Source organism: Capricornis sumatraensis, chromosome 21, assembly GCF_032405125.1.
Source record: "Capricornis sumatraensis isolate serow.1 chromosome 21, serow.2, whole genome shotgun sequence".
Taxonomy (NCBI): domain Eukaryota; kingdom Metazoa; phylum Chordata; class Mammalia; order Artiodactyla; family Bovidae; genus Capricornis; species Capricornis sumatraensis.
In genome coordinates this window covers 33,343,801-33,487,979 of record NC_091089.1, presented here as the reverse complement: position 1 = coordinate 33,487,979, position 144,179 = coordinate 33,343,801, and the positions used below count along the sequence as shown (strand labels likewise).

Below are 144,179 nucleotides of genomic sequence, written 5' to 3'. Positions count from 1 at the left end.
CTAACCACTGGGCAACCAGGGAATTTCTAAAACTTAACTCACAAATTTTAAGAATTTAATACAATTATTTTTACTTGATTTTCAATACTTTTTCTAGAAGTAACAAAGGAATTTATTAATGGGTTAATAATGTTTTAAGTAAAACTATTCATTTGAACAAATAAGACTGATAGGCATAAAGCAACTATATATGTCTCCCACTGTCCTTCAGTTTAATCCTATCTGAAGCTAGTTTCTCCTACCTACTTAGATAAAAATTAGGGCAGTTTCAAGAGTTTTTCTGGATTTGCTTAGGTAAGAAACATTCCTCTCATGACTCTGGTCCCCCAGTCTCAGTACATTTATAAAATGTTCACTCTCTGATTGCTGTTGTTGTTTAGTCACTAAGTCATGTCCAACTCTTTTGCAACCCCATGGACTGTACCCCACCAGGTTCCTCTGTCCATGGGATTCCCCAGGCAAGAATGCTGGAGCGGGTTGCTGTTTCCTGCTCAAGAGGATCTTCCTGGCCCAGGGACTGAACCTGTGTCTCCTGCACTGGCAGATGTATTTTTTACCACTGAGACACCAGGGAAGTCCTCACTCTCTGCTGCTGCTACTGCTAAGTCACTTCAGTCATGGCCAACTCTGTGTGACCCCATAGACGGCAGCCCACCAGGCTCCCACTCTCTGGTACTTGTTAAATTTCCAACTATTCTTAAGCTGGGCCTGATTCAGGCTGGACACTGACAGTGACAAAGATGAGCGTGATACTTTCACTTTTTCTCTACCAGCACTACCCCTTTCCTCTCCACCATCCCCAACTCAGCTCTAGCTGGACCCTTGGGTCTCTCGGGGTTGGAGAGGAGGAGGAGGGTAAGAGCTACAATATGGTGTGACGCTGTCTTCTGAAGACCTGTATAGCTGACTCCCTCTCCTGGGCCCTTCAGTGGGTTCTTGGGCAGTAGAGGACTTCTTAACTTGTAATCCCAACATGCTGGAAAAGGTATCATCTTAGACTGACAGCTTACAGCTCCTCCCTCAACTGCCGTCTGTCTCTGCTTCTCCAGGATACTCTTGATGGACCCCTCTAGATGGACCTTGGGGCAGATCTCAGATGATCTATACCAGTTCTCTCTCTTTTGCTGCTCACAGAAACCACTGGCATTTGTTGGTGCACAAATTCTGAGTGTATAGCCTGTCCCCTACCCAGTAACCAACATTCCCCATTCTGCCAAAGCAGGCAACCAGGGACAGACCTGAAGCAGTATCATTCCCTAGGCACGAGAGGAGAGTCAACCCCTTCCTCCTCTCCCTTTGGAACTTAACTTTCCCCCAAATTTCTTATGTCCAATTCCCCTCTGAGACTCTTCAAAAATGCTCATAGGTTGGAGACAGGTGACCAGCTAAGAGTTACCAAACCATTTCTCAGACAACATCTTCACAACTGCTTCCTTAGTGGTCTGGAACTCTGTTCACACCCATTGTTTTGGGACCTGAGCCAGAACTGATCACATTTTTTAACATCTTGTTCTTAACACTTTTGCAACACCTACCAAGATGATTAAAACACCCTGGAATGTAACAAAGCCAGGACTGGAAAATGTGGTAGTAAGCATTCAATTTATACTGTTTTAAGTATCCGGTTGAGGAAAGATAAATTCAGAACTTCACGCTATTTTCAGACCAGGGAATCAAGTGTTCCCAGATAACAAACCCAACTGGGACCATAGAGACAATGGAGAAGAGATAGGTGACAGAGGCTGACCAATTATAAAAAAAAATTTGATCCTGAAAGGGAGTCTAGGCAACAGGAAAGAAACTGTTAAAGATAAAGGAAATCAATCAGAAGCCAGTGGAAGACCCACTGGCACTCCTGGAGCACCTCAGGGAATGCCTACCACTGACCCTGAGTCATTGGCAGGGAAGGCAATCCTGTCGTATTTCATTTCCCAAAGTGCCCCTAACACTAGGCATAAGCTTCCTACCTCTCACCTGGTCAAGGTTGCCTACTAGGTGTTTAATAACAAGACACAGAGGAGGATAAAAAGCCCAGAGGCAAGACCACCTACTGGCTGTTTCCCTCCAAGGTCAGTCGGTCAGCAGGAAAATCTGGACTAAACCACCCATAAAGACTCTTGATTCCAGTAAGCAAGCCCTGGCTCCCATCAAGGGACACCCAGCCAAGGAAACTAGGACCCAGTCAGTGCGCCCCAGGTGGACAAGAGGCACATTGGGAAAGAGAACACCCTCGCTGTCCCCACATAGGGATGTAAATGGCAGATCCCAACCACTACACTTGAGTGCAGATGGTCCAAATGGATTGAACAGGATGGGGCTGGAGGCAGGGCTACTGACTCCAAGGAGCCCCAGCTGACATTGGACGTGGAGAAAGCCTGTCGAATTCTTAGTCGACACCAGAGCCACCCACTCGGTTTTGAACACCAGACTGAGCAAACTCAGTCATGATGGTTGTAAACCTACAGGGTTTATCAGGGAAGGTCTAAGAAGAGGCATCCACAGAACATTTAGAATGCCATCCTTTCCTGTATGTACAGACTGGACATTGGCGTCCCCCTTAAACAAAGGGCATAATATGATAATATTAATGGCTGAGGGCAAACCTCCATGGACAGAGCAGATCCATCTGCCCAGAGTAAACTCCAAGGTTGGGGCTCACAGGTAGGTGAGATGAGCTGCAAATATTACTTCATGGAACTTTTTTTTCTATAATTTCAAGTAATTATTCAAATGACCCATTTCACATGGGTAATTTGTAACAGGTTCTACCTTTACCATTTCACATATGTTTTCAAGTGAGCCATCTACGTCTATACTCTGTAGACACTGAGTGTAACAGTCTCTTACTAGCCCCTTGATGTCTATAGGTTTAGTGTAAAATAAAAATTCAATCCAGTAAATATTAAAGATCACATACATTAGTTTTATATGGTTTCTCTCTACAGTGGAGTCTCTTTTATTGAAATATAATTGATTATAATATTGCTCATTTTGGCTATCCTACATAAAGAGGTATGTGTGTGCATGCCAAATCACTTCAGTCATGTCCAGCTATGGGACCTATGGACAGTAGCCCACCAGGCTCCTCTGTCCCTAGGGATTCTCCAGGTATGGATACTGCAGTTAGCTGCCAGGCCCTCCTCCAGGCACCTTCCTGACTCAGGGGTGGAAGCCACATCTCTTTTTTTTTTAATATAAATTTATTTATTTTAATTGGAGATTAATTACTTTACAGTGTTGTATTGGTTTTGCCATACATCAACATGAATCCACCACGAAGCCACATCTCTTAAGTCTCCTGCGTTGGCAGGAGGGTTGTTTACTACTAGCGGCACCTGGGGAGACCCACATAATGAGGTACCATTTACATTTGCTTTTAATAAGGAGCCAATCCCATGATAGTCCATCAAACACCTGAACATTCACACCCACCAGACATGAGCACCTCTTTGTAGAGAGGCCTTGTTGGGCACTGCCTCCTAATACAGGGCCTAATTGACCAGGGTCTTGTTACATCAGGCCAGTCAGCCTGTTATCTCTCCATTCTCCCCACAAAGAAATGCACTCGGGAATGAAGGGTGTGCAGGACCTCAACTGCAGTCAGTGAAGTGCCCCCCCCGGCCCCGACATACACCAGTGGTCCCCAATCCCTACACCCTGCTGGTTGCTCTACTGTCCACCAGGAGCTGGTTCTGCATTAGACTCACATGAAGCTCTTCTTCCAAAACTAAACAATATCTCAGGGATATTCAGGCCTCAACACCAACACCAGGGCACACTCAATTCCAGGCAAAAGATGTAGATATCTTCTTTTTTTTTTTTTTTTTAGGAAAAATTTGACATGTGACCATTATTCCCTTGCTAATATTTGAGCCATGCATCCTAAATTGTCTAGAATCCTGTCTTCAAAAGGTTGGGCAGATGGTGTTCGCTCAGGGAGACTGAGGCCTGCGGACCACTGAACACATCTGAAGGTGGCTAAAGAGAAGGTCTGCTCCTCCGTCCATGGGTATAATAACACCCACACTCAGAAGGCTGGGGAAAATTGAGAGCAAGAGGAGAAGGGGGCAACAGAGGATGAGGTGGTTGGATGGCATCACTGACTGGATGGACGTGAGTTTGAGCAAACTCAGGGAGATAGTGATGGACGGAGAAGCCTGGCGTGCTGCAGTCCATGGGGTCCCAAAGAGTTGGACACGACTGAACAATGAACAACAGAAAACGCAGCTGCGCCCCTCAGCACCCCCTGAGAATGAGGAGCAGGACAAAAGGCAGAGGAGAGGTTTGTCACCAGCAAAGCCCATTAACAATTTCCAGGGACTCGAGTGGGAGTGATAAAATAAAGTCTAACCTTTTCCTTGTGCTTAGTCCCTTTCACCGGTTCACCGGGTGCTGCGTGCTGGGGCCTCACACCTGGCACTTGACCTCAGAGTTCCTCTTGCAAAACGGCTGCCCCGACACCTCTCCTGGGCGGGCCGTGTGCAGAGACCGTGCCCACCACCCTGCAATCCAGGGTGGGGCGGCGGGCCGTGTGCAGAAGCGCTGTGCCCGGCACTGCCGTCTGGAGCCCGGGACTGCACACCTGGGGCTGCCTCACGAGAACCCCGTTCCCCCTCGAGATTCCTATAAAGCAGCCTGTCCGCGTACCACGACCCACACCTGTCCGCAAGAGCGTGTGCTCCTAGCAGGAGCCTCCATCTCTCCAATCAGCGATGAAAGAATAAGGCATTTTTACCCTTTGCTTCTGAACCCAACTCTGTCTCACTCCGCTGCCTCAAAGAACACGGGACAGGGGGACCCTCGTTGGCGAGCAACTCAAAAGTTTAGGTGACATTAATCATCAGTGCTCAGATTCAAACCAGTCTGGGGTCTTTGTGCCTGTGCTCAGCACGTAAGAGCATCCTCCAGCTGGGTAGGGGGGTCTTCGTTCCTGCAGAACAGCTCAAAGGTGTGTGTCAAGTTGTTCCTCCCTTCCGGAGGAACTAAGTATGTTTTATCACTGAACTAGGCTCTCGACTGCTTTTCCTTTGTTTCTGCATTCCCTCACTCTCCTAATTGCAACTGCTCCTGCCTGCCCTTTGGAACTCAGGAAAGGCCTAACGGACTAAGATCTTTTTCTTACAAACAAGAAGTGGGGAGCCTAAGTGGGCTTTTATATTCAGGAAGGTTCTCCCAGGGTCCTGCTCAATCACCCCCTCTTTGCTTTGGTACTTCTCAGTCCTGGGAAAAACAGAGATGGGACAAGAAAAGGAATAAGGTTTTGGGCGGAGAGGTTAATTATCAGCTCCACAGAGGAACTCAGTTTTAGGGGAACTAGGTTTTGGTGGCAAGACACATACACAGCTGGGGAATGTTAAAGCTGGTAGTGTCAAAGGTGACTATAAATATCATCAAGTTCAATTCTTTTTGAACTTTGGAAACACAAAATTCCAAAGGAATGCCTCAGGGTCCCCACCAGGAATAAAGGGACAACCGATCACGTGACTTAGGAACATTCCTCTGCAGCTTTAAATGGAACAGCTTAAATTTAATGTCTAATTATGAGACTTCCACAAAATGTTTCTTTTTCTTTTTTTTTAAAGGGTCCTCATGCAGGAGCCTGGACTATCCTGTAGCTCAAATGGTAAAGAATCTGCCTGCAATGCAGGAAACCTCGGGTTCAATCCCTGGGTCAGGAGGATCCCCTGGAGGAGGGACAGGCAACCCACTCCAGTATTCCTGCCTGGAAAATTCCATGGAGAGAGGAGCCTGGCGGGCTACAGTCCATGGGGTTGCAGAGAGTCAGATGACTGAGCACGATAGTGAACAACTGGGAAACAAACCCCTGCTAAAAAGCAGAGCGCTTATTTACAAGAGCCACCAAATGGCCTTCCCTTTCTTATTGCCGTCACCATCTTCCCTTTCTTATTGCCATCACTATCGTGTTCTGCAGTAACAACTCCATACATGGCGCTTGCCCAAGACAACACTGGAGAAGGAAATGGCAACGCACTCCAGGATTCTTGCCTGGAGAATCCCACAGACAAAGGAGCCTGGCATGGGGTTGCAAGAGTCAGACACGACTTAGTGACTAAACCAACCACCACCCCAAGACAACACTGCTGATCAGTGCTAAGCAGAGACTGGAACCGAGGTCCCCAGATTCGCAGCCCAGGGTTATCACTGCCATTGTCACACTACTTATAGTTATGGTCCTACATTCAATGACTGCTTGCTGAATAACTGCACTAAATCTGCTCCATGGAAAAATAGATGCACACTTCCAGGAAAATATATTCAGCCCCATTGTCTTGGTTAGTCATGGCTTTTCCCCAGACTTAGCTTTGGGTTGAGATGGGACAAAGGGTTCCCTTGGTGGTGCAACTTGAAGAGGAGTGGCTATGGCAACACCATAGAGAACCCAATTTCCAAGCCTTTGATAGAGATTTTTGTTTACCAGACTCCTGCTCTTTCTGTACAAAATTTTGCATCACCAGAAGTCCCTTTTCCTAATGCAAATGCTCCTGGGTAGACAAATTGTCATTATCAAAATGAATTAGAACAGTGATTCAAAAAATGGTGCACAGCTTTTATCTAGGGCTCTCCTTACAAAGTAACTTCTGATTCGGTCTTTCTGGAGTGAGGCCTGAATGTCCGCATTTCAAACAAGCTCTCAGGTTCCTTGATGCCGCCTCCCTAGGACCACGCTTTGACACTAAACAGTCTCCAGAAACAGACTTGGAGGGAACAGAAGACAGGCATAAATCTAGAGGCAGAGCTTCTTTGTGAGTTCTAGATTCACAAAGGCCAGGTCTTGGGGGTTTCTACCGGGGGAGATTCTAAACATTTTCCAAGAAGGACCTCAGTGTGGTCACGAAGCACAGAAAAGGCAGGGCATTGAAGACCATTTGGCCGGAAGCTGCCTGGTGTGAAAAAGAAAGTAAAGCTGGGTTCAGCCAAGGGAACGGGTGAGTGTTAAAATGAGCCATCTCTATGCTTGGCACCCACCTGGGCAACCACGAGAGCCTGGCATCCTGGATTGTTTAATAAGGCCCACTTCCCAGGCTGCCTTGACTTTCAAGCTAACACCTCGCTGAGGTGACTAAGCGGTAAGCACGCACTGGAGTCGCACCTAGCTCCTCCGCGGCAGCAATATTATCTGATTGGAGATGATCTTCATAAAGGCTGGGGGACAGGAGTGTTGGCTAAGTTGGTTTCAGTGAGACTTTCACGAAGCTCCTTAAGCAGTTTGCCACATAGCAGGCAATATCCAGCCTTCCTCCCTCTGTGGCTTGATGCAGGGGCTTGGAGTTTCATTAGCCCCAGCTTAATTTTTACCAGATCCCTACTGAGCATACACAGAAGCAATTTTTTTTATTGGCTATTTTTTTTATATATTTTGTACTTTTCTTTCTTCTTTTTTTTTAATTGAAGAAATACTGTTGCACAAGGGAGATGAGTCATTGGTGAAGTTTGAAGTTTTATTTGTGAGAATTTTTTAAGGCATTATGGTAAAGCATATCTTCTCTTTCTTAGATCTATACAATTTTAAAATATATATGTATCTTTTAAGGGTTGGGAATATCTTTGTATAACAAAATAAAGAAAAACTAGCTCTAAAATAATTTCCCAAACTGTGGCATCTATGAAATTACATCATTCACTCCTTTGCCAAATAAGGTATAATTTTAACATCTAGAAATGATAGCCATGTACTTTGTGCTTATCTTGAAAACATCTTTTCTCTAACTGGAAAAAAAAAACCCAAACAGATTATCTTAGTCATTTGTATCATTTGTCAGCTGCACATTTGAGGCAATTAATCTCATTTTTAACTTTCTGAGTTTGTTGACACCACTTTGTATTCAGTTATCAAATAGCCCTCCTCCTCCCAGAAAAGGAAAATTTTCCTGTTGGTATGCAGTCAGTACATTCTGCAGGGCCATTTTCCTAGTTCTCATCTGCACTTCCCATGTTGAAGAGTCTTCCTACTTCTTTTCTAACACTGAAAACTTAATGTTATTTTAAAATGTCCCCTGTCACAGCCTAGATTCTCCGGAGGAGCATATTCCTTTCCATAGAATGGGCATTTTCGCAACTTAATATCTTACATTTGATTACCATCGGTGCATATTTAAATATTGTCTTGCTCATCTTGTTTATTACATATATGTATTAAAAACTAATAAAAGCAAAATAAGGCAAAAAATGAACATTTCATTTTGGCATCCTCCCTACTACAAAACCCTGCAGATGTTTGGCTGCCTGTGATATATTTTGGAGGATGGAATTTGCAACTGTTATAATTAAGCAATACCATTAAGTCACTCGAGAGTAAATTAGAAACTAAACTGGTGCTGTGTGCTCAGGAACCCAAGATTATGGGCTGAGATCTCTATTCAGTATCTGAAGTCAGCTCCCTTCAAATTGATACTGAAATAAAAGGTGTTATTTCTATTCCCCACCTCCAAAATACATAAGTGTATAAAACATGTCCCTAATATTGATTTGGCATGCCGGTTGTAATCTTAAATTGTAGGGGGGAAATGTTTTCCTAAATAGAGCTATTTCTGTTTTGCTACTACTGTTTCAGTTGTAATGGGCAAGAGAAATGTGTAGGTCTGGATTATTTCCAGGGATTTGGCCGAGATCCATGAACTCAGTTGTGGTTTAAAAAAAAAAAAATGGAAAGAAAGAAATCAAGAGAAAGAAAGGGGGAGAAAGGAATCTTAGCACATCCTGTTGCAGTTAGAATTAGATAAAGGTAATGTCATGTCTCAGAGTTTTCCCTACATAATACCATCTAGAAAGACACAATGAAATCTCAGCAACCCAAGATACAAATTGTCCATAATCGGAATAGAACATTGATAAAATAGCTGTCATAAAAGGCAGCTTGAACAACCTATAAGCTAATACATTTAGAATCTTAACTAAAAACTTGTTAATAATTACCTAACAAAATTAAACTAGATAATCTTGAACATAGCACCAGCTAAACTCCTCTTTAACAGCAATTTAAGTTGGTTAAACTAAAACATAAAGGTCCAGTCCCTTGCTACTAGCTGCTCAAATGAATGGTCTTTGACACCAGCCAGCCCCTTGCTACTCTGGGTATGCTCTTTGAAAGCACTATTATGAGCACATGCTGGGAGTTTGTTGGAAATGCAGAATCTTGACCCCACCCAGGACCGAATCTATATTTTCACAAGATCCCCAGATGATTCATTCATATCTTTAAGGAGAGAAGCACTGATCTTGGCTTTCTACCTGTTTTCAGGACCCAGGTCAGCCCAAATTCACAAAGCCTTTAGTCACAGGACAGGGGCAGCTTTTTTCTACTTCCCCACTTGTCAGTCATTTCCTTGACTTTCATGATGTGGCTGATCTCCCTAAAGTCACACTGCATTTCAACAGTTTCCAAGAATTCTTTACAAATACCACTGGTGTAGAGGATTGGATCCCAGCTCTTCTTTTCAGTAGAGCCACTTTTACGGAGCTCCTCCCAGACACGTTGACAAGATATTGATGCTATACATTTTCAGAGTACTTCTCAGACTGATCTTTCCGCACCTGAACTGTTGTTAGGATGGCTTGCTTTTCTCCCCAGACTTGACATATGCCTCCCCTGATCTAACAATCTGCTGCAACTTGGCAGCCTGAATTTATCAAGTTTTCTATTCTTTCAGTTTTTCTTCTACAGATAGTACTCTGATTTTCTTCTTCATTTGTCTGGGATTAATCAGTTTTGAGGCTTCCCTCACGGCTCAGCAGTAAAGAATCTGCCCACAATACAGGAGACACAATGTAGGAGAGAGAGTTTGATCCCTGGGTCAGGAAGATCCCCTGGAGAATGGAATGGCAACCGACTCCAGTGTTCTTACCTGGAGAATCCCATGGACAGAGGAGCCTGGCAGGCTACAGTCCATAGTGTTGCAAAGAGTCTGACATGACTGAGCACACTGACAGTATAGTAACCAGTTTTGATCTGATAGACTTGCTGCAAAAGGAAGCTATTTGTAGCAGTAACATTTGTCCTTTATAGATATGGCCAGTCAGGAATGTGTCCTCCCTAGGGTGATTCCAAACGCTTTCTTCCATGGGCTTCTCAGGCTCCCACTTTTTCACTCTACCCTATCAACATGGAACGGTGATTCCAAACGCTTTCTTTCATGGCCTTCTCAGGCTCCCACTTTTTCACTCTACCCGATCAATAGAGGTGGAACAGTGTTCACATTCTGTGTGACTTTGTTGGAAGACTACAAAAGATATCAATACCTGAGGACATATGTCCTCTAATGAACTTTAAGGAAAAGAAAAAACAAAAATACAAACCTAGCTACATGAGGTCCATTGCACCATGTTAATATAGATACAAAATCATTTTATGGCAAAGTCCCATCAATCGCTATGGCAACTAGTGTATCAACCAAAAGGCCAAGATCTGCTTTGTCCTGCAGGCAGCCTGTAAAGATTCTTCTCCTCCTCCAGATAGACTTGCTTGTCAGTTGCCTCCACAATCATGTTCAATCCAAGAGTTTGCTACATAGGGTTTGCTTTTATTTCTACTTGGCAATTTCAGTTCTGCTATGACTTCCACAAACCCAACATCATGAATCACTTGAGCAAATAATGAGCCAGTAAGCACAAATCCAAGGGAAATTTCTACAAAGCCGTCTTTTGACTCTTTTCACACAGAGTGAAGTGTTTCTTGTCATGGGATAATAATCTGAGAAACAACATCTGGCCAGATCCACAACTTTGTTTCAAATTGCAAACTATTTTAATATGTTAGAATAAACATTCCTTTATGCAATCAATATCTATTCAGTGCATACTTAGATACAAGAACAAAAGAACAAAGGAACAACTCTTACAGCCTAATGATTTTTTTCCCCTTATTTCTTCAAGCCTGTGCTTCTCAAATCCATCAAAAGGGCCTCCTAACTACGTGAAAGGTCTCCGTGGCTCCCCCTACTCCTAAACGGCTCACATCAACCCTGGGAGCACTATCAATTCAGAAGAGGCCTTGAACACTTTTCAACTCCCCATGGAGGCACTCTCCCAAGCATCCAGAAGAGAGAGCTCTTGATGGCAAATCAAACATAATTTGAGTTAATATGTTTCTTAGTCATCTCAGTGTAATTTTTGTCCTCCCCCCTCACCCCACATGCACCATTTTTCATACTCCTTCCAATGGTAACAATTTCCAAGCCTCTTGAAACTCTATGTGCTCAGCACTGTGGGACCTAATCAGGTTTTCTAAGCAGCTCCATGCTGTGCTCTCAGCACTCTGGGACAATGCAAGACAGCGCTGAAATAAACTGGGGGAAGTATATTTTTCTTTCCCAATTCCCAAGTATGCAGTTGGTTCTCACCAAGTTTGCTTCTGATATAGTAGCCAGGCATAAAACCTTGTGATCATATTGAGAATCACTGCCCTCAAGACGCATCCAAAGGTGCAGAGAGACTGCTGATACCAGGCAGGGGATTTCAGAAGACCAAGGAAGGGGCACTCAAGAGAGGCAGTCTTCACATCGGATGCTGGGTTTGTACATCACTGGCTGAGTATGAGTGGAGAGATGTATATAAGCAAATAAAATCTCATTGTGTTGAAAACCCTACTGGTTTTGGCTACCTGCTCCAGTTTGGACTGTTTTCCCACTGAGATGTTCTTTAACTTGGAAGAACTCTTTGTTCTATTTTCCTAAATATTCCTTGGTAAATTCTTCTCTTTTGCATGTGGTAAGTTTTTTTTGTTTGTTTGTTTCCAAGGCTTTTCCTTCTAAGCCTTCCTGGAACTTCATACTACCTCTTTCAGGAAATACCATTAGAGAAAAGGCACAGAGAATTATAAAGTTTAGACCAATGCTACCTGCTTCTAAAACTAAAAACAAATAAGATTCAGCCATCACTGTCTAGGAAAATAAGCCCTATTCATAATAATAGGATGCTTCTGGTACATCCCCTACTTTATACTTTGTAAATTAGCCTGCCATTCTCATCAGTCGCCCCTCAGGGTTGGCGAGAAGAGCACTGGCGCCCCAGGTAATATTTTTTTGGCAACCCCTCCCCAAAACAACAAAGCCAGTCCCCCACTGCTCTCTCCTCTCCAGTCCTCAGGTCGCCCCATGTCTCTAATTGGTATTCATCCAATGTGGAACAGTAGCTATCAGTACTTGATGATTAACAGCCTTGTGAGACCTTGTGCTAGCAGCAAGAGTTGGCTCTTGTAGCCACCATTTAAAAGGGACGCTCGAATGTGAGATTCTTGTTTCAAAGAGTTACAGATGGATGGCATTGTGTTTCCACCCTCTGAATGGGCCCTGGGAGTAAGGGATGTGTGGTGGAGGACGTATACCAAAATCCCTCTGTGTTCCCTCCCGACGTTGCTATGTACTGGGAAACGTTTAAAGCGTGATCTGCTTCTGCATCGCTCAAACATTAATAAATCACTGGACTGCTTAGTGCTGAGACACCCATTTGTATTTCAAAGGACCTTCTGATCTGTATTCACTTTTCTCCTCCGTGTTGATTTCTGTGCAATGCAACCCTCTTCACCCCCGTCACCCCCCACCAATCCCAGATTCAGGATTCCCTTCTCTCTGCCTTTAGCCCCAACCTCACTGACTCATAGGAAATTGGATGATCATCTACATTTATACTAAAAGCAGCCCAGAGTTGCATACAGAATTCAACTTCTTTTCAGAATGATCCTAAAGGTCTCTAGTTACAAAGACCTTTGCATGTCAAGATGATGATCCCACCATATGGGGCTCTTGGCTTTGCACTGGATCTGGGCACAGGGTTTTGGAAACAAGGTTTGGGTCTCATGGAACCACCAAGAATGTTTAGATGGCACCAGACTTCATAAGCCACAGAGCAAGTTGTAAATACTTTGGGATACTGGTGCACATTTTATAAATAATTCTGGCAGAGCTTTAATTCTCTAGGACTTTAGGGGTTTGTTATATTCCATTTTTCATTATTTGTTCATTTCCATGTGGCCTTATTTCTGCAAACACAATTTCTTGAAAAATGGAATTAGGTCCAGATTTAGCAAATACAAAAGGATGATCTGTAACATTCCTCTCATAAACTGGTTCTAAGCAAAGGCAAAATGAACTCATTTATACTTAGAAGAACATAATTGTAAATTTACACATAAAAGTTGCAGGGGAAAATTGATATTTTGAATTTTACCAGTCTCTCCAGTTGCTTTCCTAACCTCTTCAGGGTGACGAGGCCTTTCTCTTTCCGTCAGTCTTATGCCCAGAACCCCACAGAGCCTGTGTACTGACTAGAGGAGGCAGTGCCTCGGTGGCTCTGGAGACAAGTTCCTCTCAGTAGAACCATTTCTTTTCTGAGCGCTCCGGAGTCACCACTGTGCACTGGTTCTAGAGAGTGACTCAAGGAGAAAAGAAATGGCTCACGTGAAAATAATGTGTGAGCTATTCCTATGATTATGTTCTATCTGCCTGAAATGCTCTTCGAGCAGATGGCACGGCATGGTGGCTCACTCCCTCACCTTTTGTCTGGCCACGTGGTTGCCACTTTCTCAAGAAGGACTTCCCTGACCACCTATTTTACATTGCAACCCATCCATGCCCAAACCTGGATCCTCTCTCTCTGCTTTTTCTCCAGAGCCACTGTACACGCACACAGACACACAGACACCACTAGGGCGCCGGTGCCACGAGAAAACGGATTCGGGGTTGTTTGGTCACTCCTGTATTCCCAGTTCCTAGAATCGGGCCTTGCACAGGAGAAACACTCTATAAATACTTGTGAATACATGAAGATATACAAGTCCATAAACAATGTGCATAAAAACACACTCTTGGCCATATTATCTGTGTAAAGTTCACACTAGGATATTCACTTTTCCCTTAGACTCATTAGGACCAAGCCTACACCTGCTATGCCTTTTAACCTGCTTTTATCTCTATGGAATCTCCTCCTCCCATAATTTCCTCTCTATTCCCCTTGAGCCTTGACTTCTTGTTTGTCTTCACCAGAGATCTATCGTGTATTCATCTGTAGAACCCAGTGTCTGGAGAAGCTAATAAAACTGAGCTATCAGAGTACTTTAAAAGTCATATGAACAACAACAACAAAAAGTCATATGAACAAATGAGATAGATGATGAGCTCTGTTTTACATGAGGAAACTTGAGGCTCTGCGAAGTTATGTGTAACTCCCATCCTCACAGGGCCTTGGGTGAGCCAGAGTGGGAACCAAGTCACCAAGGGTTGGTGCTAGAGCCAGATGCTGTTGTTTGGTCACTTAGTCGTGTCCGACTCTGAGACCCCATGAACTGTAGCCTGCTAGACTCCTATGTCTATGGGGTTCTCCAGGGAAGAATACTGGGGTAGGTTGCCATTTCCTTCTCCAGAGGATCTTCTCGGCTCAGGGATTAAACCTGTGTCTCTTTCATCAGCAGGCAGGTTCTTTATCACTGAGCTACCCAGGAATCCCACAACTAGATAATGTAGCAAAAAGGCAATGATGAATGAGTCTGAATCTGGGTTCTAAAGAATGCTCAGAGTTAAGAGGAGAAAAAGATAGAAAAAATTAGGATTCTTGGGAGCATATTAGCATAAACCAAGCAAGGAGGATTCTGGATAACTGCCACAGAACAACGGAGATGTTCACATAATCTCTGAAATTTACATTTACTGGCTGTTTGGTGGGACTGATCAGAAAATGTTGGGGCTAGGACTCAATTTGAGGTCCTCTTCCTCAAAGTCAAATACCATTAACTTTTTTTTTTTTAATGATATAAAGCTCTTGGATTCCTTAATCCATTTTATGAATTGTAGATGTCATCCTCATCTAACAACTTAATTAATAACTTCCTTGTATAGCTCACTCTTGAAAGATGATTAGGAATCAAGAATATTTACAGAAGTAATTCATCTCCACGGTTCATGCTAGCTGCAAAAGAGTACAGAAGGAAGAAGAGAATTAGAGGGTATATGGCTTCCTCAAATACCATGGCTAATTGGGGGAACACTGTACTCTCTGGAATTCAACAGGGCCATCACTTGCTGCTTACTCTAGTTCTGAAAGAGCTGCTGAAGAGCTAGCTGCTAACATCAGGTGTGTCATTCTTATCAAGCTGGCCAACAAGGCACTGATGCCAGAGGCAAGAAGACTGCCTTCAACCAAAGGTGAGTTATGGGGAGAAATGACCCCGTTTCCTGGATGACGGCAAAAATGATGGGAAGTATGAGTACACACAACACAATGACAATATTCGGGCCCACTAATAACGTGACTTGGAAGACTTTTTTATGATTCCTATTTTGGGGAAACTGTTTTAAAATCTTTCACTGGCCAAGGCAGATCTGGTACTGTTAGCTAGACTGATTAATTTTACATCTGTTCTAACACAAATAGCCAACAGGCATATTATTTCCAGATTCCTAAAGGTTGGTGAATAGCAGTGGAATTAATTCTTGAGTACACATGAGAACACGCTCTCCCCCTACTTAAATACAATTGTGTTTTTTCTTACAGATGACACACAGCAGAGCTTTGTTTACAGTACTTGAATTCTTTATAAGAAAATCTGACCCTTTTGAAAATCTGAATTCAAAAATTTTGGAGTTTCTATTATATGACTGCTATAAAAATTGTGAAATTCATCAAAACGGTGATCCTAGATTTGATTTAGATAAACTCCTAATAACAATTATTATAGCAAACTATGTGTTAAAGTTTGGTTTTCCTCATGGAATTTACTCTGAAACTAGATTTTATATATATATATATATATATATATATATATATATATATATATATATAGCATGCATGCTAAGTTGCTTCAGTTGTGACCAAGTCTTTGTGACCCTGTGGACCGTAGCCACCAGGCTCCTCTGTCCATGGGACTCTCCAGGCAAGAAATACATACATGTATATATACACACACATATACATATACGTGGGCTGCTCTGGTAGCTCAGAGATGAAGAATCCACATGCCAAGGCAGGAGACTCAGGTTCGATCCCTAGGTCGGGAAGATCCCCTGGAGAAGAGCATGGCAACCCACTCCAATATCTTGCCTGAAGAACCCCATGGACAGAGGAGCCTGGCGGGCTACAATCCATGGGGTCACAAAGAGTCAGACATGACTGAGTGACTAACACCTTCAGCTTGACCAACAGATGACACAGCAAAAACTCCCTTGAGAAATACTTGGGACTATTTGTGATGTTTTATCGCCTGATGTTCATCTATCCTTTCCCACTAATACATCTTTCCATCTCAAATGCACAGACTAAAAGCAAGAATAACTTACCTAAGATACAAGATTGTAACCCAGCAGAACTAACTGTAACCAAGGAGAGGGGCTTCATCTAGTACAAGAGACACAAGGGCTCTACACTTGGAATTCCAACATCCTCAAGGGACTGCCTTCTACATCTTTCTGCATTGCCCTGCCAGTAAAATGGGGCTAATTCAGCTCACCTAGATAACCCACAGACATGAAAGTGAAAGTGTTAGTTGCTCAGTCGTGTCTGACTCTTTGTGACCCCATGGACTGTAACCCACCAGGCTCCTCTGTCCACGAGCTTCTCCAGGCAAGAATACTGAAGTGGGCTGCCATTTCCTTCTCCGGGGGATCTTCCCGACCCAGGGATCAAACCCAGGTCTCCCGCACTGCAGACAGATTCTTTACCATCTGAGCCATCAGGGAAGCCCCACAAACATGAAGAGAAGATGAATTATTCAGGGTTCACCAAATGCTTTCAATATGAAAAGCACGATGTATGTCACAAACAGAGGGCTCTGACTTCAGGGGAGGCAATCAGCAGCAGGCACAGATGAACTTTTAAAAAAAACAAAGGCCCTATTCTCATGTAAATACTCCATAATAAAGGCTACGGAAAGGAAGCTGCAGGAAATATAAAATATAAACAGAATATTTTCCATGAGGAGTCAGCAGATTTTATCAAGTTAATAAATTATTACAATAGAGTATATAAAATCAAACTCATGCAGAATCAGACCAGAGACTATCGTGTGTGGCTGCTGGGATCATCTGGTGGGAAAGATCTCATTGATTTTTGTAGAGCACTGGATCTGGGAGATTTTTAAATTAGGGAAAGATGATGACCCGGTTTGGGTGGGAAAAGCTTAGAGATTCCCAAGGAAGAACACAGCCCAAGAAGAAGTCTCTGGAGGTGCAGTTATTTTTAACCTTTCAGACCTACATGACATGAAGAGAATTCTGAAAACTGAATGCAAAAAGGAGACATTTTAAGAACTTCTATATCCACTTCTCCTTGTCGTGACCTGGGCTAAGATTTAAAAAGGACGGGCCAAGTTTATTTATATTTAAATAGGGATTCAAGGAAGATAAAATTCAGCTTGATATTCTGTATTTACCAGTATATGGAAGAACGGAGCTGGGTGGATTTTCTCTTGGACTGTGATTGGACTAAGAGAGCCCCTTAGGAAATAAAGGCCATGTGTAGTCGCTTCAGTCCTGTCTGACTCTCTTCGACCCCATGGACCATGGCCTGCCAGGCTCCTCTATCCATGGGATTCTGCAGGCAAGAATACTGGAGTGGATTAGCAGGCCCTCCTCCAGGGGATCTTCTCAACTCAGGGATCTAACCCACATCTCTTACATCTCCTGCATTGGCAGTGGGTTCTTTACCACTAGCATCACCTGGAAGCTACACTGAGATGGCTGAAGAATGTTTATTTTGAGACAACAGCAAAGTGCTGTCATCACCCACCATGGTTCCCAACAGTAACTGAGGCCTGACACTGCCCAGGGCAGCCTCCCTTTCACTGCCTACATGTAGCAGCTGCTCCAAAGCTTCCCACACTGCTCAAGTTCTCCACACCCCATGAGGATCCTGCCTACCATCAGCAGCTAACTTGGATTGTTCTTAGAGAAAAATGCACTCACCAGGACCTGTCTCAAACTCTTCTCCTCTTCTACCTCTCCCGACTTGCACTTCTGCATATATCCATGCAACAGTGGGTGCTGTGGGTGCCCAGATCTTCTTTACTGAAAGGTAATTTTGTCCCTCAGGCTTTCCATGTGACTCAGTTTAGTTCAGTCACTCAGTCATGTTCAACTCTTTGTGACCCCATGGACTGCAGCATGCCAGGCCTCCCTGTCCATCACCAACTCTCAGTTTACTCAAACTCATGTCCTTCGAGTTGGTGATGCCATCCAACCATCTCATCCTCTGTCATCCCCTTTCCTCCCACCTTCAATCTTTCCCAGCATCAAAGTCTTTTCAAATGAGTCAGTTCTTTGCATCAGGTGGCCAAAGTATTGGAGTTTCAGCTTCAGCATCAGGGCTTCCAATGACTATTCAGGACTGATTTCCTTTAGGATGGACTGGTTGGATCTCACTGCAGTCCAAGGGACTCTCAAGAGTCTTCTGCAAAACCACAGCTCAAAGAATCAGCTTGTCAGTGCAGGAGATGTGAGTTCGATCCTGGGGTTGGGAAGAGAGAGGAGGAAATGGCAACCCATTCCAGTATTCTTTCCTGGAAAATCCCATGGACAGAGGAAACTGGCAGGCTATAGTCCATGGGATCTCTAGAGTCAGACACAGCTGAATGACTGAGCATGCATGCTTTTGTCCCTCAGCTGTTCTGAGAGCTGGTTGTTTAAAATTCACAGCTACTGCCTTCCCCAGAGAATTGCCCTCAGATCAACTGAATGTACCTAGTCTGGAAGGCTATGACCCATTCCCCTGGTGGGCAGACCTTAACCAATGAGTAACTGGCAAGGGGAAAGCCCAGTCCTCTGGCTCAAGGTGGGTAACCTTGTGGTGCAGCCCCTCCTTCCATTAGAGTGACATTAGTTTCCAGTCAAGATCACATTCTTGCTTAGCATTCTTCCCTACCCCATAGAGAAGATACAGAGTAGTATCAGAAGAGATTTTACAAGAAAAATGAATTGCTTTTGACATGTTCAGTCTTCAATGCCTGTGACATTAAACTTGAGATGTTGAGTAGGCAATTGATATTGAGGGTTTCAAGAAGTTTTGTGTTGGTAAATATATAACTGGCTCGTGGTGGAGGAGGGGAACGCATGCATACATAAGCATTTATACATTTTCCTGATGTGAAGGATGTGTGGTGCCTAATTTACACATACTAATAAAATATAATACTCTATTATAAACTCCGTATCACGAACCAATTCTTATAAAATGTTTTTGTTGACTTTTATCAAGTGCTTGGATCCACAGAAAACCTATAAATGCAACTGACGAATGAGTGCAGTTATGGTCAATATTTATGTTTAAGAGAAAGCGAAATAAGTACTTCCCTGGTAGTGCAGTGGATAAGAATCCTCCTGCCAGTGCAGGGGACACGGGTTTGGTCCCTGGTCCAGGATGATTTCCCAGGCCACGGAGCAACTAAGCCCACGTGCCACAATTACTGAGGCTTATGTGCCTAAAGCCTATGCTTTGCAATGAGAGAAGCCACCTCAATGAGAAGCCTTCGAACCACAGCAAAGTCCCAGCACAGCAATAAATAAATTAAAATTTTTAAAAAGAGAAAGTGAAACAATGAACCTGTAGGTGAGGATTTCCCTTGTTCATCAATGAAAGGACCAATTCCTTCGCTGAAGTGGATGATACCTTTTGAATATGAGAAGACTATTTCCTCAATTTTTTGGCATTACTACGTTACAGCTATAGACATGACACTTAAGCTTAACCTACATTATTAACATTTTCTCTATCACCTTCGTAAGTCTAGACAATCAACAAAACAATAAATTAAACTCTGATTTGAAGCATTTCCTAATTTCCATGCATAAATATTCCCACTGTGGCAGTTTTCAAGTTACGAAGATGACATTGTGGAATGCGAGCTATAAGAGATGTGCAGTAATACACCACCATCAAGTCCTTTCAATATATAAATACAACAGACACACAAAATCTCAAGTGCATTAATAGTTTGAAAATGTAGAAAAACTGTTAGGAAGTAATGAGTTTTAAGTATTTATTACCTTTGTTTTTTTTCTTTTTTACTATAATTTATTTTGTTGTAAATTTATAATAAAGGCTGGGTTTGGCAGCTGGCTCACAAAGTTCCTGAAAATGTAATAGCTGGCTGGCTGCAGCACACCATCAGTATAAAGTGAAGTTGAGTGGTTTGGGCTGAGACATTAAGTATATAAGTAATAGCCCAATCAGGGATATGGATGGAATTCCCCCAGGGCGAATATTTTTCATAAAAAGGTAAAACAAGGTAGTGAGGAGGAACCCAACATTTAAAGGCAGGTAGTAGAAAAGTGAGTGTGAGGAGGAGATGAAACAGAGCCAAAGAAAGAAAAAAAATGAGGCAGCAGAGAGTGGGGGAGAGGGCAAGGGTGAAAAGTGATTTAAGAAACTGGGTACAGTCAACAGTGTGAAACGAGGCCAGGAAGTGATCACAAGGAATGAAAGTGATCCATTCATTCATGGGATCATTTGTTTACTTATTCAATACTCATTAATAACTCATTAAAAAATTTTGTTACTGTGGTAAAAGTCACATAATATAAAACATACACTTTTAATCACATTTAACTGTACAATTTAGTGGCACTAAGTACACTCACATTGTTGTGCAATTCTCACCACCATGCATCTCCTTGATTTTTCACCTTCCTAAACTGAAACTGTTCTCATTAAACACCAACTTCCCATTCCCACTCCCCACTGCCGCCACCCCCTGGCCCTTGGCATCTACCAATGTACTTTCTGACCCTGGAGGAACTAGTTTTCTAGTTCCTCTGTGTGTGCGCTAAGTCGCTTCAGTTGTGTCTGACTCATTGCCACCCTGCAGGCTGTAACTCACCGGATTCCTCCGTTCGTGGGCTTCTCCAGGCAAGAATCCTGGAGTGGGTTGCCCTGCCCTCCTCCTGGGGAGCTTACCGACCCAGAGACGGAACCTGCATCTGTTATGTCTCCTGCACTGGCAAGTGGGTTCTTTACCACTAGCACCACCTGGGAAGCCCATCTCTGTATAAGTGGAATCAGATAGTATTTGTCTGCACCTGGGCTTCCCAGGTGGTAAAGAACATGCCTGACTGTGCAGGAGATGTAAGAGATGCGGGTTTGATCCCTCGGTTGGGAAGATCCCCTAGAGGAGGGCAGGGCAACCCACTCCGGTATTCTTACCTGGAGAATCCCCATGGACAGAGGAGCCTGGCGGGCTACAGTCCATGGGGTCACACAGAGTCGGACACGACTGAGCAACTAAGCACAGCACAGCAGCCTGATGGTGACTCACTCCAGGAGAAAGTGTCCACCTGAGAGGCAGGCTGAAGTAGTCTGTAGTCTGGGTGCTCGGACACTAAGTCGTGTCTAATTTTTTGTGACCCCATGGACTGTAGCTCCCCAGGCTTCTCTGTCCATGAGATTTTCCAGGCAAGAATACCAGAGTGGGTTGCCATTTCCTCCTCCAGGGGATCTTCCCGACCCCGAGATGGAACCCTCCTCTCTTACCGCTAGCATCACCTGGGAGGGCCTCTACAGCCAGAGCAGGAGGCTATGTTTGAGAATTACCACCTCAAAGGAGGACCTCAGCCCCTTTGAATGCATCCTAAGGGCATTCTGCCAGAGGGCCCAGCAGTCTCTGGAAAATGGTGGGAGGTGTACATTTGGCTGCAGAGATCACAGCTGCCTACATAATATCTCCCAGTTTTCCTCTTGATTTCTCACATTGTGTGACTAATCCTCCTTATCCACCCACTCCCACACCTGCCTATGTCCTAACCATTCAGTTCAGCTCAGTCGCTCAGTCATGTCCGACTCTTTGCGACCCCATCAATCGCAGCACACCAGGCCTCCCTGTCCATCACCATCTCCTGGAGTTCACCCAGACTCACGTCCATCGAGTCCGTGATGCCATCCAGCCATCTCATCCTTGGTCATCCCCTTCTCCTCCCGCCCCCAATCCCTCCCAGCATCAGAGTCTTTTCCAATGAGTCAACGATCCGCATGAGGTGGCCAAAGTACTGGAGTTTCATCTTTAGCACCAGCCCTTCCAAAGAAATTCCAGGGCTGATCTCCTTCAAAATGAATTGGTTGGATCTCCTTGCAGTCCAAGGGACTCTCAGGAGTCTTCTTAAACACCACAGTTCAAAAGCATCAATTCTTCGGCGCTCAGCCTTCTTCACAGCCCAACTCTCACATCCATACATGAACACAGGAAAAACCATAGGCTTGACTAGACGGACCTTAGTCGGCAAAGTAATGTCTCTGCTTTTGAATATGCTATCTAGGTTGGTCATAACTTTTCTTCTAAGGAGTAAGCGTCTTAATTTCATGGCTGCAATCACCATCTGCAGTGATTTTGGAGCCCAAAAATATAAAGCTATTCAGTCCTCCTTATATCACTGAGACTCCTCTGTAAAATTATCTTCAGAAATACTACTTCCTAGTTTGACCTGAATATACTATATTTCACCTAAGACTTGTGTTTTATGAGTTTCCAAACTGAAATGATAGAATATGGCTTATCTTTGTCAGCCTGAATTTTCATACCCTTTCCTTTCTCCGTCGTGGCAAACTTCTCAATGCCTCAGTCCAAATATGAATGTACAGATCCCACACGTGCTCACCAAGGTACTCCAAGGAGCTCTTGCTATCTGTTTCTTGTAGGAAAAGACAAATTATTAGTAACAGTAATGCCACGTCAGGAGCCCCTCATGTAAGGGAGCTGTCTACCAGAGGAACTTGGAAATGCTCAGAAGCCATAAAATGTTAACAAAGGAAACAGGTTTAACAGGCAACTTGACTGAACATGGTTGAGTGAATATTATGCAGTAAGGAAAGCCACTTGGAATGTAAAGGTATGTTTGTGGAGGGTGATGGAGAGGTGGGGGAGAAGCTCTAGGAAAGAGAAGGGGCATTGTTAAGGCAGGATGGGCGCGCAGCCAAGGGTACGAGAGAGATGCGGAGAGGACGAAGTTCCTGATGGCAAGATCATTCTGTGTATCACACAGCGGGCTACAGGGGTCAAGGAGGAAAACTGCACTTTTTTCTTAGTAAGTTGCAGAATCCTAATCATTTAGCTCTGGGCACAGAATAGAGAATAACAGAGACCAAAACAAAGACAGGAATGTTGTCATCAATGTCATCATTCTCCTCATCTAAACAGACATCCCTGAGATTTCCTTTTTTTTATTAACAAGGGGAAATAAGACAAAGTTAGCTTTGCTTATCATTTTATAACCATAAACTTATTGCAATTCTATAATTCATTAATAAGTCACCAATATAAACAGGCAACTACTCCTTGCCTACTTAAAAATGAAATGTGTTGTTCTATTATACAGCTTAGGTGGCTCAGTTGGTAAAGAAACCTGCAATGCAGGAGACGCAGGTTTGGTCCCCTGGGTTGGGAAGATCCCCTGGAGAAGAAAATGGCAACACACGCCAGCATCCTTGCCTGGGAAATCCCACAGACAAAGGAACCTGGAGGGCTGTCCATGGGGTCACAAAAGAGTTGGACAAGACTTAGCAACTATACCACCACAGATATTGACACAGGTTCACAATCCCTTATCTGAAACTCCTAAGACAAGATATTTCATATACAGTATCTTACATCCACACCTCAAGGGGAATCTGAGTCAGATAAAGACAGGCCAGGCTTTGCAGGCAGATGACCTCAGGATAGGTCAGGACTGGGGAGTTTTGAAAACGGAATTGTGGAACCGTGTTATTGATAATAATAAAAACCTTCTATTTTAACCCATTTGTTTCATTACTTCATTTATAATATGATTCCTAAATTTCTACATCCTAATTCATAACCAACATTCCTGATACACTTTCAACTAATACTTATGGAATTTCCTTTACATATCAGGCATTATTCCACACACTGAGAGACCAGCAATAGACAAAGTCCCTGCCTTCAGGGAGCTGACAATGACTCCCTTTAAGCAACAGGAAGATTCATAAATGAGTCATAAAGTGATGAAAGAATTCGGTTTCATTTCTAAATCTAGTCATGACTCCCAAAAAAGCCGAAGACCACATCCTACGTCTATTTCGAGATATTAATACCAAATGCATGCTGCTAAGTCGCTTCAGTCGTGTCCGACTCTGACGGCACCCCACCAGGCTCCTCCGTCCCTGGGGTACTTACTTGTACCTTAATATTTTTTTGTGGTCAAATTACAGCTCTGTTATTTTCAAAACACAGATGTGGTTCTTATTTGATGATCCTGTCTTATTTTATTAATTTACAATCTTTTTTATTCCCCTTAAAAATCTTCCTTAGATTGTTTTGTCTGTGTTTAGTTTTGGCTTCCTCATCCATATTCCTGAGTTGAATTTATTTTCCACCTTTTTGTTTTCACATAAAGACACTTAAGATTATCAATTTACTTCTAGGAACTGTTGAATCAACACCTCACGAGTTTTTATATTGACTTTTATTTTAGCTCAGTTCTAAATCTTTTAAATTTCCACTGCAATTTTCTCTTTAACCACAGATGTTTACTAATAAAATTTTCAAGTTCCTAGCACATGTACTGTTGTCAGATAGTGACTCATCCAACATGGATTCTGTAAAATTTGATCAGATTTTATAAATTAGCATAAGGTCAATTTTTGTAAATATTACATATACTTGAAAAAAAAGTATACTGTCAGGTATAGGACTTTATATTTACCTATTAGATTTTCTGCATCAAGGCCATCCAGCATGGTAGCCACGAAGATGGGGCTGCTGAGCACTTGAGATGTGACAAGTGATGCACTCTAAGTATGAAATACAAACTAGATTTCTAAGACTTACTTTGAACAGAATGTGAAAGAGCTCATGAATTTTCTCTCTCTTGAAATAGCATTTGGGGTACTCTGGGTTACACAAAATATATTAAGTTTCTCTGTTTCCATACTTTTAAATGTACTACTAGAAAACATTTTAGTTCCATATGGAGCTGATACTACATTTCTATTAGACAGAATCTTTCTCTATCCTTATTGTTGTCTGGATAGCAGAGCCAAGTTTCTGCTAGAAAGAGATTAAAATCCTTCCACTATGGTCATGCAGGTGTTCCTTGTGGCTCAGCTGGTAAAGAATCTGCCTGCAATGCAGGAGACCTGGGTTCAATCCCTGGGTTGGGAAGATCCCCTGGAGAAGGGAAAGGCTACCCACTCCAGTATTCTGGCCTGGAGAATTTCATGGGGTTGCAAAGAGTCAGACACGACTGAGTGACTTTCACTCACTATGGTCTTGCAGTTTTACATTTTTGCTTCTAATTCTCAGTTTTTTCTTTATATATTCCAAAGTTATTATACCTTAAGTGGTTTTTCTATTTAATTACTTCAGATCCTTTATTCTATTACTGCTTTTGCTTATAAATTCTACTTTGATATTAGTATGCCTGTTTTTTTCCTACCTTTTTGTTATAGTTTTGTAATAAGAATAGTTGGGTTTCCCAATTTAATATCCTATAATAAGTAAGCTTAATCTGTTTATACTTACTGTGACTGATGTATTTAGATCGAATTCTATGATATTCTTTCATGAGTTACCACCCCATCTCTTTTTCTTCCTTCCACTGGGTTACCACATTTTCTCTATTTCTTCTCCTTTTTTCCTCTTCCTCCCTCTTCCTGACTCTTAAATTTATTAACTATATTTGTTTTTTAACATGACTCATTCTTTATGATGACACTTTTAACAATACTCTTACAATTATACCCTAAAAATTTCCAACGAAGTCTAAAGTTTTTCAGTCTTTCTATTCCCCTGAATATGAAAGAAAACCTATATGCTTCCTACCTTGTATCTTGTTATTGTACCAGCTATCTATGGCTGCAATAATGCTTCATAACAAAGAAATACATACACATAGTCAGTGACATATAACAAAAAAAAAGAGCTGAAGAGCCTGCAGGGTATAGTTGATCTGGACTAGACTTCAATCTAACCTGTGGTCAGCTGCCTGGCTGCGTGGCTTTGCTGGTCTTGCCTGGTGTCCACTGTGTTGATTTGGCTTCGCCTCTCATGTCTCTCCCATTCCTGGGCTGGTTAGCCTGGGCAGATTTCCATGGCAAAGGCAGAGGTACAGAGTGGAAGCAGAACTGCACCAGCGTTCTACAAGCACTCTATACAAGTTACATCTGCTAACAACCCATGGATGAAAACCAGGTCACATAGCCAAAGTCAGAATCCAGAACCCAGAAAATGAACTCAGCCTCTTCAGTGAGAGGAAGTGCAAAGCCACATGGCAAAAGTGCATGAACTCAGAGAGGGGTGAGAACTGAGATCATGAATGCAACCAACCTACCACATTTCAATTTATGATTTTTTTTAACCTTTTCCTTTTTTCACCTTCACCTTTCCTTTCCATGGGCTTCCCTAGTGGCTCAGATGGTAAATAATCTGCCAGCAATACAGGAAAGCCAGGTTTGATCCCTGCGTTGGGAAGATCCCCTGGAGAAGGGAATGGCTACCCATTCCAATATTCTGGTCTGAGAAATTCCATGGACAGAGGAGCCTGGAGGGCTACAGTTCATGGGGTTGCAAATTGCAAACAGTCAGACACGACTGAGTGACTAACACTTTTTCTTTTCCATCCCCTAAAGAAGTAATCTGTTTCCTATGAATAATTACATTTGACAAATTCTATGTAATCTCTTTTCATCATACTATACCTTCTTCTGATCATTATTATTTCTTTGCTTAAGTACATCTTCCATGGATAATAAATTCTCTTGGTCTTTGCAAGTCTGAACATTTCTATTTTGCCTTCACTGAAGGCTAGTTTAGCTAGGAATAACATTTAGACTGACTTATTTTCCCTCAGTACCTGACTTCTCTGTCTTTTAGATTGTTGCAGATTAATTCTCTTGCCAAAATTTTATTTCTTCACAGGTAATGTGTCTTTTCTCTCAGGTAATTTTTAGATGTTTTGAATACCATCATAATGTTATCTAAATATGGATTCACTTTCCTTTGCCCTCACTGGACCTAGGGCAAATTGATAATTCAAGTATTAATAGACTGAATTGGGGAAAACTGTCAGCTTTTATCTATGCATAGCTTTCCTACTGACCCCTCTATCTTCTTCTGGAGCTACCTTATTGAAACTCTGCCTTCACTTCCATCTCTCTTCAATGTTCCTTCATTCATATACATATTTTAATGTTTGGTGTTCTTGTATGAGACAGTTTCTCACACTGTCATCTAAATCACAAATTTCCTCTTCAGTTGTGCCCAGCCTAGAGTTTATGCCAATTGAGCTTGTTTCAGTGATATTAATTTTTACTTGTAAGATTTCTCAGTGGTTTTTATGTATGTTTCATTTCTTCATGTTTTTGTTTTGTAATTTCATATCCATTCAAGGATGTGACTGAATAAATTTCCTTGAGCTGCTTAAGCATTCACATTTTAAAATGTCAGACCATTCCATATCTTTAATTTTATATAGTGGGAATACATGTTCTTCCAAGTGATTCTGACATATCTTGAAATTTTAGTTCATGGGTTTATTTAAAGAAGGCTTTACTTGTACTTTTTTTCTCTCTTCTCCACCCTTCTTCCTTCTTTCTGCATTCTTTCTGTACTCCTGGACCCTTGCAGAAAATTCAGAACCAAATCTCTAAAAACTTCTTTCCCTACAATAATTATTTTAGGAATATTTTAGATCTAATTACCAAGTTTCAGAATACCTTGGTTCTGCTCCATATTAAGATGCTAAATATGTATTATCTAGCATCATTATACTTAGCTGCCTGGTTAAAAAAAAAAAAACAACCTCCTTTTGGATGTGTGAACAGTTGGGAAGAGTCACATTCGAGCTTCTCTGATGTTAAATAGTAAACTTGGCTCCAGTGTCCAATCTTGTTATTACTTTTAGTTTTTATTACTTCACAGGAGTCAATTTCTTAAGTACCAGTACCTGCTTCTAGACTCAAAACCCAGGTGATCTGTGATTTCAGTCTCACTCACCAATTCACATTTTTTATTCTGTTTTTGTTCCAGAGATACTTGGTTCTTTGAGCATGACTATATCTGCTTTGGTTCACTTTTTTGTCCTATCTTACAGTAGCAGTATTAGTTATTAGTATGCATTCGGAGATAATACATCAAAACATGAACCATCCCTACTTGATTGGAAGTCTACATGGAATGTTCAAATACATACACACCCCAAAACAAACTCAAAAAAATCCATACACATTCTTTCTGACTTTGAGTGACTGATCTTAATCATTTTCCATTTCCAAATAAATTTTAAAATCAAATGATCTATTTAGTGATATTAATGACAACTGTTACCTCCCAGAAGACTATTGTAAATTATGGTCCAAAGTCCTTTAATCATGGGAACATTGAGGTATATTTTATTTCAAAGAACCAAAGAGTTAAGTGCCACTGATTTGCAACTTGGAATTCAATTTCTTCTTATGAAAATCCAGTTATAACTTATTAAAACTCAAAATGCTTTGGGGGTGGGAGGGCTGAAGGAGGATGAATGACTTTTAGAATTGCCTGAGAATCGTGAATAAAGAAAAACATTGCCGTGTTTATTTAGAGAGTATTACCCCTTGGAGCCAGCATTTGCACTAATGCATTTTACATTAGCGTGCCGCATCAGGAAATCCTGAATTCTGGTGCCAAGGGGGTAATTAATATCAGTTCATGTTTTCAAAATGGTTGTGTTTATGTGGGAATGAGGACTGAGCACTAACATGTTGAGTTTGAAGTATAAAAGCTTGCTGTGAAGCAAGATCTCGGGAAAGAATGGAATACTGAAATTAATGAATAGGAATAGGATTTCTATGGACAGACTAATATTACTACTGAAAAGAAAGCCAATGCCACACTTCCTTGTTATTAATTTACTCAGCTAAACATTAACAGAAATAATCCCCTGATATAGTCACATAGATAGAAGATAAAATCCTTGATAGCTATAGACAGTATTTTGGTCCATGATGTCAGGAGTCTTAAAAGTTCAAAAAACTTGATGTGTATGAAAAAGTATGAAAAATAATCAACATTCCAAAATATCCTTCCATAGCTAATATAGTTATACTTCCTATAGATATTAAATTCTTTATATTTGACCTGAAGCTGAATGATAAAAGATACTACAGGTATAAAATTAGAATGCTTTTAGTACATCTTACCACCCTCCCCCCTCCAAAGGAAAGTTGGCAGGTAAACTAGAATCAATGTATACACTTCAGATAATGAGAGTCAGAAAACTAAGGAAATAGCAAGAAAACATTAGGAAAAAAGGTCCAAAGATCAAGTTAGAGCAGAAGAAGTCATAATAAAATTAAAAACATAAGAGATTTTTTGAAGTCCTATCTAAACCATAATCCTCAAAGTAAGTATTTAGAAAACATGCTATTTATAAAATTTATAAAGATGCCAAATGATAATAAATAGTAAGTATATGTTTTACCAGTACTTTAAAGAAATCTATTGTTACTAAATACAGTATTTAGCTAACTCAAGTGGTGGAAAGCTGAATATGATCTTAAAGGAAATATAATGGGTTTTGTCCTGTTTCACTAGTTAAGAATATGAACTAACTATGAAGAACACTACACACACAATAAAAACGTGTCACTTCTAAAAACTATGACTCCACACAGAATATGTCACAGGGCAGTATGAACTGGCCCTCCCCTACGTGACCCTACATGACAGTATGGGGTTTGCTGATACAACAAAGAGCCTCAGGAGCAGCAGTGTCACTTCTCTCACGTCACCATCCAGGCAGACAGGCAGTGGGGGGATCCCGGAGGCCGTTCAGGAGACTCTTCATTTAATTTAGTTGCACGGTCATTCTCTAAGTAATTTTCTAATCTGTTAAGTTTGGATCTCCCCACTTATAAGTGATATGTAAGCCCTCGGGAAATGGGAGAGAGAAAATGGAGCATACTTTAAAAAATGTTATCTAGAAGTTACACACATCACTCCAGCCCCTCTTCCACAGGAAGCTGTAAAATGTAGTCACTAGGTAGGCGGCCATGTGTCACCCAAAACTTGGGGGTTATTTTTAAAAGAAGAGAGGAAACTACTGATTATCATCAGTATTTCCTAAGAAGAGACCAAAAATGATGAAAAATCTCATAATATTCAGGATTTTCCATTCACTTATTTTAACACTAAATAATTATTTATAATGTACCTCTCACAAAAAACCTCTCAGTATATTACCATAGTTACAAATTATAGCCTAAACATAAATGCACTGCTCATACATCTAAGTTCTTAAGCTATAGATCCCTGTCAGGAAAAAAAAATTTTTTACTATATACATACATATATCCATATATATACAAACATATAATACACACAAATATATGAATGTATATGTATAATGTATATTTCAATAATTCTCTTACTATTAAGATGTCACTCATTATTTATACCATCGCAGTTAACTCTTAGCCAATAGTAAAACCCTTGTGGGGGGAAAAATTAATAACTTTATGCCAACTAAATGAAGTCATATTTAAATAAATCTAACTAGTCTTTGAAATGGCATAAATCAAGCATGCCTTAGCTATAATTAATTTTTTAGATAAACAAAATAAGGTGACTTCTCAAATAAGTTGGTTTATTCAGTAAATGATATTGAAACAACTGGCTATCATATAGGAAAAAAACTAAGCTCTAAATCATATCATGTACAATAAGTTTTAGAAAAAGTAAAATAAGTATGGGGAATATTCTCATAAATTTGGAAGTTAGGGAGGTGCTAAGAAGCTATGAAATTAAATATGTGAAGTCTTAAAACTTTAATACAGTAAAAGATATTAATATTATATCTACAGTTTAAATAATAGAGACTAAAGAGATGGGCAATATAGAAAGAGAATTAACATTTGCATTTAGAGAACCATATATAATTTTGTAATTTGTGTATATGTCTTTATACAATTTCCTGTCTCTCTTATATGCCCAAAGGAAATGTATAAAGAACACTGAAAGCCATTTCACAGCAAAAAATAATAAACTCCCTTTCAGTATTTCAGATGCTCAAACTTACAAATAAATCAAATGTAATTCAAATTAAATTCTGAGATAGCGTTTTTTAAAAGTCTATTAGAATTGCAAAAATTAACAAGGCTAGTAATCTCATGTTAGCAAGGATATATCCTTTAGGAAGATAATGTACATGGCCTTAAACCTAACATACTAAAATTTACAGTTTAGAAATATTCCAACAATCATATAAAAACAAAAGCAAAAAAACCTTGCCAGATAAGTTTATGAAAGCTTTACTTTTGCAATTGTAAAAAACAAACAAAAAATCCAAGATATTTTTTACCTAAATAAAAAAAAAAAGGCTGCAAAAGTGTGGTTAGTTCAATTCAAATTTTGTTTAAAAAGAGAAAATATCTCAGCTTATGTATATAAAATCAAGTTGGAAGAAATGTATCAAACCTTCTTAACAAGTGTTACATTTGAGAGATGCAATTAGGAAGATTGTACACTTAATATACTTTTGCTAATACCTTAATGATTTAATATAAATGACTTTTTAAAATGAAAAGGCAGCAATTTAGCCATACATATTCTGAGATGATTTTTCATTCACAGTTACACTGAAAATACAAAATTTCCAGAGCAAGAAGAATCCTGGTACCAAGGTGTTACTTTAAAAAGTATTTATCTTTTAGAGATATTTATTGTAAGAATCAAAGGACATAGTGTTTGCTTCAATTTGTGGGTGGGTGTAAAGACAACACAAGCCACGCATTGCTAAGTGCCTCATTTAGACTTCTGGTACACGAAGATCCTCATACCCTTCTCCAGACACACACAGAAAACACCATTAAAAATTAAAAACAAAACCAAAAACAAGTTGCCATCAAAGCTGTACAGAATACTAATATGTTTTCAAATGCCTAAACTAGCACAGTTAAATATGTTTAAACGTGATCAGTAACTGCCCTGCTCTTCTTAGGAACGTTTTGCTCCTGGAATTTCATGGGATGGTATGATATTTCTTCATAATAATCCATTTTGCTAAAATGAAATTTCCAGTTTTAGGATATATGGTCTATATGGTGATGTCAAACTTGGTAGAAAGCTACTGGTAAAGTTATTCAGCTTACCAGGTATCAAAGGAGTAAGGTAATTTTTGTCACCACCAATTAAAAACTTCTACGAAACAGGACTGTTATAAAACAATTAAACCTTGCAAATGTGGTAGTCTCCAGGAAGAAAGTCCTGGAGGAAATTCTGCTTATTAAAATTGCAATTTTAGTTTCCATTAAAAGGAGAATAAGACAACAGAAGATGGGTTGGCAAGACAAATTATTTCTTAATGTCAGTTGAGCTTATTTCAAATGAGATAACATATCTACACCAGGTTGGGTTCAGCACAATTTCGTCTCCTCAACTCATTTATCTAATTCAGTCATCTTGATTATAGCCTCATGGACTTCATTTTCAGAGAAAGAATTCCATAACAAACAGCCCACACAACATGCTGATTACTGAACAGTTAATTCTAATTAACTTGGGCATGACAAGAGAATTTCGATAGTCCTAGAATACAAATATAGTCTGCTTATACTAGACTAACTTATATAAAAAACCCACAGCAAAGTCTCCAGACAGAACAAGAGAGTCAAAGAGATCTAATTTAAAAAAACAAACGAGAAAATTAAAATCACAAATAATTTATTCTTCTGTTAGAGTTGATACAGTTTTAAATAGCAACAAAGTACACAGTGGTGGAAAATTGGCACAGAACCTAAAAGCATTTCAGTCACAATAAGGCTGTCCATGCTTTATCTGTTCAAACATGATGTCCATTTTCTACTGACCATGTTGGAAAAGGCCTTATTCAGACCTTACACGCGCACACTCTCTTTCATACACACAGAGACACATTAAAATTTCTCCTTTTGGTTACAGTATGTTGAGAACAGTACATTCTGCTTTTTCAAATTTATGGCACCCCTTCTGTTTTGTTTCCAGTTGTAAGTGGGAAAAAACAATCCAATTATAAAGAATATACCTTATTCCCTGGGCACAGGCAACTGTGATGAAAATAGCAACTTACCTTTGGGCTAGATATTTTCAGATTACGCTTAAATAATTGTGGTTATAAACTTCTCAATGCATGATTTCCTGCCCAATGCAAAATCCCTGAACTCAGCTCAAACAATCAGGCACAGGACAGTCTCAAGTATGATTAAATAGACCATGCTAATAAAACAGAGTGATCTGAAATGCAACCTCTATGCTTTTAATATAGATCAGAATAAACCTCATCAGCAAGCATTTTCCTAAACATCTCTGTGTTCTATTGACCAACATAAAAAAGGGGAAAACGTAAAAGTATTCCTTTATAAATGGCATTATTTCCAGTCAAGAAAAGTTGAAAGGAAGGTTTATAAAGTCTCCTGAACTATTCTTATTATAGAAACCAATTATCCTTCTCATGTTAAAAAATAAAATGCATCATTGTTGACTCTTCTTTGATATCATTTATAAAATGTTCTGATATTACTTACTAGTGATTAGTCAAACAAGGTAAAATCAAAACTTTCAGGTTCAGTTATTGCTGTTTTAGGAGAGGACTTACATGAAACTGTTAACCAAGATTCTTCAGATCCCACATGAAGTAATTCTTATTGCCTCACATTTTAAAACAGAATTATAAATGATCTTTTATAAAAAAGGTTTTTGTCCACAAAACTGGAAAGCTTCTTTAAAAAACGCCTTTTTACTCAAAACTGTACCATAGTGCCCCTGATTAGCTAAGAGAAAAAAGGGGTCTGAATGTCCTCTGAAGAACCTAGTAGGGGACACATGGGAGCATTGTCTTCCCCAACACCTTCAGCTTCACAGAACACCATGTTCAGACCAGCACAATCAAGCATCCAACGTGCTCCCATCCCCACTGACAGAGGAGTTCTGATTCTGCCCAGCACGTAGTGTACCGCCTTGCATATTCACCACATGAAATAAACATAATATACAAAATATTGCTGCTGTAAAAAGTGTACATTTCCCTCTTCCCCTTACAAAAGAATCTATGGAAAAGTATTAAATTCCCTTAACCTTCATAAACATACAAAGCTGTTCACACCTTTCAGTCTGTAACAGTCTGTTTGAAACGCAGTTCCGAAATCATTGCAAATTGGGTATGTCATTGTATTTTCTGTCCAATGTTGCCATCTAGAGTAGACATGTGAAATCAAGAGTATTTTTGAGCTACTAAAGCCTTTTTATAACTAAGCCACACAGGCTGCTTATGGATGAAACAGCCGCTTATCCACAAGGTTTTTCCAAAAACTAGATGGAATGGAAGGGTCTCTTCACAGGAAGGTGTCCACAGTGCTGAGGCGACAATATGACTGCTAGTAGATTCTGGCTACTGGAATGGAAGTACTCTTCACTGCTGGTAGTTTCCATACTGCCCCTAAAAGATAAATTTTAAAATGTAATTAGATGATCATTTGACCATAATAGTTTGCACAGAAAATCACAAGTCAGTCTTTACACTGTCTTGCAGCAAAAGCAGCTACTTTCAAAACATACAGAAACTGTTCTCTATTTAGATATACAGTATCTCTGATTTTTTTCTGACATCACATTCAGCTGCAAATGGATTTCCAAGTCTTTGAGCCTAGAACAGCACATAATGAGAATTTAAGTTTCTGGTGAATTTTGATGAACTGCTCAGGAATGAGTGAGAAGTTCTAGCTCTAAACTCTGACATGGTGTATATCAGTGTATAAATTATGTGCTAATATACAAAGTCTGTAACTGTTTGGATTATTCTAATAACTTATGTTATTAACTTATTAACACCAAGTTAGGATAAGTAGCAAGGATGAAGAGATACCTGGGAGATAAGGGTAAAAGAACCTTATAGCCTGTCTATAGAATTTGGGCCTTTCCCTGAGACCAGTGAGGGATCAGCAGACATATTCAGGTAGGCAGCTGGTACATAAAATCAAAGAAAGACTGTTTTGCTTTTGTTGCTTTTAATAAGGTAGGTTTGAAGGGCCTGTAGGCTGACAGCAAGGGAAAGAAAATAAAGTACAGATATAAAAGAGGTAATGAATGAAACAGAAACATTCTACAAGGGAGGTCAATGTCCGGTATACAACTGTTAAAGCAGGTTTTCAGAAAAGAGAAGGAAAATCTTTTTCTCCAAAAAAGAAAGGTAGAAGAAAAGAGAGACCAGAAAAAAATTTACTTTAATGAAATTTCTTAAATGTGTTTTAAAAAGATGCTCATAAAAGCACTGATTTTCCAAAAACAGTATTCACTGGAAGCACATAATCAGCTGTTTCCTCTGGCTAAATATCCCCCTCTAAGTCATATTAATTATTTTATATCAAGAAAGTATTCTAGAATTGAAATCCTCCTATACCGTAAGAAGTAGTACCCTAAAAGTTTACACTTCCATAGAAGTAGATATACTTGAAAATCTGCTAAATACCACTAGATCTAAGCAGATATATAGGTAGAATAGATATATATATAGAATATAATTCTATAAATAGAATTAAGGTTTTAAAAATATTGATGTATTTTACATAATTATATTCAGAAAGATTTAAAGTCAGAGCTCATCTTAAAATATGTGTAGGGCTTCCCAGGTGGTCCAGTGGTTAAGAATCCAACTGCCAATGCAGGGGACACGGGTTTGATCCCTGCTCTGGGAAGATCCCACATGCCAGGGAGCTACTAAGCCCGTGTGCCACAACTACTGAGGCCATGCTCTGCAACAAGAGAAGCCCCTGCAATGAGAAGCCCACGCACCACAAAGAGCAGCCCCACTTGCCACAACTAGAGAAAACCCCGAACAGCAATGAAGACTTAGCACAGCCAAAAACTACACAGGCCATTTAAAAAAATAAAATTATAAAAAGAAACATTTATAGGTATGATTTGCTTTAAAATACTCAATAAAATAAGATGGGAAGTATATAAAACATTGGTAAAATGTTGGTAATTGTTGAAGTTGGTTTGTGGGTACACAGGGATTCACGAAGTTCTTTGCTGTCTTTGTTTAAAAATTCCTATGTGCTGTGCTTAGTCATTCAGTTGTGTTCAACTCTTTGCAACCCCATGTGTCCATGGGGATTCTCCAGGCAAGAATACTGGAGTGGGTTGGCATGCCCTCCTCCAGGGGATCTTCCCAACCCAGGGATCAAACCCAGGTCTTCTGCACTGCAGGTGGATTCTTTACTGTCTGAGCCACCAGGGAAGCACAAAAACTCCTACAGTACAAAGTTTAAAATAAGAAATGCTTAGCATACAGGAACTTGCTATTCAACTATAAAATTATCTAAATACTAAGTTTAAATCCCAACTCTATTGTTAATTTTTTGAGATGCAGATTCTTCACCTATAAGGTGGGGGCCGTAACATATTCATCTCTGTATCTCTATTTTTTGTTTAAGGTTACATGAGTTCTATACCTCATTTGTTTGCTAGGACACTCAAATAAGAGGACATGAGAAAGCGCTTTCAAAAATTACAAAAAAAATTAGAAATAAGCAAGTCTTAATGCTGGAAGAAAACTCTCTCCTAGTGAATGCATATCATGAGATAGTAATGATGAAAGCAAGTGGCACATATTAGGAATGATGTGAATGCAGAACAGAGGTAAAAACTGATGTGCTATATAAACAGAACTTATAATCTATCTACTATAGTATGAATTAATGATAGAGATTAGGTCTTATCCATTCTTAGTCCCCAAGTATTGGTGAGTGCCTGACACATAAGACTTCTTCAATAATGTATGCCAATTATGATATTCAAGCAATTACAAACATTTACTGAGCAAATATTCTATGCTCATCACTGTAAGAAATCTGAAAAATGGGGAAAATAAGATTTACAAATAGAGTGTATTTACAGAACAAGTTCTATAAGCGTTCAGAACCCTAAGGTTAAGGTTAGGTAACCCTAAGGAAAAGGTTAACACAACTAAAATAATTTTAAAAATATTTCACAGAGACAGTGTGCCTTAAGAAAATAGTAAAATCTGAATAGCAGAGAAAAGAAAAAAGGGGCAATTCAAATAAGAGACACAGCTAAAGCAAAGGTGGAGGAAAAATGGTTAAAAAACGCTTAGGGAACTGGAAAATAAAAAAGAATGTGTAATAATAAGGAGTAGAAGCTATTGATTATTTGGTAACACACAGCTTGAAGTCTGTAAGAAGTCTAATATCAATAACAGCTAACTGTTAATACATCTCAATAACATCCTATGTCTTACCATATGGCAAATGCCGTAAGTGCTTTGCGTTCATCTGTTACCTATGCAGTAAACATTATCTCCATTTTATAGGTGAAGAAACTGAAGCCCTGAAAATTTAAGTAACTTGATCTAGACTTAATCACTTCGCTAGGATAACAAGTGCCCCCAAATGCTGTATATCTGCAACCATCAGCAAATTCCAGAGTTAAGAGCAAGGGTTTTGGAGCCAGAAATCTATTTCTAGTTTTAACTCTCCTGCTTAACAGTTTCTTGTCCATGGGGCCAGTTACCTTCCTTCCCTTTCTTGATTTTCTCATCTGACAAGTGAGGATAATTATAATTCCTGCTTCAGAAAGTTATCCAAGAAGAAGAGCATGAAGATGCTCTGCACACAGCTGGTGTGGCTGGAGGCAGCCTGGTACAGGGGAGGGTCCCGTCACTGGGTCTCTAGTTACTCAGGACTTACCACCCAGCTCAACCACTTCTCACCTCTGTTATCCTGGGTCAATCACTTCTACTCTCTAAGCCTCAGCATAGCATCGCTCTCTTTGCTTCTTCAATTTTTCTTTTCCTTTTTTAAGTTACAAAATTCCTCTGACTAGAGTAAAGAATGAATGGGAAAGGATGCAAGAAGATAGCAAGGGAGAATCCTTCATCCTGTGATGAAGTTAGGACACATTAATGGTCTAAACAAAGATAAGGCACTTTTTGAAGTGGATGGATACAAGAATGTTGAAGGAGATCAGGCTAACAAGATTTTGTCATTTACTAGATGGAGAGAGGGAGATGGAGAAAGACGTAAGTACCAAATGTGGCACATGGCTTTCTAACTTGGCAACAGTACCTCTCTGACACAACACAGAAAGGAAGAATGTGTGGCACAGAGATTATGAATGCTTTGGTTATATGAAACTGATATGCTATTTCTAACTGCAGATGACTACTAGGCACCTGATGTTCAGAGAGAAAGTCAGACTAGAAATAGAGATTTGACAGTCAACAGCACGATAAATTGAAACCCTGTGAGTAAATGAGATTTTCTAGAGAGTGTATGGTGTGAGAGTCCCTAGACTGAACAATAGCTGAGTAATATCAACCACCTTTAAATTTGTTTTTTTCATTCACCTAATCCTATAAAGGTCTTAAATTTACTGTGAAAATACTTTTTAGGGGTTTCTTAATTCTTATGATCACCATTCAGATTTAGGAAGTGATGGCCTTATCTGTTCACTCACCATATCTATTGACTACTCAATGTGTTCCCTAGAAGAAAAGCTATGACAAACCTAGACAGCATATTAAAAAGCAGAGACACTACTTTGCCAACGAAGGTCCATACAGTCAAAACTATGGCTTTTCCAGTAGTCATGTATGAATGTGAGAGTTGGACCATAAAGAACGCTGAGCACCAAAGAACTAATGCTTCTGAATTCTGGTACTGGAGAAGACTCTTGAGAATCCCTTGGATTGCAAGGAGATCAAGCCAGTCAATCCTAAAGGAAATTAATCCTGAATATTCATCGGAGGGACTGATGCTGAAGCTGAAGCTGAAGCTCTAATACTCTGGCCACCTTATAAGAAAAGCCAACTCACTGGAAAAGACCCCAATGCTGGGCAAGATTGGGGCAGGAGGAGAAGGGGATGACAAGAGGACAAGATGGCTGGATGGCATCACAAACTCAATGGACATGAGTTTGAGCAAGCTCCAGGAGACAGTGAAGGACAGGGAAGCCTGGCGTGCTGCAGTCCATGCGGTCACAAAGAGCTGGACACATCTGAGCAACTGAACAATAACAGCAGCAATGTGTTCCACTAGATGGTGGAGACTCAACAGTGATAAAAACAGACATGGTGAAGTCGTTAAAGAACTGACAGTCTAGGGGAAGAGAGTATGATAATAAACAATAACTACATAATGTGTCACATGGAGATAAATGCTATGCTAGAAATAAAAGCATCTAACATAGTATTTAATGAAACTTTCCTGCTAAGATCAGGAACAAAGCAGAGATGTCCCCTCACACCACTCTTTCTCAACACTGTACTAAAATACCTAGCTTATGCAATTAGAGAAAGAAATAAAGATACTCTAATTGGAAAAGAAGAAATAAAACTGTCTTTGTTTGCAGATGACATGACTTACTCGGGAGAAAATCCCAAAGAATCAAACAATAAAAAAACCTCCTGAAACTAATAAGCAAGGTTGCAGGATACAAGGTTAACACAGAAAATTCCCCTATACACTAGCAACTGAGAGAGTCAATTGCTAGGCAGGTTGATAAGAAGTCCAGGGTCCCCGAGGAGAGAGGAGTCTGGAATTCTCAAGGAGAAAGAAAGGACAAACGTCTTTCTTCCCCTCTATATTCCTTAGTCTGAGTCATAAAACATTTTTTTCTTTAAGCCTGGAACTGATGATTACACAACAAACAGCTCGGTTTAAACTCTGTACTAAGGATTATATAACAACATATCCTGCTTGAGGACAGTTTCTCCTTCCTGAAAATCTTCTGACTAATCCTGGTATCTTAGAATGTATAATATGGGAGTGAGTCTGGTAAAATCTTTCTGTTGTTAAGTTCTAATCCTATTATCTTACTGTGGGAGTGGGTCTGGTAAAATTTTTAGAACTTGAGACATTCTTTTGATTTACTGTAATAACCAATTAGAAAAGTATATAACTCCCTTGCTAACATTCATGAGAGGGCCACTCTCCATCCCCCTTCTGATGTCTGTGTCAGAAGCTTTCTCTGTCCCTTTTTATACTTTAATAAAGCTCTGCTACACAAAAGCTCTTGCATCATGAAGTATGGTCTCTGGTCCTAAAGCTACATCTTCAGAAATCATAAATCTCACACCATTCACCCTAAGCTATCACAATGAGCAAGAGGAATTTGAAATTAAAAACAATACCATCTACATAAGAATTCTCCCCCACAAGTTAAACTCTTAGGTATAAATCTAATAAAATATACATAGAACCGTATAAGGAAAACTTAAAAAGTAATAAAAGAAATCAAAGAACTTAATAAATGTAGAGCTGTTCCATGTTCATGGATAGCAAACCCAGTATTGTTGAGATACAGGAGTTCTTCCTAACTTGACCTAAAGATTCAACCCAATTCCAACCAAAATCTTAGCAAGTTATTTTTGGATACTGACAATATAATTATAAAATTTATAGGGAGTGGCAGACGACCCAGAATAACCACAGAATAACCACAGAATAATAGAGGAGATGAACAAAGACTGACAATGTTCAACTTCAAGACTTACTATCAAGCTACAGCAATTAAGACAATGTGAAATTGGTAAAAGAATAGAAAAATAGATAGAGGGAAGTGAATAGAAAGCCCAGAAATAGATCCACTGAGATACAGTCAACTGACCTTTGGCAAAGGAGCAAAGGTAAGACAATAGTGCAAGGGTGGTCTCGTTCAACAAGTGGTGCTAGTTAACTGGACATCCGCATTTTGAATCTAGATACAAATCTTAGCAACTAAGATTTTCTCAATTCAGAGAATTAACTTGAGTAAGAACTTGACCTAAATGTAAAATAAAAAACTAACAAAGCTCCTAGAAGACAACATAAGAGAAAACATAGGTGACCTTGAGTTCTGCGGTGACTTTACCGATACAATATCAAAGGTGTGATCCGTGAAAGAAAGAACTCATAAACTGGACTTCATTAAAATTAAAACTTTCTACTCTGAGAAAGACAATGTCAAAAAAATAAGAAAACTCAAGAAGACAAAGCAGTACTTGAAAAAGACACATCTGATAAAGACTGTTATCTAAACCATACAAAGAACTCTTACAACAATAAGAAAATAAACAACTCCACTAAGAAATGGGCCAAAGACCTGAAGAGACACCTCACCAAAGAAGATATATGCATGGCAAATGAGTACATGAAAGGATGTCTATATAGTATGTCATTGGAGAAATGCAAAAAACAACGAGATATGCCACACACCTATTAGAATGGCCAAAATTCTGAACACTGGTAACATCAAATGCTGATGAGGATGCAGAGTGACAGGAACTCCCATTCACTGCTGGTGAGAATGCAATCTGGTTGACCCACACCATTACCAAGATAAAGACCAAGCTCCCCTGTACGGCTTCCAAGAGTCCTCCTAACCTGGCCCTAATTTATCTCTCCACTCTCTTGCCTCTTCCTCCCCGCACTTCTGCTTTACTGAGCCACATATCTTAACACTAGTCCTTCATGAGTGCACTTTCTGACGAAAATACCCATCTGTTCCCTACAACAAGCTGGCTAATATCTTCTCAGCCTTGGGCTCCTGCACTTATACTTCCCAAGGAATATATATCTGAGTTAAGAGCTTCCTTTCACAAAAATCTTGCCTTCCCTCATACAAGTACCTTCTCACACTACATCATATCATCTACTTACCTGTCTGTATCCCACCTAGACTTAAGTTCACAAATGCAGAGTCCATATCGATCTAATTTTCCTAACATATTCCCATCTTGGCATATAAATGTTGCTCAAGAACCATTTACTTAATGAATGATATAAGCTTAGGAGATTCAGAAACATGATGAGTCAGGAAGAAAATGAAGTTGAAGAAAATGTCAAGACACCCAGAGAGATGTTCTGAACACAGATGAGAAAATGGAGCTGGAGTTGGGTTGAGAAGGGTGGGCTAAGGATACTGAAAACGTAAGACAGGAGGAATAGAGACTGAGAAAAACACTAAGCCAAGGGCTGATAAAAGAAACTGATGGGGTAAAAGAAAGGTGAGAAACAAGCAGAAAGTAGAAAAGGAATCACTGGAAATTAAGAGGAACAAAACAGTAGTCATGTAGAAGCTAAAAAAGACCACTTAAGAATGGAAGTAGGAACCCGAGTCAAACGCTAAAGTAAGGTCAAGGAAGATCGAGAGAGTTGCTCCATGAACCATAAGGACTAGGTCTGTTTCACTCATCTTGGACACGATAGTGTCCAGCACACATGGGAAATTAATAAAAATTAGTTGAATTATGGAGTAAAGGACCACTTTTCAACAGCCGTGGATTAGAATGAGCCTAAATTATATCTGCTCAGGGATCTTGTCCTTAAATACTCACTAGTCAACACTTATTCTACAATTAAATAAAACTTCCTCTAATCCTTTGACTTAATCTTAGTACATTCTTTTTAATATTACTTATCTGTCCATAGCCTTTTATTTTTCCCTCCTAACTAAGAAGTGTCAGTACAAGAGGGTTGCCCACTTGAGAGAGCATTGACGAAAGGGCTGCTCATGCCTCAGCATCTAACCAGCATTGTATATGACTTGTTCCTCAAACCAGATCGTCCCCACTGGTCCTGTAACCCTAACATTAAAAAGTAATGTATTTTAGGCAGCTTAAGTGGTGAACAGATCAGATTCTCCTCACTGTAAAGACATTAAACAAACCTGAAATCAATAAAAGAAAAAAAAAAAACCTGCCAATGTAATAAATCATCTTAATAATTTAGAGCTTGTATGAGAAGATTCATAAAACAATGACTGTGGCACAGGATTATTAAGCCTGAGCAATTTACTGATGAAAAGAAGGTTTAAGAGAATACAGACATCATAGAATGAGATACACTTATACTTATCTGAAGGAAGCAGAAGGAAAGATAACAGGGGAGAAAGAAAGATTATTAATATCTGACATAATGGATATGGGTATAGGAGGCAGCAGAGGAAGGTTACGAGTATGAATTGAAAGAGACAGGACATCGTGGCTGCTAAGGAAGTGGAGTGAATATGCTGACATGAAGCTGAGAGCCAGGGAGAGCACTGACTCAGATGGACTCCACATTTCAACAGGTCAAGACGAGTAGTCTTGAACAATAAACAGGAGGGAAATGAGAGAAACCAAGGGGTTTAGAATACAGAATAATGTTTGGAAGGGCTAAGGGAAGCATGCCTGCAGGGTAAAGACTAGAGAGAGACTATAAATGAATGAAAATGAATGAATGCTGGTGCCTGGAGAATGCCATGTTTTATATGCTACAGTAACCATGATTAACTATGCTGCTGCTGCTGCTGCTAAGTCGCTTCAGTCGTGTCCAACTCTGTGCGACCCCATAGACGGCAGCCCACCAGGCTTCTCCGTCCCTGGGAATCTCCAGGCAAGAACACCGGAGTGGGTTGCCATTTCCTTCTCCAATGCAGGAAAGTGAAAAGTGAAAGTGAAGTCACTCAGTTGTGTCTGACTCTTAGCGACCTCATGGACTACAGCCTACCAGGATCCTCAGTCCGTGGGATTTTCCAGACAAGAGTACTGGAGTGGGGTGCCATTGACTGTGCTAGCATTCTATGAAAAAGACTCAAGAGAAAATACTTTTTTTTGGTTAACTCATGTTATAAACAAAAGGAGGGAAAAACGAAAAACATTTAAGCTAATCAAGAGTGAGCACACAATGGAGCAGCCATACAGCTGCCCAAGTAACTTACCTGGTCGTACCCATAAGGCCTCTGCTGTGGTGGCTGTGGGGGTCCAGGCTGTGCCGGTCTGTAACCCCCATATTGCTGACCTTGTCCCTGTGGGTAGTTAGGATACTGAGGACCTGGGCCACCCTGTGAAGGACCTGCAAAATAATTAACACAAATAAAACTCCAGAAGAAAATAAAGCAAGTTCCTAGAATTCTAGAAAGGGTTTAGAATTAGATGTTACTATGTTCTCATCTTTAAACTCAAAAGAATAGTTTGCTATCTTGATTCTTCTCAAATGCTTTTTGAAATAAATTCCAAAATTTATAAGTAAAAATACTGTTAGGTTCAAGAGGGAGGGGACATAGGTATACTTATGGCTGATTCATGCTGACATTTGGCAGAAACCAACACAATATTATAGAGCAATTATCCTTCAATTAAAAATAAATTACAAAAAAAAATACTGTAAAGATACTACCATGTACCAAGATGCTTTGATTCAGTATAACTATTAAGCTATGTGTTAGCCATTAAAATTTCATATGTCAAAATGAGTAAGAGACTCGGGAGTTGTAAAGCACATGATGTTAAGGAAACTCATCTGTATTTCTATTAGAAAGTTAACCAGTATAAGCAAGGGGTAAAAGAAAAAAGCAAGAAGTAGATTCAAATTAAAATACTGAAGAAATTTCTAATTAAAGTTTGGAAATCAGTGATGGTTGCAGCTGTATAACTCAACATTTACGCTTGCAATCACTAGAAGAATCACAAAGAATGATTTTACATATAAATTTCAGATTTACATTCACAATCACCAAAAGAAAGTTTTATGCTCTACACTGACAAACAGAATCTAAAAAAGACTTGAAAAGCCACAGATTGCATGTGAAAAAACACGATTCAAAAGTTACCCTCTGTGTACCCATCACCTTTAATACTCAGCACATATAAGTGAATGATTTCAACGTCCAGGAGAGACAAGGGACTAATTTGGCTTGCCAAACAAATATGTCTATTTTATAAATTCTACTACTGTCTATTGTCAAGAATGCTTTATAAAGCATAAGCTGAAGTGCTTTCCTGCTTAAATGTTTTCAATCATAGCCATTCAAAACCTGTCATAGAAAACACTGACGATAGAGGAATGTCAAACAGAATAAATTTTCAAGCTTAAATAAATTCCACCAGTTTACTCTTTTGACTATTTAATTATTATGCACCTGATTATTAAAACTAAATTTTCTATTGGAATGAAGTTTGACAACTAAAACCTACAGATAAGCAAAGTGGGAACATTTCCCCAGAGTCAGACAGAAAAGCATTTAACCTTTCCACTGAAAATATTTCTCTTAACTCAATAAACTTACCTGACTGATCTATGTAACATTTGTTTTCATATGAACACAATAAAACCAGAATACTCTATTTATTCAATGTACAAATGTTCAATGGTCATGAAATGGAAATGCCATTTGAGAGTAGTAAGAATATCCCTTCAAAAAGACAAGAAATACATGGAATATTTCTAAAGACATATTTGGAATTAGGGAACTAGAACTGATCAATACCTAACTTCCAATACTTGCCTGAAATTTCAGTGCTTATTTGCGAAGGTGCAAGAGAATTTTAGCCTGATTCTGGTTCTCAGATTTGCTATCACAGGTGGAAAGAGGTGCCCATAATAACAGCAGAGTTTAAATCAATGAATAAAAAGAGTAAGACGTTGTTGTTGTTGTTTAGTCACTAAGTCCGACTCTTTGAGACCCCATAAACTGCAGCATGCCAGGTTCCTCTGTCCTCTACTATCTCCCAGAGTTTGCTCAAATTCATGTCCATTGAGTCAGTGATGGTATCTAACAATCTAATCTTCTGTTGCCCCCTTCTCCTTTTGCCTTCAATCTTTCCCAGCATCAGTCTTGTCTAATGAGTCAGCTCTTAGCATCAGGTGGCCAAAGTATTAGAGCTTCAGCATCAGTCCTTCCAATGAATATTCAGGGTTGATTTTTTAGGATTGGCTGGTTTGATCTTGCAGTCCAAGGGACTCTCAAGAGTCATCTCCAGCACCACAGTTCGAAAGCATCGATTTCTCGGTGCTCAGCCTTCTTTATGGTCCAACTCTCACATCTGCACACAACTACTGGAAAAATGATATTTTCAACTATATGGACCTTTGCTGGCAAAGTGATATCTCTACTTTTTTAATACACTGTCCAGGTCTGTCATAGCTTTCCTTCTAAGAAGCAAGTATATTTTAATATCACGGTTGCAGTCACCGTTCACAGTGATTTTGGAGCCCAAGAAATAAAAAAAGAGACCCTGTTAGCAAAAGATGATATCCAATTAAGCAGCTATATCTCCTATCATAGGAACCATATTTTCCTATATCTCAAGTAGTCATAGATAATTAAGACTGATATTTAAGACTGAGATATCAGGTCTATATCATTCCCCACTCCCTATCTAATAGATAGCCAACTAGTAAATACTACAGTGAGAATACCATAAGAAAAGATGGCTATACTTCCTCCAAACTCTGTAAGATACATACCTGCAATAAACATACCCCTATGGAAGTCTATACAACTATTTTAATAGGGCATGACAAAAACATTTTCTCTAGGCATTCCAAATGGACCTCATTTGTACACTAAAACATCAATGTTACTTTTCATTGTAAGAGTCATTAGTTTTGGAAATGAATTTGCCAAGCAGATTATGTAGATACTGTTAGTAATCACCCAACTCATCAGTTTTCTAAGCACACGCAAAGCTACTGGCTGGTCATAAATGTCAAACAGGTTTAGGAATTCATTAATTAATGAATTCATTTCAAATGACTTTCTATACCTTACCTGTGATCAATGAGCCATCTCCAGTTTATGCTTTTTCTTAAACAGACTACTAGTTTTAAGAACTTTTTAAAGAGACACTCCACGAGTAGACTGAGCTAAAGCTGTGAATTTTCAAATGAAAATTAAATATCCACTTCCACATTTTGCATTAAGAACTAAGTTAAAACTGCCAGAAGCGATTACCGTAGCCCTGCTGCTGTCCTGGGTAGCCTTGCTGCCCTGGGTACTGCTGTTGGGGTGGGTAGCCCTGCTGGGGAGGTGGTCCTTGGTAGGCATCTTGCTGTTGGCCATACTGCGTATTTCCTACATGATAATTGGAGAAGAGGACAAAAAGAAAATACTGAGGAGTTTGCTTAATTAACTTTATTCCTCTAAGATGCATAGCCAACAACACAAGAACAAAATGAAATGCTATATTGATTTTTAAAAGTTAACAAAACAAAGAAAAAACTCAAACCAAACAGAAGGATTTCGGCCAAACAAACTGCAGTTAAAGCCAATTTTGCAAGGTTGAACTGCAGCATTTTCAGCGTCTCTGCCATACGAGCATTACATTTACTGGAACATCACAGTCATAAGATCATGACTATGCTAAATAAAATAAAAAAGACAAAAATTAAAGACAGCTACAAGAGCACACACTAGCTACACAAGATCAGCAAGCTGTTTCCTAGAGGCACTAAACTTATATGTAAAATTATACATATGTGAACACACAACAAGAAAAAAATTGGATTGATGGATTTATGTTCAAATAGAAAATTTCCACTGAGGAAAAAAATTATTTTAAAATGTTTTAGTCTTTTTATGGTTGTTAGAAATGGCAAGTCATGGTTATACATTTTAAATATTTGTAAGAAAATTATTCTGATTGTTCTAGGCTCCCTGGAACTTTCAAGACAGCCAGCAACTAGTATTCTACAAGAGCTTTGCGTGGGTAGAAGTTGTCTTATGCAAGAATTTTTGTTCCTGTAGAAGGGGATATATATGTGTATGTGTGTGAAGGTATATAGATACCTCCTTCGTAGTAATGTTGTGAGGAATCCTCATAAGGCCTATCGTAGCCTTGTTCAGGATACGACGGTTGCTGATAACCGTAATCATTATGACCTACATCAATTCGACAAGAGACAGGAAGAAACGTTAATGGCCACTGAGTGAAAACCCTAAATATATTTATACTTTCAGATAAAACTGAAAAAAAAAGAAAAAGAAATGGAAATACATAAAAAATTTCAATTGCATTAGCCAAATATTTACCAAATGTGATTGCTTTCATATTGAGATAACGTGCAATTTTCTTTTTAAAGCAAAAAACAGTTTTAGAAACATTACACTTAGTCTTAACTCTGATAATCCTCATCAAGGAGGGGAAAAAAAACTTTATCTTCCATTTTTTTAAAAAAAGAAAAGGAAAGCATTTAGGCCTTTCACATGTAAATAACCTGAATTAAATTAGAATGAGCAAAGGAAGCAATTATCATATTTTGTCAAACACCTGTTCTGCTGGTCGCCAATTCCACAGCATATGCTAAAACAACGCAAAATATAAAAGAGCTCCATAAGTTTTTTTCCCCCTAAAAGAAACTTAAATATTTCACATTCTGTATTAACTTCCTTGAAGTATTTGTATATCAAAGTATTTTCAGATGCAAAAATATATTGCTTAATGTTGCCATTCTGGGAGTCTTTAGGAAATATTTCTAGAGTATCATAAACATACACCTTCAAAAATTAATACTGTGTTAATTGCCAGAGCACATCTTTCATTTTAAGGCACAATAAGTTACACCGGCAAGATGACTAGGCTTAGTCCTTTTTTTTTTTTCCAAAGTAAGAATTTCATTTTTATTTGTTTGTGCACATAGTTTTTACAGAAACTCTTACTAGGCTTAGTCCTTTTAACTTAATTGCCCAAAGAAATTGCAGGAAAAAACCTTTCAGTTAGCCAAGATCTGAACTAAATTTTAGAAGAATACCTAATTAAGGAAGGAGGAATATAGTTATGAATAAATATAATACTCATAGCTCTAGTATTCCAATGTTTCCAAACTACCTCCTAAATATCTACATTATAGATTGGCAACCTATGGCCTGCAGTCTAAATACAGCCAGTGGCTTCTTTTTGCAAATTAAGTTTCACTGGAACAGTCATACCCATTCATATTTTCTATAGCTGTTTTCATGCTACTACAAGTTTAGTAGTTGAGACCAAGACCACACGATTTGCAAAGACTAAAATATTTACTCCCTGGCCCTTTACAGAAAAAAGTCTGTTGGTCCTTAATCTATATATTTACTGGCATAAGTATCTAAATGTAGTAAGAAAACATCCAATGCTGTTTAAGAAAATTAACTGTTGCTATAAATGAAATACTCTATGTAAATATTGGACAAATATATTAATACACATTTATGTAAAAATGATATATGGCTTAAATTTTTAAATTCCATTGTACAATAAAAGAATTATTTATAGCAACCATTAAGTTCTGCTATTTACAAAAAAAATATCTATTTTGAATAGAAAGTTTGTACTTATAACAATATAAATATATCTATAGTATATAAATGTAACTAAAGTTTTTCAAGAAAAAAAAGTTAAAACAATGTCTACATGTGAAAGGAAAACAAAAAACCTCCAACATTCTAAATAACTGAGGGCAAGTAAAATATTTTTTAAAAAATATTTTCTAACCAAAATTATCCTTATGTATCACTACCACTAAGAAACACATATTTTGTGTGCAAAATTCTATGGAGAGTGTTTGTTCTGCCTATAAAACAGAATCTCTGCAGGAATATACCACTTATGATTTATACACTGACAGAAAGTGGCAGATAATATGATTTTTTAAATACACCAAGTCATATCCTCCTGCTAGTTTACATTAGCTTCTGGTCAAATGGTCTCAACATTTCAGCTTCAAGTTCTTAGTTTCTCCAAGTTTCTCTGTTAAGTAGTTTTACCTAATTATATCAAGGGAGCTTAATATAAATGAAGATTTTGGCAAATCCTTCCAAACAAGACAGATCATTTTGTAATGTGAACAGCTACCTCTATCTGATCAATTTTATATGTCTGGATTATTTTTTCTTCAACATTTTATCATAAAATTTTCAAGCATACAGGTAAACAAAGAACTGTATGATAAAAGTCTACTTGTATGCTTGGCTAACTACTAAACACAGTACATCTTTTACTGACCATTTTTCCACAAGCCACCTTCTCGTTAAAAAATAAAACTACCATTAAACTAAACAACTAGAGTTAAAATCTGATTTTCAAATGCCTTTCTATTCTACTAACTCTATATAAACAAGTATATTATGGATATAATTTAGCCTCCAAAATTTTTCTCAAATGCAAATGATAACATATATAAACCATAGTTCTTTGAGACATATGTAATATTAACTAACAGGATAAAATTTGGTAGAATACTCAAGAACTATATTCTCTTTGTATTTATACAAGGAATGAAAGTAAATCAACAGTTGAACTTTATGGTGTATGAATTACCTCAATAAAGCTGTTTTCTAAAAAGGCAAATCAGTAACACTTGCTTTGGTTCAAATGAACAATTCCAAATATAAAAGGATCTTCTTTTACATAAGATAGGATTCCAATGATAGAACATGTTGCCTGATGATACGAATATGGAATAACCAAGCAAAATATACTTTAAAATAGATTATAAATTAACGGCACGATTGATGCTTTAGATTACTGATGTGTTTCTAAATTTGGAAGAAACACAGGGTTAGTTTTTCATTCTCATTACAACGTTTTGAATAGCTAGCTACATTAATACTGGGCAGGGATAGAAAACGGGAAAGTTAACATTAGGAGAGATTACCATCAGGGTAATATTGCTGGTTCATGCCTTCTGGAGGACCTTGTCCACCATGACTGTACTGTTCCCCATAATAGTCTTCCTGGCCTGAGTACTGCTGTGGTGGGCCTGAAAAACCACAACCAGTCAAGATGTAAACAGTCTGTTCTCTGTGTCATCAAAGGCATTCCGTCTAACCTGATGTTATGACAGATTATTTCGCAGCCGTAGATTCCCCTCCCATGCTTTGGCATCTCAGACACTTCTGACTTTTCTTATACACACACATACATAAACAGCAACAACACATACCACATTTCACAGAAATCAATGTTAAGACCACACGTGCAATATCAAACAACAGCAACTCAAAAAGCACAAACACAACCTTCCTAAAAACAGATTCAAACTGGCAGAAAATTAATTTCCTTTCCGATATTACAGCAGTTTGAAACAAATTAGGGTTTGTTTCTGATCATACATTTAGTAATTTCTCAAAAATAAAATATTTTCTGCTGTAAATTAGTGAGCTTATGATAATTTGATGACATAACCTTTTCCCAGAAAAGAATAAAGAAAACCATAAACCAGGGAGTTCATAACCACTTTTCATGACCCTCTGTACCTACTATACCCATTACCTTTTAAGAAAAATAATAATTTTCAAAATCAAGAAAGAAAAGGCTCTAACTTTGCCTATATGAAAAGTTTGTTAAAATGGAAAGCCTTTCGAGCACTGTGAGAATTTTTCCCCGTGGAGCCGTACCCTGTTGAGGTGGTCTATAGGGAGGGATCTGCCTCTGACCCAGCATATGATTGCCTTGGTTAACTTGACTCATCATTCCCATTGGTGGCTGCTGGCCTTGGTAATGCTGCCCACCTCCCTGGGCCATGTTGTACTGTTGAGAAGGAGGCTGCTGGTGCATCACTGGACCTGAAAACAGACAAAACGTTACCCACATAATTGCTGGCATATAACTTAAACATCTTAAGAGAAATACAAACTTCTTTTATTGTCATATAATCCCTAAACTAGATAATTTATTGGAAGATAAACTGACTTCAAGTAATATAAGCAAATCTTTGAACTACAGTTCACGTGCCTAAAATAATCTGCAAACTAGGGAAAACAAGTGATCCACCGTAGCTGATTTAAATTCCACTGGAGGAATACTGTAGCAATTTCTTAAAAAACAGAGTGGTTACAATATATGAACTTCCCAAATGCATATATGTTTCATTATGTACTATATAATATTTATCCAGACAATCTTTCCAGAAAAGACAGAATCTTATGCTACATAAGAAAATATCTCTTAACGAAGAAAACCACAAAAATCACACAGCAAAAGAGTATTTAAACAGAGGGAAAGAAATCTAATTTCTGGGTATGTCTTTTTCCTTTTTCAATGCCCAATCATTATGTAACAGTAGATAGAGAATCTACAAACACATTTATAAATGTACTACTTGTATCAGTGGAATTTCATATACAATTTTAAAATGGAAACCTAAAGGTCTTCTATTTTTCAACTTTGTGAGTATGTGTGTTCAGTCATGTCTGACTCTTTGTGACCCCATGGACTGCAGTTTGCCAGGCTCCTCTGTCTATGGGATTTTCCAGGCAAAAACACTGGAGCGGGTTGCCATTTCCTTCTCCAGGGGATCTACCCGACCCAGGGATTGCACTGGCAGGTTGGTTCTTTACTAGTTGAGCCACCAGGAAGTTTTTTCAACTCTAAGATTTATAAACTAAAATGGTCTTCCTAAAATCACAGGCTACAAAATGCTTAATAACCTCTAACACAGTCAAAAAATACCTAGGCAGAGAATTACAATAAGCCATAGACTTGGAAATCAGAACTGCGTAGTTTCCTGAGTGAGCAATATCCAGATAGTGGAACAGCCACTGCGACAGTATCACGTTGGCCACAGTAAAAATGCATCACATGATATAATCAAAAATGGCCATGAAGTTCTGCGCTGCCCATCCAACAAAGCAGGTAGCTCAGAGGTTCACTGGGCTAAGTTACGGTATGTGGAGCTCATCATTCAAACATTATAACCATTACTGCCTGAGAAGCATGTATGAGTTGTCTCCCAATCTCCTGCTTAAATAGCTACATGCCCCACCCCGCCTTCACTGACTTAGGGAAAGAATTAGAAAAGTTGTACAGGTAAAATTGTCCAGATGAGCCAAAAGATCACAATTTCCATAAAAATCTAAAATGCAACACACCCACCTCTTTAAATATATTTCTGACTTAAAACACCAGGAACAATGTGAGCAAAGAGAATTCACTCTTTTCCAATATGAAGAACTGGCTATCTGAAGAAGTACTCTATCAGAGCTAAAAATTCTTTTTTCTGCTATTTACCTTCTTTTATTCTGCTTCTTTTCAAATTTCTTTTTCCTTCTAATTTTGTCATAAATTTAAGTCTTTCAAAGGTTACTCTGGGACTTTGTTTTCAACAAGGAAGTAAACTCAGTCGTAGGGATGAGATAGTTCAGTAGAGACTGAAAGGGGAAAGACAACCTGATGCAGAATGCCCTTACTACCAGACGTGCTCGCACGCTTACTTCATGTGAATCCCTAGCAGAATGCCCTTACTATCAGATGTGCTCTCACGCTTACTTCATGTGAATCTCTAACACCTGCCAGAGGTAAGGATCCTAATTTTCAAGTGTTCAGCCAAGAAATCCTAAGATCAAGATTATATAAGCTGATAGACATCAACTGGGAATCAGGCACAACTCCAGTTAGATTTCAAAGCACATTTATTCCACTATTCGTCACTGCCTCTACTCCAGCTATAGCCAAGTTAGTAGTTCAGAAGCAAATTATGCAATGGAAAAGTTTCAAAATACTACTGTAATTCAGGTTACAATTATCAAAACATTTTGTATATTGAACACTAGCATTCATAATAGAATAGGCAGCATGACTGACCATTTACAGAACTCATTTCCAGTAAATGAAGGTTTTGCCTTGTCTTTTTATTCAACAGTGATTAAAGATCTCTTGTTTTAACAGAAGATCACTATAAAATTAAAGCATATAATATGCAGTGGAACCAAAATTAAAGGAGAAAGAAAGCAAAAAACATAACAGTTGGGGAAAAATCCAAAAAGACACAGTAATAACAAAGTTCTAAGGTTTGCTATAAAGGAGAAAAGTAATGCTAGCTTAAGCCCTAGATAGAGAAGACCATGCCACTTGTGCTTCATCTTTTGGGACTGTCAGCAGTTCCAATCCCAAAGAGCTCAATTACCACCCTTCTTTTATTTTCTGTCACTGCTCTCTCTCTAAGGACCCATGACATCACTCAAGATCAAGCCTAAAACTGCAGAAGACAGAGCAGGAGGGCACAGCTAAACCATGGCACTTCCCGTCTTTTTCCTTGAAGGCTTATCTATTAAAAAAAGTTATGATTTAAACTCTGATTGTTTAGGAAGCGAAGCATATTATTTTTCTTATGATAATGAAATATGTTACACTATGGCAAATAAATGTGTATTACCTATTAAGATACTAATGGAAATAAGAGTGCTAAACCTCAAAAGGCTACCCCAAAATAAGTTCTAAAAATTTGTGCTACAGAGTAAAGATTACAAAATGAGTCTATTATAACCATTTTCTACAAAGTGTGACATTTCACATTACTATATGCTTAAAGGCTATTTTTTATCTTTCACATAAACCTTTCTGACACTAAGAAGTACTATAAATGATGATATGTACAAAGATCCTACTATCAAATACTCTACAGAAACAATGTCCTATATTTTAATCATATCTTGAGATGCAAAATAATAAAACTCTAAAGTCATATCATTAATCTATGAATAATTTTAAATGAAGATTAAAAATGACAGCTAACAGTTAATGAACACTTATTATGGCCCAGGCATTAAGCTAAGATCTTTAAGTCTATTATTTATTTATCCTCCTCAAACCCTATGAAACAGGTAGTACTGTTGTCAACTTCACTTTACAAGTAAGAAAACTCAAGGCATACAAGCATTAAGACTCTTACCTAAAGTTGCATGGCTAGGAAACAGTGAGAAATCTAAAGCCACGCTCTTAGCCATTATGTATACCTCTCCTCCAAAGTCAAATCAAACTTCTCCAATGTAATATCTCCGAGAAAAACAGTCCTACATAACATTAACACTATAATAATAAAATCCTAGAATACAGTAAGTTCCTTCTCTTCATCTATTATCTGTGTTACAGTAAGAATGCATTCAAAACCGTGTAGATAATACCCACTACAAGACCATTTTCTTGTTCATCTTTCTTCACCTATTGCTCACATTTTGCTACTTGTTCCTTAACCATTCAATCTCAAACTAAACCATTTATAGCTCTCATTTGAAAGCATTACTAATGCTTTATTTGCAGGAAGAAAAATCCCTGTATTTCAGTAAATTCAATTAGCTAACTCACTACCTATTAAAATACCTTTAAAGTGAATAGGATTCTTTACTTACCTAAAATCTACACCTGCCTTCATCAAGAGTTTTAAGTGGTTCATAAGACATTTAGAAAAAACCATCAAGGTTAAAAGAACAAGAGCTAAGCAAGAAAATCTCAGAAGTTTAGTAAAGTCACTGTTAACTAGTGCAAACTGAACTGAATTTCCTAGCAATCAATGAAGAAATAGAACCATGACAGATTTTATCTAGTAAAAAGAACAATTTTTAGAGAAATCCCATGAAAGTATTTAAAAAGTACTGAAACATAACAGTAGCAAAAACTTTTGTTATTGTTGTTAAGTTTCTTCAGTAACACAGACCACCCTTACACGCAGTTCCTTCCAGTAACCATTTCTTAAGGCTGTGATTTTTCAGCCGAGAGTGATTTTGTCCCCAGAGGATATTCAGTAAAGTTCAGAGACATTTTTGGTTGTCTCCACAGGTGCTGGGGGGTTGCTACTGCCACCTAGTGGGTACAAGACAGAAATACGGCTAAATATCTCGGTGCACAGGGTATGCCCCCACAGTAGAGATGTTGGTGACTCAACATGCCATTAGTGCTGAGTTAAGAAGTCCTGGATTCTCAAGGGCATAATTGTACATCATAGGCACCTCTACAAACTAGTCTGAGGATTAGATTATATATTTAGCTTTCTGATGACTGAAAATTAGAAAAGGGATGTGTTGTGGCTTCATAAATCTGGCAAAGCAAAACACTATGCAATTTCTCAGTCAATTCCCCTGAATAATTTCAACTATACTATATAATAATATTAATTCAAAAACAAAGCCCCTGTAGACTGCACCTACTGTAGACTGAAAGGAATTCCAAAAGCTCTAGATTTATGGGATGCAAGTGACAATCTGCTGTGAAAGTAAAGTCCCCATTTTGTCCAAACAGGAAGCCATGGACACAGGATATCTGAGAACATACAGCTTTGTGTCAACTTAGCATGAAAGCTGAAGCTTATAAAGCATCAGGGATGCGAGAGATTATCCTGCCCAGAAAAACTTCAGATGGAATGGACTGTATAAACAGGTATGACTTGGAAGATTTGTAAAAAGTAATTTCTAAAATTTACCCCTAGAGATTCTCATTTAGTGGGCATGGAAGAGCAGACAAATCTTGTTTTAACAGGTACCCCTGATGATTCTGATGCCGGTGGTCTTAGGATCACACTTTAAGATAAAGACTTCTAACAGAAAAAGTAAATCAATCATGCCCTTTTACCATAAAAGAAGCTAGATTATGGTTAACACAAAATATTTAAACTGGAGTAAAACGGCATCCCATAAAGGCACCTAGGATGTTAGTTACAAAAGGAAGGCCAAGGAGTACATGTGTTACAAATACATCAAAACCCAGTGAATGAGACACTTAAGATTTTTGTATTTCATTGTATGTAAATGTTACCTTATTTTAAAAGAAAACTGTTAAAAGAAAAAATTTTAAACGTTGTGCTCCAATGCTATGCAGACTAAAGTATTAATGGGCAAAAGTATAATAATATCCACAAAACACTTGGAAATGCATTTAAAAAGAAGATGCCATTAATGGATGAGTAGAATACAGGAGGCAACTGTACAGGTACAATTCCTTCAAGTTTTCTATATGTTTAAAATTTTACACTAAAAAAGAAAAAACTGGGAAAAAAGTTTTAAATTAATCCTAAAAGAATATATGAAGATTTCTCAAAACTCAACAGTTAGAAAATAATTCAACCAGAAAATGGGCAAAAGACATTAAGAGACATTTCACTGAAGAGGATATACAGATGGCAAATAAGCACGTGAAAAGATGTTCAGCATCACTAGCCATTGGGGAGATGCAAATTAAGGCCACAATGAGATGTGATCTACTACTCATTTTTAGAACAGCTAAAATTAAAAAAAAAAAACTGACAATACCAAATGCTGGCAAATATCTGAAGAAAGCGGGTCCCACATGCACTGTGCTGCTGGGATATAAAATGGGAGAGCTACTTTGGTAATCACTTTGTCAGTTTCTAAAAAAACTGAATATATAACTGATAATAAACCACCGTAAAATAAGAGTAAATATAACAAATCTGGCTATGACAATATTTTTTTGCCCTTCATATTTATATGATAAAAGTACTTAAATAAAAATTTCCCACTACTCTAATGTCAAGCTTCTAGATCACATCATTATCACTTGCAACTTATTAGCTAAATGAATCAAGACTTTCTTAATACTGTTCAAACAAAACTAAAGCCAGAAATAAATTAGGTCTTACGGCTAAAGAAGACAATCCCTAATAAACAGATCTCAAGTTTTCATTATTACAAACCCCTTGTTCTCATTTTATGTAAATTATATAAAAAATTATGGAATTAGGATTTTTAAATGTATCATCTCACTTAATCTTACTTAAAGAAATTAAGAAAATTAGATAGAGGCCCATACACAGTAATCTATGGGGCCAAGACTTGGATCCAAGTCTGAAGAATTATATACCATACCTGGAACTTGTGAAATATATGCTTTAACACAAACATAACAATCTGTGAAAATCCTTATGTTTGAATATGTAATAAGTAAGTAAAATGGTGTTAAAATCTGGAAAGCTATAATCACTAATGCCTGGGAATGAAAAATATGCTGGTGCTATCAAATGTTAACTTTTGTTCCAGAAAGCCTACTACTCTACTCAAATTAATTAGACTTTTAAAGAAATATCTTTAAGGCACTAACTCTGTATCTTTCTGGGTTATCATGTAACATTTGGTTTCAGTTCCCATTCACTGAAAAGACAGATCTGGTTTTGTTCTAGATATCAGAACAAAAGAGGCAAACCTCTGCCTCTTTGGAGCTGTCCGAACTGCAGTGGAGCCGACGCTCTCTACGTAAGTGAGTACATCCAACACGTAAGAAGGTGATCAACTGTGAACATGAGCCTTACTCCTTAAATTCAAAGTGAACATCACTGAACTTAATCTGGATTATAGTTAAAATAACACAGGAAGTAGGTCGGATTAACTATTTACAACACTGTGTAGCAATTTAAGAAAGAAATTAACATTAAAAACTTGCTAAACCACTCATCTAAAAACAGTAGTCCTCATAAGAGAATATACACTAAATGCTAAATTTAAAAACATTTGCTTTCTCAGTTCACAGATATGCATAAAACTACAACTAAAAGTAGGCACCAATTGCCACTGTCATATAAGTTCATTTAATTTATAATTTTTTAATGACTATGAATATGGTAATCAGTAAATTTAATGGGGCCAATTTTTTATTCAGTTTTTTGAAATGACATGTTTGGTGTGGTAGGTCTACATGTTTTCACTATATTAGACTTGGCATTAATTTGGTTTACTCATTTTTCAACTTTTCAGTAAAAATTTAAAAGCTGAAAAACAGCTTTTAGAGAATTATGACGTCCAAAGACATTCCATAATTTCATTGCCAGAAGTGACACTTTGACTGTAACACTAGCACACAATGTCCCCTTTCATACTGGAACTATGAGTATAGATTATTATGCTGCTTCTCCCTCCTTTTTTAAACATTCACAGTGATAAACTGAAAATGTGTAAGATACCTATCCTTTGAATTAATTTCAGTCAGACTCCAAAATACATGACAAAATTTTTAGAGGAGTACTTTTTTCCTTCTGAATTTCATTTTCAAAGAGGGGAGGAAAAAAAAGAAGGAAAGGAAAGGAGAGAGGGTAAAACACAAAGCCACTTCAAAACTACCAGACTAAAACACATCTAGGTCTTGACCTGCAATGTTCTATTTAGAAAACTACTATGACACCATCAGATAAAGTACCCAAATATGTCACCTAAATAATTACTGATTATTAACGTGACAAAAGGATAAATAATTGTTACTTGTTTTTAAAACACAATTATGGGGACTGGCTTTTCTCCCCTTCATTTGTCATTGGACAGAGATTTAATCTAAGAAATCTCACTATTTCATGATTAAATATTTAATAAATTTCATTATTAAAAAATAAGTGGTTTTAACATTTTTTTCTAATAGCTCTTCATGTAGAGATATGTATACAGAAATAAGCAGATAGTTAAAAGGCCTCAACATTTTGAAATCTGAATTAACTCAAAGAACAGCAAATAATATCTCAACAAATATTAACAAAAAATTTTTAAAGTAGAAAACATTTCCTTTTATAGAATATTGGTATTCCTCTAAGCTTTTCTTTAAAATATTTTGAAATGTAGTCTCCTCTAATTTCTTTCACCTATTTATCAAAACAGAAAATATTTAATGTAAAACATATAGCTTATTTTTATAAAACTAAGGAAAGGTTTTATAATAAAATAAATATTAAAACTTCAAATAAAACTTATATCATGCTGCATAAGTTTTTAAAAATCCAACAGGTACCATGTAATTAAAATATTTCTATAAGGAATTCCAAAATATTTTTATAAGAAATTTAACTGAAAAGTTTTTTATTTGTGATTAAGAAAGCAAGTATTGCTAAAAACTCATATAACTTTCCCTCCTTTTTTCCATGGAAATTGCAATTTTCTTTGGTGGTTCTTGATTCTGAAATGTCAAAATTTAACTGAAAAGCTTTATATTTGTCCTGAAGAGATTTTTTTAAAACAGTGGCAATTTCCTCCCTAACATCCTCTTTTCTCTTTTGAAATGCAGCTTTTATTTCTAAATCAGATCCTCAAAGTCATGTTTTATACAGTCTATTTTCTATTCTTAAATTCACAAATTATGAGAACAAAGAAAAAGTAAAATAACTTCTAAAAAAAGAAAAAACTATACATTGATACAAATATGACATTTTTCAGAAGAACACTGTGGGGTGTTGGGGGTGATGCACAAAATGGGTGAAACAGACTAAGAGGTGCAAACTTCCAGGTTTAAGTAAGTCATGGTGGTATTATGTACACACAGGGAATATAGTCCATAATATTTAACAATTTAGTTCAATGACATGGTAACTGGACTTATGGTGATCATTTCATAATGCAGGAAACTGTCAAATCATTATGCTATACACCTGAAACTAATATTGTATGTTAACTGTAACTCAATAAAAGAAAAATAATTTTAATTTAAAAAACAGTAATAGCTGGTGGCTGTATTTTGAACAGAAACTCCTATAAAACTTTAACTCCTTTTTCCAAAAACAGTAAAACTATTTTCTCCATACACATTGCTGCATATGTTATTTTTCTTCTTCAAATCTTAAGTGCATGCTCAGTTGCTCAGTTGTGTCTGACTCTGGCGAACCTAAGGGCTGTAACCTGCCAGGCTCCTCTGTCCATGGGATTTCCCAGGCAAGAATACTGGAGTGGGTTGCCATTTCCTTCTCCAGGGCATCTTCCTGACCCAGGGATCAAACCTAGGTCTCCTGCACTGCAGGCAGATTCTTTACCACTGAGACACCTGGGACGGCCCTGCAAATCTTAAGACGCTGTGTCAATCCCTGCTGCAGCAACATCCACTGTCGCACACGTATTTTCTAAGAAATGTGCCACCATTACGGTGGTAGCTGTAAAGAATCACTATCGCTATTTGTTTGCTCTCTTTCCTGGTAACCAAACTGTATAGGAAACATCTGAACCCCTCCTTATCTAGCACTGACTGGATCTTGCTGTGGTTTTGAACCTTTATTTGATATAACTTAAAAAAGGAAATATTCCATAATGGGCACTGAACAACTTTCAGGGGAAAAGAATGGAATAAGTGCCAGTTCTGTGAAGCTATGTTCATTGACAGTTTGTTCCATTTATCTGCCTTTGTGTCTGGTGTATTTTGCCAAAATTATAGAAAATATCTGTAGATTTTTAAATCACAATATATTATTTCATCAAAAATAATAATCAACAGATTAACATTAACTTCCTTTATCTGGTTGTATTTTGGTGATTTGTTTTTCATAAGCAAAATCTAGACAATTTTATTGCAAATACATTTAATTCTATCTGAGACTCTTAACCTCATCACATTTCATAATTGAAATAGCTTTAAGCTGGCAACAGGCCAGATGTTTTAACAGGCAATTAGCAGAACAGAGCGCCACTTACTGGTTTTTAGTTATTATTCACAAGAATACTTAAAAGAGAAACATGATAACAATTTCATTCTCTGAGATTGGTAATAAACTTTAATAGACTTCACACCACTCTAATAATACAATACAGCAGCACCTCCACTGAACATTCTAACAACAAATTATCTTAAAATTACCTTTAATGCTGAAATACAGCATCAGAAAACATTAAATCAAGCACGATTCAAAGAAAATTAATATATTCTTCACAAGTAAAATGAACCACAGAGCAGATGCTTTTTAAGGAGTATACTTAATAAAATTCTATTTTCTCAATTCTCTAGGTCTAACCAAATGTTCTGTTATTCACCAATTAGCTTCAAAATCCAAAAATACTGTCTCAAATAAACTGTCCCAAAAATATAAAAATAAATAAGCTTAAAAAGCTAAACTGAGCAATTTAATTCCTAAAGGTAAAAGAAAAAAATTATTTTCAGCTGGTTTCAAACTTGATGTTCCTTTTCTGAGTATGACTTACTTGAAACTTGTGATTTTGAAAATCAGCTAACATTTTGAAAAAACTGATTTTCAAAAGCTAATGGAGCATTCTAGTCAAGAAGGGTATAAAGAAAGCTAACTTACCTTGGTTTGGTTGCATACTCATATTTGGTCTGGGGCCGTAGTTTCCCATGGGCTGCCCTTGACTCATGGTCATCTGGTTCTGTACCGGCATGCTCTGGGATGACGGCACGGAATGGTTGTAACCTCCCATGGACCCGTGGCTACTTGAAGGCATGTTCATGGAACTGTTTGTCATATTAAGTTGATTGGGTCCAGGTCCCTGCATAGGGATATGGTTGGGCCCTTGAAGAAAAGTGATCGGAACCAAAATATGAAAGTTAAACAGATGATCTATACAAAAGTACCTTAAAAAGCTACCAAATGATAACTTGAGTATTTAATCAATAGCAAAAAAAAGTAAATGTTTTACTTGAATGACAGCAAATACTGTGAGGTGGACTACTATTCTCATTTTACAGATTAAGAAACTGATGCTTTTGAAAAACCAGAAACATTATAGAAAAATTAAAAAAAAAAAAAGTACGAAGGAGGACTTGCTTTATAAGAGAGACCAAAATATATGAAGCTGAATTAAAAGTGTGTAGTCCTAACACATAAATGAACAAATTAACAGATCAATGAACCTAGAGCACAGTCTAAAAACTGACCCAAAAGGGCAATCTGGCAAATGACAATGGTTCTGATATTAAGTATCTGTGAGCAAAAGAAAGATGATTCAATAAGTGATGTTGTGACAACTGAGCAGACATCTGGAAAAACACAGGCTGGATCCCTACCATGTTTTTTCTAGCAAAACTAAGTCCAGATGTAAAAGAAGAAAGAAAAAGTAAGGAAACCATAAAAGAGTATTTCAAACTGGAGAATTTCTAAAATAAACTTAGAGTGGAAGCGCTTTCTTAAGTACGCAAAAAAAACTCAGTACTATAGAAGATTTATAAACTAGAGTACATAAAAATAAAACATTTGCACATGACAAAAAAAGCAAAATTAAATAATAAAAAGATTAACTGGGAAAAATTATTTACAAGAAATATCACAGACCAAACCAATTACTTAACATATAAACTAAGTAAGTAAAAGTCTACCAGCAGTAAACAGGCAAAGTACACAAAACATCAGTTCACACAAAAGCTACAAAAGGGCCATAAATATGAGAAAATTCCTTGTTTCATTTAATATAGTAAAAAGGCAAATTAAAACCATGAGATCCATTTTTCAACTTTTAGATTTGCAAAGATCAAAAGTTTTGTTCCAACCATATTACGAAGAAAAAAGCACTTTCATAATTCACCGGAAGACTATAAATGTACAAGTAAGTACTATTTTTATGTAGACCAATATGGCAATAACTACCATATTATAAAATGCATATACCTTTAACCTAGCAATTTCAGTTCTAGGACTTTATCCTATAAATATACAAGTTTTTGAGTGTATATGGATACAAAACTGTAAGTTTGTTTACTTTATTTATATTTCACAGGCATTTTCACCAGAGTGTAGTTTTTAATACCAAAAGACTAGAAATAACCTGTATTTCTATCAGAAGGAAACGGTCCAAATAAATGCGAGGCATCCATAAAAAGAATGCAATACAGTCATCAAAAACAATGAGGCAGCTCTTTATATACTGAGTGGTCTCCAAAATATATCTTTATATACTCATGGTATCTAAGGGAAATCTTTAAGAGGTAAAAATATGAAATATAATACTATCTAACATATGCTACCATTTGTGTTTTAAAAAAAAAGAAGAAAGAATGTACACCAGCACATGTTTTAAGGGGTAACTAGACACCAATGACTATCTGGAACAACGAGTCTGGGTAGAGAGGGGCTGTGTGTCTTTTTGCACCTTTTGATTTTGGTACCATTCACAACATCCCTATGAAGTCAGTATTAATATTATCCCCATTTTACAGAGGATAAAAATGAGGCTTAAAGAGGTTTACAATTTTGTCGAAAATGGTAAAGTAGTGGTTTTTAAGAGTCAAGCCTAAGTAGTCTGATTTGAGTTCTTCCCCTCACTCCTGATATGTGACCCAATGAAAACGGATGGAGTGAATAATTAAAAAACATTTCAAATTGGCAACAGAATGTACTTTGTGATTTCCCAGTAGGTAAGAAGTGGGACGGAGAAGGCAATGGCACCCCACTCCAACACTCTTGCCTGGAAAATCCCATGGACGAAGGAGCCTGGTGGGCCACAGTCCATGGGGTCGCTAAGAGTCAGACACGACTGAGCGACTTCACTTTCACCTTTCACTTTCATGCACTGGAGAAGGAAATGGCAACCCACTCCAGTGTTCTTGCCTAGAGAATCCCAGGGACGGGGGAGCCTCATGGGCTGCCGTCTATGGGGTCGCACAGAGTCAGACACAACTGAAGCGACTTAGCAGCAGCAGCAGCAGCAGCAGCAGGCATATATTATCTATTTTTTTTTAATCAGCTAAATTTATTTTAAAGGAAGATATGTGATCAAGATCAAACAGCAAATAAAGAACACTACCACTTACAAGACAAAATATTAAAAACACAACTAAAATCAGAAATCAAAAGCCTAGATACAAATTTGTGTGCATAAAAAGGTTGGCTAAATATCATAAGAAACCTATTAAATAAAAACAATATGACTAACTGGACTTCCAATTTCTCCTACACCTAACTGTAAACTTTCTAACTATGAGTTGTTTTAGAAGTTCTCCAGTATTCTAGACAACCTAGGTCATAAGTGGTTGAAAATCCCTGGCTCATAAAGAGATATCTTATTCCAGACGGCCTTACACAAAAACCAAATGTCATGTTAACAATAATTACACTGCTGCTCACTTGCTTCCTCAGCCTTTGGCGTGAATGTTACCTGGAGAAGTTGAATTAAATTCCTAATTAAAGGCACCACTATAAAAAAAAAAAAAAATCACAAAACTCCCCTGACTTACTAACCTGCATTGGCACTACTCTGACAGTTTTAAAAACAACGTGTCCTGATGATCTAAGTGTGGTCAGAGCAAGAAGCTTCCTTCGACTACAACCAGTTCCTTCTGACTACAACCAGAAGGAAGCAAGAAGCTTCCTTCTAACTACAACCAACAAGCTGTTATGTCTTTAATCCTGCCTCCACGTGGGGTGAGGGCCATGTGGGCCGTGACTGTGGAAGCCCTGGCAAGAAAGAGAAAGTTGCCACCAAAACATCCCAGCCTCCTCCATGACCCATCAATCACACATCGCTCTCCGGGAAGCCAGGTGACCTGGCCTCTTTTGCTCTGTGCTTTCTGCATCTAAAGACTCTGAACACCAGTGCTACCAACACAATCAGTTGATACTATCCTAAAGATGCTAATACTACTAATTTAAAAAATAAACTTCTCTGTGATTTTAATTTACTCTCGCTATTGCTATTTGTATAATACTTTCTTTATGTTGATGAAAATAATCTTTTTTAGAAAGTAATAATATTCTTATATTAAATGTAGAAAACACCCCACCAAAAATTATGGGTGTGGGTGTGACTACTATTACAAAAACAAGATAATTTAAAGATATTTTTCAGGTTAAAAATTCAACCCAGCAAAAGGTGTGTAAATCAGCACCTGATGGTCTGAAAGATATTTTAAGTAGCTCTAAACTTAAAATGGATAAACAACAAATGAGGTATTATATAAGAAAGCTGACACTTTTCAGCTTTTAATTTTGCTCAATTTCCACATTTCCATTATGCTATAAACATATATATTCATAAAAATCCAAGCTCAGTTTCAATAGACCAATGAGGAAATACTAAATACATTAGCACTTTAGAGTGTTTCGTTTTATCTCCCTATGTGTTATTTTTCTAACAGTACCGTTTCTGACATCAATAAAATTTCGAGTAAACACAAAACTCAGAGAAATGCTACAATACATTTTTATAAACATTTTAATTCTTAAGCCATGATGCCATGCCTTTTCCCCCCACCAAAAGCTTCTAAAGCCAGCTGTATTGCATAGTTTCAGACAGACTAAATTTAGCCAGTTCTGTTCATCAGAGGAATGCTGTGTGTCAGCTACATCAAAGCCCAAGGGCAGCCTGATAAACACTGAATACAGGTCACGTAGCTCTGTAGCTAACAAACTCTAAGAGAGCTTGGACTCGGGGGCATTCAAAGCAGTTTTGTCATCAACAATCTAAGTATCCCTTGAGCCCCCATGTCGTTTCAGTTGCTAAGCAACTCTGGTGTTAATGTCTTAGAGGAGAGAAACTTACCAGGCATCTGGCCGTTCATCTGGTTCTGCATGTGTGGTGCCGGAGGACCCCCACCTACCATTCCATCTGAAGGCATGTTGTGAGCGCGCGGAGGTGGGGGAGGGCCGCTCGGACTCATCCCTCCGGGACCCATAGGCATACTCTGTGTGGGTGGCTGAAAGAAGACAGTTTAGTAAAACAAGACAAACAGTCAGGCTAATATATTAAAGATGCATACGGTGTAACAGTTGCCTATATTATTCAAGTGAACAGGAACAAAAACACACGTGTTTCAACTTATTCTACTGCATTTTAATTATGGGCTTATTCACATTGTGTTTAATACGCTCCAAAAACTTCATAGGATCATCAGCATGGATGTATCCTCTGACCACCTTAGACCAAAAGAAGAACCACAATTCAGGTATATTTCACTTTACAGTGAAAATTTAAAAATCATAACATTTGATACAAAAAGAATTGTTTATCTATAAAGATTTCTAAGGTGCCCACTACTGCTATTTCAATTATACTTTAAAAATCAAGTCTCCTTTCATTATTGATATATTTGGATATATTTACTCTTAGTGGTTATTTTACCTGAAAAGATACAGTAACAAAAGACTAAGGTACAGAAACTTCAAAATGTGATACATTTTATATTGTTGGGAGGGGGGGTGGCTTTGGAGGGGGAATGTTTCAAACCACAAAGATGCAGCTCAGCCCAACATTTTTGTGCCGACTACTCCTATAGATTGGAAACATTACTGACGGCCTCCAAGGGTACACAGACAGCTGCCTCAAAAGGATGCCTTTGGCAAATTTCCTAATGAAAGTGTGAAGAAAATCACTGACTAACCTTGAGAGTTCACAAAAGGGCAAAAGGAAAAACACAGATATAAGATAAGGTGGTCTGTAAACCTGGCTCCCTTCTTGGGGATTTTTGGGTAGAGAAAGCATAATAGTTTCTTTCCAAACCCCAGTTTTTTAAGCCTGTAAGAGGATACGGAAATCTTACCTTTACAGATCTATTTTGCTTTCTTTCTCTACTTGTCTGTGTTCTAAACAGAATGTCCATTTCTACAACTGCAGTCTTCCTCTGACATGTTTACTGCGTCTATACTACCCAGATTTTGCAAACACAGTCCTCCCTAGCACACTGACCAGATATACATGGTTCTTTAGATATCACGTGTAAACACTCAAATCTCCTACCACCTCATAATCACTAACATTTACAAAATTAAACAGATTCAAAATCTTAAATTCATAATCTTAGTTTCTTCCACTACTGAACCCAATAACTGCTTATTAAATATCTCCTCTTTAAGTCTTATCTTAAATTCTTTATCCAATTTGTATTCTTGAAATACTTTGCTTCATTTTCAAGAAAATTACCAAACATCAACTCGGTGTCACATATCTCACTTTTAAATCACCCTTTATCTTCCTTCAATATGGCTGACTTGACCCTCTAGTTCGAAAATCCAATTCCTTCCTCCTATTATCTTGTCCAAATTTTCTGTTCAAGAATTTATGCTCTCATTCTCAGTAGGTATCAGTTTCTCATCTTCTTGTAATTCAAGTGATTCAACTCATAAAACATCAGTGTTCTCAGTTCCCATCATAATAAAGTAGCTTGTATCAAACTAACCCTCTTGCTAATAAAAGCTATAAAATCCGGACAGGCCACTCTCTCCTTCCGAGATGGCCCAAACTCTGTCTGTGGAGTGTCTTTTTCTCTAAATCCATTTCTTACCTATCACTTGATTCTCACAGAATTCTTTCTGCCATGAGACATCAAGAACCTGAGCTTCATCAAGTTCTGAAACCAGGAGGTGGATCAAGAAAGATCTTGCTGTGATTTACGCCAAGGAGTATTCTGTCTATGTTTTCCAAGACTCATTACTTTGTATTTGTGCTTCTTTACCTGATTAGTTGTACTTTTTGAAAATGGCAAAAAAAAAAAAAAAAATTAAAACTGTTTTTCTAAAAAAATAAAATCTAGATAAAAGGAAAAATCATTTGAAGGCACCGAAGAGTAATGTACACAGAGAGGAACAAGAGGGGAAACAACTCTTAAAAGAAGGGAAAAATGAAAACAATACAACCCCACAGCCACGCTGGCTTTTCCTGACTTCACTGTGGAACAGAAAACGCAAGAGGTGGCAGTCCCACTAGCCTGAGAGAAGACGGAGATTTTCGGCCACCAGAGAGTCGGAAACTAAAGAACAAAGTCCCAGAGAGAAAGAACCAGAAAGAAGGGAGAGATTCAAGAAAACTAGCAGAAAACAGCCATTATGACAAAAAAGATCTGAGATTTCAACTCTGCCCTGTTCAAGGGAGACAAAGACTGGAGTAGAGGCCCCAGCACATCAGAAGGGCCTTCAAACAAGCCAATCCCTCTGTTAAGATTTCAAAAGAGCTTTTACTTGGATTAAGATCACAATTTAAATAGATCAGCCCTACCAAGCCCAAAAACCCTCAATTAAAATTAAAAGGCATTCTACAAAAAATAAGAAATGGCCAACACTCATCAGGATGGCTACAATAATTTTTTTTTTTAACTACAGAAAATAACAAGTGTTGGTAAGAAAGTGGAGAAAATAACTCTCATACGTGCTGAAGGGACTGTAAAAGGGTGCAGCTGTTGTGCCGAACACTTGAGCAGATTCTCAAAGAGGTAAACACAGAGCTATCAAAGGACCCAGCAATTCCTCTCCAGGTATAGATCCAAGAGAACCGAAGACATACATTCACACCATATTTATACGTGAATGTTCACAGCAGCACTATTCATAAAATGGCCAAACAGTAGGGAAAAAAACTAAAAGTTCTTTAACCGATGAATGAATAAACAACATGTGATAAATTATCTACACAATGGAATGTTTTTCAGCCACAAAATGGAGTGAAGTACTGATACACACTACAGACACATCTTATGCTAAGTGAAGAAGTCAGACTCAAAAGTCCATGCATGGTATGATTCCATTTACATGTGCTGTCCAGAACAGGCAAAGCCAGAGAGACAGAAAGTAGACTGATCAGTCTTTGCCAGGGGGGTGGGCAGAGGTGACAACTGGAGCTGATGGTCAATGGTCATGAGTGTTCTTCTTGGGGTGATGGAAGTGTCCTGAAATTAGATAATGGTAATGGCTGTATACCCTGTGAACACACTGAAAACCACTGAGTTGTATACAAGCATTCCTCACTTTATTGTGCTTCAACGATACTGTGTGTGTGTTTTATAAATTAGACGTGTGTGGCAACCCTGTGTGAAGGAAGTATATTGGTGCCATTTTTCCAACAGCATTTGCTCATTTCAAGTTTCTGTGTCACGTTTTTGTAATTTTCACAGTATTTCATGACTATTATATTTGTCACGGTGGTCTGTGAGCAGTGCTCTTTAATGTTACTATTGCAAAAAGATTACAACTCACGGTTCTGATGCTGGTGAGCATTTTTTTAGCAATCGAGTATTTTTTAATTAAGCTGTGTATACGGATGTTCAGACACAGTGCCAATCCACCCTTCACAGACTACAGTACAGTGTAACACAACTTTTATATGCTCTGGGAAACAGAAAACTTTCTGTGACTAGCTTTATTGCAGTATTCACTTTATGGTGGTGGTCTAGAATGCTGTGTCCGACTCTTTGCAACCCCACGGACCGTAGCCTACTGAGATCCTCCATCCATGGGATTTTCCAGGCAAGAGTACTTGCCATTTCCTTCTCCAAGAATGGAACCCACAATATCTGAGGGTGACTGTACTTTAAAAGGTTAAAATGGTGAACTTCACACTATGTGAATTTTATCTCCATAAAAAAGAAGAGACTAGATGGACAACCAACAGAAATAATAGAAAACAGAAAAAAGACACATAGGTCATTCACATTTTAGAGTTATATGAGAGACCTTAATAATGACTAATATGTTCCAGGCAAAAAGCAAACAGGATAAATGGAGAATTTCAGCAAAAAAGCCTAGAATTCTTAAAAGAGTAAAGTGGAACAACAAAAATGTAAAATAAAATCACACATCAAGATAGAAAAAATGGAGAGAAAATACAACTCAAAAGTGTTACAGACATGTATGTCATGCTAAAAAGGCCTAACACACATCTAACTGGAGTTACAAAAGTAGAGAAAATGACACATAAGCAGTAAGAATGCTGGTCAAGAATTTTCCAAACCTAACAAAAGACATGAGTCTCTAGCAAACGTATGAAGCTCTACACACCTCAGCAGGATATGAAGCAAACATAGCTAGACGTGTCAGAGTCCAAGTCCTAACAGCCGAAGTCAAAGTGAAAGCCTTAAAAGCAGCCAGGGAAAGAGAGTCACATTACCTTCAAGGGGCTGGCGATCAGACTAAAACCTATTCTGTATAATGCAGCCAGGGAAAGAGAGTCACATTACCTTCAGGGGGCTGGCGATCAGACTAAAAACCTATTCTGTATCAGAAATAATGGAAATAGAATGCAAAAAACCAAGACCTTTACGGTGCTAAGACAGAAAAAGAAAATGATAAATCAACCAACCTAGAATTCTATACTAAGAGAAAATATACTCCAAATACGAAGATGAAATAATAATGGTTTCAGATGAATGAAAACTGAGATAACTTGTTCAACTGAAAAGGATTCATCCAGCTAAAAGAAAATGGTCCCAGACGGAAGCACAGAACTAAAGGAATTAACAGAAAGGAATGAAAAGGTAAATATGTAAACAAATAAAAACATTAACATTTAAAATAACAGTAACAATGACTAGTATAGTTTAAAGATATGTAGAAGTATAAAATATGACAAGACTAACATAAAGGACAACAGAATAAAGAGTTAAATTGCTATAAATTTCTTGTATTTTTCAGCAAGTGTTAGAAGTACAAATTTAGACTGAAATCTAATACACCAAGCTTGCACAATGTAATCTATTGGGTAACTACTCAAAAATGCCTATACACATATAAAGAACAAATAATGCTTGATTAATTCAAAGAAGGACCAAAAAAAGACAAATAGAAAACCAGTACCAGGCTGACAAACTCAGAACCTATTGTATCATGTTCTACATTAAATATTTATGGACCTCTCAGATTTCATATCCATATTCAATTTCATATTTATATTCAATATTTCAATAAAATAACAAATATTACTGAATTTTTAAAACACTCAACTATATTCTGTTTACAAGAGATTTACTTTAAACTTAAGGACATACAGATGTTAAAAGAAAAAGAATAATATATAAACATTAATTAAATGTATGGTGATGTCACTATATATCAGTTGACAAATCAAGAACTATTACCACTAGAAAAACAAAAGGGACAGTTTATTATAATGAAAGGACCAATTAACCAGGAATGTAACGATCATAAATTTGCATACACCTTATAACACAGCTTCAAAATCTATATCCTAAGAGTTGACAGAATCAAAAGGAAAAAGTGAATAATCCATAATAATGGTTGGAGATTTTAATATACTTCTAGTAACTGACAGGACAAAAAAACATCTAATAGCAATAAAGAGCCTTAGACTATAAGATTTGACAACACCATTAACAACTCAATTTAATTAACATGCTTAGCTTACTATATACAACAACTGCATAATACACAATCTTCTCAAACACTCAAGGAATGTAGACCAAACTAGGCCATATACGGGGCCACAGAGGAAGTCAACAAATAACAAATGATCGAAATCACATGTTATATGTTTTGAGCACAGTGAATTAAACTCGAAATCAGTAACAGAAAACTAATAACCTGTTAGTGAAGAAATCACAATGGAAATTAGAAAATATACTGAATTGAATGAATGGTAATGAAAATGCAACATCAAATTTGTGAGACAGGGACTTCCCTGGTGGCCCAGTGGCTAAGACTCCAAGCTCCTAAAGCAGGGGGCCTAGGTTCAATCCCTGGTCAGAGAACTAGATCCCCCATGCTGCAACTAAAGCCCAGCACAGTCAAATAAATAAATTTTTTTTTTTAAAAAAAAGCAGCAGCAGCCAGGAAAAAAAAAAAAAAAAAAATATATATATATATATATATATATGAGATACAGCTAAACCATGAAAATTTATAGCTTGAAAATGCATATTTAAAATGAATTTTTAAGAAAGGTTGAAAAATTAATGATATAAGCTTCCATCTGCAGTAGCCAGGAAAAGATAGCAATCAAACCCCAAATAGTATAATGACGGAAATAAAATAAGACAAGTACAGAACTCAAGGAACCATATGCAGTCTTTTAGAGAACACAAAAATGGGGAACAATTTCCAAGTCTTAATGGGGTCACCAAAACTCTGATACCAAAACCTGACAATGACATCACAAGAAAGAAATTTACAGGCCAATATTTCTCATGAACAGACGCAAAAATCCTAAACAAAATTTTGCAAATCAAATTCAGACTGCATAAAAAAGATGATGCATTATATAAACAATGGAATTTATTTCAGGAATGCAGGCTAATTTAGCTTCTGGAAATTAATCATTGTAACACTCACCAAATTACCAAACTAAAATTCATATAATCATCTCAATAAAGGAAAATTATCTGTTAAAATTCAACATCCACTGAAGAGTTTAAAACATTAAGAATGGGAACATCCTTAACCTAGTAAATCTAGTTTACAAAATAAAATGTATACTCAATATCATCTTTTATTGATGAAAATACTGGACTTTCAGGAAGAAAATAAAAATTCAGGAACAAGACAAGTATATTCATTAACACCGTATATAAAACAAAATAAATAGACCAACAAATCAACAGTATTAAAAAAGAATAAAGTAGGGGGAAAAATAAAAGATTGGTAATGACATATAATTATTATTCAAAGATAACATGATTGAGTGCATAGAAAATGCAAGAGAATCTTTAACAAACTGCTAAGATCACTTAAGTAACTAGAGACAAGGTATATATATACACACACCTATATATGTGTGTATATATATAATTTCTATAATTTCCAATAAACAACTAGAAAACTAAAATTTTGAAAATGATACCATGTATAACAGCATCCAAAAAAAGGTAACTAGCTAGGAGATAAATCTAGCAAGAGATGTGCAATACTTCTACACTGCGACATTGTTGAGAGAAATTAAGGGTTACTAAACAGAGGGATATGTCATCCTCATTGACTGGAAGACTAAATATTGTGGAGATGTATCAGTTTCTCCAGTGTTGGCTTAGAAATTTTATGTAATCTCAATCAAAATTCAAGCAGGCTTTCTGCAGAAATTAACAAACTAACTCTAAAATTTACATGGAAATACAGAAGACTTAGAACAGCCAGGATTCTAGAACAACAACATTACCTGATATATAGTATTCAGGTATGTGGCTGATGCAAGGACTGATAAACAGGCCAACAGAATAAAAGAACTGAGGAACAGCCCCACACTCACAGCCACTTTACAACAAAATGATTTATATTCAATGGGTGAAAACTGATCTTTCCAATAAACGGTACTGGATAAACTGAACATCATGTGAACAAAAATGAACCCTGACTCCTAGCTCAGATCATAAACAAATTTAATCTGCAATGAATCATGGATAAACGAACTTTCAGAAGCAAGGATATCTTCCTGACCCTTATACAAGAAAGTATTTTATAAACAAGACACTGAAAAGAAAAGAAAAAGACTGATAAACTGGGATTTCATTTAAATTAGAAACTGTTCATCCAAAGACTCCATAAAGAGAATAAAAAGGTAATTTTCAAACTGGAATAAAGTATTTGCAATATATATAGTCAGTAAAAGATTTGTATCTAGGATATAGGAAGAAGCCCTACAAATCAATTTAGAAGACAACCCAGTTGAAAGTGGGCAAAAAAACAGGCATCAGAGAACGTTTTTGGAATGATAGCATTATTCTATATCCTGACTGCAGCAGTGGTCACAAGGATTAGTCGAAATTCATCCACCTAAACAATTTAAATGAATGAATTTTAGTCTATGTAAATTATAGCTCAACCGTCATTTTCTCAAGAAAGCCTTCCCTCACCCTCAGGGTCATCGGGCCCCATTATCTGCCCGCTTAGTCCTAGATGCCCTTCCTTCATAGCATTTGCAACTGTTACTTAAAATGTTTGCATCATTGCTTAATTAACATCTGTCTACCACACTATATGTTAATTTCTGTAAGGACTGAGCCCATAATTATATTTACTTATCACTGTAGCCCCCAATCATCTAGTATCAAATAGAAGTGAAGTGTTAATTGCTCAGTCGTGTCCGACTCTTTGCAACCCTATGGACTGTAGCCCGACAGGCTCCTCTTTCCATGGGATTCTCCAGGCAAGAATACTGGAGCGGGTTGCCATTTCCTTCTCCAGGGGATCTTCCCGACCCAGGGATCCAACCTCAGCCTCTGGCAATGTGGGCATATTCTTTACCATCTGAACTATCAAATAGAGGTACTCAACAAATAACTGTTGCGAAAAACTGGGGCTTCCCTGGTGGCTCAGATGGTAAAGAATCCACCTGCAACGCAGGAGACTTGGGTTTGATCCCTGGGTTGGGAAGATCCCCCCTAGGGGAGAGGGAAGGGCAATCCACTCCAATGTTCTTACCTGGAGAATGCCCATAGAAAGAGGAGCCTGGTGGGATCATGATTTTGATTGTCAAAATTGCTTACTCAACTCCACACCTCCATTTGGAAGTCTATTAGACACTCAAACTTAAAATCTACAACACTGAGTCCCTAACATCTCGGCCTCAGCCTCAGATCCCTTTATCCAACACTATCTATCAGCTGATGACAATTTCATCTTCCAGTTGCTCTGCTGAAAACCAACAGGGGCATCCTTAACCTCTATTCTTACATACTGCCTCCTACACCCAATTTTCAACATATCCTTTGGGCTCTACCTTCAAAACAAACCCACAATTTGACTTCTACTACCAACTCCTCTGCTACCACCCTAGTACAAGCCACCATCACCACTCATGCTCATGATTACTGCAAGAGCCTCCTTGAGGACTCCCTGCTTCGACCCACTCTCCTCCATAGTAAATTCTCCACAAAGTAATCAGAAACATCAATCCACTCTCTGGCTCAAAACCCCCCATGAGCTTCTGGTTTCAGAGAGAAAAACAAAGTCCTTACAACAGCTTGCAAGATAGGCTCTGTTCACACATCTTCCTCACCTTATTCTGTTCCAGCCACAACAACCTTCCCATTGTCCCTTGGCCAGGCAGGGTCTCACTTCAGGAGCTTTTCACTGCTTGTTTCCTCTGCCTAAAACACTTTCTCAGGTCTTAGCTCAGACGTCACCTTTTCAAAGAGGTCTACCCTGACCACTCTATTTCATATTATAAACTCCATCCCAGCTTCCAGTATTTCCAATACACCTCTTCCTCTCCTATTTGTTTTCCTTTCCTTAGCTCTCTCTATCTCCTAACAGGCAACATGATTTAATTATTTATCATGCCTGCCTTGCTTGGTACAACATAAAATCCAAAAGAGCAGGACTATATGTGTTTTGGTAAAGTAATTAACTATTGCCTAACACACAGTAAGTATCTAATACTTAGGGAAAAAATGAAGAAGCAATCAAATTTAAACAATTTACTATAAAACTAAAAATAATTCTGAGTATAAAATATCTTCACTATTTCTTTAAATATTTTAAAAAACTGAAAAATACAAATTTTAGTTGAATAATCTTTGACCTGTATAAATACCATTAGTGTAACTGTCACTAAAATAGTTCCCCAAAGGAGGCAATCAAGTGACATACAGAAACAGATTAAAAAGAAATTATTCAAAACAGGCTACATGTATTTTACACATACAGATAGATACATATACACATATAAATACTTCCAAAATCTGATAAAGAGATGATCCTTAGACACACACAAGAGTCTTGATGAATCAACCAAGACTGGATCCAAAAGCCCCATCCATATCACTATTTGTCATACTTTCTAGTCCTAAAACCAGTCTCCCAAAATGAGTTTTACACATATCTGAAATAGTTTAGGAAGGTCTCCTCGATTCCTCATTCATGCTATCCAGCAAATGGCTATCATGATTCTTCCTAGAAGTCTGAAAAGGCAAGATAGGCAACAATGTTGGCAAAATGCTCCCTGTACTAACGTAGAGAAATGTGCTCCCATAAATTAATTCTCTATGAAATGCACAGTTACCTCCTTTATGAAAACTTCTCTAATCCTCAACAGAAGAACTAATCACTTCTATTATGTTTCAAATGTACTTGAAATATACATACTTCTAAAATAGCATATAATTATACTGCAGAATTACTGTTGTCTTTAATTTCATTTATAGAATGCTCTGGCATATAAAATACAGACAGACATTTCAAAAGACCATTTCACCTGCAGTCTTGCTGTTTTTAATACCAAAATGTCTTAATTAGACACCTTTTATTTTGCAGCACTTATTAAGGTAGAAGAGAAAGAAGACAGCTGTGGCTGGTGAAAGAAAAGGGAGTAGTCTGAGATGATCACTATGTTTCTCAGTAAAAGAACTCAGTGTTTATACTACTCACTTGAGACAGGAAATACGAAAATGCAGGCTGTGCACTCCCCCCCCCCCCCCCCTTTTAACAGCAGGAACAGAGGAAACTTGAGAGAGATGAGTTTTGCCCACATCATGTGGTGAGGAATATTCAAACTGGGTATGCCAAATGGAAGCTAGATTCACGGTGCACACCTGGGCAAGAAGATACCTATTTGGGAGCCAAGAATATGGAGAAAGTGAAAGTCGCTCAGTTGTGTCTGACTCTTTTTGACACCATGAACTATATAGTCCAAGGAATTCTACAGGCCAGAATACTGGAGTGGGTAGCCTTTCCCTTCTCCAGGGATCTTCCCAACCCAGGGATTGAACCCAGGTCTCCCATACTGCAGGTGGATACTTTACCAGCTGAGCCACAAGGGAAGCCCAAGAATACAGAGGGAGAACTTCAAGTCAAGAATATAAAAAACCAGGAATGTGAGTGAAATCTCCCAGAATGGGTGTGTATAGTAAAAAAAAAAAGTTCAAAGATAGATCATCAGCATTTGATGGGCAGGTAAAAGATAGGGAGCTGAGTAGCTAGAAAAGTAAACAAAGAAAACTCACAGAAGTTCAAGAACACAAGCTTCAACATTATCACACTGACCAAATAAACATGATCATGTTCATCAAACACTTAAAACATTCTGAAACACTCTGAAAAGATGCCAATATTGAAGAAAAGTCCGTACCATAAATCTAAATAAAATTTTAAATGCTTTCATTAAAAAAAAACTAATATAAAATAGGACAGTGTGTACAGCAAGGTTCTACTTGCATAGAAAAGAAGGGCAAAGTATGTATTTACATTGGCTTTTATTTGCATAAAACACAGCAAGAAGACAAGTTGGAGATGGGTTTTGTATAGCTTTTTGCAGTCCTTAATGTTCTAACAACATCAAAGTATTATTACCTGTGCTAAAAATTAAGCTAAAATTTATAAATGAAACAGACCTTGCTAATCTTTAAAATGTTCCATAGCTCTAACCATGTGTTCCTTCATTTCACTTGGATCATACCTACAAACAGCTAATTCTGTAAACAGCAAATCCTATAATATCAAACTTTAGTCACTGAAACATCTTAACTAATGAGTGCTCTGCCAACATGGTCACTGACCTGAAGACAAATATATGATTGTTTTTACTGACACTTGTCTAAGGAAAGGCTAATCGAGTGCCCAGCGCTAACTCAGGCTATCAAATGTGGCATCCTCCAAAAATGCAATTTAGGAAATAAAAAAACAACATATAAAGTGTAAGGCTACTTTCTCTAAGCTGATTTTTAGTAATAATTTAAGACTTTTCTTTTTTTGTACAGAAAATAGATTAAACAAAAATTATCTTTAATACCTAACATTACCTGGTTAGAGATCCTTTTTAAAACTTAATGCTCATAATGAATTAAGTGAAAAGCCAAGACAAGCAATTCCAATCAACTTTCAGCCTTCTTTTACAATTAAATGCGCACACACTCAAACTCAGTGAATGGCATGAATATCAGTTAAGTCTCCAAACTCCTTCCCTTATCCTGCGTATATATTCAGTAACTGAATCCTGCCAATCTGCTTTTAAACACTCCCAAATCTGAATTCTCTTCCCATGTGTACGTTCCAATCGCATACTACCTTCATTTTCATCACCATCAATATTTACTGAGTACCTCCTACACACTGGACACCCTAAACTGTTTCATTTAGTCCTCCATGTAATAGCATCATAGAGTAATTGTAAATTCTCATATTGTAAAGTGGTCACGGTACACATCAAATGAAGGTAGATACTACAGAAAAAGGAATCATATTTTCCCAAAGTTTTACATATCCTCAAATGTCACTGGATATCCCATTCAAAATACATAGCAATATAAAATCCTCAGTTCCTAGTTATACAATAGAATCAACTACAAAGCTCTTAAAATGTGCAGCCAAGGTAAAGAAACACTAGACTATATGATTCGCCAAGTTCCTTCTAGCTCTAAAACTTTAATTCTGTAGAAATATTTCCAGACTGTATGTCTTCAAAATGAACTGCCACAATAAAAAAGACTATTTTCTCCCCCAAGTTCTTCCCAAAGAAAAATTAAATAGATAAAAGCTTTCTAAAATTTAAACTGTTCTCTCATAATTCTTTCCTAAATCAATGGTACTTGAAAGTGAAAGCTGCTCAGCCATGTCCGACTCTTTGCGACCTCATGGACGATATAGCCCACCAGGCTCCTCTGTCCATGGGATTCCCCAGGCAAGAATACTGGAGTGTGTTGCCATGCCCTCCTCCAGGGTATCTTCCTGACCTAGGTACTGAACCCAGGTCTCCTGCACTGCAGTCAGTCTTTACCATCTGAGACACCAGGGAAGCCCACTGTTGTTGTAGAAAGTAAATACCAACTCTGAAAACCAATATTCCAGTGATGCCTCCAACATCCTAAGGGAGACAGGACCCTATATACACATACTAAATGGAGGCAGAATAGTGTGCACTTTGAACAATGCCAACTTTGTATAAATACTTGGCCTCTTTCAATGTCACCTCAGATGTCAGGCACACTGCTTTTAAATAAGCCTGTCCACAGACTACATTCTCTGAGTTCTGATTTGTGATTTGCTGCTTTTTGGTTATGGGCTTAAAACTGAAAAATCAAACTGTTAAAGCATATATAAAATTAAGAGTAGTTTCTGTTAGAAACTTACAACGCATTTGAAACAAGAAAAGAATACCCAGGACCCAGACTAAGAAGTAAAATGCCTAATGGTTAGTACACTGGCTTTATAAGTCGTCTTTCTCCTTCTAGGTCTTTTTCCATTTATTCCTGGTCTTTTAATTCTTGACTTTCATTCAGACAGAAAAGGATTGCTAGATCTGGCCTAGTTTCAGATACATGAAATATTACTATAAACACATAATTCTTCTTTTGGGGGGTGATATTAAAAACTGAGAGTTGAGCTTACATATAAGTATGGGTACATTTCCAATTCCTACAACCAGTTAAAAAAAAGTGAAAAACTTCATTCTGGAAAACTTCAGTAAAATCACCCTAAAACATACAGTCTTTTTTCAGGGTCAAAATTTCTCACACTACAGTTAGTAACTAGTATATTCTATCTCTTTTTGCCAATTGGTGATATGTATTCTGCTATTTCAGTTTTCCCAAATTCACCTTTCTTCCTATTTCATTTCTAATCCAACTGCTTCCCTTGCAGCTGATTTTTCCCCTCTCTAGCCCCGCTGTTCTATATTGCTCCACCTCTCTGTTGCTCTCCTTACTATGAGGATCGATCTACTTCTAGTTTCTCTAAAACCCTTCCTCCTTTGCTAATGTTGCTTTTCAAATAACTTAAGCTTCAAAATACTCATTTTTTTAAATGAAAATTTGGTCACAAACTTCAACTAAAACTTTGACCAGTACTAAGAGGGAAAATTTTTATTTCAAACTTCACAAATGGCAATATCTATATTCATTAGCAAAATATGTAAAATGGCGCCCCTGTGTTACATGAATCTCAAATAATGGTAGCCTTGTAATGAAATCTGTGTCTTTCCCATGTGATAGTTCTTAACTAGGTGATGGTAAAATAATATTTGCCTTGAATACAAACAATAATAATTTTTACTGTCCTATTTTATCTATAGGGGAAAATATAAATGCTATTTTAAAAAATTTCAAAAAATTACAGTAAAGTGTATAACTGAGCAACAGATGAGAATGGACTAGTAAATTCTGAATCAGAAAATTCTGCAGTAGCTTAATGAATTTCTATGGTAAGCTACATTTTACCACATTGGTTTCTCAATAATTACTACTTTCCTGAGGATGGCAAGAGAAATGAGTAACTAAATCTCAAGATGCGTGCTATGAACCAACACTGTTGGGTTCTCCATAAAAGCTAGAGAGAATAAGGGACTTCAAATCCCTTATGATTATACAGTGGAAGTGAGAAATAGATTTAAGGGACTAGATCGGATCGACAGAGTGCCTGAGGAACTATGGATGGAGGTTCGTGACATTGTAGAGGAGACGGGGATCAAGACCATCCCCATGGAAAAGAAATGCAAAAAAGCAAAATGGCTGTCTGGGGAGGCCTTATAAATAGCTGTGAAAAGAAGAGAAGCAAAAAGCAAAGAAGAAAAGGAAAGATATGAGCATCTGAATGCAGAGTTCCAAAGAACAGCAAAGAAAGATAAGAAAGCCTTCCTCAGCAATCAATGCAAAGAAATAGAAGAAAACAACAGAATAGGAAAGACTAGAGATCTCTTCAAGAAAATTAGAGATACCAAGGGAACATTTCATGCAAAGATGGGCTCGATAAAGGACAGAAATGGTATGGACCTAACAGAAGCAGAAGATATTAAGAAGAGGTGGCAAGAATACACAGAAGAACTGTACAAAAAAGAGCTTCACAACCAAGATAATCACGACGGTGTGATCACTCACCTAGAGTCAGACATCCTGGAATGTGAAGTCAAGTGGGCCTTAGAAAGCATCACTATGAACAAAGCTAGTGGAGGTGATGGAATTCCAGTGGAGCTACTTCAAATCCTGAAAGATGATGCTGTGAAAATGCTGCACTCATATGCCAGCAAATTTGGAAAACTCAGCAGTGCCCACAGGACTGTAAAAGGTCAATTTTCATTCTAATCCCAAAGAAAGGCAATGCCAAAGAGTGCTCAAACTACCACACAATTGCACTCATCTCACCTGCTAGTAAAGTAATGCTCAAAATTCTCCACGCCAGGCTTCAGCAATACGTGAACCGTGAACTACCAGATGTTCAAGCTGGTTTTAGAAAAGGCAGAGGAACCAGAGATAAAATTGCCAACATCTGCTGGATCATGGAAAAAGCAAGAGAGTTCCAGAAAAACATCTATTTCTGCTTTATTGACTATGCCAAAGTCTTTGACTGTGTGAATCACAATAAACTGTGGAAAATTCTGACAGAGATGGGAATACCAGACCACTGACCTGCCTCTTGAGAAATCTGTATGCAGGTCAGGAAGCAACAGTTAGAACTGGACATGGAACAACAGACTGGTTCCAAATAGGAAAAGGAGTACATCAAGGCTGTATATTGTCACCCTGCTTATTTAACATCTATGCAGAGTACATCATGAGAAATACTGGGCTGGAAGAAGCACAAGCTGGAATCAAGATTGCCGGGAGAAATATCAAAACCTCAGATTTGCAGATAACACCACCGTTATGGCAAGAAGTGAATGGAACTAAAAATCCTCTTGAAAGTGAAAGGGAGTGAAAAAGTTGGCTTAAAGCTCAACATTCAGAAAACGAAGATCATGGCATCTGTTCCCATCACTTCATGGCAAATAGATGGGGAAACAGTGGAAATAGTGTCAGACTTTATTTTTTTGGGCTCCAAAATCACTGCAGATGGTGGTTGCAGCCATGAAATTAAAAGACGCTTACTCCTTGGAAGAAAAGTTATGACCAACCTAGATAGCATATTCAAAAGCAGAGATATTACTTTGCAACAAAGGTCCGTCTAGTCAAGGCTATCATTTTTCCAGTGGTCATGTACAGATGTGAGAGTTGGACTGTGAAGAAAGCTGAGCGCCGAAGAATTGATGCTTTTGAACTGTGGTATTGGAGAAGACTCTTGAGAGTCCCTTGGACTGCAAGGAGATCCAACCAGTCCATCCTAAAGGAAATCAATCCTGAATATTCATTGGAAGGATTGATGCTGAAGCTGAAACTCCAATACTTTGGCCACCTCATGCGAAGAGTTGACTCATTGGAAAAGATCCTGATGCTGGGAGGGATTGGGGGCAGGAGGAGAAGGGGATGACAAAGGATGAGATGGCTGGATGGCATCACCAACTCGATGGACGTGAGTTTGAGTGAACTGCGGGAGCTGGTGATGGACAGGGAGGCCTGGCGTGCTGCGATTCATGGGGTCACAAAGAGTCGGACATGACTGAGCGACTGAACTGAACTGAAGACTTTAAGATATTTCCATAGTCTATGAAGACAATATTTCAAATCAAGACAAACTGACAAAATTCAGAATTGCACAGTATCATAAGTTACAGAGACTCTCCACTGGTTGGGCCGAAGGATATGGAAGGGGTAACAGGATCTCCTGAGAACACTGTCCACACTGCTCACTGCCCAGCCACCCACGGGATTCTGGTAACTATCTGGGGGAGACTGTCCCCTCTCCACATTCAATGCCCTGACTTGAGAATCCTGTAATGTGTTACTGTTTTGACGAGAACATGATCAGAAAAGTGTTATATCTTTCAGGTGTACTAGAACAGGAGGAAAGAAAAAAATCACCATAGGCTACCATGGTGACAATAAGCGAAATTCTTAGCCTGCATCTTAAATCCACAATATAGTCCAGACTATACGCAGACTCATTCATTTAACATGTTCTTTACAAACTTAACACCTAAGGACAAGAACAATGCTAGACAAAATAGAAACAAAAGTGATTAAGGCATTCATTTACCTAACAACACAACAGAACAATCAAGTCACTGCAGGTTGTAAAATTTAGATTCAAGCTCTAGAAAAATCTAGCCAACTCCTACCCTGATACACAAACTTAAGAGCAAAGGGGTCAAACTTTTATTTCCATTCCATCCTAGTAGTAACATGACTGATTGATATACTGCATGAACTGCTTGCAGTAAGGCGTGGGTTCAAGGGTCATGCTACCACTTACCAAGACACCTGAATCATCCTGAGACACCAATATTTTAAAGAATTCTGATGAAATACAGTACTCAAAGGACTCAGTACTTAGTAGTCCTTCTGCAAGTGTGTTCTCTCTCCAGTGAAACAGGCATATCTGAGAAGCCATAAAAATAAATATACTATGGATAGCAATTCAGAATTCTACTCCAATACTTCAAGGAATCACATAGGGTGATGGCAGAGAAGGTCATTCAAATCCTCCCTGGTAGACAACAAAAAAGCTGGAGAAAATATTTTAAAAATATTTTTCATGACATAAAAGAACAGACAAAGCAATTAAAAATGCACAGGTCAAGCTCCAGAAGAAAAAAAATGCAGAGACATGGGCCCAAATCTGGGGCTATATTTGCTGTGGGCACAATAGGCAGGACAGAAAGCTGGTTGAGGATTTCCCAAAACTGATCAAAGATTTCAATCCATAGATTTCAGAAATCTCAACAAAACACCAAGCAGGATAAATAAAAAGAAAATAGACAAATAAGACCCCTAGAGAGATCATAGTAAAACTGCAAAAAACTCTAGACAAAGCAAAACTCTTCAACACAAAAAGTCAAACTGCCTTCAAAATAATAACGTTTACATCGACACAGCTGTCAATAGATAAAGGTCAGAAAACAACAGAATTATTAATTTAATGTACTCATATGCCAACCTAAAATCTGTCCCTGGCAAAAGCATCTTATAAGAATGATAGTTAAAAAAAAAAATTTCAGATCACATATACAAATAAGAAAGACCTGAAGGTATTTGCCACCACCAAACCAGTGCTAAAAGGAAATGTTGAAATATGTTCTTTTGGAAGGAAAAAAAGAAATGATCTGAGAGAGAAAAGGCTGAAAATGAAGGGAGGAATGAAAAGCATCAAAAATGGTAACAATGATAATTCTACTGAATACTAACTTTAAAAAAAGTAATAATCACTTGTGAGTAAACAGTCACAGATTTAAAATGTGTAACAACAGATAAGTCATTGAGAAAATGAATAGAAATACAGTATCTGAGGGTTCTTGAATTAACTGTATAGTAACCTATATAGTAAAAGAATAGTACGCATATAAGTATATAAAAACAAGCATAAAGAAAAAGGAATAATTTAAAAAATTACCCAGACAGAAAGAACAGAAAAAAGGAATATAAACAGATGAGACAAACACAAAGTGTTTGTATGGTAGGTTTATATGACGGTAGGTTTAAACTCAGATATATGAGCAATTACGTTCACTATAAATGGATTTAATGTTTCAAGTAAATAACAAAGATTGTTAGATTGGATTTTTAAAAAAAGTTTACGTATTATTCATAAAACAGGTATCTCTAGCACAAAGAAATGGAAAGGTAGATACAACACGAAAATGCTAAAGAAAGCGGACTGAGCTACACAAAAACCAGACAAGTCGGTATTAAAACCAAAAGCATAATTAGCGACAAGGAGGAATACTTCATAACAACACATGTTACAGAGAATCAGAAAGATATAACATTTCTAAACATACAAGCACCCACTAACAGTGCCTCAGTGTGATAAAATCTTAAAACTTTACAAGGGAAAACAGTCAATCTATAACTATACTTGGACATTTTAAACATACACCTCTCAGTAGCTGATAGAACAAACACAAAAATGAAACATCACGAAGTTTAAAAAAAAATCAGTAATTAAGAGAAGATTCAAACAAGATTAACACACTTGAAATAGTCAACATATATAGGACTCTGCTCTCAGGAGCTGACGAATACATGGAACTTTTGTAAAAACTGACGATATGTTGGACTATAAAACAAATCTCAAAGAATTCCCAAGAACTGAAATCATATGAAGTGTTTACTACCCACAATGCAATGAAGTCAGAAATCATTAAGAAAAAGAAACAATAAAATCTCCCTGCTTGCAAACTAAGAAATATATTTACCAACCCACGTATAAAGAAGAAATAACAATGGAAATTATAAAATATGTGGAACTAAATAAATATGAATATACTACACCAAAGAACTAATTGGACAGAAATTTATGCCTTCAAATGCATAAATGAGTATGGAAGGATTAAAACTGAGGAAGCCAGCATCCATCTTAAAACTCAGAAAAAGAACAGCAAGATGCAGGGAAAGAAAATAAAATGAAACAATAAGTAAGATCAGAAACGAGCCATAGCCAAAAAGAGACGAAAGAGTAATGTCACGAAGTCTGGTCCTCAAGAATTCTTTTAGGGAATCCAAAAGGTCAAGACTATTTCCATAATAGTACTCAGATGATGTTTGCCTTTCAGGCTATGTTGGTATTTATAAAATCATGGTGCAACAGCAGAAGTGGAGATAGCAGCTGCAGCCTTGTATCAAGGCATCAAACTCTGCTGTAAATCACTGCACTATTGACTATCACAGGCTGGCAGTAAAAGAACATCACTTTCACTTAAGAATGTCCTTGATAAAGCAGCAAAAATTATTCGTTTATTAAATTCCCCATGTCAGTTAAATACTCCATGTGATGACAAAATGAGAAAATAATAAACATATCTGCCACAAATCAAAGTAAAATGAAAACACTATGTGACTGAGCTGCTTGCTGATCTAAGCACTGTTTTCATGGAATCCTGGGGTTCGTTTTTTCATGGAATGTCTCTGGCTCACATGGTAAAGAATCTGCCTGAAACACAGGAGATCCAGGTTCAATTTCTGGGTTGGGAAGATCCCCTGGGAAAGGGAATGGCAACCCACTCCAGTATTTTTGACTGGAGAATTCATGGACAGAGGAGTCTGGCCAGTTACAGTCCATGGGGTCACAAAGAGTCAGACACGACTGAGCGACTAACACTTTCACTTCCCTTCATGGAACACCAACTTTACTTCAAAGAACAATTTCTAGACAAATTACACTTATCCAAGCAGACATTTCCTCAAAACTGAACACAGTGAGCCTGGAAAACAACTGACAGTACCTGTTGCCAAAGATCACATTGCCAATGACCCTTGACTTTTCAAGGAAGAAATGGGAATCTGGCAAACATATTTTTTATCTTGAAATTGACAGCATCCCAATATAACAGAGACTTTTCTGATAAGACTGGCGGTAATTTCAACAAATGTGGTTTTTGGTATCACATAATGAAACATACTCTTGCCTGGAAAATCCCATGGACGGAGGAGCCTGGTGGGCTACAGTCCATGGGGTCGCGAAGAGTTGGACACGAATGAGCGACCACTTTCACTTTCACTTTCATGCATTGGAGAAGGAAATGGCAACCCACTCCAGTGTTCTTGCCTGGGGAATCCCAGGGGCGGGGGAGCCTAGTGGGCTGCCGTCTATGGGGTTCCACAAAGTCGGACATGACTGATGTGACTTAGCAGCAGCAGCAGCAGCAGCAGCAATGAAACATATCAGTATTTAGAAAATGTGCAGAACTAAGTGAATTTATTATTTTCCAAATGAGCAAATCATGATGTTCCGAAATCATGCATGAGTAAAAGATCCATCCAAAAGTGCAAGAGAGACCAATGAACTTTAAGGTACCGGAAAAAGATAAATGTACTGATAAAATTTCAGATTCCATACTGCAACTAACCTTAAAAAAAAAACAAAACACCTGCTGACATGTGCTATACTACCAGATTATTCACAACAATCTTAAAAAGCTAAAAATATTTTTCCCTTTACAAACTTCCTATTTGTGTGGGACTGGGTTTTCTTCTACTTCAAACAAAACATACTATGCTAGATCGAATTCAGAAGTAAATATGAAAATACAGATGGTTTCTATTAAGCCAGACATTCAAAAGAAATTTGCAAAATTATTAAACAGTATCATTTACCTCCTAAATTAGTTCTCAAAGATATAGTTGTTTTTTCTTTAGAATCTTAATTATATTAACATGCAATGAGTTTAGTATTGTTCATTTGAAATGAATAGTAGTATAATAAGTAAAATAAAATAAATACATCATATATATAACATATGAAACTCCTCAGAGTGTTCTGTAATGTTTACATATAATGCAGTTCTGAGAACAGTTTGAGAAATGATGCAACAGGGAAAGATCAAAGACAAATGCTGATTCTTTAAAAAGATTAAGAGAAAAAATACAATAAATACTTGGCAACTGTGATTAAAAAAGATTTTTAACAAGAAGGCACAAATAAACTACAATGAGGATTAAAAAAAAGAAACTATCACTACAGATCCTAAAGATGTTAGGAAAATTCTACAAAACCCTAACAGATGTTAGGATTATTCTACACACTTTATTATCAATAAATTTGAAATTTTAGATAAAATGCTAAAAAGCACAATTTACTGAAATAGGTATATCATAAAATATAGAAATGCATAAACTGTCCTATAACCATAAAGAAATTGAGCAGGTAAATAAAAGTCTTCTCACACAGAAAACTCCAGATCCAGATGGCTTTTCTAAAGAATTATACCAATCATCTAGGAAATAGCTATATTATGCAAATTCTTCCAGATAAGAAAAAGTGGGAAAATTCTGCAGCTCATTTTATAAAGCCAGCATAACCTCAAAACAAAAGAGAGACAAAGGCATTATAAGAAAGGAAACCTAAAAGGCAATTACACTCATGAACGCACATAAAAATCTCGATCAAAAATTCAACAAACTGAAATTTTTTTAAAGGACGATGACCAAGTAGGTCATGAAAAAGTAGGCTAATTACTAAAAAATTCAAGACTGAACAATAAGAAGTCAATCAATGCAATTCACCACAATAACAGATTAAAGAGAATACTATGATCATCTCATTAGACGCAATAAAAGTACTTAATAAAACTTAACATCCATTCAATATATAAACTCTTGGCACAGAAGAAACAGAAGGGAACTTCCTTAATCTGATTAAAGGTATCTACCAAAAACTACAGGGAACATCATAGGGAATGGTTAAACAGTGAGAGCTTTCCCTTTGTGATCAGGAATAAGATTAAGACGTCCTCTGTCATCACTTCTACTCAGGACCGTACTGGAGGTCCTAGCCAGAGAAATAAGGCAAGAGAAATAAATAAAAGGTTTAAGGACTGGCAAGAAAAGAACAAAACTCATTATTCACAAATGATACATTGGTGAATACAGAAAACAAAAGTATCCACAGAAAGATTGTTACAGACAAGACTTGAACAAGACTATGGGATTCAAAACCAATTGCGTTTCTATGTAAACAGCAATCACAGTTACAAAATAAAACAAAAAAACACAAAGATTCCATTTAAAAATTGCCTTAAAAAGACAACCTACTTAGCAATAGATCCAAAGAGAGGTGTGTAAATCCTCTCCAGGAAAATCACAAAACTTCATTGACAGGAGTAAAGGACTAAATAAATCAAAACATATGCAATAATCATGATTTGAAAGACTCAGTATTGCAGAGACATCAATTCTCCCCAAACTGACTGACAGTCAAAGTCATCTCAGTGAAAATCACAGTGGGATTATAGTGAACACGCTGATAAGTTCAAGTGTATAAGGAAATGCGAAGGACCAGTACCCAAGATGGTCTTGGGGAAAAAAAAAAAGGAACACAGGAAGAAGTCAAGAACTTCTCTAATATACATCAAGACTTATTACAAGTCTTGACTATGACAAGTGTGACAGGACAGAGGAAATCATTAAAACCGGCCAATGGAACAGAACAGACCCCCAGGTATACGGGCATTTGATATATGATATACGTGTCATGACAGAAGTAGAGAAAAGATATTTTGCTTTGTTTTCCCAACAGATAATGCTGCGAGAGAATTATCTACCTGGAAACAAACGAAATCAAACCTGTTCCTCATACTAGCTGGTAATCAAGATTATGGTAAAAAAAAATCTCATTATTTCAGATTCAAAACAAAAGATATTCATTATATACCCTTAGCGAGATATAGCTTAAGGACAAGCCTATTATTGTTAGTGGCAACCCTGATATTGCTATATTGAAATTATGTTACATATATAGTCGTACAAAGTAAACAAGTGACTATAAAGTTGCTAAGATATCAAGATTTTTAGAAAAAGAAGAGACACTAATATACAAAATTAAAGCTATGTTTAAAAAAAAAACCTTTCCTGAGGTGAAAAATATCACTAATATTTCCTTTATTAAAAAAAAAAAATGTTTACTATCTCTGTCCACTGAAAATGCTCCATTCATTGGAAGGACTGATGCTGAAGCTCCAATACTGTGGCCACCTGATGCAAAGAGCCAACTCATTGGAAAAGACCCTGATGCTGGGAAAGACTGAGGGTAGGAGAAGGGGGCGACAGAGGATGAGATGATTGGATGGCACCACCAACTCAATGGACATGAGTCTGAGAAAACTCCAACATAGTGAAGGACAAGAAAGCCTGATGGGCTGCAGGGGGGTCACGAAGAGTCAAGCACAACTCAGCGACTGAAGAACAACCAAACTCAGTAATAACAAATGCCCCAAACATCCACATTGTGGTCTCTAAATATCAACTCCCACAGGAAAAAAGGCTAGCTGAAAAAACAGCTGGGACAGAATAGTTCTGGGGCAGAAATACAGTCAGTCTGATCTCTCTCACAAATTCTAAAACAAATAAGCTCTACAAGAATACTGGAACCGTGTCAGCAGGACACAGAAGCCAAAGGAAGGGATTCCCACCGACCAAAGGTGAGAAAACTTGAGCGTCACAGTGTCTCAATGGATTTAAACACATTAAAAATATAGAAATGTGAAGTTCAGATAATAATAAAAACAAAGACAAAATCCTTGGTCATCCTTTCAAGTTGCCACAGACCAACTTGTTATTCTGAAAACTGATTAAATTGATTAAAAAAACTGATAAAGAATAGAATCAAGACTTTATCACGACTTTCCTATAGGAACTCTATTTCAAGATAACCAAATGTTTGCTGAAATTTTCCTTTTTAGAAGAAGAACAATGCAGAAGGAACTGTAAAATGAGAAATTTATCATTCTTAGATCCTAGGAAACAACGGACCCAACCAACGAGCACCAATGACTGATAAACCCATTAACTGAAAGGTAGATGAGGAACTTTATAATGGACTGATGAAACTGGTATCAACTGTGAGCACTGATCAATCTTAACATCACTAAAAATGGGACAATAAAATATGTTCCTCCTAACAAGATACAGCAGCAACACTCACATGGTGCAATCCATGAAATAGTCAACATAAAACTAAATCTAATTATAGCCGAGTCTCTCCATCTATAAATTACCAATTTAGAGGAAATAGAAATGAGATGGAGGAACACGTTAAAGGATCATGAGGCTACAAACAGCCAAATCCAGAATGTGAGAAATTCTACAAAATAAGTGACCCTCTTTCTTCAATAAGTAAATGTAGAATGAAAAAACTGATACAGGTTAAAAAAGATCTAAGACACAGATTAACCAAAGCAAAGAGTGGGCCTTGTTTGGATTCTGTGGCAAACAACCGGCAAAACATTCGAATTATTTTTATATAACTGGGGAAAACTGAAAACATCCTGATTATTATAAGACATTAAGAGATTCTGGCTAAGTTTGTTACGTGGGATATCAGTCCTTATCTGCTAGAGATGCATATTAAATTACATACATAATGGATAGGGATCTGCTTTAAAATATTATAGATCTGTTTCTAAATAATTTGTGTGATTATACATCAAAATAAATGAATAAATAGGTAGGTGGATGAGTGAATGAATAGATGGATAGCTGTAACTTCCTTGGGCAGCGAATCAATTCTAGCTGAATTAATTCAAATTAAATATGAAGGCAAAAGATTAAAGCTAATAGATCATGTAAACGAATATCTTCATGTTCTCAGAGAAGGGCAGGATTTCCTACACAAATTTCAGAATCACTCAACAAAAATCGGTCCTTCTGTATAGAACTCTACACAAATTATCTACACTTCCCACTATTTTAAAGGTACTTACTGCTGGTAAGAGAGACTGCATGTTCTGATTAGAATCTGCTATTGTAGCAAGGTAGACCAAGTTGGTATGCAGCATCTGTTGATACCTATTAAAACAAAACAAATGTCAATATTAAAACATCATTTTCTTCCTATCTGCTTACACACAAACAGCATTCTATTTCTCAAGTTTTTAGTAAGAGATTTCTGTTACATGAACATCAGCAGCACTTCAATTTTTTCCTAGTTCTGCAAAATAACTGCAAATAAGTACATTCAAAGACAAAAATAAACACAGGGCTCTCACCATGTGCTAGATACTTAAACATGCTTTAAGTATCAAACCAACACTAGGAGGTAAAGGTTCTTATTTTCTCCATTTTACAGATGAGGAAATTGAGGTTTAGAAAGGTTAATACCTTGTATAAGATTGTACAGCAGAGAGAATGGAATACTAAGACAGGTAAGGGCTCCATACAAACTACTGGGTTGGCCAAAAAGTTCGTTCGGTTTTTCATATTATATATGACACCTTAGGGGAAAATCCAAACGAACTTTTCGGCTAACCCAATCCATTTACAAAGAGATCTAGGATGAAGGGGTCAACAAAACTGATGTGCTTATTTCCTTTCCTCTGCCATTTTTGTGTTGCCAAAAACCTCAAAGTCAAGTACAGTCAACACACTCCGTTAAAATGTCAGAAAGGAGGTGGAAACCACGCATTTTTTAATCCTCATTCCCGTAGCAGTGACCAATAATTTATGCCTGCTGTAGCGGTGCTGCCCAACTATCAGGACCTAGCATATAGAGGACAATAAATGCTACTGCTGCTAAGTTACTTCAGTCGTGTCCGACTCTGTGCGACCCCACAGACGGCAGCCCACCAGGCTCCGCCGTCCCTGGGATTCTCCAGGCAAGAACACTGGAGTGGGTTGCCATTTCCTTCTCCAATGCAGGAAAGTGAAAAGTGGAAGTGAAGTTGCTCAGTCGTGTCTGACTCTTGGCGACTCCATGGACTGCAGCCCACCAGGCTCCTCTGTCCATGGGATTCGTCAGGCAAGAGTACTGGAGTGGGGTGCCATTGCCTTCTCCGAGAGGACAATAAATAGGTGTCTCCAATTAAAAAGCAGAGACATTACTTTGCTAACAAAGGTCCGTCTCATCAATGCTATGGTTTTTCCAGTAGTAGAGAGCTGGACTACAAAGCAAGCTGAGCGCCGAAGAATTGATGCTTTTGAAATGCGGTGTTGGAGAAGACTCCTGAGAGTCCCTTGGACTGCAAGGAGATCCAACCAGTCCATTCTGAAGGAGTTCCGTCCTGAATATTCATTTGGAAGGACTGATGTTGAAGCTGAAACTCCAATACTTTGGCCACCTGATGTGAAGAGCTGACTCATCTGAAAAGACCTTGATGCTGGGAAAGACTGAAGGCGGGAGAAGAAGGGGACGACAAACGATGAGATGGCTGGATGGCATCACCGACTCAACGGACATGAGTTTGGGTAAACTCCAGGAGCTGGTGATGGACAGGGAGGCCTGGCATGCTGTGGTTCATGGGGTCACAAAGAGTCGGACATGACTGAGCAACTGAACTGAATTACCAAAAAAAGTTACAAGCTAAAGCACTGAGATGGAGTCAAGAACAGGACACCAACACCATTACGAATTAACTTAAAAAAATAAAGCAAACTCTCATTATTGGCATGAAGTGGTTAAACACATTTATTGCTGTTTTATTTACTTATGAATAATTTTTGCTAAGCCTCTCTTCATAATTTTAAAAATTAATTCCAATGAAACCAGACTGAAATTAGCAGTGATTCAATTACTAGTGTTGGTAAACACACAAAATACAAAATTAAAATCTGCATAAGACCGTTATTCTTTTAGAATTTCATTTACTAATAAACAGTAAATAAATTAAAATTATGAAATAAGTAAAAAACACCTTTATTCTGCTAAATAAAGCCTTCTAATGCAGTTCCCAAATGCAGTAATTTTCTAAAACAGACACCATAAAAGGAATCCTAGCAAATTCTTTGCTGTTAGAAAAACTAATGAACTCTTCTTCCTGTTAGAAAAACTGGTTTCATTACTTTTTTATTTAGTGGGGAACAAACTTATTTCTCACTGAACTTGAAGTTTTTTAACTAACAAGATTATGCTTTTGTAGTTTGTTTGGTTTTTTTAGATTTATTGAGTTATAACTGATATTTATAAAGAACTTCACATATTTAATATGTACCATTTGATGTCCGGACATACATGAACACCTGTGAAAATATCACTACTACGGAGGTAAGACCTACCTAACACTTCCCAAGGTTCCCTTGTTTCCCTTTGTTACTATTTTTTTATTGTTTAAAAACAAGTCTACAAGTTCTTTACGTTCCTCCTCACATATATTATACGCTACGGTGCTCAATCACACGTGATATTGTTACAATGACCCTTATGCAAAGAAGGACCAAGAAATAATATTCTGCAGTTATTCATAATTCATAATTATACCACTGAAATTCTTCAAACAGCACTGACAGGCACCACCAGCTGGAACTACTTCATTATTCCATAGGGATCTTAAATGGAATTTAAGGTGCAGGGTTCCACAATCTTGCCATTTTTAAAAAAACAACCAGCCATTTTTAATTAGAACATATAATGCACTCCAAAGGCTACTCCTTCAAGTCTTCCTCTTTTTCTGAGTACTGGTAAGGCTCTAATACACGTACTCAGATATGAGATTTGCTGACTGCGCTATCAAAAATAAAAATGCCAACGTTACTAAGAACTACAGCTTACTTATGACCCTTTAAGAAAAACTGTAGTCATGGTTACTGGTACTCAGCAAATCAGTATTAAAATATTTAATCTGCCATGCTCTTGAGGACCCATTTATAAACTACTGGCAGTGAGAGTGGATTTATAAGGTGCTTGTAGTTCTAAATACCTTCAAATACAGCATCTTTTAGCAAATATTTTAAAACATTTCCCTAACTTTCAAATCTTAATTTTTAATCTTGAAATAATCCCAAATTCAAGAATACGAAGAACTCCCAAATATCTTTCTCCCACACTCCCCAACTGTCAGCATTTTGCATTTGTCTCATACTACCTCTAAACACACAAATCAACATACACATGCATGCAACTACACACTTTTTTCCAAAGCCATCTGAGAGTCAGTTACTGACATAATACTCATCACTCCTAATACTACATTGTCAGTTTCCCAAAAACAAGGATATTCCCTTACATAACTACAGTACAACCATCATAAGGAGGAAATGAACACTGATACAACATTAATCAAATCCACAGAACACAATCAAATTGCTACAACCATCCCAACAGCCAAATCTTCTTATCTAATATAAGGGGATAGGTAAAAATGAAAAATTTTAATGGGTCTTTTGTAAGTAACTTCATCAGGTTTTCTTTCTGGTAAAACTGCATTCTTCTTACAGCACTCACCAAATAAGCTTATTCTCAATTCTTCTACAAATATTCTTCTGAGAAACTTTTTTTATTCTATAAATACTACTAATTTATCACTGAAGCAGTTTTTAATGTATATGCTTACAATTTCTAAAGCAGTATATTTTATATAAGAAAACAGTACATAAACAAAGGGCAGATATAAAACATATTCAACATCTTATATTTGATGATGTGAAGTGAGTGAAGTCGCTCAGTCGTGTCCGACTCTTTGCGACCCCGTGGACCGTAGCCCACCAGGCTCCTCCATCCATGGGATTCTCCAGGCAAGAATACTGGAGGGGGTTGCCATTTCCTTCTCCAGGGGATCTTCCCAACCCAGGGATCGAACCCCGGTCTCCCGCATTGCAGGCAGATGCTTTAACCTCTGAACTACCAGGGAAGCCCCATTTGATGATGGTAACTGCCTAATAAATACTGGCAGGTATTTCCAAATACGCTTAATTATTAACCTATTAAATGTGAGGCAGTTCACTTCCCAAAGATTCCACTAAAAGCCACTACATCAATTACCTTGAAAAAAGTTAAATAACCACTATTGAATTTACTGATATAATTATAAAATGAATAAAAAATCATGAGATTTCATTTTGAAAAAGAAATCTTTACCTAGAAGCTATGAAGATATATTTATAGGTTAATAGGAATACAATGTACAGAATAAAAGTTATCTTCATAACTAAAGATTTTAAACAAAATTCATTTATATTATGATGAACACAAATTTTCCATTTGAGAATTGTTTATAACACATTCTGAAATAGATGCAATCTCCCTGAAAAAAAAAAGGGGGGCTGATTTAAGCAAATATATGGAATCATTTAGAAAATGCTCAAACCAAACACCACAAGAGGGCAATAATATATTCTTACATATACGCTGTCAGAATTTAAAGCGAAGAGGAGCTGGGTGTACAAGCTCAACAGTGATGCACTGACTTATATGACTGTGTGTATGGATGTATGTATGTAGATAAGGAAAGAGTAACATACACACACAGAGCTTCCCAGGTGGCTCTAGTGGTAAAGGATCCTCTCGCCAAAGAGGAGACACAGTCGATACAGGTTTGATCCCTGGATCACGAAGATCCCTTGAAGAAGGAAATGGAAACTCACTCCAGTATTCCAGCCTGGAAAATTCCATGGGCAGAAGAGCCTAGCGGGCTACCATCCATGGAGTTGATGTAATCAGCAAAAAATCTTTAGGTGATGAGAATATGGTGCTCATTCTCTAAATTTCATATATCCGTGTTTCCTAATTTTCTACAATGTATATACTGTGTTCATAAAAATAAAGTTATTTTTTATTTACAAATAACTGCTTGAGGCAGTTATCACATCTTCAGGAACTGTTTAATTAAAATTGAATTGTCAATTCCCAAATGGTTGTCATTGACGTATCTCTTTATTTTCCTTTCGCTTCTCCTCCTGTGAGAAACAAGAACATTTATTAACATTGAGAGGAGAGATTTTTTTTCTCTTCACCCCCAAACCAATTTTGACAACTTGAGAAATAAAGAGTACCTGGAAAACTCTAAGAATGAAATTAAATACAAGAGAAAGGGCAGAATTTAAGATTCTACCTAAATCAATTTAGGCCTCATTTATAGCAGATACATCTATGTGAGCAAATGAGGTCTATGCCAATAGGCAGAGAAAGAGGAAAATGACAACAGACACGAAAATGCTGAGAATATAAAGAATAAGACAGGATGAACTTTTGCCAACAGGTTGGAAAAGAGGGTTCTAGATCTGAACACGTCTCATCCCCGTCACTCACTGCCAAGGCCTATAGGACACTGAACCAACCCTATGCCGTCGGCTCTGCCTGGCATTTTAAAGTCACAGATGTGGTGATCAGTTTGTAACGTACAGAAGGATCAAATCACTATGCTGTGCATCAGGAACTAACATAGTGTTATGGGTCAGTTATACTTCAAAAACAAACTCACGGAAAAGAGATTAGGTTCGTGGTTACCAGGGGCTTGGGGGAGGGTGGGGAATGTGGACCGGCAGAGGTGCTGGATGAAGGTAGTGAAAAGGAAAAGCCACAGGTGAAAACGATTATTCTCATCAGGGCCTCACAGCCGTTACTATTCCACAGCCGACTTCAGGTAGTGACCTCCTGACAACTGATGATCAGCCACAGTTAAGCTAAGGAAGTAGCTTCGCTGGTATTTCTTAGAAGCATTTTTCACATATAAACAGGCAAGATTCATCAAAGAAAATATACGTGAAAGAAATGGCAGTGGTGACATAAAATGCAAAATGCACAAATGATTAGGAAATAAGATACCCTAGAATTCAGATCTTAATTTCTGAATATTATTTTCCAAAAAAAGAACGAGGGCTTGGAGAAATGGATGATTCCAGACTGGGGCAGAAAAAAAAGTACAAGATAAGCCTGGAACATTCTGTCATGCAATGAAATTCTGTAAATGCTCAAAAAATAATAAGAGCTGTATCAAGAAGCCTGCTTGAAGGGCTGCCAGTGGCCAGCATTTGGGACAATTTGAAAAAGAAAATATATAGACTAACAAATTATAATCCAGAGGATACAATAAAAATCCGTAAGTCCATTCAGATATAAATCAATCAATGAACGAATGGGAGCGGGGCTTCGGAAATTTCTTCCTTACAACATAGAAGGAAAGATAGACTCTGTCACCTTTTGGCAACCAACACAGCAGTAACTGTTTGAGTTAAGAACTGTTGTTGTTACGGGTGTTTAGTCACTAAGTCTATTGCTGTTTAGTCACTAAGTCGTGTTCGACTCTTCTGCGACCCCATGGACTGAGGAGCTGGCAGGGATTTCCCAGACAATACTGAAGTGGGTTGCCATTTCCTTCTCCAGGATATCTTCCCAGCCCAGAGACTGAACCCGCATCTCCTGCATTGGCAGGTGGGTTCTTTCCCAGAGTCACCAGGGAAGCCCCAAGAATCACTGGTGGATGTTACAATGAACGTGTAGAAATAGGCTAAGAAACAGTGTTACATGTGTCTCAAGGTATCTCCCCAAAACACAGGTAGGAATTATAAAGGAAAAATAGTAACTTTATAGTGAAAATCTTGGCAGACATGACAGCACCTTAACAAAGTGGCCAAAGTTATCATGAATCCTGGGACAAACCACGGTCACACAGCTACCGCAGATGCACTGAGAAAGCAGAAGTATGTAAACACGGATCTCCTCAAGGAGCAACAGCAGTCAAACTCCACAGTGAGGGACATACCACACAACTGGCCTGTACTCTTCAACAACGTAAACATCATGAGAGAACAGATAAACTGAAGGACAGGTCCAGATGGCAGTACTCTGAGACCAACCTAAACATATCATCTGATCCTGTACCCATCTGTGGACCTGAGCAAATACACTAACGGGAAACTGGTAAAATTTCTAAAAAGTTGGAAACTAGACAACAGTATTGAATCTTGATTTGAACAATTAGACTCTTAAGAAGTTGTGCCTGTTTTCATGAAATATGTTATGAAATACACACGGATACTATAAAAGTGAGAGAGAATCATGCCTGTAACTTTTTCTCAAATGTTTCAGAAAAACTATGTAGGGAAGAAATGAATGACATAGCAAGGTGACTAATACATTATCACTTGAGGAATTTCAGGGAAGGACACACAGGAATTTCTTCTACTATCTTTGAAACGTTTTTTGTAAAAGTGAAATTATTTTTTAAAATTTTAGGAAGAGATACCGTTCTTCAACAATCTATGAAAAAAATTTTTTAAGATGGCCACTATCCACTGCTGGCAGACATGGTTGAAAACTAGGTCTCTGAAACCTAGTTGGAGGAAGGCAAACCAATACAATACAACCAAGTAATTTGGAGACTCAGCACAGTTTTTGACCCAGCCATTCCTTTTATAAAACTCTAACCTATTAAAAACAAAATGTCTGAATGTGTCTATATAAGTATGAGCACATATTTGTAAATGCACAGAAAAATGTTTGGAAAGACAGAACTAAAACACTGTAAGTAGTTACCTCTATGGAGAATAGAGATAAAAGAGTGAGAACTAAGAAGTGTATGCCTATGGCTGATTCACATTGATGTATGGCAAAAAACATCACAATACTGTAACTACCTTCCAATTAAAATAAATAAAATTTTTTACAAAGTTTCATCTCTACAAACTTTTATGCTTTATGATTTTAATTCAAAAATAATTTTAAGCAAAGGGGAAAGAGTCATGGAGAAGTCATGAAGAAGGGATCAAAATTAGGAAAAGGGTTAATCAGCACAGCATGAAAGCCACACAGAGCCAGGATTGCTGAAAAACACCTTCCTGAGAGCAGACCAGTGAGATCTCCAGGAAATAGATGAATACCAAAACAACAGTGGGAGAAAAGTACTTAGAACTGAGTTGTCCAATACGGTAGCCACTAGACACACTGAACTTGAGGCTAGTACAAAATGATGTTAGTAGAATCAGATGCACAGTAGATTTCAAAGACTTGGCATGAAACAAAAGAACATAAATTAACTGATTAGTATTTTTATACTGGTTATATATTGAAGTGATATTTTAGAAAAAATGAGTTAAGTAAGATATTATTAAAATTAATTTCACCAGTTTCTTTTTACTTGTATAATGTTCCTACTGGTGGCTGAGATGGTAAAGAATCTGCCTGCAATGCAAGAGACCCAGGTTAATTCCTGGGTCAGGAAGATCCCCTGGAGAAGGGAATAGCTATCTACTCCCGTATTTTTGCCTGAAGAATCCTTTGGACAGAGGAACCTGTGGGGTACATTCCATGAGGTCGCAAAGAGTCAGACACAACTGGGTGACTAACACACACACAAAAGCAAATGTAGAATGATTTGTGCGGCTTGCAATATATTTCTGCTGACAGTACTGTTTTTAGAACAGCTTTTTGATAAAATATTCAATTTGTTCCACTCTATCAGATCCTACTAGATATAGGGTACTGTTTATTTCAAACACATCATTACTTTAAAATAAGTAGTTTAGTTCTTATGAGTGATAATCAATTCTCTATTTATTAGATATAAACTTTATATTCTCAACCACATACAGTTGACCTTTGTACAAAAGGGATGAAGACACTGAGCCACCTGCAGTTAAAAATCCAAGTATAACCCTACAGCTTGCCCTCAGTATCTCATGGTCTCGCATCGATGTATTCAACCAACCGCAGGTCATATAGCACTGCAGTACATCTACACTGGAAAAAAAAAATCCATGTAAGTACACTTGTGTAGTTTAAACCTATCCTGTTCAAGAGTCAACAAAATATGCATGTAACTATGAATGTGAAGATCTAACTGCTCCAAAAATCAGACTATAGAAATCTGAAGTCATTTATAACACAGGATAAGAAGGGTAAGGAAAAAACTGATACATCCTCCAGCCCAAGTAACAAATTTTTCTTTTACAAAAATCAAGAAAAGTCACATAAAAAATTGCACACAAATGTCCACAGCATCACTCATCATAGTCAAGAACTGGAAACAATCCAAATGTTCATCACTGATAGATAAATAAAATGTGGTAGAGCCATGGAAGATTATTTAGCAATAAAAAGGAAGGAAATACTGATATAAGCTTCAACATGGATGAATCCTGAAAACACGATGCTAAAAGAAAGCAGTCAAAAAAGGTCACGTACTGAATGAATTCATTTGTATGAAGTGTCCACAATGAGCAAATCTACACAGACAGAAAGCAAATTAGTGGTTATCAGGGGGTGTGTCATTAGGAGGTGAGAATGGGGAGTGACTGCTAATGATAGGGTTTCTTTCTGGACTGTTGAAAATGTTCTAAAATTGATCAAAGCAATAATAGTAAAATCTATTAATATACTTAAAACCACTGAATTGTACACTTTAAAACAGGTGAATTATACGGTATGTGAGTTATATCTCAATAAAGCTATTCTTAAAAAGAAAGGAAAGTTAAAAAAACTAACCAACACAGAAAAAGAAATAGCAAAAAACTTTCATATCAATCTTACTGAGAACACTCTGAGGTCTTTCCTTTATTCTGATAGTCCATTATACACTGAATAAGATGGTTATTTTCATCCAGCATCTGAAATAAAAGTAAAAAAAGTTTATTATAAGTCTCATGCATCAAGTAAAATAAAAAATTAAGATTTCTACAAAAGTTTATCTATACAGGAACTGACTCCACAGTTCTTTTTTATACCTACAATATAGCTCTGCATAAAAGATCTTATTTTATATCTTTGGGATGTTATGTTTAATCAACAATTTTAATTTCTTTTTTTTAACCACTGCCACCCAGCTTGTGGGATCTTAGTTCCCAATCAGGGATTGAACCTGTGCCCCCTGCAGTAGAAGCTAATCTGTCCTAATCCAGAATGAAGTAAACTGATGAAAACTTCAGCACAGGAGGCTTAAGGAGATAGCTGGCTAGCTTCCAAGTTTTATGTTGATGTTCAGTCACTAAGTCATGTCTGACTCTTTGAGACCCCATGGACTGCAGCACACCAAACTTCCCTGTCCTTCACCCTCTCCCAGAGCTTGCTCAAACTTGTGCCCATGAGTCCATGATACCATCCAACCATCTCTTCCTCTGTCGCCTCCTTCTCCTGCTGCCCTCAATATTTCCCAGCAGTTTTATGCAGCATGGTTTTGTGACTTTCCAAATATGCAATAATTAATTCCAGTAATTTCTAGGTAAGTACTATATTAACCACAGACTCTATGAGCCAACCTTAAAATCGTCCCAAAAGTTTAAAAACAAGCATATATTTATCATACTATGAAAACAATTCAAAGCAAAACTGGCTTTAAGGATTAAATAATGCATCTAAGCAGAGTGGTGCTGAGGAAAAATCACTGATGTAGCAATTAAAAGGCCAGTTTTACTGTCAAGCTATCCTGAGCAAACCACTCAAGATGTCAAAGGCTCAGATTTATCAAGGGACAGGAGTAGATGTTCCTCCTCAAACCGCCCCCACCCTTCCAGGATTTCAAAGCTTTAATACCATAACCACTCTTTCTCATTAATTTAGTTAATGTAATTCTTTTAATTAAACAAGAATATCCATTTAAAAGTGTGACTTCTTTTCTGCATATGAATCAGTCTTTACTTGGTGGAAAAAAAAACATTAACATGCCCTTCAAAAAACAAATTGCAGTTTTCTTCTTATATCTACTCATCAGATGCCAAAAAAATTGTCTTTAGAATGTGTTTTAATCCAATCTCCAATCTAACGATTTCACAACCTATCTTCTCAGTAGATTCCACGGTTTAACAATCTTCACCATTAGAACGTCTGGGTTTGTCTTGTATCGAACATCATTCCCTCATGCTATACAATCAGGCACTTAATGTGGGATCCTTTTTCTCTCCTGAGCTGAGGATGAACACTTTAACTGATCAGCATCTCTTTAGTTAGTCACCCACGATAAATTATCTTAAGATGTAGGTTAGGAAATACAAACTTAGAACTTTTCTACAGTCCAAAAAGTGAAGCCTTCCAGAAACACGTTTTGTGTACGTGTACTCGTAGCTGTTTGCCAAGCCGCAGACTTCTCCCAGCACGCTATACAAAAAGCACTGCATTTTCAGGCAATGCCAAGCCTGTCTCTTCATAAATAAAGCAACAGTTGGGCAAATGTCAAACGCCACACTGTAAAGAGCCTGAGAGTCAACAGAAGCCTATTAACATAAACTACCAGGCATACGATGGTGTCTTGACTGGTCCTGAAAGTTGACTTTTTTTTTTCCGTTTTGATCTTTGTTCCGGTGCATAAAACAAAACCGAACTATTTAGGGTAAACTGCAAAATTTAGCAAATAACTTTTCAAACTCTGGTTCACTAAAATTCAGAATGCTGCAGTGCTCAAAGGCAACAAGGGGCAGAAAACAATAAAGAAACCTTTGTGTCCCCAACTAGCAAGTAACCGCGGCCACAGCGCAGCTCCCCGCGTGTGTATCACGTCTTCTGAAACTGATCACGAGGCTCAGGCTGTCTCCATCACTCGACCCTAAGCTCCCTGAAGGCAGGCAGGGACCATGCTCACCACCGCAGCCTCGGCGCCTACGCTTGGCGCTGCAGCTGTAAATGGGTCGGGGGTGGATCCGGAGAGGAGAAGCGCCTCCGAGAGAACCCCGAAGTCTAGAGGGTTGCTCCCTCGTCCGCCTCGGAGCCTCGGCCGAGGTTTCCCGCAGCATCCCCCAAGTTCTGCTGAGAGCTCCCCAACTCGGCTGGAGTTTGCAGCCGAGCACCGAGAGCAAGCAGCGCTCCTACTTCTCCTAGGCCCACCTCCGGGACCTCGGTGAGGTCGACCCGGAGCTGCCGCCGCACCGCGCGGGGCGGGGCGACGCCAAAGTAACTCCGGAGCGACGCGCGAACCGCGGGGGGCGCGGGCTTCGGAAAACAGCCCTACCCCGCGCGGCCGCCGCCGCCGGGCGCACGCGCCCCGCCGTGCGAACGCCGCCCTATCCCCAGAGAAATCGGGCGGCGGTTACTAGGGCTTTTGTGCCCGTAGGAAGGAGCCCGAGGGGGCGCGCAGGACTCCGCGAGGGGAGCAGTTCGCCCCTTCCGCCACCCACTCGGGCGCAGCCCCGCGGCTCAGGTTCCCACACCCGCCCGCCAGCCCAGCAGGCCCGCCTCCGCCCCCGGCGCGGCCGACAAGCCCGGCCCGAGCCCAACCCCCGGGTTCCTCCTCAACGCGGTCCAGGCCTGGCATCCCCGACGCCGCGCGGCTTCACCTTCTGAATCGCGGCGGGAGTGATCTCCCCCTTGCCGCGCTGCCTCGGGGCCGCGAACGCCACGGACATGTTGCCGCCGTCACCACTACGGGTAAGTCCCGAGCGCTCCGGGTGAACGGCAAACTGGGGGAGAGACGCCGGCCTCTCGGGCCGAACCACGTCGGGCTCGCGGGGAGGGGGGATGCTCCGGCGCCCGACGGGCAGCCGGCCGGCCCCGCCTGCGGGAGGAGCTCTGGCCCGAATTAGTCCGGTTTCTGCGCAATACCTGGGAGCCGCGGCCCCGGCAGAACGTCCCTGTTCTCGGTCGCCCTCCGGTTCCTCCGCCTGTCCTTCCCCGCCACCCCCGGCCCTCTGCGCTCGTGGTAGGGCCGCGCCCCAGCCCTCCCTCCGCTTCAGCGATTCAGGAAATGGTCCCGCCGCCCGCGGGAGAGGGAGCGGCTAGGGCAGCCCCTGTCACAGGAAATGCGAGCGCTCGAGCCGGCCCGCCCCCTTCGCGCGGGGCCACTTGCCTCCCTCTCCGCGCGCCCGGGTGTCCCTCGGCGGCGTTTCGGCTCTCCGCTCTAGAGCTCGAGCAGTTTTGCCAACTTCATCCTCAGCCCCTCCTGGGTGGAAGTGGCCGCCCCGAGCTGTGCGGGTATCCGGAAAGGGGAGGAGGAAGGTCAGGACCCGGGAGTTTCGTGCGCACCCGTGGAGCATCTGCTGAGACCGGGCAGGGGTGGCCGGACTAGGGAAGCGCCGATTCGCTGGTTTGAATGGCTCGGCTACGCCCCGAAGTGCGCACCTCCGAGTCCACGGTCTCGTGCGCGCACACAGCCCTGCCGAACAATTAGAAAGTAAGCGCGACCCAAAATCGGGAAACGAAGGCTATGTCCTGTACTTCAGGGGCAGTCGGCCAACTTGGCTGCAGCGGCCAGAGTTCGCCTCTTAGGATAAACCCTTGACGGAAATGTGGGTCAGTTTCATCTGACTTGCATCTTTGGAATTAGGTTTTGAAATAGGGCACCCTCGCGCTTTTCTTTTGCAATTATGTATTTAGTGGCTTGCTTGTACATTAGGCCCAAGCTAATCAGTGTGAGGGAAAAAGCCAAAAGTTTCCAAATTGTGGAAGGGACACGGGCAAAGGTCCGTAATATGTTGGTGCAGGGTTTGTTAATACACAGTAAAATTAAACTTTCATGTAACAAGAAGGAAAAGTTTATATAAAAATGTCACCCAACAATAATGAGGCTCATAAATCAATCCCTTGGTTTATATATAAAATAAACTGGAAAAAAAAAAGAAAATTTCCTTATTTGAAAATATGTTTCAAATAAATGCTCTTCACAAAAAGGTCATGAGTTTCATTCATTCAGCACATTTGGGTTCTTTTTATGTGCTAGCCTTTATTGTAGGCACCTGGGATACAGCTGTGAACAAAATGGACCCAGTACCTGTTCTCAAGGAACTTAAACTCTGATAGGGTTCAGAGACCAGAAACAAGTAAATAAATATGTACATATGTAAAGTACTTAGGAAGGCAAGCAAACTGGGGACTGAGAGAGACTGACAGAGGCACTCAGGTGGTTGTGATGGGAAGTCCCCTTGGTTATATTTAACCTGAGACCTACAGGATGAAGAGACTCAAGACATCCTCAGAATAAAAGTAAGATGATTTGTACTTCTGCAAATAGTAGTTTCTTACAGGAATTGTCTTTCACTACCCTCAGCGTTGACAAGTAAACTTGGACATAATGCAAACACATCAATTTGGAAAACCTATTGATTTCAGAACAGAAATTAAGTCTTGTCCAAAAGCCTGGCTTCCATGGTGGTGTGTTGATGTTTACACAAATGTGCTTTAGTAGTTGAGAATATCTCAGTAGGAGAAATGAAACTCTTACTGCTCCACTTCCATCTGCTAGGGAGATAGCATGGAAATTGTAAAAGAATGACATGAACCAGTAGCAACACTGAATTCCTATAGCCGGGAGGTGGGGAGAGTGCCAAGGTAGTAACCAGAGACAGGTAGTTCTTTTGTCTAAATTACAGCTTCCCAACAGTAGGTAAGGGAAGAGGTAAACAGCTCTGCTCGAGTTGTTTATTCCTTCAAAGTAGCAGGGCAGGGCCTAGGGCACTCACTACCTCTAGACATGGATAAGCACAGTTTTCTCTGATACCAAGGGCTTCCCAGGTGGTGCAGTGGAAAAGAATCTGCCTGCCAATGCAAGAGACACCAGAGGCATGGGTTCAATCCCTGGGTTAAGAAGATCTCCTGGAGTAGGAAATGGCTACCCACTCCAGTATTCTTACCTGCAAAATTCCGCTCCAGTACTTTTCCCTGCAAAATTCCATGGACAGAGGAGCGTGTTGGCCTGTTGTCCCAGGGGTTGCAAACTTGGACGCCACTGAGAATACATGCATATATGCCAAAAAGACACCAGTATTTTCTGTGTGTCCATCCCATGAAATCAAAGGGCAAGCACTGGTGTAATGGTTCATCCAAAGATACAAATGATCTCCCTGAAGAATTCACTTTTTTAAAGGGGCCCTATCTTACACCCGGGCTTCCCAGGTGGTACTAGTGGTAAAGAATCTGCCAGGGGATGCAAGTTAGTCGTAAGAAACGCCGATTCTATCCCTGGGTTGGGAAGATCCCCTGGAGAAGGAAATGACAACCCACTCCAGTATTCTTGCCTGGGAAATCCCATGGACAGAGGAGCAAGGCTACAGTCCACAGGGTCGCAAGAGTGGGACACAACTTAGCAAACAGATACTAACAACAGTCTTACCTTTAAGCTTTCATTATAAATCCAATCAATCAGCTTGACCTGGACAAGTAGAAAATTCAGCAAGTGGTAAGGAAGACTGTAGCCTGGAGGAACTCTGGAAATTTGGGGGTCTTTGTACCTATAAGATCCCTGAGTTAGGGAAAAGATAGAAGCATCTAGTCTCATTTCACCATTAGTTAAGAGAGAGGAATCCCAAGGTAACTACAGAGTGATAGCAGGACTGGAAGGAAAAAGAATAAAGAGTCCCCAGAATTTAGATAAGGAGAAAACAGAATAAATATGGGTAGTTGGCCCAAGCTTGAGAAATGACTTGGAACTTAAAAATGAGCTACGCAGGCAGCCGTCTCCCCAACTAGAAAACTCCGTCCCATTATTTAAACTGCTCTTGGATTGAGACATCTGAAAAAGGAATTGAGTCCCATAACAAAGAGGTAAAAGGTTTTTGCGAATATACAATAGCTTGGAATAAGTAAAATTATCCACATGAACAATTGGTCCTGATTATTCACACTAATGAATGTAGATACACTTTTCAAAAATAGTAATGAGGAAATGCATTGATTTTCAAATATGCTTAAATTCTCTATTTGTTTAACATGAATTTGTATTCCTTTAATGTATTTAACTGAACTGACTGAATCAAGTGCTATAGGAATATGTTCAATGTTTAATAAAACTATAAAATCATGGCATTAAAATTATCTTAATCCACACAAAATACATCATGAATTTTCAGATAATTGAGATAACTTTACTTTCATACAAGTATTTCTTTAGTACTTACCGTTTTATAATTAGTAGACTCTCTGTACTACCAAATTAGCTGGTATTTTACGCCCTTGTGCTGCCATCAATTCATATAATACATTGGGAACACACAGACCAAGCCTGTCTGCTTATAATTGGGCTCAGAGCAAAACCCCTCAGGTAATATCTTTCAAAATATTTCTGTTCACTGTCACCATGGCATTTGATGAGTCATTTTGAGTTGTGGCTTCCACAGATTTCAAGACTATAAGGAGAACAGCAGACATCTATATATAAAATCATTATTCTAGGCAAGAACAAATCAGCTTTCCCAATCCTTCATAAAAGACTTTATTTTCAATACTCCAGAAGATTTAATTCAAAGTAGGCTATAACTTAACCTCTCTGGCACATTTCCGTTTCTTCTAATACTATCAAATATTGAATGAATTAAGGAGGAGCTGAATCAATTATATTTGGGGGTTTAATGTTATTAGAAAGCATTGCTTCAAAAAACTAGTTTCTCTGTGGAACTATAACTAACTCACTGAGATGAATGCACAAGTTTGGAGGTCCCAGTTCTTCCACCTATGCCATGATACTGGAAAGGACACTCTTTATCTCATTCACTTTTTGCCACCCTATCTAAAAGACTATGAGGAATAATAAGATGTTTAATTATTTAGTTAGTATTTATTATGCACAGCCACTGTGCTGAGTGATTCTTTAAGATGTCATCAATCTTAACTGGTAAAATACGCAAAAAAATGTGATATTGTAATTACTAAACAAGGATAAGATTTGTACTTAATAATCTAATAAGGAGAGAAATACATACTTCAAGACTAGAAATGGTCCAAAATACTTGACAGTGCAGCCTACTCTTAAAATATTTTATAACTTAGAGACATATTTTTTTCCTGTTGAACATGTGTCCTGACCTTGAAAATGATGTGCAGTTACTTTACCTTTAGTAAAAGAATATAATAACTGCCCTTGAACTACTTCACAATTTATAGAGAGGATGATGACATCCTAATTTCCCTATGAATTGTTAACTAAGTTCCCTATGAATGGATGCAATAGGCACTGTAATTTCATCCTCACAAAGATGACTACTTCCCAATATGTGAATATGATAACTTACATGAAAACATGGTATTAAGGTTCCAGTTGGAATTGAGGTAGTTAGTTAATCAGTTGAGCTTAAAATACAAAGATGAACCTGGATTATTTGGGTGAAAGTTAAAGTCGCTCCGTCTGTCCAACTCTTTGCAACCTCATGGACTATACAGTAAATGGAATTCTCCTGGCCAGAATACTGGTGTGGGTAGCCTTTCCCTTCCCCAGAGGATCTCAACCCAGGAATCGAACCCAGACCTGCACTGCAAGCAGATTCTTTACCAGCTGAGCCACCAGGGACGCCCTTATTTGAGTGAGCCCACTGTAATCACAAATATCCCCAAATGGAGAACAGTGAGGTTGAAAAGTCATAATCAGAGAGATGGCAACTTGAGGAAGACTTTTCATTGCTGGCTTTGAAGAGAGAAGTGGCTCATGAGCCAAGGAATGTGGGTGGCCTCCAGATGCTGAAAAGGCAAGGAAGGAGATTCTCGCCAAGAGCTTCCAGAAGAAATAAAACCATACTAACAATTATAGCCCACTGACGCCCATTTTGTGTATCTGACCTCTAAAACTGTAAAGTAATAAATGAGTGTTGTTTTAAGCTATTAAGTTGGGCATAATTTGTTCATGCACCTATAGGAAATTTCCCTATCTAACATTCATAGTTGAATTATGCAATGTGCACTAAAATATGGATGTTATTCAATATGTTACAAACTATTGTCTTACTACCGCACAATTGCACTCATCTCACACGCTAGTAAAGTAATGCTCAAAATTCTCCAAGCCAGGCTTCAGCAATATGTGGACCGTGAACTTCCTTGATGTTCAAGCTAGTTTTAGAAAAGGCAGAGGAACCAGAGATCAAATTGCCAACATCTGCTGGATCATGGAAAAAGCAAGAGAGTTCCAGAAAAACATCTATTTCTGCTTTATTGACTATGCCAAAGCCTTTGACTGTGTGGATCACAATAAACTGGAAAATTCTTCAAGAGATGGGAATACCAGACCACCTGACCTGCCTCTTGAGAAACCTGTATGCAGGTCAGGAAGCAACAGTTAGAACTGGACATGGAACAACAGACTGGTTTCCAATAGGAAAAGGAGTACGTCAAGGCTATATATTGTCTCCCTGCTTATTTAACTTCTATGCAGAGTACATCATGAGAAAGGCTGGACTGGAAGAAACAAAAGCTGGAATCAAGATTGCCAGGAGAAATATCAGTAACCTCAGATATGCAGATGATCACCACCCTTATGGCAGAAAGTGAAGAGGAGCTAAAAAGCCTCTTGATGAAAGTGAAAGAGGAGAGTGAAAAAGTTGGCTTAAAGCTCAACATTCAGAAAACAAAGATCATGGCATCTGGTCCCATCACTTCATGGGAAATAGATGGGGAAACAGTGGAAACACTGTCAGACTTCTTTTGGGGGGGGGCTCCAAAGTCACTGCAGATGGTGATTGCAGCCATGAAATTAAAAGACGCTTACTCCTTGGAAGAAAAGTTATGACCAACCTAGATAGTATATTCAAAAGCAGAGACATTACTTTGCCGACTAAAGTCCGTCTAGTCAAGGCTATGGTTTTTCCAGTAGTCACGTATGGATGTGAGAGTTGGACTGTGAAGAAGGCTGAGCGCCGAAGAATTGATGCTTTTTGAACTGTGGTGTTGGAGAAGACTCTTGAGAGTCCCTTGGACTGCAAGAAGATCCAACCAGTCCATTCTGAAGGAGATCAACCCTGGGATTTCTTTGAAAGGAATGATGCTAAAGCTGAAACTTCAGTACTTTGGCCACCTCATGCGAAGAGCTGACTCTTTGGAAAAGACTCTGATGCTGGGAGGGATTGGGGGCAGGAGGAGAAGGGGACGACAGAGGATGAGATGGCTGGATGGCATCACTGACTCGATGGATGTGAGTCTGAGTGAACTCCGGGAGATGGTGATGGACAGGGAGGCCTGGCGTGCTGCGATTCATGGGGTTGCAAAGAGTCGGACACGACTGAGTGACTGAACTGAACTGAACTGATAGACACTGTAGTTTCAACCTTCTGGCCTCCAAAATTGTGAGAGAATAAATTTCTGTTATTTTAAGCCACCAGATTTGTGGTAATTTATTATAACAGCCATAGGGAAACTAATACAGATGCCAAGATAATTCAGTGGAGGAAAGACTGTTTTGCAACAATTCATGTTTTAAAAAATGAATTTTGACCCTTTCCTCATATAGGCACAAAAATCAACTTGAAATATACTGTAGACCTAATGTAGAAAGTAAACCTATAAAATTCTGAAACAAAAAATTAGAGAAAATCTTCATGAACTTGAGTTAAATATTTCTTGCTGCTGCTGCTGCTAAGTCGCATCAGTCGTGTCCGACTCTGTGCGACACCATAGATGGCAGCCCAATAGGCTCCTCTGTCCCTGGGATTCTCCAGCCAAGAATACTGGAGTGGGTTGCCATTTCCTTCTCCAATGCATGAAAGTGAAAAGTGAAAGTGAAGTCACTCAGTCGTGTCCGACTCTTAGCGACCTCATGGACCACAGCCTACCAGGCTCCTCCATCCATGGGATTCTCCAGGCAAGAGTACTGGAGTGCGTTGCCATTGCCTCCTCCGAAATATTTGTTAGATATAACAAATATCAAGAAGCACACAAGAACGATTGCTAAAGTGGATTTCAATTAAATTTAAAAGTCTCTTCAAAGGATTCTAAGAAAGTAAAAATGCAAGCTATACTCCTGGTGAAAATATATGAAAACAGAGAACTTTTATCTAGAATATTTAAAGAACCCTTACAGCTCAGTAAAAACACAAACAACTCTTAACAAAAATGGACAAAAGATTTAAAGACACTTACAGCAATGATGTAGGAGCAGCCAATACATAATGCAGATTTACTGTGATAGTTTCTTAAAGTTTGTTGAAACCTACAGATTCTTACCAATGAATTTTTATTACTCTTGTTGTTGTTCAGTCACTCAGTTGTGTCTGATGCTTATTATTGACCCCACAGACTGCAGCACACCAGGCTTCCCTGTCTTCCACCTTCTCCCAGAGCTTGCTCAAACTTATGTCCATTGAGTCTGTGATGCTCTCCATCCAACCATCTCGCCCTCTGTTGTCCCCGTCTCCTCCTGCCTTCAATCTTTCTCAGCATCAGGGTCTTTTCCAATGAGTCAGTTCTTTACATCAGGTGGCCAAAGTATTGCAGCTTCAGCATCAGTCCCTCCAATGAATATTCAGGATTGATTTCCTTTAGGATTGATTGGTTTGCTCTCCCTGCAGACCACGGGACTCTCAAGGGTTCTCCAGCACCACCGTTAGAAAGCATCAATTCTGCAATCAGCCTTCTTTACTGTCCAACTCTCACATCCATACATGACTACTGGAAAAACTGTAGCTTTGACTGTACAGGCCTTTGTCGGCAAAGTAATGTCTGCTTTTTAATACACTAAGTTGGTCATGCGTTTCTTCCAAAGAAGCGTTTTTTATTTCATGGCTGCAGTCACCATCTGCAGTGATTTTGAAGGCAAGTTTGTTATTACTCCAACTCTATTACATTAAAATCCACTGGTCTATGTAGTCTTTTATTTATACATAATTGTGTATCTTGCTTTGGCCGTTGGAAAATACTGGTTCACTGAATTATGTATAAATTCCAAATGCAGTACTACATAAAAAATTAGACTTTTTTCATTGCCACTAGTCTCATCAGTAAAAGTTTATATTTTTTGCCATTTAAGATTTTAATTTAAAAATATTTTCCATATACATTTTTCTATTCTTCTTCAATTTTTTTCCTAAATGGGTTATTATAGAATACAGAGCAAAGTTTTAATTTATGGGGAAGTTGTCCAGTTCATGGTGATGTATGCAAGTCTTCCAAAAATTCTAATTTTTGCTTAAACGCTTGAATTTTATCTTTTGAAACACACACTATCTGGTTTTGGGGGGGTTGTTTTGGCCTTGCAGTGGGGGTTGTAGGATCTTAGTTCCCCAACCAGGGACTGAACCTGCCCTAAGCAGTGAAAGCACAGAGTCCTAACCACCAACATGCGCACCTGCTCAGTTGCTCAGCCGTGTTTGATTCTTTGCTACCCCAGGGACTGTAGCCCACAGGCTCCACTGTCCATGGGATTTTCCAAGCAAGAATACTGGAGCGGGTTGCCATTTCCTTCCCAACTCAGGGATGAACCTGAGTCTCCTGCATCTCCTGCACTGCCAGGTGGCTTCTTTATCACTGAGCCACCTGGGAAGCCTTCTAACCACAGGACCACCAGGTAATTCCCTATATGTTCTTCTTTTGAAATGACAGGTTAATGTCATTCAAGAAATCTTTGCCCAAATATCTGACTCTGAAAAACCACAGTATGTCAATCATTCTTTCAGGAACAAATGATGTTCCATAAGAAAGGGGATGGCTAAGCAAAAAACTCAAATATTTTAAAAAATGCTTTTTCTCAAGCTAACATCTTAATTTGAAGGCAGAAGAGGTGTTTTATGTGTACTGCCCCTGATGTCATTCTGAATATTAAAATGACAGGTACTCAAGAGAGATTTAATAATATTCATAATTAAGTGCTTATTCAATAACATTCTAAAATGAATTTGGCATTTCTTCCCACAGGTACTTAGTGCTAAAGGATATAATGTTTACAAGTACAATTTTGTGCTACTGCCTTGATTTATTCTAAAATTCTAGCAGTTTTATCCATTTCTTTGCACTGTCAATGTAAATATCCATACAGTGAAAAGGCAAATACATTAAAAAAATTTTTTATTGGAGTATAATTGATTTACAATGTTGTGGGACAAACACTGTTTCAGTGTCATCACTATAGACTTGACATTGTGAATCCCTTGAAAGGTTTTTGGGTACCTTCAAGATCTCTGAACTCCAGTTTGAGAAACATTGCTTTATTCCAGTAGGACCAAGATGATTCAAAGCTTGGTGTTAGTTCCTGTGAGAACAGGTCGATTTTTGTTTGACTCTTACTTCGGTTTATTCTGACAGAATAATCTTAAATTTTTACTTAACTCAATGATTAATAACAATGGTTATCATTTTTCAAGTGCTTATCTGTGTTAGGTAAGGTGGTCTGGTATTCCTATCTCTTTAAGAATTTTCCACAGTTTGTTGTGATCCACACAGTCAAAGGTTTTGGTGTAGTCAATAAAGCAGAAGTAGATTTTTTTTTTTCTGGAACTCTCTTGCTTTTTGGATGATCCAACGGATGTTGGCAATTTGATCTCTGGTTCCTCTGCCTTTTCTAAAACCAGCTTGAAGTTCATGGTTCACATACTGTTGAAGCCTAGCCTGGAAGATTTTGAGCATTACTTTGTTAGCATGTGAGATGAGTGCAATTGTGAGGTAGTTTGAACATTCTTTGCATCACCCTTCTTTGGGATTGGAATGAAAACTGACTTTTCCCAGTCTTGTGGCCACTGCTCAGTTTTCCAGATTTGCTGGCATATTGAGTGCAGCACTTTCACAGCATCATCTTTTAGGATCTGAAATAGCTCAACTAGAATTCCATCACCTCACTAGCTTTGTTCATAGTGATGCTTCCTAAGGCCCACTTGACTTCACATTCCAGGATGTCTATCTCTAGGTGAGTGATCACACCATCATGGTTATCTGGGTCATGAAGATCTTTTTTGTATAGTTCTTCTGTGTATTCTTGCCACCTCTTCTTAATATCTTCTTCTTCTGTTAGGTCCATACCATTTCTGTCCTTTAGCAAGCCCATCTTTGCATAAAATGTTCCCTTGGTATCTCTAATTTTCTTGAAGAGATCTCTAGTCTTTCCCATTCTTTTGTTTTCATCTATTGCTTTGCATTGATCACCAAGGAAGAATTTCTTATCTCTCCTTGCTCTTCTTTGGAACTCTGCATTCAAATGGGTATATCTTTCCTTTTCTCCTTTGCCTTTAGTTTCTCTTCTTTTCTCAGCCATTTGTAAAGCCTCCTCAGACAACAGTTTTGCCTTTTTGCATTTCTTTTTCTTGGGGATGGTCTTGATCACTGCCTCCTGTACAGTGTCACAGACCTCCATCCATAGTTCTTCAGGCACTCTATCAGATCTAAACCCTTGAATCTATTTGTCACTTCCACTGTAAGGGATTTGATTTATATCATACCTGAATGGTCTAGTGGTTTTCCCTACTTTCTTCAATTTAAGTCTGAATTCAGCAATAAGGTGTTCATTATCTGAGCCACAGTCAGCTCCTGGTCTTGTTTTTGATGACTTGTTTTTGCTAACTGTGGAAAATTCTTAAAGAGATGGGAATACCAGACCACCTTACCTGTATCCTGAGAAATCTTTATGCAGGTCAAGAAGCAACAGTTAGAACTGGATATGGAGCAACAGACTGGTTCCAAATCAGGAAAGGAGTACGTCAAGGCTGTATATTTTCACCTTGCTTATTTAACTTATATGAAAAGTACATCATACAAAATGCCAGGCTGGATGAAGCACAAGCGAGAATCAAGATTGCAGGGAGAAATATCAATAACCTCAGATACGCAGATGACACCAGAAAGTGAAGAAGAACTAAAAAGTTTCTTGATGGAAGTGGAAGAGGAGAGGGAAAACATTGGCTTAAAACTCAACATTCAGAAAATAAAGATCACAGCATCCAGTGCTATCACCTCATGACAAATAGATGGGGAAACAATGGAAACAGTAACAGACTTTTATTTTCTTGGGCTCCAAAATCACTGCAGATGGTGATTGCAGCCATGAAATTAAAAGACGCTTACTCCTTGGAAGAAAAGCTATGACCAACCTAGACAGCATATTAAAAAGCTGATACATTGCTTTGCCAACAAATTCCGTCTATTCAAAGCTATGGTTTTTCCAGTAGTCATGTATGGATGTGAGAGTTGGACTATAAAGAAAGCTGAGCGCCGAAGAACTGCTGCTTTTGAACTGTGGTGTTTGAGAAGACTCTTGAAAGTCGCTTGGACTACAAGAAGATCCAACCAGCCCATCCTAAAGGAAATCAATCCTGAATATTCACTGGAAGGACTGATGTTGAAGCTGAAACTCCAATACTCTGATCACGTGATGCGAACTCACTGACTGGTAAACACCCTGATGCTGGGAAAGATTGAAAGTGGGAGGAGAAGGTGAGGACAGAGGATGAGATGGTTGGATGGCATCACCGACTTGATGGATGTGATTTCGAGCAAGCTCTGGGAGTTGGTGATGAACAGGAAAGCCCAGTGTGCTGCATTCCTTGGGGTTGCAAAGAGTCGGACACAGCTCAGCAACTGAACTGAACTGAACTATCTGTGTTAGGCACTTCCCTACAGGCAGTAACACATTATTTCATTTTCTCTTCACAACAAACTTACAAAATAATTGTTATCTGAGTTTTACAGATCAGAAAACTATTTTTCACCATCACTAAAAGACTATTTTAATGATGAGAAATATACTTGCCCAAAGCCACCCTGTTGGTTGCAATGTCAGTGTGAATCCCTGAAAGTGTCAATTAATCCTTGTCAACATTTTAATGCTATATTTATTAAATATATGCTATAACACACTGTAACACTTTCAAAATGTCTTTCAGTCAGAGCTATGTAATTATTTTATACCAATGTCAATTTCCTGGTTCTGATATTGTGCTATCGTTAGTATGATATAACATATTGGGCAAAGGAGATGAAGAGTACAAGAGCCCACTCTCTTTTATCATTGTAACTTACTGTGAATCTATAACTGTCTTAAAAGAAAATTTTAAAAAAGTTAAATCAGTTCAGTCGTGTCTGACTCTTTGTGATCCCATGAATTGCAGCACACCAGGCCTCCCTGTCCATCACCAAATCCTGGAGTTCACTCAGACTCACCTCCATCGAGTCAGTGATGCCATCCAGCCATCTCATCCACAGTCGTCCCCTTCTCCTCCTGCCCCCAATCTCTCCCAGCATCAGAGTCTTTTCCAATGAGTCAGCTCTTTGCATGAGGTGGCCAAAAGCTCTTCGCATGAGGTGGCCAAAGTACTGGAGTTTCAGCTTTAGCATCATTCCTTCCAAAGAAATCCCAGGGTTGATCTCCTTCAGAATGGACTGGTTGGATCTCCTTGCAGTCCAAGGGACTCTCAAGAGTCTTCTCCAACACCACAGTTCAAAAGCATCAATTTGTCAGCGCTCAGCTTTCTTCACAGTCCAACTCTCACATCCATACATGACCACAGGAAAAACCATAGCCTTGACTAGACGGACCTTAGTCAGCAAAGTAATATCTCTGCTTTTGAATATACTATCTAGGTTGGTCATAACTTTTCTTCCAAGGAGTAAGCGTCTTTTAATTTCATGGATGCAATCACCATCTGCAGTGATTTTTGAGCCCCCCAAAATAAACTCTGACAGTGTTTCCACTGTTTCCCCATCTATTTCCCATGAAGTGATGGGAACAGATGCCATGATCTTCGTTTTCTGAATGTTGAGCTTTAAGCCAACTTTTTCACTCTCCTCTTTCACTTTCATCAAGAGGCTTTTTAGCTCCTCTTCACTTTCTGCCATAAGGGTGGTGTCATCTGCATATCTGAGGTTATTGATATTTCTCCCAGCAATCTTGATTCCAGCTTGTGTTTCTTCCAGTCCAGCCTTTCTCATGATGTACTCTGCATAGAAGTTAAATAAGCAGGGTGACAATATACAGCCTTGACGTACTCCTTTTCCTATTTGGAACCAGTCTGTTGTTCCATGTCCAGTTCTAACTGTTGCTTCCTGACCTGCATACAGATTTCTCAAGAGGCAGGTCAGGTGGTCTGGTATTCCCAGCTCTTGAAGAGTTTTCCACAGCTTATTGTGATCCACACAGTCAAAGGCTTTGGCATAGTCAATAAAGCAGAAATAGATGTTTTTCTGGAACTCTCTTGCTTTTTCCATGATCCAGCGGATGTTGGCAATTTGAATTCTGGTTCCTCTGCCTTTTCTAAAACCAGCTTGAACATCAGGCAGTTCACGGTTCACGTATTGCTGAAGCCTGGCTTGGAGGATTTTGAGTATTACTTTATTAGCATGTGAGATGAGTGCAATTGTGCGGTAGTTTGAACATTCTTTGGCATTGCCTTTCTTTGGAATTGGAATGGAAACTGACCTTTTCCAGTCCTGTGGCCACTGCTCAGTTTTCCAGATTTGCTGGCATATTGAGTGTAGCACTTTCACAGCATCATCTTTCAGAATTTGAAACAGCTCCACTGGAATTCCATCACTTCCACTAGCTTTGTTTGTAGTGATGCTTTCTAAGGCCCACTTGACTTCACATTCCAAGATGTCTGGCTCTAGATTAGTGATCACATCATCAGGTGTTTGCTATCACCAGTGCATTTTCTTGGCAAAACTCTATTAGTCTTTGCCCTGCTTCATTCCGCATTTCAAGGCCAAATTTGCCTGTTACTCCAGGTGTTTCTTGAATTCCTACTTTTGCATTCCAGTCCCCTATAATGAAAAGGACATCTTTTTTGGGTGTTAGTTCTAAAAGGTCTTGTGGGTCTTCATAAAACCGTTCAACTTCAGCTTCTTCAGCATTACTGGTTGGGGCATAGGCTTGGATAACTGTGATATTGAATGGTTTGCCTTGGAGACGAACAGAGAACATTCTGTCGTTTTTGAGATTGCATCCAAGTACTGCATTTCAGACTCTTTTGTTGACCATGATGGCTACTCCATTTCTTCTGAGGGATTCCTGCCCACAGTAGTAGATATAATGGTCATCTGAGTTAAATGCACCCATTCCAGTCCATTTTAGTTCGCTGATTGCTAGAATGTCGACGTTCACTCTTGCCATCTCTTGTTTGACCACTCCAATTTGCCTTGATTCATGGACCTGACATTCCAGGTTCCTATGCAATATTGCCCTTTATAGCATCGGATCTTGCTTCTATCACCAGTCACATCCACAGCTGGGCATTGTTTTTGCTTTGGCTCCATCCCTTCATTCTTTCTGGAGTTATTTCTCCAGTGATCTCCAGTAGCATATTGGGCACCTAATGACCCGGGGAGTTCCTCTTTTGGTATCCTATCATTCTGCCTTTTCATACTGTTCATGGGGTTCTCAAGGCAAGAATACTGAAGTGGCTTGCCATTCCCTTCTCCAGTGGACTACATTCTGTCAGACCTCTCCACCATGACCTGCCCATCTTGGGTTGCCCTGCAGGCATGGCTTGGTTTCATTGAGTTAGACAAGGCTGTGGTCCTAGTGTGATTAGATTGACTAGTTTTCTGTGAGTATGGTTTCAGTGTGTCTGCCCTCTGATGCCCTCTTGTAACACCTACCATCTTACTTGGGTTTCTCTTACCTTGGGTGTGGGGTAGCTCTTCCTCATCTGCTCCAGCAAGGCACAGCCGCTGCCCTTTACCACTGGTTTTCTAACAGGTTTGTGAAAAATAAAAATACCCAATCTTCTTAATTCTGGGTGTGTGTCTGTGTATGTGTCTGTGTGTGTGTGCGTGCACACGCGTGTGTGTGTGTGCGCATGCAAGTACTCCGTCATGTCTGAGTCTTTGCAACCCCAATGGACTGTAGTCCACCATGCCCCTCTGTCCATGGGATTTCCCAGGCAAGAAAACTGGAGTGGGTTGCCATTTCCTTCTCCAGGGAAATCTTCCCATCCCAGGACTGAACCCGTGTAACCTGTGTCTTCTGCTTTGGCAGGAGGATTCTTTACCAGTGTACCACTTGAGAAAGACCTATTCTCACTATTAAGCCCAAGCGCGGGTGCCTGCGATCCAGCGCACTAAGCGTGGCCGAGAGGAGCTACCCAAGTCTGAGGCCAGGGGCGGTGGCCGGGAGGAGCTACCCCGTGTCCGAGGTCAGTGCGGCCAGGAGGAGACACCATGCGTCCGAGGTCAGGGGCGGCGGACGAGAGGAGCTACCCCGTGTCCGAGGCCAGGGGGCGGCTGAGAGGAGCCACTCTGCGCTGAAGGCCAGGGGCGGCGGCCAGGATGAGCAACCCGAGGAGCCGTGGCTGCATGGGCATAGGAGGGCCTAAAGGAGCTAACCCACGTTGAAGGTCAGGAAGGTCGGCGGTAAGGAGATACCCCTCGTCCAAGGTAAGGAGCAGTGGCTGTGCTTTGCTGGAGCAGCCGTGAAGAGCTACCCCACACCCAAGGTAAGAGAAACCCAAGTAAGATGGTAGGTGTTACAAGAGGGCATCAGAGGGCAGACACACTGAAACCATACTCACAGAAAACTAGTCAATCTAATCACGCTAGGACCACAGCCTTGTCTAACTCAATGAAACCAAGCCATGCCTGCGGGGCAACCCAAGATGGGCAGGTCATGGTGGAGAGATCTGACAGAATGTAGTCCACTGGAGAAGGGAATGGCAAACCACTTCAGTATTCTTGCCTTGAGAACCCCATAAACAGTATGAAAAGGCAAAATGATAGGATACTAAAAGAGGAACTCCCCAGGTCAGTAGGTGCCCAATATGCTGCTGGAGATCAGTGGAGAAATAACTCCAGAAAGAATGAAGGGATGGAGCCAAAGCAAAAACAATGCCCAGCTGTGGATGTGACTGGTGATAGAAGCAAGGTCTGATGCTATACAGAGCAATATTGCATAGGAACCTGAAATGTCAGGTCCATGAATCAAGGCAAATTGGAGTGGTCAAACAAGGGATGGCAAGAGTGAACATCGACATTCTAGCAATCAGCGAACTAAAATGGACTGGAATGGATGAATTTAACTCAGATGACCATTATATCTACTACTGTGGGCAGGAATCCCTCAGAAGAAATGGAGTAGCCATCATGGTAAAACAAAAGAGTCTGAAATGCAGTACTTGGATGCAATCTCAAAAACGACAGAATGTTCTCTGTTCGTCTCCAAGGCAAACCATTCAATATCACAGTTATCTAAATCTGTGCCCCAACCGGTAATGCTGAAGAAGCTGAAGTTGAACGGTTTTATGAAGACCTACAAGACCTTTTAGAACTAACACCTAAAAAGATGTCCTTTTCATTATAGGGGACTGGAATGCCAAGAAAATGCACTGGTCATAGCAAACACCCTCTTCCAAAAACACAAGAGAAGACTCTACACGTGGACATCACCAGATGGTCAATACCGAAATCAGATGGATTATATTCTTTGCAGCCAAAGATGGAGAAGCTCTATACAGTCAACAAAAGCAAGACCAGGAGCTGACTGTGGCTCAGATCATGAACTCCTTATTACCAAATTCAGACTCAAATTTAAGAAAGTAGGGAAAACTTCTAGACCATTCAGGTATGACCTAAATCAAATCCCTTATGATTATACAGTGGACATGAGAAATAGATGTAAGGGCCTAGATCTGATAGATAGAGTGCCTGATGAACTATGGAATGAGGTGCGTGACATTGTACAGGAGACAGGGATCAAGGCCATCCCCATGGAAAAGAAATGCAAAAAAGCAAAATGGCTGTCTGGGGAGTCCTTACAAATAGCTGTGAAAAGAAGAGAGGCGAAAAGCAAAGGAGAAAAGGAAAGATATAAGCATCTGAATGCAGAGTTCCAGAGAATAGCAAGAAGAGATAAGAAAGCCTTCTTCAGCGATCAATGCAAAGAAATAGAGGAAAAGAACAGAATGGGAAAGACTAGAGATCTCTTCAGGAAAATTAGAGATACCAAGGGAACATTTCCTGCCAAGATGGGCTCGATAAAGGACAGAAATATGGACCTAACAGAAGCAGAAGATATTAAGAAGAGGTGGCAAGAATACACAGAAGTACTATACAAAAAAGATCTTCATGACCCAGATAACCATGATGGTGTGATCACTAATCTAGAGCCAGACATCTTGGAATGTGAAGTCAAGTGAGCCTTGGAAAGCATCACTACGAACAAAGCTAGTGGAAGTGATGGAATTCCAGTGGCGCTGTTTCAAATCCTGAAAGATGATGCTGTGAAAGTGCTACACTCAATATGCCAGCAAATCTGGAAAACTGAGCAGTGGCCACAGGACTGGAAAAGGTCAGTTTCCATTCCAATTTCAAAGAAAGGCAATGCCAAAGAATGCTCATACTACCACACAATTGCACTCATCTGACATGCTAGTAACGTAATGCTCAAAATCCTCCAAGCCAGGCTTCAGCAATATGTGAACCGTGAACTTCCTGATGTCCAAGCTGGTTTTAGAAAAGGCAGAGGAACCAGAGATCAAATTGCCAACATCCGCTGGATCATGGAAAAAGCAAGAGAGTTCCAGGAAAACATCTATTTCTGCTTTATTGACTATGCCAACGCCTTTGACTGTGTGGATCATGATAAACTGTGGAAAACTCTTCAAGAGATGGGAATACCAGACCACTGACCTGCCTCTTGAGAAATCTATATGCAGGTCAGGAAGCAACAGTTAGAACTGGACATGGAACAACAGACTGGTTCCAAATAGGAAAAGGAGTACGTCAAGGCTGTATATTGTCACTCTGCTTATTTAACTTCTATGCAGAGTACATCATGAGAAAGGCTGGACTGGAAGAAACACAAGCTGGAATCAAGATTGCTGGGAGAAATATCAATAACCTCAGATATGCAGATGACACCACCCTTATGGCAGAAAGTGAAGAGGAGCTAAAAAGCCTCTTGATGAAAGTGAAAGAGGAGAGTGAAAAAGTTGGCTTAAAGCTCAACATTCAGAAAACGAAGATCATGGCATCTGTTCCCATCACTTCATGGGAAATAGATGGGGAAACAGTGGAAACACTGTCAGAGTTTATTTTGGGGGGCTCAAAAATCACTGCAGATGGTGGTTGCAGCCATGAAATTAAAAGACACTCCTTGGAAGAAAAGTTGGAACCAACCTAGATAGTATATTCAAAAGCAGAGATATTACTTTGCTGACTAAGGTCCGTCTAGTCAAGGCTATGGTTTTTCCTGTGGTCATGTATGGATATGAAAGTTGGACTGTGAAGAAAGCTGAGCACTGAAGAATTGATGCTTTTGAACTGTGGTGTTGGAGAAGACTCTTGAGAGTCCCTTGGACTGCAAGGAGATCCAACCAGTCCATTCTGAAGGAGATCAACCCTGGGATTTCTTTGGAAGAAATGATGCTAAAGCTGAAACTCCAGTACTTTGGCCACCTCATGCGAAGAGCTGACTCATTGGAAAAGACTCTGATGCTGGGAGGGATTGGGGGCAGGAGGAGAAGGGGACGACAGAGGATTAGATGGCTGGATAACATCACTGACTCGATGGATGTGAGTCTGAGTGAACTCCGGGAGTTGGTGAAGAAAAGGGAAGCCTGGCGTGCTGCGAGTCATGGGATCACAAAGAGTCGGACACGACTGAGCGACTTAATTGAACTGAACTTGGGATAGTTTTCACAGCCCCATCCTGGAGTAATACCAGGATGGGAAAACCGGGACTCAGGAACCAGAAACTAAGGGTCGCACTGGAACAGGATCACAGCCCATCCGCACTTACCACCTCTCACCCGCGGTTGCAAACACTTCCGGCGGCGTCTTAAGGGGCACGCAAGCACTTCCGGATAGCAGGCGGCTGCAGGCCCCGGTTCTCTTCACTCCTCGGCTGCGATTAGTGTGGGGGGCTCAGCTGGAATAGGGGTAGTGGTGCGCGATGGCGTCTCGGTATGACCGGGCGATCACTGTCTTCTCCCCAGACGGACACCTGTTTCAAGTGGAATATGCCCAGGAAGCAGTAAAGAAAGGCTCCACCGCGGTGAGTGAGCAACTTTTCTTAGCCATCGGCCCCTGCCTTGTGTCAGGCCTTTATTACTCCACCGTCCCAGCCCATCACTGGATATCGGGAGACCAGAAAAGAGTACCCTACGTGTGAAAATTGGCTCCTTTCTTTATCAAGGGAGGTGTTGTTTCTGAAATTCGGGTTAGAAACGGTAGAGTTAAAAGTTGGTAGATTTCTTAGGTTCCCGTTGTTGCAACTGTCATTAACAGTCGCCGTAGACATGTACCTGGGGCAAAGGGGGGTGGGTTGAGGGGTGTTTTGTAGCCTTGACTGTAGAAGAGACTTTTTTCCCCCAGACTTCAAGCTTTTTATTTTGTATTGAGGTATAGCAGATAAACAATGTTGTGGTGTCTTCAGGTGGACAGCAAAGGGACTCAGCCAGGTGTATACATGTATCCGTTCTTATCTAAACCGCTCCCCCACTACGATCCATGGAAGCTGGCACATAACATTGAGTAGAGTTCGATGTGGTGTATAATAGGTCCTTGTTGGTTATCCGTTTTGCAAATAGCAGTGTGTACAGTGACCTTCCCAAACTCCCTGACTATCCCTTCCTGCCCCCGCCAAACATAAATTCGTTCTCTAAGTCTGTATCTTTCTGTTCTGTATGTTCATGTTTATCATTTCTTTTTAGATTCCACATATAAGGGATGTCATACCATATTTCTCCTTCTGTGCCTGTCTGTCTTGTTGAAGAGAGATTAATGCTGTGTCTGACAGTTAGGAAAGAAAAGACTTCTTTCAACCTGTAGCATCTTACCTGAACGCACACTACCCACTTCCTCAGGATTTGGCAGACACGTGGAAAAGTAACAATTACAGTAAAAATCAAAAATTGAAGATGTCTGTCAATGAAATGTGGCCTAAATCGATGTGAAATTAAATCTTTGTGGAGAAAAACAGTTGAAATGGCTAACCTACTCAAACATTTTCACCTGTTAAAAATGTTTGTCCAAAAATTTACTCCTGAATATGTAGCGGCCTTCTAGAGATTTTTAAGCCCCCAAGAATCTCCAGTCTTTGGCCATTTCCCACTTTCGGTTTGGTTGTTATAAAGGAGAGTATACCCTCCTTTAAAATGATGTATCCACGTTCCTGAAAAACTTTCAAATACTCAGGGTAGCAGTAGTACTCCTGTCAAGGTTTAATTACATTTAATAACCTTAGTGATTTATCAAAATTAAAAAGGACAAAAATGGCCTGGTGACCAAAAATCTGTTACCCCAAATCTTCCAAATCCTAGCCATTGGGTTCAGGAGGATTTGATGTTTTAAAATCTTTAGAATTTCATGAGCATGTTTGTTGTGTATCTTGGAAAAGGAGACACCAGCTATGAGAATACACAGTGCATTTCTAAGTCTAGCAATGTCTATATTTTCTCTCGCTTTCCATACCAACCTAGTTATGAAAGGAAATAATTCACTTTTATTATAAATCTATCAAATGTGAAGTGGTAAAAAAAAATAACACTAGAAGGAATCTTATCATCATTTTTAACGTATTTTTCTATTTAATTGGGCCCTCTAGTTTTACTTCTGTTTTGTAAGTAATTCTTTTAGAATTGTAAATTTAAGAAAAGCCTGATGTAGCTTAAACCAAAGGGGTACCATTTTGATAAAAACAAGAAGCTATATAATCCCCAGCATGGCGTGAAGCATATGGTTAGAAAATAATGCCCCAGTTTTAGAGCCTAAAATAAAGGGAGTAATGGGAGAAGACTGAGGTGTAATAAGAAACCGCACTGGCTATTTAAAATGTTTTAAGAATGCTGTAGAACTGATTGATAGTTCCTTTGTAATGAGCTGTAAAAGGGTAAGGATATAAAAATACCTATAGTGGGCATTTTTAAAGATACATTGCAAGGAGGAGACAGTTTTGTCTCAGGATTCTGGATTATAATTTGCATCTTTGTATGGAGTTATTCACTGTGTTTCCTTTAGGGTGCTATGACCTGTCACGTGGGGATAAAGTTTATAATGGCACTTTTTATTAAGATATGTCACAGAAGATTTTGTCTGTAAATGACAGTTGATATGATGAGTTTTAAATAAGCCAAGGTTGGCCAGTTTTGACCAACATGAAGATGTAATATTATTTAGTAATACAAAAGTTATATGGGCTGCAACTAGAGACCCTGGGTTCTGCCTTCTTCTTGATGATTATCTTACAGAATGAAGTGAGGCAAGAGGCCTGTTTTCTTTTCCTTAGTTCCCTTTTTATATAAATGAAAAATATGTTTGAATAACATTTTAGAGAGGTAATACCTTTCTTTTTAGGAAAGAAAAAAAATGAACCCCTCACAGTATTCCCATGGAAATGATAAGATTTACTGTCATTCTTCATTCTGTCCTTTCCCTGACCCCAAACTGTTATTAACTCCATATTTCCTACTTTGTCAAACCCCAGATCCACAGTCTGGCCATCAAAGTGTTCCATGATCCACTTTAATTAAGGGTGCAGCTTTGTGGTTTTACCAATATATGCTTCTGCCCTTGTAGGTGGGGAGAGCAGAAAACACCTCTGTCACTCTCCATCTTACTTATTCTCTAAGAATCTCTGCACATTTCTCTCCTGTGTGGAGCCATCTCTGATCCACTCCAGTCATCATGTATCTCTTGGTTCTCTGAATTTATCATCTGTACCACAGAACAGTGTATAGTTTTTATTATTTTGCCTCATGGGCTTCCCTGGTGGCTCAATTGGTGAAGAATTTTCCTGCAGGGTGGAAGACCTGGTTTCAACTCCTGAGATGGGAAGATTCCCTGGAGGAGGGCATGGCAACCCACTCCAGTTTTCTTGCCTGGAGAATCCCCATGAACAGGTGAGCATAGTGGGCTATAGTCCATTGAGGTCATAAAGAGTTGGACACAACTGAATGGCTAAGCACAGCACATTTGGCCTCATATTCCCTTTAATGTCAGATATTCTTAATAGTCTTCTCACTTCAGCTGGATAGTAAGACTTTGGTAAAGAATCCACCTGCAATGCAGGAGACCCCGGTTTGATTCCTGGGTCGGGAAGATCTGCTGGAGAAAAGATAGGCTACCCACTCCAGTATGCCTGGGCTTCCCTTGTGGCTCAGCTGGTAAAGAATCCTCCTGCAATGTGGGAGACCTGGATTCGATCCCTGGGTTGGGAAGATCCCCTGGAGAAGGGAAAGGCTACCCACTCCAGGATTCTGGCCTGGAGAATTCCATGGATTGGAATGAGCAACTGAGCAACTTTCACTTTGGAGAATCTAAATGGAGTAATGCTTTTTGTATTTCTACTGCAGGATATACAGTGGAGGAACTGAGAAAGAAGTAAATTACCATTTTAAGTAATACTCATTTTCCCCCACATATTTCATGTACATTGTCTTACATTGCATGCTCAATTGATCAGTCATGTCCAACTCTTTGCTACCTCATGGACTGTAACCTGCTAGCATCCTCTGTCCATGGAATTTTTCAAGCAAGAATATTGGAATGGGTTGCCATTTCCTACTCTAGGGGGTCTTCCCAACCCAGAGGTAGAACCTAGGTTTCCTGCATGTTCTGTGTTGGCAGGTGGATTCTTTACCACTGAGCCACCATTAAGAACAGTGTTTAATCCCCTTTTTAATGTACGTGGAGGCTCTGATTCAGAAGCTTTCATAACTTGGTAAGGGTACCCAGCCAGAAAGTCAAAGAGTCCATATTCTCACTTCAGTTTTTCTGGTTCCAAAGCCTTTGCACTTTGTGTTGCACCATGTAATTTATTCCATAAATGTTTGTATATTAATTAACTGTCAACATCTTAAATGTGGAAGCTAGATATGTATCATATAAAGCAATTAACTTCTCTAAGCTTCAGTTTTTTAAATAGTAAAATAGGCATCAAAATAGTGCCTGCTTTATAGTTGATTTGAGAATTGAATTGAGGCAATAATATGTGTTCACCATCTTGCAGCGTCTGGTTCACAGCAAGTACTTAGTAAGTGGTAGCTATTGTTCTTTACTATCCCTTTGTTTTCTCATTTTCCTTCAATTTTGTCTGTAGTTCTTCCAGCACTTCCATTTACTATTTAAAGACATTTTTGTTTAACACACCTGCCAAATGTGGTGCGAGGGCCACTGGTTTCACAGTGGACAAAAGAGACTCAGTCTTTGGCCTGAGAGCTTGCTGTCTAGCAGGGATGTTGGATGACTGTGAGTCTATAGTCCTAACAAGGCCTGTCTATGTATTATAATGGGAGATTATGAGGCATCGTGGGAACTCTAGGTATTAGGTCCTAGGTCCATGGTCCCCATGAGGAAGTGTGTAATATTTATGTAGACACCTGAAAGATGAAGTTGGCCAGGTGAAAAAGTGGAAGGGGAAAGAGAGGCATATTACAAACAAAAAGAACTAACGTGATAAGACCAAGTAGGAAAATACAACTGTGGTTCTTAAACTGAAAGGCATTCAGGATTGCTGAAGCAATGGAAAAATGGCTTCCAGGTGAAGGCAGAAACAGGAGCCAGACTGTGGAATGCTTTTAAGGGAGTAAGAAGGCCTGAAGGGTTTTGATGTGGCTATTATTGTTTTGCCTTTCTAATAACAGACTCCATTTGTCCCACCACAGAGGTAGTCACATGACCCAAGAAATGTCATTCACAGTTTCTGTCCTCCTGCAATAAGCAAGGGACAGAAATCTAGCCAGTATAAGTCCACAGAGCAGGACTTTTCTAGCTAGGGGTACTGGTAGCTTTTTTCCTCTGGGAGAACTACTGGGATATGAGTCCAGGGTTCCCTTTTTTTTTTCCTGTACAGATAAAGCATGTCTGCATTAAGAGAGCAGAAAGCTGATAATACAGAAGTAAATATTACAGTCCCTAGATCCTTTTGTCCCGAGTCTACTTCTGTGTTATCTTGGTTTGCCTAGTGAGAAATGTTCCCTACTAATACAAGTTTTAAGTGGGGGAGTGCAACATTGCGATTTTCTTTTCTTTTTTCTTATTTTTATTTTTCAAAGATTTCTCAGACTGCATCATGGTCAGTGGATTAGATGAAATCAAAGAAGTGGGGAAACCACATAGGAGTCTATGGAAGTAGCCCAGATGAAAGATGATAGGAGGTGTTACTAGGGTTGGGGCAAAAATGGACATACAGCATATTCTGGAGAAAATTCTGTGGTATTGTTGATACATTGGATGATTATTTGGATGGTTTTGGGGGTTGAGGAAGGAGAAAAGGTATTGAAGAGGGAGGAGTCAGAGAAGGTGCCTGTTTCTGGATTTAGTCTCTTGGTATAAGGCACTGCCATTTTTTTTTTTTTTAAAGGCAATCTGAAGCAGTAATTGACATGCTTGTAGGATCTGTAGTAAGCAGCCTCCAAAATGGCCTTTAATGATCCCCACCTTCTGATGTTCATTCCCTCCAGTAACCCTTTCCCTGTACATGAGCTGAACCTAGTGAATGGCTTCTAAGGAATGGACTGGGGAAAGTGATGGAACGTCACTTCACATGTTGGGTTTCAGATGGTGACTTACTTCAGCCTCTTGCTTGCTAACCCTGGTGAAGCCCAGTTGGCATGTTGTGATTTGTCATATGGAGGGTTCTGTATAGCAAGGAACTGAGGGAAACGTTTCTGTTAAAAACCCGGTATGGAGCAAAACCCAATGTGGAACTGAGGTCCTTAGTCCAGCAATCCACAAGGCACTGAATCTTGCTAACAAACTTGTGAGTGAGCTTGTAAAGATTCTCCCCCGTGAACCAGGAGATGAGTGCAGCCTTGGGTGACAGCTTGGTTGCAGCCTTGTGAGAGACTGAACTTAGCTAAACTGTCCAGATTTCTGACCTACAGCTGAATATACATGTTTGGAAATCAAGAGACTGATCTAGGCTCGGAAATACTAATTTTAAAGTGTATCCTTTCTCTCCCCAGCTTAAAACCTATGTTGAAGGTCAAGCAAATGAGTTTCCTTAAGTACCCTTCTTCACTCAAGAAAACAAAATATAGACTACAGACCGTGTAGAGGGTAGACTAAAGCCATAAGGGGCCTTAATGACCTCCTTGGCTAAACACTGGGAGGAGTGGGGTAGAAAGCAGGTTGCTGTACAAACTAAGAGTTGATGACAGTATTTGGCCTTGAAAGGGTTAAGAGAGAGAGGCAGAATTGAAATAAAGTGGTCTTTAATATTTTGTTTAAAATAAGAGAGACTTAGCCATGTGTTCAAATGTTGGTGAAAGTTGCTCAGTCTTGTCCGACTATTTGCAACCCCATGAACTATACAATCCATGGAATTCTCCAGGCCAGAAAACTGGAGTGGGTAGCGTTTCCCTTCTCCAGGGGATCTTCCCAAACCAGGAGTCGAACCCAGGTCTCCCTCATTGCAGGCGGATTCTTTACCAGCTGAACCACTAGGGAAGCCCACAAGCCCACAAGGAAAGCCACAACAGACTTCCCTGGTGGCTGAGACGGTAAAGTGTCTGCCTACAATGCGGGAGACCTGGGTTCAATCCCTGAGTTGGGAAGATCTCCTGGAGAAGGCAATGGCAACCCACTCCAGTAAACTATCCTGAAAATCCCATGGACAGAGGAGCCCGGAAGGCCCCAGTCCATGGGATTGCAAAGAGACACAACTGAGCAACTTCACTCACTTCAGATGCTGGTGAGAAAAACCCGGGAGAGAAAGCTGAGGTTTATTTGTTTTTAGCTTTATTTATTTTAAACTTTTTATTATGGAATATTTTACATTTACAGAGATATAGGGGAATGGTATAATGAACTTCTATGTACCCATTACACAGCACCAGTAATTATCAACATTTTACCAGTCTGTTTAATCTTTCCTTACTTTTTCCTGTCTCCAGTGGAGTAATTTTAAATGAAATTTCTATTGAGATCATTGTAGATTCACATGCAGTTGGAAGAAATAAAACATAGGGGTTCCTAGTATACTTTCTGCATTTTCTGCCAATACTAACATTTTGTAAACTGGTACAGTGTCACAACCAGGATATCGATATTGATATTTTATTCAGAATTCTCCAATTTGACTTGGACTCATTTGCCTGTGTACATTCCTGTATCCACGGTCAAGATACTAACCAGTTCCAGCTCCACAATTCCATATGTTGCTCTTATTTAATCACACCCAAGGCTGTATATTGTCACCGTGCTTATTTAACTTCTATGCAGAGTACATCATGAGAAAGGCTGGACTGGAAGAAACACAAGCTGGAATCAAGATTGCCGGGAGAAATATCAATAACCTCAGATATGCAGATGACACTACCCTTATGGCAGAAAGTGCAGAGGAACTAAAAAGCCTCTTGATGAAAGTGAAAGAGGAGAGTGAAAAAGTTGACTTAAAGCTCAACATTCAGAAAACAAAGATCATGGCATCTGGCTGGTCCCATCACTTCATGGGAAATAGGGGGCTCCAAAATCACTGCAGATGGTGATTGCAGCCATGAAATTAAAAGATGCTTACTCCTTAGAAGAAAAGTTTTGACCAACCTAGATAATATATTCAAAAGCAGAGACATTACTTTGCCGGCTAAGGTCCGTCTAGTCAAGGCTATGGTTTTTCCTGTGGTCATGTATGGATGTGAGAGTTGGACTGTGAAGAAAGCTGAGCGCTGAAGAATTGATGCTTTCGAACTGTGGTGTTGGAGAAGACTCTTGAGAGTCCCTTGGACTGCAAGGAGATCCAACCAGTCCATTCTGAAGGAGATCAACCCTGGGATTTCTTTGGAAGGAATGATGCTAAAGCTGAAACTCCAGTACTTTGGCCACCTCATGCGAAGAGTTGACTCATTGGAAAAGACTCTGATGCTGGGAGGGATTGGGGGCAGAAGGGGACGACAGAGGATGAGATGGCTGGATGGCATCACTGACTCGATGGACGTGAGTCTGAGTGAACTCCGGGAGTTGGTGATGGACAGGGAGGCCTGGCGTGTTGCGGTTCATGGGGTCGCAAAGAGTCGGACTGAGCAACTGAACTGAACTGAACTCTTTATTTACCTTCCCTACCAAACTGACCTATCTATAACCCTAATCCCTGGCAGCATTTATCTATCCTTCATGTGTAAAATTTTGTAACTTCAAAATGTTATTTAAATGACATCATACAGTAAGAAACTTTCAGGGATTTGCTTTCATCCCTTGAGTTTCATCCAAGTTGTTGCATGTATCAGTGTTTTATTGCAAGTAGTGTTCCCTGGTATGGATGTACCATAGTGTTTAATTAACTGTTCATGTATTGGAGAACATTTGTTTCCAGTTTGGAGTTTTTATGCATAAAGGTACATTCATAGCTGGCTTTTGTGTGAACATGCTTTTATTTCTGTGATAAAATCTCCCAGGTGTACGATTACTAGGTTGTATGTTAATTGCCTGTTTTATAAAAAGCTGCCAAATTGTCTGCTCTGGGCCCTAATCCTTATCCCTCCTAACTGTGAGATATATGGAAGAGCTTTCAGGATTTTATCTACTTGACATTCTATAGTGCTTCTGCTACCACCAGTACTGGTACTGCCCATTCTATAAGCAATGCACATGTATTCCCAGCATCTTCTTCCATCTGGGTGAACATTGTCCTGTTTTTAGATAGTTCTCCCTTAGGTGTCTGAGATTAGGACAGTCGTGTAGTTTCAGCACTGGTGGTGTATTCTTCTAGTTTATACCAATCTGTCTTTGCTGTGAGTTTGGGAAATGGACTTCCTGTAAGCCTATACTTGTGTGTCTTTATTTTTCTTAGACGTCTGTTTTTCTCTTTTATACTGAAGGTTTAAGGAAAAGCCTTTTCCTGTAAGTCATTTGTTAGGATAATTTGATTTTAGGCGTTAAAATGGCCAGCTCATTCTTTTTTATAATGACTCAACAGGTTGGAATTCGAGGTACTAATATAGTTGTGCTCGGGGTCGAAAAAAAATCCGTTGCCAAGCTTCAAGAGGAAAGAACTGTGAGGAAGATCTGTGCCCTTGATGACCATGTCTGCATGGCTTTTGCAGGTACTTGTGGGCCTACAGTAATGATGCAGAGTATGTTGATGTAACACAGCTGGCCCCACTGTAGCTGTTATATAATATACATACATGATAAATATACTATATTCCACTCTCATTAAACATAAATAGTATGTCTTATATTTTGGGGAAATCACAACTCTATAAACCAAGATTCCTTTTTTTTTTTAATTAATATTTTATTTAATTTTAAAATCTTTAATTCTTACATGTGTTCCGAAACATGAACCCCCCTCCCACCTCCCTCCCCATAACATCTCTGTGGGTCATCCCCATGCACCAGCCCCAAGCATGCTGTATCCTGCATCAGACATAGACTGGTGATTCAATTCTTACATGATAGTATACATGATAGAATGCCATTCTCCCAAATCATCCCACTATGATACTTTTATTTTTCTATAGTTTTGGATCATATCAATATTTACAATGTAAAGAAATACTGTACTTCAATATCTCCTTTCTTATCATATTTTTAAACGGAGTGAAGCTTTTAGCCTATAGGGTAGGCTAAGTCAATCTATCACCATTTCTTTCTCTCGGATAACCTTTGCAAAGAGAAAAGAATCAATTTCTTCTTTTTAACTGAATGTCTGATTGTAATTCATACCCTACTCCTGAGTGTTAGAGTGGTTCTCAACAGTGGCATGTTCTGACAGTTTCTTCTTTGTTGGTTACTGTTAACTACCTTCAGGAACTAACCATTCTTCCAGGTTTGTAGAAACACATTTTGAAATGGCGTGGAAGGGAAACAAGAGTTTGTGACTGCAGAAGACTGATTGGTTATGTGAGAAACGGCTGTTTCAGAGATTTTGTGAATGAGTTTTTTGAGCAATATGATATTAAGAGAGTGGAGAAAGAAAGTAAATGGTGATGAAGAGGTCAAATGCCAAAAAGTCTTCAATAGAAATGTTTGTAATCATTTGAATCCCTTTAAGTTTTTGATCATTTTGATAGAAACATCTATCTCCTCTTACAAGTGTTAAGAATTCATCACATGATGTTTTGGTATGATAAAAGCAAGATGAAGTTTTTTCTTTCCTTCTTTCTTGTTTTTTGGCTGTACACCTTGTGGCATCCTAGTTCCCTGACCAGGAATCAAACCCAGGCCCTCAACAATGGACATGCCAGAGTCCTCACCATTCGACTGCCAGTAAATGCCCTTCTTTTTCTGTTTTAATGTTCTTGATTTTCAAACCCCTAATCTTAGACAAAAAGCTGACAAGCGGCATGTCATGGTTATGCTGAAAGCAGATTGAGTTCGTGTTTGATAATGACGTTTTGTTGTTTTCATAAGAAGAAATCCAGCTTACTTTATGGTTTAGGTAATAAGTAGCTTGGTTCTGGAATCAGGATAGATGGTCAGCTGTTGAACAAATCTGCCACTGATACTGTCTCAAAAAAGCTTTTAAAATTTGACTACAGAGTTTTTTTTTTTTAATTTAATAAAACCTAATAATCAAACCAGCTACTGTAAATTAAACCATCTTATCTTGATCTTTGGGAAATAGGTTACTTCACATTCCTGTTTAAATATTATTTAAAACAATTTTCTTTAAAAAGTAAATAACAATGGATCAAATGAAGGAAACAAAGCAACTTAGGATGAGTGATACTCTACTCCATAAATTCTTTATTATGGACATATATTGGAAAAAACAAAGAATGTTACAGGAAAAATATCATGGTGGCCAAAACACTTTTAATGAGGAAGACTTCATTATTCTTTGACTGTTTTTGTAGGACTGACTGCTGATGCAAGAGTAGTAATAAACAAAGCTCGTGTGGAATGCCAAAGTCATAAGCTTACAGTTGAGGACCCAGTCACCGTAGAATATATAACTCGCTTCATAGCAACCTTAAAGCAGGTAACCCAGTATTCCAACAGATTTCTTCAAGTGTTCTTTTTTCCACCATGATGGGTCCTATCATGGGAATACTAGTCACTCCAACCATTCAGTCTGTTAAAATGTACTAAATTCCTTATTATTTCTCATTTCACATTCAGATTCTTATTCCAGTGGAGTGGATTGATTTGGTCACTAGAAATCTCAATCAGTATCAATTCTGAGAATTAAAAATTTTTTAAAAAAATGAGTGACCTTTTAAGGAGATTTCTGTAGTTCAGAGATGTAGCAGTAAGACACTATTTTTAAAGTTTTCCACAGAAATACCCGATTCTTTCATCTACAAAGCTAAACACAACTGATCAGGTTTAGACACTATGTCTTCTGAATCCATGTGTAGATACATGATTTTGCCTTTCGTATAATCGTGATGCATACAAATACTGCTTCATTTATTATCATTTTCTTGGTTATTTATCCAAAGCAACGTAGTTCTTACACTCACCATCCTAACTATATAGTACTGTTTCTAATTGCTATCTCCTAATGATTTAGGTTGCTCCAGGCTCTTCTTTCCTTTTCTCCTTCCCTCCCCCACTCCCTCTTTCTGCCTCTCTCTTTCAATCTGCTACTTTAATAACATTATTCTATCTTGGTCACAGTTTTTTCTTTTTTGAGTTATATTGTTAAATTAATTTTCAGTCTGGGATTCCTAGATTAAAGGTTGTAATTAGTTTTAAGACTCTTGTTATATGTAGCTAAATTGCTTTCTAAAAAGATTGAACAAATTTTTATTGTACAACTAGCAGTACATAAATATATCCCTAAAGAATCATCAGCACTGGGTTTTTCATTTTTCTTTTATTTTGCAAATAAGTATAGCATGGCATTGTAATAGTTGTTTCAATTTGTATTTTATAATTAATAGTGAGGTCAATTTTTTCCCCACATGTTTGTTTGCTATTTTCATTTCTCCTAGTGTAAACTGTCTTTTCTTTTGACAGGCACTCTGGCAGTTAAGAATTTGCTCCCAGGAGTGAGAAATTTGGGGTTTAAGTCCTGGCTTTGCTACTTCCTAGTTAATGCCCTGGGCGAATCATTTAGCCTGTTTTACCTCAATTTCCTTATTTATAAAATTAACATTATACTAATGTTTGTTGAGTTGCAATATATAGTACACTTAAAGAATTTAGAATACTTCCTGGGATGAATTTTGCTATTTGTTTTTACATAGAGATTTTTTTTTATAGGTTCTATATATTCTAGATATTATATTTTTAAATTTCATGCTTATAAGAAATGGCCCTATTTTGGTTTTTTTTGGAATTTAATTCATTTCAACAAAGTTCAACATTTTCATATTGTTCTTTTTTTCTTTCTTCATTGCTTTGATTTTCCCAAGTTAAAAGGTACTCACCAAAAGCCAAGGTAACAGAAGATTGTGTACACAAGGTTCCCAGTTAAGGTTTTTAGGTTTTCTTTTGGAAATATAAAAAGTATTATGCATGGAACATTTATAGAAACATGCATTGTGGATCTGTAACAGTGGCGTTGCTACCGAGGAGAAGCCTGAGGCTCTGGAACAAAAGTTATCCTCATGTACAGCTTTTGTTCTTGTAAATGATTTTAACCTTGTGCACGTGTTTCTTCTTCATGCTGGGGATGCAGCTTCCATCCCTGGTGGGGGAACTAAGATCTCACATGCCTCTGGCATGACCAAAACAAAACAAAAAAGTGGTTGCTTAAGCAAACAAAGTAAAAGTTTCTTTCCTTTAAAGGATCTTTACAAAACATCTACTTCATACCTACGTGTGAACTAGGAACATTAGGGAATAACAGAGAAAAAAGACAAACCCTGTTCTTTCAGAGTTTATGTTGTAACTCACTATTTACATTCAAAATCTAAAGTGGCTTTGGAAATTCCCTGGCAATCCAGTGATTACAACTCGGGCTTCCACTGCTGGGAGTGCGGGCATTTTGAGCTAAGATCCCACAAGTTGTGTGGCATGGCTGAAGAAAAATCAAACACAAAAACCCCAATGTAAAGTGGCTTGTAAATATATATATAATAACATTAAATTTTTTTAAAAAACTATGTAGACAAGTCCAAGAAGAAAGCTAGTCTAAATACAGGCCAGACTTCCTACAGTTGCCTACAAATGTGGTCCTGAGTTTTCTCCCATGGCTGCCTCTCTGCATAACTTCTGTGGATGCCAGTCTCAGAATTCGTGTGAATTCCACTTCTGGGACACACATTCAGAAAGTTCCTAGCACCAAAGTAGAGAGATAAAACTGGTTTCCAGTGCCCCATTGTCAGTGAGGAAAAAACATGCTTTTTCTTCAAGAGAAACAAAAGTTTCTTGTTTTGAGACTGAAAGAAATGTCTTAGTTGGATTTTTATGTAGAGATAAGAGCATACTGAACAGAATATACTTGATAATAATAGTACCAAGTAAGAATACTTGATAATAACAACAGTGTCCCTCACAATAAAACCAAGGCCGTGCTCCGCACAGCTCACTGAAATCAACTTTGTTGAGAACCAAAATGATATGACAAGCACAGTTCTCTGCAATAGGAAAATGGTTATAGTCTAGTTTTGCTACCAAACTTATATAAGGCAACAGGAAAACAAATTTCAGACCATACATAAGAAACTTATGATTTCATTTTACAAGACTGTCAGTATTTACTTTTTAAATTTTTCATCATGGATTGAGGTTACTACAGAAAAATTCAGCAAGAGGATCTTGAAGAAAATAGAAATTAATAAAGATCATTTTATCAGGAATACTTTATTTATATTAGAAATTGTTATTTGATAAGTAATAGTGTTGTCCTTTCTTTGGCCTCATACAGAGAGTAGTCAAAACATTTTATTTTTCAGAAATACACTCAGAGCAATGGACGAAGGCCTTTTGGTATATCTGCCTTGATTGTAGGTTTTGATGATGATGGTATCCCAAGATTATATCAGACTGATCCCTCTGGTACTTACCATGCTTGGAAGGTGAGTCAGGAATTTGTTCATGTCTTTTAGAATTTGAGGATTATACTTGTTGGATAGCATCACTGGCTCAATGGACATGAGTTTGAGCCAACTCTGGGAGACAGTGAAGGACAGGGAGGCCTGGCATGCTGCAGTCCAGGTCACAAAGAGTTGGACACAACTTAGCGACTGAACAAGTGCCGAGAAGCATTTTTATTTCAAAGTCAGTTAGGAAAATAATGGAGATTGCTTAATTGTTGGCAAGTTTATTTATCGTCTGGGATAAGACTTTGGTTGAAGGAAGCATTATGCAACTTAAAAAAAATCATCTGTAACAAAAATTCTTGGAAACTTTTTTATTCTACACTTTTGAAGTATTACTCAGGAGTTAAGTGGCTTTTTTTCTTTTTTAAGTTTTCACCACTAGTTAATAGCAAGACTGGAATTAGAACTCAGTCTCCTGCTTCTTAGTGCAGGGTTCTGTCCTCTGCTTCATGCTATTTCCCTCAAGCCAAATGATTCTCTCTCTATAGTACATAAATTCTGATATCCAGCCTTTCAATGTGGAGTAAAGTCTTGTGGTTTTATTTTTATTTAGGGTTGCGCCCTCTGGCACTTTGTTAAACATAAGGTCACGTTTCTGTCTTGTTTCTTTTTCGTTTGTTTCTGTGTTTTGTTGGTTTTTACTCTGACCTAGTATGCCACACATCCTGGTAAGACGGTACTGTGGACTGCTGAGAACACGGCTGTGTCATCACCGTGTAATGACAACACTTGGCAGTGCAGGTGGTAGTCTTACAAGGTGCAGTTAGAGGACATGTAAAATAGATGGTAGAAATTTTTGCACATTAGAGTAACATGAGCTGATTTATATTCTAAAAGTATCTGTCATTGAGAATAGATTGTAGGGCAGAAGCAGGCAAACAAGTTGCATGCATGCTCAGTCACTTCAGTCCTGTCCAGCTCTTTGCGACCCCATGAACTGTAGCCCATCAGGCTCCTCTGTCCATGGGATTCTCCAGGCAAGAATACTGGAGTGGGTTGTTGCCATGCCCTCCTCCAGGGGAATCTTTCCTACCCAGGAATCAAAGTCGCGTCTACCTGTGTCTCCTACATTGCAGGTGGACTCTTTACCTACTAAGCCACAATTTAGGGGACTCTTAATAGTAAGTGAAATCAGATTTAGATCAGGGGCATTGGCCAGTGAAAGGTAGGGATAGATCCAGCCTATTCTGTAAAGGAGGAGAACCCAGAGACTAAGATCCTGGATCCTGAGTGAAAACAGGATTCCAAGAAGAGTTGATCAGCCAGGTAGGCACCACTGATAAATCAAGTAAGAAAACGGCTGTGCTATGATTGAATTTGGCAACATGCAAGTCATTGGTGACCTTGGCAAGAACAGCCTGGATAGAGTGATGGTGATAAGCTTATAAGGCCAAGTTTTTTGCTGTGTTGGTAATACTTGAAACAGGAACAAAGTTAGTATGTTGTATACTTCAGAACAGTGTTTCTCAAAGTGTTTTCTTTGGATGTTAATATATGTCAGTTAAGCTGTTTAAGGCTAATTAATGTGGGGAGATGTTTTTCTAAAGAAATTTAATAAATTTTCTTAAGTTCTGCATGTTCTAAAAGGCACTGTAAATATTCTAGAAACAGTTTAAGTAGTCCCCAAGATTACTTTAATTTGGTACCCTTTTATCATAGATCCTTTCTCCACACTGGTATTCTTTGGAAAATAACATTTAACCATTATTAAAGGCCATTTAACCATCATTTTTAGTAAGTGCTTTGGGGACCAGCATCTGTTGAAGGGAAGGGAACAAGATGAGGCTGAGGGAAAAGTGGGGCTGCAGTGGAATCTCCGTAAAGGCCTCATCACCCTGTGGGAAGCCCTGGGTTAGGGGTAGCTCTTCAGAGTTGTTTCAAGTTGGGATGGGGGAACTGGGCATTATTAATAGCTCTTCATCAGTCAGTCGTTGGATTTGGGCCAACTCTGGACAGTACAAGACCTTAAGTGAGATAGCTCTTGTTAACAAAGGCACCTCTCAAAGAAGGTTAAGAGGTGAGGGCCATGTGCCCTTGGCACTGCCAGCAGCTGGAGGAATAAGGCTTTCATTTCTGAAGGGGAGTGGGGCAGCACATCCCAGGATCCACTCAGAGCTCTATTTGTGAATTATTGTTCTCAGCTCCTGGGATGTAATGATCCTTAACAGGTAAGGATTTATCTTTCCTGCATAATGAGAAGGTTGAAGTAGGCAGTTACTGGTGTTTGTCTCTTTTATTATCTTAGTCTTTTTTCATGCTCCCAAGGTAGTTACTAGACCTCCACCCAACATGTCTGCATTATAGGCAGCAGAGATTCCTAGAAGGTTCATCCAGTTACTTCCACTTGTATATTCCTTTTGGTAACAGAGGGTAGGACATGACATTTTTCAGCAGGCACATTGCCTGGAGTTCTGTCACAGAGGAAGAATGAATACTGGAGTTGGCAGCTAATATTCTTTGCCACAGAAAATCATCATTAATCTGGACAGGCAGGCAGGAAAAACATTGCAAAACCATCAAGAGTCTGTTGAAATGAACTCAAGTGGGTAATGGGGTTGGAGGGAGGGTGGGGTTATAAGTGTGGTAAGAAGCAGCTAGATTTTAGGAAACCAGTCAAATAGGTTAGGGGGTAAAGAATTTTGACATCAGCAACTGGAAGCAGTGGACAGGAAAGTCACCAGGGATTTACAAGGTGACTTTTAAAGGCTCAGTGAGATTTTTGGATAAACCACTACCTTATGTACTTCCTCTCCAGGCAGCAGCCAGTTAGTTGACCAAAACAAACTTGAAGCTAATAAACTCTGAAGTACACCAGGCAGAAGGGTTTACCTTTGATCTTAATGAAATTTCAAGGCTACAAACTCTGATTTAAAATTTCATAGCTATTTATTTTAATCTTCTGAAATATAAAGGTATGGTAAAAGTTCTGCAAAGTTCAGTTCAGTTGCTCAGTCGTGTCTGACTCTTTGTGACCGCATGGACTGCAGCACACCAGGCCTCCCTGTCCATCACCAACTCCCTGAATTTACTCAAACTCATGTCCATTGAGTCGGTGATGCCATCCAACCATCTCATCCTCTTTTGTCCCCTACTCCTCCTGCTTTCAGTCTTTCCCAGAATCAGAGTCAGTTCTTCGCATTTTGTGGCCAAAGTATTGGGAGTTTCAGCTTCAGCATCAGTCCTTTGAATGAATATTCAGGACTGATTTCCTGCAGAACTATATGTTCATGTAGTACAAAAGGTATGTTTTCATACTCATGTCCTAAAAGTCTCCTTTGCCATCTCTTTCCAGTAACCATAGTACATACCAGTTAGAACTGGGACCTTCCCATTTGCAGCCAGAATCCTTCAGTGAAAGGATGGGCCTTTCTGCTGGTTCTTTTCACTCTCTGGAGCCATCACAGCAGAAGGGCATGTGGCAGCACAGTGTACAGAGCTCAAGGCTCGGATTGATGATTTGCTCTACTTGGTTTCAAAGCTCATATCTTCCGCTTACCCACTATATGATCTTGGGCAAGATTACCTAAGTCAGCAGTTCACAAATAGGGGTGATTTTGTCCCAGCATAGGGACATTTGGCAATATCTCAAGGCACATTTGGTTGTCATCGTTGAGGTAGGGGATACAACTGGCATCTAGTGAATAGAAAGCTGAGCACTGAAGAAACGATTCTTCTGAACTGTGGTGCTGAAGAAGACTCTTGAGAGTCCCTTCGACTGCCAGGAGATGAAACCAGGCAATCCTCATGGAAATCAGTCCTGAATATTCACTGGAAGGACTGATGCTGGAGCTGAAGCTCTAATACTTTGGCCACCTGATGGGAAGAACTGACTCACTGGAAAAGACCCTGATGCTGGGAAAGATTGAAGGAAAGAGGAGAAGGTGGACAGAGGATGAGATGGTTGGATAGCATCACCAACTCAACGGACATGAGTTTGAGCAAGCTCCAGGTATTGGTGATGGACAGGGAAGCCCAGCGTGCTGCAGTCCATGGAGTTGCAAAGAGTTGGACATGACTGAGCGACTGAACTGAACTAGTGGATAGAGACTGTGAAACATCCTGCAATACACAGAACAGCCCCCACCACAGCAAAGTTATCCAGTCCAAACTGTCGGCTCTTTTAACCTTTTCAATCCTTCATTTCTTCCTCCATGAATTAGAATTAGTAATAGTACCTTTTTAATTGTTTTTGTGATGGTTAAGATGAGATAATCTGTTTAAAATGCTTAACATAGTGCCTGGCACACTGAGTGTTCTGTTAATAAAAATTACTGTTATCATTATCATTACTAGTACTCATCTGGATATTTACACTGAATGGAAAGAACAGGCTATATATAACTGGTAGCCATGCAACCAGGGAGATGCTTTTGCCTCTTCCTTTCATCTGCTGAAAATTTCTGAAAAACAAAGAAAAATGGGGAATGGAACAGAAGCAGCCCTTCTTGCTTATAGTCAGAGGAGATAAAATGATGCATAGTCCTGTTCAAAGAAACACCTTTCTTCACACTGATGTCCTTTTATTTTTCTTTTTGCATCATATTGCAGTTATATCTCCTTTCCTCTTTACATCTTTTCAAGTTTCAACTCTTTCAATCTTTTTTAACTACTAAGGACTTGGGAACCATTAACAAAACAGAAAGCACTGGCCAGGACAAGGCATTGGTGTATTTGAAAATAAGTCATGCCATCACCTGATTATTCATATAGTAAATCAAATGAGCTGTTGAAATGTTTGCTAAATCTTCGAACTACAATTTTCATTTAGTAATTATGCTAAGTAATAGTGGGATAAACTCTAACTCCTAAACTTCACTTAGTAACCATAAGTTCATTCATATTGCAGTGGTATTAATAATCTTCTTCTATCTTTCGAGGCAAATGCAATAGGTCGAAGTGCCAAAACTGTCCGAGAATTTCTGGAAAAGAATTACACAGAAGATGCCATAGCAAATGACAGTCAAGCTATCAAATTAGCAATAAGAGCTTTGCTGGAAGTAAGTGATAAAGCATATACAGAAAATCATGGTTTTTTTCCCCCTCATTCAGTTGCTGATTAAAACACAGACTTCCCTGAAGTAATTCTAAAATTGCACTTGTTTTACATTAGGTTGTCCAGTCTGGTGGAAAAAACATTGAACTTGCTATAATAAGAAGAAACCAACCTTTGAAGGTAAGTCATTAACCAAAGAGGAAAAAGACCTGTAGTATAAGGCATTTTAACAAAAAAATTTAGTATGTTGCTGACACCTGTGAATCTTTATTACAAGCCTGAAACCTCCCTTAGCATCCATTGACACTATGATGAATTCTGTTTTGTTTCTGTGGACTAACTGTCACTAATCTGTACATGCTTACTACACAAGCAGTTATCTCTCCCTAGCCCTCTGAAGTCCTAGGGGTGCTGAGATCTGTGTATAGGCCTACCCCACTTAGTACATGATCTTATAAGTAGGAATCCCTACTGAGTCCGTCCCATATAGGGTCAGCGTACTGTATTCCCTGTGGAGATTCATTCCTGGCACCATACAGCAACAGTCCCTCTTGCTGTCTTTTTAGATCTGAAATCAAGATTAGCTTCCAGTGTCATTCAGCTGCCATTTATATAACTGTTGGCCCTCTAGGCTTCTAACATAATGTTATCCTTCAGTATGTTAAAAAACCACCCTTTTTGATTGCCTACTGGTTTTTATCTGATTTCTCTACTTTTCACTTCTGGGTGCCTTAAGCTTCTGTAAGACTTGCATTTTAATATCTAATTGTGATCATCTTTCCATATTTCTTTATATCAAGTCTAGCATTATTAGTTGTACACCTTTAGTCAGCCACTGTGTGTTAAAACTGCTGGACCACAAAGTAAATTGTCCAGAACACAGCAATAAATTGCTCCAAACACTGTGATAGAGAACTCATTGGTAAAGAGGATTTGAAATGTGACCGACTGTTCATTAGGTAGAGCTTCACACTGTGTGCCAGCTAGGTCTTTAGCTGTGAGTGTACAAAAGCACTTGCATTGAAAACTATATGAAAAATGAGCCCTAAAGCAGTATTTTATGTATACCCTTTCTTTTGTGTTAAGGGAACTACTTCAGGGGGAAATAGTGTTAAAATCAGTGCTGTGTGGAGCAGTGGTTTTGGTTTTCAGAGTTTTGTTGTTGTTTTGACACCAGTGGGTAGGGATGCAAGGACAGGGCAGGAGCAAGTTTCAGTGAATAAGAGAAGTGGGGACACGAGGGCTGGGGCTGCCTCTGTGGGGCTCTGCATAAACAACCAGGGTGCCAAGCAGAGTATGGAGATGGTATGGGGCAGGTTGTTACCTCTGCTTCCAGGACTCAGGGACAGCTGTGCCAACACCACTGGGACACAGAACTACTGAGTCCAGAGTCAGCTCTCCAGCCCCACGACATACATATGTATGTATGTTCTTATGTTCTCCACTTAGTTTGGGAGTTATAAACAAACCACCATGAAAATCATCATTTTCCTACCTCTTTGGCTGGTTCAGGAGCTGATAAAATAAACAAACCCCAATGAGAATCACAGTGGGATGGGGTGGGAGTTCAGTATCAGTTATTCATGAATAGAATAAGCTTTGCATTCAAATGTGTTCAGAATTATATCCATATATAAGATATGGAACCCAATATTGCATTTCCTGGCTTTTTATTTTAGCACAATGATAGTGGAAATGTTGTAGAGTTCTGATTTTGTCTGTAATTGTTATAATTAAGCTACTTCTGAAATATTTCATCATGTACTTGAAGTTATATAAAGTTATAAAAATAAAATTATAAAATATAATTAGGTTCATCAACATTATAGTTAGAAATTGTTGCTATAATTGAAATTTGCTTTTTAAATTTTTTTCTCTTTTCAGATGTTTAGTGCCAAAGAAATTGAATTACAAGTAAATGAAATAGAAAAGGAAAAAGAAGCAGCAGAGAAGAAAAAATCAAAGAAGACCACCTAATTCTTAGGAGAAACACTGGGATATTTTAATATTTCCTTGTACTTGGAAATGCTTAGTGAAATTTTAAAGGAAATAAGTTAATATGCAACATTACATTTAGTAGTTACATGCGTTGAGAATGTCATACTTGTGGCATTCATCTATCACAAACATACATAATTATGAAGTTTTTTTTAAAAGAGTTCAGTAATTGTTGAAAGCAGTCATGACTTTACATAAGCCTGAGACTATATTTTATAACTTTCTCAGTATGTTACTTTTTTCATATATGCAAATTCAATTAAAAATTTTTTAATTAAAAAAAAAATTTGGTGCTGTTCGAGCATTGACTGTCAGGTAGAGATAGCTATTCCAAAATAAACAATATAATATTGAGTTGCATTTCTAGATAAAAACATCCTTGTGTTGGTGATGTGCCAAAATTTTGTCAGTGCCTTTAAGTGAGCTTCCCAGGCAGTGGTAAAGAACCTGCCTGTGAATGCAGGAAATGTAAGAGACCTGGGTTCAGTCCCTGGGTTGGGAAGATCCCCTGGAGGAGGGCACGGCAACCCAATCCAGTATTCTTGCCTGGAGAATCCCATGGACAGAGGAGCCTGGCGTGCTACAGTCCATGGGGTTGCAAAGCTGGACAGAACTGTAGCAAATTAGCACGTGTTGTCATATTTATCTTACAAGTTGCAGTACAGTCATCCATTGGTGTCGGCCCCCTGTGAACACCAAAACCTGCCGGTGCTCAAGACCCTTGTACAACAAATTGGTGGAGTATCTGCATGAGCCTACACACGTCCTCTTGTGTACTTTATTATTTCTTCCAATTTTATTGAGATATAATTGATAAGGGCTTCCCAGGTGGCTCTGCTGGTAAAGAATCCACCTGCAATGTGGGAAAGCTGGGTTTGATCCTTGGGTTGGGAAGATCCCCTGGAGAAGAGAACGGCAACCCACTCTAGTATTTTGGCCTGGAGAATTCCATGGACTGTATATTCCACGGGGTCGCA

The 144,179-nt window shown here is 38.8% G+C and overlaps 2 protein-coding genes across 3 annotated transcripts; one reads left to right on the top strand and one right to left on the bottom strand.

Moving 5' to 3' along the window:
* Positions 1-32,672: 32,672 nt before the first annotated feature.
* Positions 32,673-103,112, bottom strand: SS18 (SS18 subunit of BAF chromatin remodeling complex). 2 transcript variants are annotated; one of them, XM_068993560.1, is made up of 11 exons: positions 103,011-103,112; positions 100,279-100,355; positions 90,806-90,890; positions 65,639-65,792; positions 61,456-61,677; positions 51,086-51,253; positions 50,344-50,448; positions 47,501-47,593; positions 46,667-46,786; positions 43,652-43,785; positions 32,673-34,391 (listed from the first exon to the last, which is right to left on the bottom strand). In XM_068993560.1, exons 1-11 carry the CDS (start codon positions 103,077-103,079, stop codon positions 34,365-34,367), a joined length of 1,254 nt encoding a protein of 417 aa, XP_068849661.1. In that variant the 5' UTR covers positions 103,080-103,112; the 3' UTR covers positions 32,673-34,364. The 2 variants fall into 2 exon arrangements, with proteins under 2 accessions (XP_068849661.1, XP_068849662.1); XM_068993561.1 differs by lacking the exon at positions 47,501-47,593.
* A 19,115-nt stretch (positions 103,113-122,227) lies between these two features.
* On the top strand, positions 122,228-143,181 carry PSMA8 (proteasome 20S subunit alpha 8). Its single transcript, XM_068993920.1, has 7 exons — positions 122,228-122,329; positions 131,189-131,315; positions 133,074-133,198; positions 136,065-136,187; positions 141,089-141,208; positions 141,322-141,384; positions 143,089-143,181. The coding sequence occupies exons 1-7, from the start codon at positions 122,228-122,230 to the stop codon at positions 143,179-143,181; spliced, it is 753 nt and encodes a 250-aa protein (XP_068850021.1).
* Positions 143,182-144,179: the final 998 nt, after the last annotated feature.

Bases quoted from the DNA above. Each gene is read 5' to 3' on its own strand.
- SS18 (XM_068993560.1), bottom strand. From the start codon at position 103,079: ATGTCCGTGGCGTTCGCGGCCCCGAGGCAGCGCGGCAAGGGGGAGATC. The intron at 90,891-100,278 runs GTAAGATTGATA...TTGTTTTAATAG, and splicing joins AAGACCTCAGAGTGTTCTCA to GTATCAACAGATGCTGCATA. The intron at 65,793-90,805 runs GTAAGTACCTTT...GTCTTCTTTCAG, and splicing joins TGCAGTCTCTCTTACCAGCA to CCACCCACACAGAGTATGCC.
- PSMA8 (XM_068993920.1), top strand. From the start codon at position 122,228: ATGGCGTCTCGGTATGACCGGGCGATCACTGTCTTCTCCCCAGACGGA. The intron at 122,330-131,188 runs GTGAGTGAGCAA...ATGACTCAACAG, and splicing joins TAAAGAAAGGCTCCACCGCG to GTTGGAATTCGAGGTACTAA. The intron at 131,316-133,073 runs GTACTTGTGGGC...CTGTTTTTGTAG, and splicing joins TGTCTGCATGGCTTTTGCAG to GACTGACTGCTGATGCAAGA.